Raw genomic sequence first — 144,179 nt, forward strand, 5'->3', positions numbered from 1 at the left:
AACACACAAATCTTGTAGTGCAATGAGACCTTACACCCTGAACATTGACATAAAGACCTGGCACAGGCCTCAGAAGAATGGGCATTCTCCATTTACCCCTTGATCTACAGAAGACATTTACAAAACATCCAAGGTTGTATATAACATCACCCGGAGGCATTCCTGTACCAGGGACGATCCTACAGCTGCTCTGACATCGATCTACTCAAAAGAGACATCCCTTAACACTGAGAAGACAACAAGAACAATGACCTGCTTACTGGACAGGGCTTGCTGTATTGCCCCTTTATGGTGAGGTTTGTCTATAACATCACCTGGAAGCAATCCTCTACCACGGAAGACCCTACCACTGCTCAGACATCGTCCTGCTCAAAAGAGACTTCCCTTAACACTGAGAAGACTTAACAACAACAACCTGCTTACAGGACAGGGCTTCCTGTATTCCCCTTTCATGGTTAGGTGAAACAAGAAGGCACTCCACATCATGACTTCAATGTAGGACATGCAGATTCCAGAATCTTTAATACAGAAACATGAGACCAACAACAGAGACTGTGTGATAAGTGTGTTGGCGCTACGGACAATGTCTTGGAGCAAACGATAACTTTCCTGAGGCCTAGAGCTGGTCTTATGCCAGGAAACTTCAGGGGTAGGATCTCTTTGTATTTAGGCCAAGGCTATTCCTTTCCATGCCTCTCATATTTTGGTGGGCCTATGCAAACAACAATTGCCACTCTAACACCGTTTTTACTGTGCTCCTTTGACTCTAATCCTTAAAACACACCCACTTAAAATTTGAGGTTAACTTAAGTTAATATGCATGTACATGGAAATGTAAAAAATACTATGCCTCTAATGTTTAAGGAGTTATGTAAGTTTGATGGCTTTAGATTGCCTTGTGTGCTGTTAAGAAATATTATAATGTGCTACAATCTGGGGACTTGAGGGACAAAGTAATTGCACATGGATTCTGTTTTATTTATCTTAACTTTCTTTGGTGAAAGTTCAAAGTTAAGATAACAGCAAGGGGACTTCTTCTGATAATTATGTTATGGGTGATTGTCCTTCCACTGTAACTTTACCTTATCCTCTTTCTTTGCATCTTTTGTTCTCATAATTCATAATAAAAATTATAAAAAAATAATAAAATTTTCAGTTTAACTCAAAAAAAAAAAAAGTTCTCACTTTGAATATCAAAACCTCAGGTCAGCACAAAGAGAGAAGTCCTGGCCCCACTCAAGGGAGGGGCCATATACCCCAACTCACTCAGGGTCTGTTTTTCTTTAAGATCCGGGTAAGCTAGCCATCCCCATCCTTTAGAGTAGGAATGCAACCCTAGATGTAATGTTTACCCTGCATGATAAAGGATGTAACCACCTCTCCATTAGGTTTTATGACCCACTGTTAACTTTTGTGGTTGTTTCTTTGTTATGATAAATGTTCTCCTAACTGAGTTAGGAGGCCTGAGTTAAAATGTTTTTTTTTTTAATATATTTTTTGTTTTATTATTTTTTTTTGTTTTCTTTGTTTTTTGTTTTTGGGCCACACCCAGCAGTGCTCAGGGGTTACTCCTGGCTGTCTGCTCAGAAATAGCTCCTGGCAGGCACGGGGGACCATATGGGACACCGGGATTCGAACCAACCACCTTTGGTCCTGGATCAGCTGCTTGCAAGGCAAACACCACTGTGCTATCTCTCCGGGCCCTTTTTTAATATATTTTTTATTTAAGTAACATGATCATATTTGGGTTACAGTCATAACCAGAACACCCCTCTTCACCAGTGTAACATTACCCCCACCCCCCTTCCAATCCTCTGCCTGTATTCTACTACAAGCATTCTACTACAGTTATTTGTTTTTAAGTTCAGTAAGTTGTATTTTTTTTTCCTTAAAGGATAAAAGTAAAAAAGAAATGTTTTTCTAAGATAAAGACCACAGCTTTGTCTGTGGCAGAAGGTGAGATAACACTAACGCTGTACCTGTGCTGTATAAAACCTGGGAGACTTGTGGTTCAGGGTCTCTGCTCTGAGTTTCATCCCTTGCACTGACCCTGATGCCACTCGGGCATCAGTAATAAATCATTTTTACAAATTTTCATGTCTCCGCATCTCCTTGAAACACTCGAGACGCTGCTTGAGAGAGGGGGATTGATTCCCAGACACCAACATAAGGACTGAGCCCAGAGTTTGTATGCAAAAGTGATCCAGCACTGCACTGAGAACTGAAAGGAGCAACTTTCAATCAATGAGGCTGGAGGAGAAGACCCAAGCACCACCTGATATAGCGCTAAAATAAAACAAACAAAAACTTAAGAAGGGGCCGGAGACATAGCATGGAGGTAAGGTGTTTGCCTTGCATGCAGAAGGTTCTGTGGTTCGAATCCCGGCATCCCAGATGGTCCGCTGAGCCTGCCAGGGGCGATTTCTGAGCAAAGAGCCAGGAGGAACCCCTGAGCGCTGCTGGATGTGACCCAAAAACCAAAATAAAATAAAATAAAATAAAATTAAATTAAATTAAATTAAATTAAATTAAAAAAAATTAAGAAGAAAAAGAAAAATCCCAGGTCAACCCCCAGAGACTGCTGAGAGGAAGGAAGGGTAGAAGGTAGGGAGGGAGGGAGGGAAAGGAGACCCAATCTCAACCTCTTTAACCAAGTCTATCAGGCTTTTGAAATTAGTTGGTTTCACTTCTTCCCTTTCTGAGTGTTTCAGGGAAAAGAAACATTCATAATCTGATACTGGTTTGGAGCCTGATTTTCTTCCTCCAACATCGAGGAATCCATCACCAGCACTCCAAAAAGCCTGAGGGAAGCCTTTTCTTCTGTGATAATGCTGCCCTCTGCTGGACACTGGGAAATTTACAGATGAATTGGAAACAAAACCACTTTGTCTCTCATTCTGATTTAGTGGTTCAAGTACAAAAAATAAAAGACTTTTCATAAAATAGTGAACTGTTTATTTTATTTTTTATTTTTTTGTTTATTTTATAATTAGGAATTATTTCTGATTTCATAATGAAAGGAAACCGTAGGGGATTGTGAAATGCATGTGGGTACTTCTTGTGGAGTGGTTTGTAGAATTTAAGAGGAGAATGTTGAAACCTTTTGACTCAGTTCATACTTTACCAATCTAGATGTAAAAATAAAAGTGCATCAATTCAAATGTGCTCATGAAACCGTGCTCAACCATCCAGGAGGAGGCTAAAGTCTACTACAGCTGGGGCCGAAGAGATACATGGAGGTAGGGTTTTTGCTTTGCATGCAGAAGGTGGTTCGAATCCCGGAGTCCCAGATGGTCCCCCGAGCCTGCCAGGAGCAATTACTGAGCATAGAGCCAGGAAGAATCCCTGAGCGCTGCTGGGTATGACCTCAAAACAAAAAACAAACAAACAAAAAATGTCTACTACAGCTGAGGGTAATCAAACCTGACATATTGGAGCCCAAAGTTTGACCCCTGGCACTACATGATCCTCTCAGCACTGTGGGTTATGGACTTGAAGGACCCCATCACCAATGTCCCAATTCTTCTTCCTTCCCACCCAACCTCCACCTGCACTCAAGACAGGCTTTCTACTTCCCTCATTCATTCACATTGTTAGGATAGTTCTCAATGTAGTTATTTCTCTAACTACACTCATCACTCTTTGTGGTGAGCTTCATGAAGTGAGCTGGAACTTCCAGCCCTCTTCTCTTTTGTCTCTGAAAATTATTGCAAGAATGTCTTTCATTTTTCTTAAAACCCTTAAATGAGTGAGACTATTCTGTGTCTTTCTCTCTCCCTCTGACTTATCTCACTCAGCATAATAGATTCTATGTACATTCATGTATAGGAAAATTTCATGACTTCATCTCTCCTGACCGCTGCATAATATTCCATAGTGTATATGTACCATAGTTTCTTTAGTCATTCATCTGTTGAAGGGCATCTTGATTGTTTCCAGAGTGCTGCAATGAATATAAGTGTGAGGAAGGGATTTTTGTGTTGTATTTTTGTGTCTCTAGGGGTATATCCCTAGGAATGGTATAGCCGGATCATATGGGAGCTCAATTTCCAGTTTCTGGAGGAATCTCCACATCACTTTCCATAAAGGTTGGACTAGATAGCATTCCCACCAGCAGTGAAAGAGAGTTCCTTTCTCTCCACATTCCCGCCAGCACTGCTTGTTCTCATTCTTTGTGATGTGTACCAATCTCTGTGGCATGAGATGGTACCTCATAGTTGTTTTGATTTGCATCTCTCTGATAATTAGTGATGATTTACTGATGATTAGTGATGTGGAGCATTTTTGGCCATTTGTATTTCTTCTTTGGAAAAGTGTCTGTTCATTTCTTCTCCCCATTTTTTGATAGGATTAGGTAATTTTTCTTGTAAAGTTCCGTCAGTGCCTTGTATATTTTGGATATTAGCCCCTTATTTGATGAGTATTGGGTGATTTTTTTTATTACTTTGGTTTTTGGGTCACACCCAGAAGTGCTCAGGGGCTACTCCCGGCTCTACACTCAGAAATCACTCCTGGAAGGCTCGAGGGACCATATGGGATGCTGGGATTCGAACTACTATCCTTCTGCATGAAAGGCAAATGCCCCTATTGAGTGAACAGTTTCTCCCACTCAGTGGGTGGCTCTTGTATCCTGGGCACTATTTCCTTTGAGGTATAGAAGCTTCTCAACTTAATATATCCCCATTTATCTCTGTTTCCACTTGTTTGGAGAGTGTTGTTTCCTTCTTAAAGATCCCTTTAGTCTCAATGTCATGGAGTGTTTTACTTATGTGTTGTTCTATATACCTTATGATTTCAGGTCTGATATCAAGGTATTTAATTCATTTGGATTTGACCTTTGTACAAGGTGTTAGTTGGGGTCTGAGTTCGCTTTTTTGCAAGTGGCTAACCAGTTGTGCTAACACCACCTGTTGAAGAGGCTTTCCTTGCTCCATTTAGGATTTCTTGCTACTTTATCAAAAACCAGGTGATTATATGTCTGGGGAGCATTCTCTGAGTACTCAAGCCTATTCCACTGATCTTAGGGTCTGTCTTTATTCCAATACCATGCTGTTTTGATAACTATTGCTTTGTAGTACAGTTTAAAATCGGGAAAAGTAATGCCTCCCATATTCCTTTTCCCAAGGTTTGCTTTAGCTATTCAAGGGTGTTTATTGTTCCAAATGAATTTCAAAAGTGCCTGATCCACTTCTTTGAAGAATGTCATAGGTATCTTTAGAGGGATTGCATTAAATCTGTACAATGCTTTGGGGAGTATTGCCATTTTAATGATGTTAATCCTGCCAATCCATGACCAGGGTGTTTCTATTTCTGTGTGTGCTCTCTTATTTCTTGGAGTAGGGTTTTATAGTTTTCTTTGTATAGGTCCTTCATGTCTTTAGTCAAGTTGACTCCAAGATATTTGAGTTTGTGTGGCACTAATGTGAATTGGGTTGTTTTCTTTTTCTTTTTTTTTTTTTTGGTTTTTGAGTCACACCAGGCAGCACTCAGGGGTTACTCCTGGCTCTACGCTCAGAAATCACTCCTGGCAGGCTCAGGGAACCATATGGAATGCCTGGATTTGAACCACCAACCTTCTGCATGAAAGGAGAATGCCTTATCTCCATGTTATCTCTCTGGCCCCCGGGGTTGTTTTCTTACTGTTCATTTCTTCCCTATCATTATTGGTGTATAAAAAGACCATTGATTTTTGTGTGATAATTTTGTAGCCTGACACATTGCTATATGAATCTTTTGTTTCTAGAAGCTTTTTGGTAGAGTCTTTAGGGTTTTCTAAGTAGAGAATCATGTCATCTGCAAACAGTGAGAGCTTGACTTTTTTCTTTTCTATCTGAATTCCCTTGATATCTTTTTCTTGCCTAATCACTATAGCAAGTACTTCCAGTGCTATGTTGAATAGGAGTGGTGAGAGAGGACATCCTTGTACCAGGATTTAGAGGGAAGACTTTTAGTTTTTCTCCATTGAGGATAATATTTGCCATTGGTTTGTGGTAGATGGCCTTAACTATGTTGAGAAAGGTTCCTTTCATTCTCATCTTGCTGAGAGTTTTGATCAAGAATGGGTGTTGGACCTTATCAAATGCTTCCTCTGCGTCTATTGATATGATCATGTGATTTTTATTTTTCTTTCTGTTGATGCTGTGTATTATGTTGATAGATTTACAGATGTTAAACCATCCTTGCATTCCTGGGATGAAACCTACTTGATCATAGTGGATGATCTTCTTAATGAGGCATTGAATCCTATTTGCCAGGATTTTGTTGAGGATCTTTGCATGTGTGTTCATCAGCGATATTGGTTTGTAATTTTGTTTTTTGGTAGCATCTCTGTCAGGTTTAGGTATCAAGTAATGTTGGCTTCATAAAAGCTATTTGGAAGTGTTCCTGTTTTTTCAATTTTATGAAATATTCTTGCCAGGATGGGTAGTAGTTCCTCTTGAAAGGTTTGAAAGAATTCATTAGTGAATCCATCTGGGCCTGTGCTTTTGTGGGCAGGTCAACTCACCTCCAAGGAAGGGGAGGGAGCCCTAGGTGGGAGGAAGTCACACCAGATCAAGTCTTAGGCCCGAGAAGGCAGAGAAGCAGTCCAGAGAGGTCTGCTGAGCTTCAAAGATCCAGCACAATTCAGCTGGCTCCACCCTTTGTGGGCAGGTCGGCTCACCTGCAAGGAAGGGGAGCCCTTGGAGGGAGGAGGCCACACAGGATCAAGTCTTAGACCCAAGCAGGCAGATAAGCAGTCCAGAGAGGTCTGCTGAGCTTCAGAGATGTGGAAATGGGTTTTATCTTATCAGACATCTCTATTGATGAGAAAGCAGTCTGAGGGTACAGGAACTGTGAGAGGTAGACAGGCCATGTATGTATTGGTGGATAATTAGCATATTTTAAAGATTAATTTCACAATGTTTTCTAGGTGAATAATCTACTAAATAACAGAGGAGATTGTGGGAACCAGGGAATGCTGGGAAGGTGTGCTCCTTCGTTCTTTGCAGGTTGCCTCTTCAAGGTCGCTAAGCCCTATTGTGCAGGCCATGCACTGCACAAGGGCCCACTTCAATGAAGGTGCCTTTGTGTCATGAGCACCTCCTATAATGATAGATAATGTTATAGACCAAGTTATCACGGTTTCTGGGAAGATGTATGAGGAAGGCTTTGAGTACAGGATGACTTCTAATTTTCACAGAGATGCAGTATGGACTGTCATAAGTCCTAGTTACCATGTGGAAATGCAGGATAGGTGCTGGCAAACATTGATTTTTATTTTCTGGAAAAGCTGGAAATGTAGCTTTTAGTGTGAAATCCCTCAATTTAAGATGATCTGGATGATAATTTCAAAATATATTTGACACTTCATAAGGTAAACACAACATTTCTGGGAGCCAGATTCAGGCTATGAGCTGGGGATCTCTAACCCAGATGAACTTTATTTTAGTTTTGAGGCCATACCCAATAGTGGTCAGGGATTGCTCCCAATTCAGTGCTTAGAGTCACTCCTAGAAGTGCTCAGAGAACCAAGTGATGCTGGGGAATGGAACCCAGGGGGCCTGCATGAAAGCACATACTATGACCCTGTGAACGTATCTCAGTCCTCTAAGCTGCCTTTCTGAGTAAATATAGAAACTCTCCCTTCTTTGCACTAATTTTGGTAATTTGGATATGTTATATATGTGAGAAAGGAAAAGTGCATCTTTTAAATGATGATATGCACAACCTCTCCTTATCAAATGATAACTCTGGTTTATTGTTTCTTTGTGAGGGCTCTTCCACATGAGGCTCAGGGGGGTTCATAGCTAGTTGGTCAATAGAGCTGATGTTTCAATGTGAAGGCCAAGAGATGCTCAAACCCTGTGGTTCCAGGGATAACAAGTGGTCATCCCATAGATGCTTCAAAGCCACACCCAACAATGCTCTGAGGCCTTAAGGTGTGGTGCTAGGATTTAAATCCAGGCAGGGAGCATGCTAGGCATGAACCCTAAGTACTGTATACTTAACCCTACACTTTTTCTCTTATTTCTGTCTTATTTTCTTAATCCTGTGTGGCAATGATTTTTCTTCAACCCTGTTTACCTGGAGCTACCCACCGCCGAGTGACTGACTTGACCTTTCTGTCCCGTGTTTGACTCTGGGTTCCTGACCTAGAATGGCATCTGCCTTTTATGACTGAGAATTGAACTCTTGGGCATGCTGATTCTTCCATATGTGTCCGCAGTCTGAGAAGAGACCCCCTAGTTGAGGAAATAAAGGGCCCTTCAGTACTGAGGCATGGGGGAAAGCAGGGAAATTTTGGGGCATAAAGTGAAATTCATTCCCTATGTATTCTATATATTTCCCTATATATATTACAGTTTTGTCTTATTTCATTTGAATAATGAGATCACTATTATGTAACAAATCAGCTCTCCTGCAGATTTATTGACAGAGTCCAAAAATTTTCCAAGACCAGCCAATTTTATTATTATTTGGGGGGGGGGACAATTAAAAAAATCCTCTAAGAACTTTCTCCAAGTCCACAATAAATGTCATCATCAAACATAAAGACTGATGGCGGGAGATCCCTGCCAAAATGCAGCAAATCATAGAATGAAGAGCATGATTGTAGTAGGTGTTAACAAAGGAGAAGAAACCCCAAGCTCATACCAAGAGAGCTTCTCAAGAAGTCAAAGAAAAAAACAAATGTAGGAACAGAGTAAAGAAAAGTAGGGAAGAGAGCGGATCGCAGACAGCTCCCATAGACAGGATCACGGGGAAGATACTGGTCCAGAAAGCCATGCGCTGCTCTTTCAGCCTCTGGCCCACGCTGATGTTCAGATTCAGCTGGAGATACTCTTTGCTGCTTGTGAAGGCGGGCCACTGAGGCAGGCCCTTTCCGTTAGGATCCCTGCAGTGAGCAAAGAGCACCAGGTGAGAGGGGTGAGAGGCCTGTCTTCAGACAGGAGACTGGGGGAAGCAAAGAGGTTTACTCACCCAGTTCGGGCAAAGTTGGCCCAGTATCCCATCATCTTCCTGCTGAGCATTTTCTCCTCCTCCGTGGCTCCCTCTGAAGCAGAGAATCACAGAACACACTTGCACAATCACTGGCCAGAATCATCTGGCAGGCGATCGCTTCTCCTAGAGATTCTCAACAGCCCAAGTGTCATTCCAAGTGCTGAGCTAGCTGCAAGGTCAACTCAGCCGCCAGGCGAGTAAATCAGAGTGCACTCCCCAGGACCCTCATGCCATGCCGACATCTTATGAGGTCGCAAGCCTCTGGAGACAGGGACCTACCCCTCTCCCCACTAATGAATTGATAGGATTTATTAATCACATATCAACCTGGCAGTGTTGGGGAGCTACTCTCCATTCCATGGTTGGGGGGGGGGTCATTCCTGGCCCTATTTGAGGATCATATGGTACCAGGGATTGAACACAAGGCTTCTGCATGCAAGGTCTGTGCTCCAGTCTGGTCAGTGATTGACCTGGCCCAGCAAGGTTTTTATTTTGTTTGTTTGTTTATGTTTGGGGTTTAATACTGCAAAGCTTAGGGCTTACTCCTGGCTCTGCATGCAGAGATCACTTATGTTGGGATTCAGGGACTACACAGGGTCTGGGAATTATACTCAGGTCAACCACATGTAAGGCATGGCTCTATCCCCCATCAAGGACTTCTTTATTTGAAAGAGCAACATTTGCTCAAAGAAAATCCAAACACAGAAACAGTCTTTAATGAGAGAACTTCACTCTCCTTTTTCCCCCCATTCCAGCTGACCTCAAAGATAGGCCTTGCTACCAGCTGTTTTAATATCCACCCCAGACAGGGCAGGTAAGTACACCTTACATTTGGTGGGGTGGGGGGGTCCACATCCAGTGGTGCTCAGGACTCATTCCTGGCTCTGCACTTAGGGATCGCTCCTGGAGGGTTTTAGGGAACCATACAGGGATACTGGGGATTGAACCTGGATTCATGCAAGGTAATGCCCTACCCTCTGTTCTATCTCTCTAGCTCCTATGTCAACATAGTGCTTTAATAGTATATGGCATCTTTCTTTTTCTTCAAAAATTACAATTTGGAGAAAATTCTATAATCATCACTTATAGTACAGCAATGTCTACTATATTAATATATTTATATCAATCATACCTAATATTTCTTCTCTCCAGCATCAAAATACAAAATGGATTTTATATTATTTCCATTTATTTTGCTAGTAAAAGACATGTTTTAGTGGGCATGCATAATTTTTCACACATGGAAGTAACCATACAAAAATAGAAGTTTCCCATGAATATATAAGGTTACCTGTTTCCTCACACCTGCCTGAGGATATTACCCTTACTGATGGTATCATTCTTCCTAGCTATGAGTAAAAAGTCCTGGTTCAGCTTGCCAATCTCATGTGTAAAAAGAAGCAGGAAGGATTTTCCAAAGCATTCATAGTTCCTTCTCCCTAAACTGTTAGTATAAGTTCCTCCATTCTTTGGCTGGCTAATTTTTTCACATTAATGTTTAGAAATCAGGAAATGGAACTCTTTGAAATCTGGGTTCCTTAAGGAAGATCCATCTGCCTATTATATATAAACTTTAGATATTGGTGGCAACGTCATAATTATAATGTTTACTTTTAATTTTATATTTATCTTTGTTTGAGAGTCACAGCCAACAGTGCTCAGAGCTTACTCCTGACTCTACACTCAGGATCACTCCTGGCAGGGCTCAAAGACCATAAATTATGGGGTGCTGGTGATCAAACCCAGATAGGGTGTATGCGCAAGTGCCCACCCATGCACTCTTGCTCCTGCCCCAACAGTCACCCTTCATGCGTTTTGTGGGAATTGTTTCATTTCATCTTTATGACAACATGAAACTGAGTCATTCTTATCTGTAGCACAAGATGACAATGAATAATGAAAATAATGAATAAGTTGCAATGTGTGAAGTGAGCCTGTACTAGGCCAGGTTTTCCCCGCATTAAACATTTAAGCAATATCTGATGTAGGCAATTCCCATCATTTATCTAGGAATTTATCATTTATCACCTCACCTCAGTGTTTAACTTTTTTATTTTTTTGGCAGTGAACATGTCATCCATTCAGGAATAATAGGCTAGCACTGCTAGTTCAAGAACATCTACATAAAATCATCAGCATTCAGACCACTTGCAGCTAGAACCAAGAAAAATGGGGTACTTGTCTTTAAAAGCATTGACTGGTTTGGCTTATTGGAGTTCTGAGAAGCACGGTGAGGTGGGACCCAGAGTTTAGAGAACAAAAACCCAAAAAAATCAACACCTGCAGGCTTAATACAAGACGTAACAGTCATCAAGCATATTCGGGTGGCTCCTTCTCCGTTTTGGCTTCTAAAAATACAAATAGATACTATTGCCTGGGTTCTGAGGCTGAGGTGTCTGCCAAGCGCTGATCCAAGGCCAGCCCTCCCTGTCTTCCCTTCTGGCTGAGGTGCTGCATGGTCGCTGTGGAGTGTGACTTTCCCTGCACATCCCTGTGAAAACAGTACGTCCCCAGGGGCAGTTTCTTACCGAACATGACTATGTCACTCTGCAGGAAGGCCCCTCCGAAGACAAAGCGGATTTCGTCTGTGTGATCAGCTTTCACGAACGCAGGCTTCGAGGACTCAAAGCAGTGGGGACGGTGTTGGAATTCATAGAAGTAGACTGGAGAGCCTGAATCTATAGGATGTAGGAAAGGGTCGGGCTGCCATGCAGGCTGGGCAGGCCAGAAGCATACCCTGCTCCCCCAAATCTAGGCCCTGGATCATGGACCCACCCACAGGTGAGAGGGATAGCTCAGTGATCAGAGGGACCCAAAACTCACTTTGTCATTATTTTTATTACTCTTTATGAGAAAATTTCTATGACTAGTTATTACTTTTTTCCCCTAAATTACTTTATTTAAACACTGTGGTTACCAGGTTGTTCGTAATATAGTTGGTTTTTACCCACAATTACAAAGTTGTCCATGATTTATCATAACAATGTGAATGAATGAGGGAAGTAGGAAGCCTGTCTAGAATACAGGCCTGGATGGGGTCGGGGGAAGGGAAATTTGGGATATTGGTGATGGGAATGTTGCACTGGTGAAGGGGGGGGGGGTGTTCTCTGCATGACTGAAACCCAATCACAACCATGTTTGTAATCAAGGTGTTTAAATAAAACATTATTTAAAAAAAAAGTTGTCCACGATTGATTTTCAGTCATACAGTGTACAACACCTTTCACCAGTGCACATTTCCTGCCACCAATGTCCATAGTTTCCCTCCCGCTCTCCTCCTCCTCCCTACCCTCTTCTCTGCTTGCCTATGGCAGTCATTTTTCTTTACTCTTTCTCTCTTTTTCCCTTTTGCACACTGTGGTTGTAATATTGTTAGTAAAGGGGTACCATGCAAATCACTTTATCTCCTTTCAGCACCCAGTTCCTGTCCTGAACCCTCTTTGTCATTTAAGACTAGTCTCTCCTGCTGTAATACCCCCAGGCAAAGACCTCAACAGTCCTCAGAGAAGCCAGAGAGGGAAAATAGCTCTTTTTTCCCCTAAACATTCCCTCAAACTGAGTCAGCATCTCCCTCCTTGAGACCTCTCCTTGACCCTGGTTCAACTATCTGCAGACAAACAGAACCAAGTTTCTCCCTGCCCTCCAACACTGCAGCCTGAATTCCTTCCATTCTTTTGCACTAAAGGGCTCTGTCATGTTAGCCCTCTTTCCCTGAAAAAACCAACAATTTTCTCTACTGGATCATGGCCACTAGAAGCAAAGTGTTTTTTACAAAGCCTCTTATTAAAACACACCTAGATGTAACACAGGAACATATAAACAGTCTATGGATCACAAACTCCCCTCCAAAATTCACTGGTTTCTTTCACTCCCTTCTAGTGAGGGACCCCCCCCCCCCCCCGGTCCTCACCGCCCCCTTGCCTGGTGCTCATTGGCTCTGCTTTCCCTTCTCTCTTTCCTTCCACTGGAGCATCACTTAAAGGCAATATAAAGCAGACTTCAAGATCTCAGAGAGATATATTTCGTCTTATAACCACCACACTCATATCAAGACAAAGGACATTTCCCACACCCTAGGTTTCCTCCTGCCATTTTCTAGTTACTTTGCCAAAATACTATCAAGATTTATCAAGCCCCATTTAATTGTGCATCTTCTGAATCATATATGTCTACTCCTGGGTGCATGGCTCTTTTTTTAGTAGTACGCTTTTGAGATTCATCATGCTTAGCATGTATGTTGCAAGTTGACCATTTTTTATTTGTCAACACAGGTAGTGTGCTATTGCATAAATATACTATCATTTATTTATCTGATGATAGGATTGTTTCAAGCTTGTGGTTATTATGATTTAAGTTTACCATGAAAATGTATATTCAAATTATTGTGTAGGTAGATGCCTTTTTTCTCCTCAGCAAATACTAGAACAGTGAAGTAATGGGATCAGTGTGCTTTTAAAATTGTAATGTAAGGTTAAAACTTGGCATTAGTCTGAGTGTACAATATTATATTTTCACCAAAGGAGATAATGGTCTTGAACATTCTGTGTTCTTGTCAATATTACCTCTTTGTATGGTCTGTGTTTTGAATATTAGTCGTTCCAGAAGGAATAAAGGGCTACCACATTTGGGGTTTTATTTTACCTTTTCCTGATGACTAACGACACTGAGCACCTTTTTCAGTACTTTTGTGTATTTTCTTTTGTGAAGAGTCTTTTCAAGCCTTTTGCTCATTTGTAATCAAATTGTTTGATTTGATTGACTCTTCTTTTTGGAAGAATCTTTCTAGTCTGCATTTAAACTATTGACAAGTAATTGTATTCTGAATATGCTATTATGATCCATGGCTTTTTAAAAATTCAATGGTATTCTTTTTTTTGGCTACACCCCATTATGCTCAGGGCTTACTCCTGACTGTGCACTAAGGAATCATTCCTGGTGAGTTTGGGGGACTATATGGAATGCCAGAATCAACCTAAATTGACTGCATGCAAGGCAAGTGCCCTACCCGCTGTACTATTATTTCAGCCACATTAAGTCTTATAGGAAAATTTCATAGATATAAAGTAAATTGCTTTAGTAATTTCAAAGTATGTAATTTAATGGACTTGAGTAGAGTCAATATGTTGTAAAGACACTATCTCCATGTAAATCCAGAATATTTTCATATGACACCTTAGACCTTCCACCACTTGTCCCTTGAATCTAGAAATCACTGATTTTCTTTCTGTAGATTTTCCATTTCTGGATTTTTATATAAATTGAATCAGATAACACATAGCTTTTTATGTCTGCCTTCTTTAACTTAGCATAATGGTTTTTAAGTTCTCTTTATGTTGTATCCTGTGCCAGCACTTCACATTTTTATGACCAAAAATTAATCCATTATATTTATAGACCATATTTTGTGCCTCTATTTATAAGTAGCTGGGCACTTGGATTTCTACTACTTTATGGCTACTATGAAGATGAACTTCATCTGAGCAATTTTTGTTTAACCATCTCTGTTTTTAGTGTTCTTGGGTATATTCCAGAATTATAATTATTGGGTTCAAGAATAATTTACCTTTAACTTTTTGAAGAATAAAAATTTTACAATGGGTGCGTTTTATATATTTTATATCTTTACATGAAATACATGAAGATTCCAGTCTCTCCATAACACTTTCTACTTTTTGCTTAAAATCACCACCATCATCAACTGCACCACCTTTATCCATCATTTTCATTAACTCTCTTATAGACATCTCACTGTGACTGTGATTTGTGATGTGTTAATGACTAATAATGCTGCTCATCTTCTCATGTGTTTGCTAGACATTTTCACATTTTTGAAGAAATGTCCCTTCAAATTCCTTGCCCATTTTTGAATTGGACTGTTTGGTTTTTGTTGTTGAGTTGTTATAACACCATATTTACCAAGTTGTTCATAATATGGTTATTTCAGGCATTAAATCAGGGGTCTCAAACTCAATTTACCTGGGGGCCGCAGGAGGCAAAGTCTGCCAGATTAAGGCAAATGCCCTACATTATACTGTTCTTTGATGTAAAGTAATTTTTAAGATTTTGATAAAGTGTGATTTATCTACTTTTAAGTATACTTTTGTTTTTTGTTTGTTTGTTTGTTTTTTGTTTTTGGGCCACACCCGGCAGTGCTCAGGGGTTACTCCTGGCTGTCTACTCAGAAATAGCTCCTGGCAGGCACAGGGGACCATATGGACACTGGGATTCGAACCAACCACCTTTGGTCCTGGATCAGCTGCTATAAGTATACTTTTGTTGATACATACAAGAATCTATTGCAAAATTCAGGGTTCAAATTAATTTATCCCTACATTTTCTTCAATGAGGTCCAAGTTTCAGCTCTCTTACACTTAAGTTGTTCAACCATTAGGGTAGGCATAATTTCATTATTTGCTTGTCTTTGAATAGTCTCAGCAACTTTTTTTGTTTGTTTGTTTTTTGTTTTTGGGCCACACCCGGCGGTGCTCAGGGGTTACTCCTGCTGTCTGCTCAGAAATAGCTCCTGGCAGGCACAGGGGACCATATGGGACACCGGGATTCGAACCAACCACCTTTGGTCCTGGATCGGCTGCTTGCAAGGCAAACACCGCTGGGCTATCTCTCCGGGCCCAGTCTCAGCAACTTTTGCTGTAAGGATACTTTCCCCCATTCAAATTTCTTGGCAGCCTTCTTGAAATCAATGTATCTTAGACATACATTTTTATTTCTGGATCTGAATTTATTGTATAGATCTATTCTTTTTCTGGTATACCATCATGATTATCTCTCCTTGATAGTGAATAGGCTTTAAAAAAAGGGATGTACAAATTTTCCAAATGCTCTTTTAAAAATTATTATAATAATAAAATAAAAAAAATACTTCAGCTAGTCTTAGTCCTTTGAAATTTCATGCAAATTTATCCATAATCTTGTTCACTTACTTAAAAAATAAATTAGTATTTTGATAGAGAATGCATTAAAATTTACTTCCAATCTATAACAACAAAAGTCTTTCATTTATTTTTTATTTATTTTAACATTTTTTGCAATTTTATAATTTCTAGTAAACATGTTTCATCCCTTCTTGGCTATAGTTATCCTAAATATTTTATTACTGAGATTCTTTCCCTTCTTTGATACCCTTTCTAGTGTCCATTTGTTTGAGCCTTTAAGGATTTTGAGGAGGGGATTGAGCCACACCTGAAGGCATTAAGGTGTTACTCCTGGCTCTGCACTCAGAAATAGATCCTGGCAGGCTTAGTGGGACCATGTGGGATACCGGGATCAAACCCAACCATCCCAAGTTGGCTGCACGCAAGACAAATGCTCTACTACTGTGCTAAAGGTCCAGCCCAATCTTAAGGGTTCTTAGGCAGATTGATATTTACAAGTGATTTACAACTTGAGATTTACAAGTGAAACACTCAATTTTCACTAATGTCAAAATGTCTTAATTTCTTTTTTTATTTATTTTTTCTTTTTTTATTTTTTATGTACTTCATGAACTTTAAGAATACAATAAAATGGGCCCGGAGAGATAGCTCAGCAGCGTTTGCCTTGCAAGCAGCTGATCCAGGACCAAATGTGGTTGGTTCGAATCCCGGTGTCCCATATGGTCCCCCGTGCCTGCCAGGAGCTATTTCTGAGCAGACAGCCAGGAGTAACATCTGAGCATCGCCGGGTGTGACCCAAAAACCAAAAAAAAAAAAAAAAAAGAATACAATAAAATAATTTCAAGAAAAAAAGTAGAAAGTGTTATGGAGAGACTGGAATCTTCATGTACTTCATCTAAGAATGCAATAAAAGAATAATTGGCAAATATGTAATTCTTTTTTTGTCATCCTATTTCCACAGTTTTGATAAAACACCAATTGTTGATATTTTGAAAATATTTTATACATGGCTAGTCTCTTCTTTCAATGTTTTCAGTAATTTTCACTTGATTGTTTATAAAACATCTTTGTGTAGTTATCTGAGTTTCTCTTACACGGGATTCAAATGTGATTATGAATTCTTTGGGACATTTTGATCGGATTCTTTCTTTCTTCTTCTTCTTCTTCTTCTTCTTCTTCTTCTTCTTCTTCTTCTTCTTCTCCTCCTCCTCCTCCTTCTTCTTCTTCTTCTTCTCTTCTTCTTCTTCTCTTCTTCTCCTTCTTCTTCTTCTTCTTCTTCTTCTTCTTCTCTTCTTCTTCTTCTTCTCTTCTTCTTCTTCTTCTTCTTCTTCTTCTTCTTCTTCTTCTTCTTCTTCTTCTTCTTCTTCTTCTTCTTCTTCTTCTTCTTCTTCTTCTTTTTTGGTTTTTGTGTCACACCTGGCTGTGCTAAGGAGTTACTCCTGGCTCTATGCTCAGAAATCACTCCTGGCAGGCTCAGGGGACCATATGGGATGCTGGGATTTGAACCACCGACCTTCTGTATGCAAGGCAAACACCTTGCCTCTATGCTATCTCTCCGGCCCCGAATTCTTTCTTCTATTTGGGACATTTTGATCATACTTATTTAAGTATTATTATTTTTATTTTGGGGACACATCTGGCAGTGCTTAGGGCTTCCTCCTAACTCTATGCATAGAGATTACTCTTGGCAAGATTGGGGGGCCATATGGAATGCTAGGAACCACGCAAACTGGGGTTGGCTGTGTGCAAGGCAAATGTCCACTGTACCATCACTTTTGCCTATTTATATATTATTAACTTCTGTTATATTTACATTAGAGTGTTTCATTATGTCTTGAAGTTTTTTTAGTTTTTTTTTCCTTTTTTCCTTTTTAAAATATTCAAATTGGGTAATCACAATAGATTTATCATCAAGTTCTTTATTTTTATGGTCTAATCTGCCAGTGATCTTCCAGCAAAATTTAAACTTTAATTATTATACTCTTCAACTCCAGTATTTCTGCTTGGCTCCTATTTATATATTGTATTAATTGCTACCTTTATTTTCTGAGACAATCTTTGTATGTTTATATGGTACATAATTTCTAGTTATTTAAGCACATTTAAATTAGATTTAAAAATCTCTACTAAAACTTTGTCTGGAGTTCTTAGCAATAATTTATATTAATATTTTCCTATATAGGGAACATATCTTCTTGTTGCTTTGCATGCCTTAAACACGTTCTTTAAATTGGATATTTTAATGTGACAATTAATGATATTTTATTCCCTCCCCATAGTGTGCTACTTATTTTTGTGGTGGCTGACTGTTAATTATGTTTCTGTACTAAGTTTGTGAAATCTATATTCTTCATCATTGTAGCTACAGAAGTTTTTCTTCTGCTAGTTTTTTCAAGTTCATCTAATAATTTGACAGATGAGTTGAGATTACCACAAATGTTAGAATAAATAAAAACTTCCCAGCCTCTGTAGATAAACTATGTGTGTTGAAGCATTCCTTTAACACGTAGCCAGACTGTTTAAAACTCTGCTACAACCTTTGCTTTGTTGGTGCAGAACCTGAAAGTCGCCAGATGTGAGATCCTATGGTTTTCCTTGAGCATTTTCTGAGCATGTTCTCCACATTGAACCTGCACATGGCCTTCCAGATACCCAGGGATATTAGGTAGCTTCCAAGCCTTTATTCCTTAAACCATCTTGTACCCTTTTTTCCTTTCTATCTTTCTTCCATTGTTACTCGAATTGCCCTTGTCTCCAGTAGCAGCAGCAAAAGAATTCATCATTAAATGCTTGTGGAAAATGTCCTCTAGGCCTGAGCCCTAAGAGAGTTCTGAGTTGATTGAAATAAAAGCAAGTCTGAGTCAATTTAGGAGGCCATCTGACAAGTCAAAACAAACGTACATTTCTTTGAGAACAAGATCCATTCTTCTCCTCCAGTATTAGGAAATATTTCCCACACATTTTCACTGTTGTCTTCAAAGTTACTGACTAGATGAGTAGCAGGGGGTGGTGTAAGAGTTCATTAAAACACCAGCAATCTTTGTGGCCGGAGCGATGATGCAACAATAGGCCTTTGCCTTGCATGTGGCTGACCCAGGACATTTCGATCCCCCAGGGTCCCCCATATGGTCCCCAAACTATGAGGGATTTCTGAGCACATAGTCAGAAGTAACCCTTGAGCATCACTGGGTGTGCCCCAAAACAAAAACAAACAACAACAACAACAACAAAGACACCAGTAATCTTTGAGGCCCAAGACTTTATATCTCAGGAAAACATTTACTTGCTTGCTTAACCTTGATTTGTTTCCAGGGTTCTGATGAAATTAATTTTCATAGTTATTTCTTTTTATAGAAGAACAGAAGTTTTATCCCTAAGTATAATTTTAGCTTTTACAACTGGATTTATAACACACCACAAGCTAGTTTTTGTACACCATATGAGTTGAGGGCTGAGGTTCAATTTTGCTACATAAATATAAAATTATTCTGTCTCCATTTGTTGAATAGAAAGAATTTTCTTTTCTTACTAAATTATCTCAGACCTTTGTTGAAAATCCATTAGCTTGATATTTTTAGAACTCTGTTCTGGTTTTATTTGTCTATGTTTCAACTAATACCAGACTTTCTTTTTGTGTGTGTGTTTGTTTTGGGGTCACACCAACTATATTCAGGGCTTACTCCTGGCTCTGCATTCAAGAATTACTCTGGTGTTTCTGGTGGTGCTCAGGGAACCATATGATATGTCAAATATCGAACCCTGTTGGCAGTGTGCAAGACAAGTGCCATACCCACCGTTCTATCTTACCCAATACCATACCGTCTTGATTATTATAGATGCAATATTAGTCTTGAAATCAGATGTCTTGTAAGTCCTCAAATTTTGTTATTCCTTTTCAAAATTGTTCTGGCTATCCTTGCCAGAATTTTTGGAATCAATTCATTCATTTGTTCAAAACCACATTGCAATTGGGTTGAGACTAGGATTGCATTGAGTCTAGAAATCAATTTGCCCATTTTTGAATTTGCCCATTCTTGAATCAATGTTAATCAGGTTTTCTCGTTATCATTTCATCAAAACAACTTCTGTCAAAATTACCAAGGACCTTTATGTCGCCAATTTAAGAATCAGTTTTCAGTATCTTCTTATCTGCATATAACACCTTCTATAACATATCTTCCCATAATTACCTATCATTGCTACCCATACTCTGCCTGATAGCATTGGTTATCATTTATTATACATAAAACATCTATATATTCTGTATTTATTCATTGCAGGTTTTTATGAATAGAATGGCAGCTTATCTCTATTTTTCAGAATATGAGTTTCATGGTGGCAGGGACTTTACTTTATCCATTGCTATGTTTCCAGAGCATAAAATTGTGCAAGGAACAGAGTAAGTCTTTGATAATTACTTATAGAAGAAAAGAAAGGAAGAAAAGAAGGAAGGAAGGAAGGAAGGAAGGAAGGAAGGAAGGAAGGAAGGAAGGAAGGAAGGAAGGAAGGAAGGAAGGAAGGAAGGAAGGAAGGAAGGAAGGGAGGGAGGGAGGGAGGGAGGGAAGGAAGAAAGGAAGGAAGGAAGGAAGGAAGGAAGAAAGGAAGGAAGGAAGGAAGGAAGGGAGGGAGGGAGGGAGTGAAGGAAGAAAGGAGGAAGGGGGGAAGGAAGAAAGGAGGGAGGGAGGGAGGGAGGAAGGGAGGGAGGGAAGGAGGAAGGGAGGGAGGGAGGGAAGGAAGAAGGGAGGGAGGGAAAGAGGAAAGGAGGGAGGGAAGGAGGAAGGGAGGGAGGGAAGGAGTAAGGGAGGGAGGGAAGGAGGAAGGGAGGGAGGGAAGGAGGAAGGAAGGGAGGAAGGGAGGGAGGGAGGGAGGGAAGAGAGAAAAGAAAGGAATTTTCATCATTGCAAGCAATCTCTGATTGCTTCATTATTCCTTATCTATAGCTGAAGTATTTGAGACAGCACTTACAAAGAGAAAGGAACCTGTGTGCTGATCTCCAAATTATGGAAGGCAGTACTTTTCTATATTGTGTGGAAAAGGAGGAGTCTAAATAACTGATCAACATTCCTAATGTCTGAAAGTGGGCATTCCAAAGGTCAGCATTCAGCATTATATCTTAGACCACCTCTAGAATCCATCACAATGAAGAAAGAGAGCATAGTAGGTGGTGGGGTCCAAGGCAACACAGAGGGATCCTTTCCATAACTCACTAGGTTCATTGGTCTGTGGCCTGGAGGCATGGTGGGGTTGTCTGGGGATATTCAAAGACTCACCTCTATGATATTGAGCTGTGACCAGTCCAGGAACCACAAAGAAGGCATCTCCGAGCGAGTCCAGAAGAGCATCTCGTACTTCTAACTCAGATCGCTTGCCGGGGAAGTATTCTTCAGCCACAAGCTGTGAATACTGGGTGGAGGTGCGCTGCAAGGAAATCACAGGAGAGCCCCATGAGGGACGGCAGCCCCTGAGCACAATGCTGAGAGCTCCCCAGGCACTGCCTCCCTGCTTCCACTTGGAAATTCTGTGATGTGAGGATAATAAATGATACCCATTTCCCCGGGGAGAGTTCTGAGACTGAGGTAAAGTGGGCTGTCCAAAATGATGGACCCATGAGCTAGAGAGGGTGTGTGGTCCTAGGAAAAAGAAAAAGCACCTCGTTTTAAAACACTTGCTCCCTCTCTTCTCAGTCATCAAAACTGCTGTCTGACAAGGCCACATACTTGCTGACGCATGAGCTCGCTCCAAACATAACTGGTTCCAGCTAGGCCTAAAACTCTCCCCTGTGCAACTCTTCCACTGAGCATGTGTAAAAGGTCACTTACCTTTTTTTTTTTTTTTTTTTTTTTGGCTTTTGGCTTTTGGCTTTTGGGCGACACCCTGTGATGCTCAGGGGTTACTCCTGGCTATGCACTCAGAAATCACTCCTGGCTTGGGGGACCATATGGGATGCCAGGGAATCGAACCATGGTTCATCCTAGGTTAATGTGTGCAAGACAAACATCCTACCACTTGCGTCACTGCTCCAGCCCCAGAAGGCCACTTTCTGACGGTGGGATGGTGGGAAGCACTGACAGCCTCTGGGCATGCATCCTAATGTCCTCCCCACTCCCAGCTAACAGCTTTGGACTTTCCACCAAGCAAAGCACCACACCTTTTTGTGAAAACATTTTGTGAGAACCTTCACAAATTTGGCAAACTTCTGTGGGGGTCAAATATGTCTCCTAGAGCCTTTGTAGCCCACATTAGTATCCATGTGAGAATGAAATGATGTTAAACAAACCCCACATTGCTCAAAGACCTGCTGTTTTGAACTGATGAAAAACAGCTCCCAGAATTCTCCAAGGCCCCTTCCCATTCTCCTGCATCTTCCCACACGGTCCCCTTCCATTCCTGGGACCAAATTCAAGTATTTCCTGAGCTCAGGTCCAGGTTCTAGTCCACCTCCAGTGAGATCATCTCTTGTGGTGTACCCCAAGACCCACCCATTTCTGGGAGGGGTCTAGGGAACCGGATAATAGGTGTGACCCTACCTGCAAAACCGCCCATTCCTGGGAGGGGTCGGAAAAAAGTTAGATAAGCCTGGGACGAAAGGGATTCGGCCCTTTTTGTCTCTTGGCCGGCTTTTGGATCTTTGGGCCGCATGGAGCCCAAAGGGAAGATGGCTAACAGGAGATAAGATGCAGGGCTAGCAAAATAATGCTGTGCTTGAAAGGTTGACATAGGCCACACACCTGTGGTGGCTAGGGCATGAATAAAGATGATTCTTCCTGAAGCCTGCGTGTGAGTGAGTGATTTCACCTGGGCCTGGGACCCGGCCGGCTGGATGGAGTTGCAGAGCCATGTGGCCTGGGGTGGCAGAAAGGAATCCATCGCCATCCATCGCCATCCAGCCCCATCGTTAATTATTTTATGCAACAATCTCTCACCAACTTAAGCCATTCAATATTCACTACCTGCTTCTATTTGAAAAGCTCTCACATTGTAGCTGCCAGGGCAAGACTGAGATTCGCAAACTCCCCACTCAGCTGTAAAGCCTGGGGGAGCCCCTGTCTGCAGAGTGCCCTATTTTGCAGTCTTTTCCTTGATATGCCCCTTTCTCCAGTGGGAATGGAATCCAGTTCCTCTTCTCTTTCCAGGCCCTTTCCAGGTAGACTTTGCATTCTTCTTGTGGTGTCTCAGGGCAGTGCATACCCCCTCCACACTCCCAGCCTTTGTGTTATAGCCACACATGTTAGCAGGTCACCCTAGTCCCCCAAACCCTACACTCAGAATTTCTCCTCTAGGTTTCTTAAACCACCTACCTCTGCTCCTCTAGCATCAGAAAAGCCTAATTCATCACAAAACTCCACTCCCTAAGGAGCCAGCTGCTCTGATTCCTGTTGCCTACAGAGCATGTCAGGATTGCTACCCAACAGCATACAGGTTCCTTGAGTGCAGAGAAGGTATCCTCTGAATGCACCTGAGAGCCCAGGGAAAGGTCAGACATGGGGATTCCTAATGTTTGTTCAATGAATGCATGGAACAAACTAGGCGCAAAGTATCCAGGCAAGCAGAACTGAAGGGAATCTGTCTCCATTGTCATGCTTCATGGTGGTTATCAATCTTTTTACATCTGTGCACCAGCACAAGTTTGAAGGCCAGTAGTTATAAACCATAGATCTTGGATTGATCTGTGCAAAGGACTATAGCATAAATGACTGGGATGTGACCCCCATATTAGGACCTGACAAGGGTCCTGACAAGGATGTGCAAAATCCAGGCCCCTTTCCTGAACATGTCTCACAATTCACAATATTTCAGGGTAGATAACATAGGACTTATGATGCATATTATATAAGAAGGGTTCAGGAAGGCACAGGTGGTAGAGCTGCCATCAGCACCCACGTTAATATGCATGCAGAGAAACCTCTGGGTAGTGGGATAAACAAAGAAAAAGAACATGGGACAACAATAACAACTAGTGGTCGCATATCAGCTAAGTCAGGTTTGACTGCTGTGTGTTATTTTAAATTTATTTTATTTTAATTTCAGTTTTGATTTAGGGGTCATACCCAGCAGTGCTCAAGGCTTACTCTTGACTTTGTGCTCAGGAATCACTCCTGGTGAGCTTGCAAGACCACATGGGATGCTGGGGATCAAATGTAGGTTGACTACAAACAAGGCAAATACTCTATCTGCTGTATTATTGCTCTGGTCCCAGTAATTTTCAAAGGTCTTTATAATTTAGGGTGGTATATATTGGATGGCAGAACTACACTGACTAACAAGGAAGGAGCAAATAAGTGAGAACTTGTACTCCCAGCCCCTACCCTGAGGTTTAAGTGACCAGATCTTAAGAGAGCTATTGCTAAGCTCACTTACCAAAGTTTTGTGCACCAGCATCAAAGCATAGGACTTGTTGATGCCCTGGAAGACTTCAGGAAACTCTTTCTGTGAAGAGAAGTGAGTTATTTTTGTGTGAGCATATGTGTGTGAGAGCACATCGGGGCCATCAGAAAGGAGGCTAGCTGCTCCCTTTTAGAGGGTCAGTTGGAGGTGGAAACCCTTTCAGTCTCTAGGGCAGCCTTCTCTTTCCAGCTCCCTAACTCACATTAAAGCCCCTCTTGGCCCTTAGTACTCTAAGAAATCTCCCTTCTCCCCGCCCAACCCCTGCCTGTACTCTAGACAGGCTTTCTATTTCCCTCACACATTCTCATTGTTAAGATAGTTCACAATGTAGTTATTTCTCTAACTAAACTCACCCCTCTTTGTGGTGAGCTTCATGAGGTGAGCTGGAACTTCCAGCCCTCCTCTCTTTTGTATCTGAAAATTATTATTGCAAGAATGTCTTTCATTTTTCTTAAAAACCATAGATGAGTGAGACCATTCTGCATCTTTCTCTCTCTCTCTGGCTTATTTCACTCATCATAATAGATTCCATGTACATCCATGTATAGGAAAATTTCATGACTTCATCTCTCCTAACAGCTGCATAATATTCCATTGTGTATATGTACCACAGTTCCTTTAGCCATTCATTTGTTGAAAGGCATCTTGGCTGTTTCCAGAGTCTTGCTATGGTAAATAGTGCTGCAATGAATATAGGTGTAAGGAAGGGATTTTTGTATTGTATTTTTGTGTTCCTAGGGTATATTCCTAGGAGTGGTATAGCTGGATCATATGGGAGCTCGAAGAAATCAGTTTTTCAACTTCACTGTTTCTACCCCTGGTGATGGGTGCAAGAGACTAGAGATTTGTGGCTATTCACTGTCATTGCTAGAGTTTTGGTCGAGCATAGAGTACGTAGTGAATATATAGTAAATGAGGAGTTCATATAGGTTGAATGGATGAGACTAAGGCAGGTAATCAGATAGATTTGAAAAAGGAGTCATCCTACTACCTACTCAGGATGAAGAACTGGCTTTGCCCAAGAGAGACTCAAAGTACTAAGGTTTGGTCACAGTGGTTGAGGTCACTGTCAGAAGCACACAAGTTAAAAATCCTCTTCTTGATCATTTTAAGGGGGAAATTAATATACTGAGCTTAATTTTTCAGAGTAATATGGGAGAGTCATTCTGGAATACCTTTTCTGTAGATAGATAGATAGATAGATAGATAGATAGATAGATAGATAGATAGATAGATAGATAGATAGATAGATAGATAGATAGATAGATAGATATCCTCTACTCTCTCTCTTCTCTCCCATCTCCCAAATGAAACAATTTTACTTCACTATCTTCTCCAGAAATTCTTTTCTGTGGCACAAAGACAAAAAGCCTAAATTAGGGTGGAGAATGGGATTGACTTGTTTTGTTTTGGGGCCAAGAGCTGGCAATACTCAGGGGTAATTCCTAGCTCTATGCTTGGTAGTGTTCCTGGTGGTGCTCAGGGGACCATGCAGTGCCAGGGATTGAACCCAGCTCTCCAATTTGCAAAACATGTTTTCAACCTTTAATGCTATCTATCTGACCCTGAGACTAACATATTTTCTGATAAGACCACATCCTACCTCAATCTGAAAACCACTTTTCTCCCAGAATTCAGTTAGTAGGAACCAGCTTCCATACCTTGATGATCAAGTGGTTCTCAGGGGGCAGCTTGATGGCTGCCCTAAAAGAGCTGGCAGGTCTTTTAATGTCTATGTCATGCAGAAGCTCATGCAGATTTTATCAGTTCTGAAGCCTCCTGGAAACTCAACCCATCAAGAATGAGCTCTCTCTGTTGTGTTTACCTACTGTTCTCTGGTCCTCCTTTGCACTCTCTGGCAACAACATGATTAAATACTTTTGCAAGTTGCACAACTTATAAGGGTTTTCTTGGAAGTCAAGTGCCTGAATTGAGGCAGAACATAATATTTTCCTGAAACTCTCTCAAACAGTTGAATTTTATCTGTGAAACAGTAACTACTCTTTTTTTTTTTTTTTTTTGGTTTTTGGGCCACACCCTGTGACGCTCAGGGGTTACTCCTGGCTATGCGCTCAGAAGTTGCTCCTGGCTTCTTGGGGGACCATATGGGACGCCGGGGGATCGAACCGCGGTCCGTCCTAGGCTAGCGCAGGCAAGGCAGGCACCTTACCTCCAGCGCCACCGCCCAGCCCCAGTAACTACTCTTTTAAAATAACCATTTGTGGGCCAGAGCAATAGCACAGAGGTAGACATTTGTCTTGCATGCGGTTAACTTGGGTTTGATCCCCTGCATTCGATATGACACCCCCCACTCCCAAGCCTGGAGCTTGCCGGGATTAATTTCTGAGTGCAGAGTCAGGAGTAACCCCTGAGTGCCACTGGGTATGACCCCCCGAACAAAACAAACAAAATAATAATAATTTGGGTGTCTGAAACTCAGATAAAATGAATATATTATCATATATTAAATTGGTATATTACAATAATTATAAATAATATATTGTCATGTATTAAATAATGTATTAAAATACATATGTTATATAAAATGAATAAATTATATACAAGTTATATATTTTATATAAAATGAATATATTAAATGTTATGAATATATATCATATAGATAAATAGATAAATGAAAATCCCCTCCTACAGTTATTTAAAAAAATAAAGGCTGTGAAGTTTTTTTGCAGTAAATCTCTACAAGGGACTTTAATGGCCACCTTTTCCTCAATTGTCCTCTATCAGAGAGAGGAGAAGTGATTACTGTGAAACAGGCTCCTGTCTGCAGGAGACTTGGAGCCATTGATGAAAATGCCCAGCTGTGGAGGCAAAGTCATTTCATTGTTGACGGAGCAACAAGAAGCACAGTTGAAATGCTTACCAAGGGCAGGAGGTAGCCACATTCGTGGTTATTAACTCCAATGATGGAAGGAACTGGATGAAATGTGCTCTGAGTCAATAGGTCTAGAGGCTCATCAGTAATGAAGAAACCATCAATCACGCGAACAAAAGACTTGCTTTCCTGAAAATAAGGAAGAAGAAAGAGAGAGGAATCAACCACTGTGTGTACTCACCAAGTCTGTGCTCAGGCTCTTGCCATGTTGAGCCAACCCTCTCTAGCAGTGACCAAAATGCAGGACAAAAAGGAAAGTAGGCCCCTATTGATTTGTCCAAACTGGGTGAATCTTACCACTTGTTTGGGCAAAAATCTTTAACTTTTTCTTGCCATGCTACTATAACCTGCTAATTAAGTACAATAATAATAAGTATAATAGGTAAAATAAGGTATTAATAATAAAAATAATAATCTTCCTAAAATAAAGATAGTACCCAAGCTGAGATAAAAATAGTATCTCAAGCTAAGACAAGAGGCAGCAGAAACAATGTCACCAGGCATCTTATTAGAAAGGAAAATTCTCTGACCCCACTTAGGTCTACAAAATTCTAAAGTGCAGCTCAACTGACTTATTTTCATAAATTTCCTCAGGTGATTTTGACATATGGTTAAGTATGGGCAAATGGTCCAGGAAGAGTGAGGAACAGAGAGAGTGGCCAGGTTGAGAGATCAAGGGAAGATCATCTTCCTGAGCTGTCCCTCTCACAGATTCAGGGTATACTGTAGATTTTGCTGGATATTCCTTGGGACTCTGGAAGTGGGGATTAAAAAATGAGCACAGAAAAGCTGTCAGGCTGCCATGGGGCAAGGACCAGTTGTTACCATTCCTCCACATTCTAGCATGATCCACAGCAGATGCTGAATTCTGGCCAAACAACTATTGATCAAATGCTGTAATCTGACAGATAACAAGGCCACTCTGTCAACACTGTCAAAGGCTTGCAGGATGGGAAACCACATAAAAACTCATTTGGTTGGAGTCAGCCTGGGATTAAGTTTTGTCGGCAGTCATCTCAACCCAACCTAAATACTTGCAAAGCATCTCCCTGGTTCAAAGGGAGCAGATATTGCTTTAAATTGAAGAGAGAGAGAGAGAGAGAGAGAGAGAGAGAGAGAGAGAGAGAGAGAGAGAGAGAGAGAGAGAGAGAGAGAGAGAGAGAGAATGTTCTGGGCCACAACAGCTTTCAGACAGAACTTCTAGCTTTTGGTGTGACTTGAGATCCTGGTATCATGTGAAACAGGTGAGGGTCCTCTCAATGAGGGGCTCTCAGTGATTCTAGTGACAGCCTTTTAATTTAGTTTGATCTTCTACACAGTAGATTTTTTTGTTTGGGGTTTTGTTTTTATGTTTATGTTAACCATTACTATGCATCCCCAGCCACCATCTTTCTGGATCTTAAATCAGGAGGGATGAGAGAGGCAGAATGTTTCTTTCACACCACTCAAAAAGCAACCCTTCCCTCAAATTCTTTCTCCCGTCTTCACCTTGCTGATGTTTAGCAACTCCTGGGAAGATTTTGTCCTCAGGCACTGAAGCAGAGCCACGGAGTCGGATGCCTTGCAATCACAGATTCCCGCAATTGCTGCCAACTGTTTTCAGAGAAGGAGCAAGTCAGATCAGGAAAGCCTCCAGAAAACCAAGTTGGAAAGAGTCATCAATCCAGCTGTAGTGTAGGCCTTCCTGCATGAAGTCCCCACACCCCACCACCTTGTACTTATAATGGTATTGATTTTATTGAGTGAGATTGACACTTGACGGGCCACATTCTCTGGCCATTACTCTTGCCACCTATCTTCAGCCATTGTTAAACAGGGGAAAATGGTTTGTCAGTTCATGACATGGCAGAAATTCAGATTCCTAGTCCCAAAAAAGATAATATGGAGGTGTTGGCACCGTTGTCTAGGCTCCCCCCCAGAGTCCCGAACCCCAAACTCTGAGATACTCAATGAAGTTGCCACCCCAAGTGTGGCATCACAAGCTGCTTAGGGTCAACAGAGGCTTATCTCTGAGTCTGTCTCATCAGTTCTCTCATTTAAAAAAATTTTTTATTTAGCCTTTTTTTAGGGCTAGACTCAATGATGCTCAGGGCTTACTCTTATTTGTTGTTTGTTTGTTTGTTTGAGGGCCATACCTTGTGGCGCTTAGGCATTTCTCCTAGTTCTGTGCTCAGAAATCACTCCTGAATGACTCAGGGGACTGTATGAGATTCTGGAGATCAAAACAAGGTTGGCCACATGCTAGGCAAATATCCTGTTGTCAGTTCTCTTTAAATCTCCCCTCTACCTCCTGGCCAAGAATGCCCTGAACATGTTTTTTACTCTTGCCACCATTTTCCACCTTTATCCGGATGTTCGTTTGGGTCACTAAAGTCCTCATGAGCCCCTTCTGTTACCCTAGGAAGTGCCATGTTTTTCACCCATTTCCCCACATGTGTACTTGCCCTTGAAAGTAATGGTTCTGAGGTCAGGAGATAGAATAGTTGCTCAGCAGGTGCCAGACCCAGCCAGGTTCAATTCCTGCACCACATGTTCCCCTGAGCACCAGCAGGTGTAGCTCTAAAGGCCTCTAAGCAACACCAGAGCAGGCTCAGTAGTCCCCAGCCTCACAGGGTCTGAACAGCACCACAATCTCAAACCTTCACAATCAACCACAGGCCCAGTTGACAACAAATTGCTGGTGGGGACTCTGAGTCTCCCAAACACCACTTGGGAATAGCCCACCCCAAGAAAGTGATGGTCCTGATACTTCTCTAGAAGTCACAAATGCTCTGAACAACCAATGACAGCTGCAGGCCTTCTTCCTGGAAAACATAGGACTGTCCAAAGCATAAAGTAAAAGGTACCAGGGTTCATCTTCCACATGATCCATGAACTGTGGGTGGTTTGTGCCTTTTCAGGTAGATGCAGAGAGTAGTTTCTTCACTTAGAACCCTGCAGGACCTCACAGAGAGCTGACAAAAATGGCAGGCAGCCCTTATTCTGTGTGCAGTGAATGAGATAGAGTGTCAATATAAACTATAAGTGGCTTTCAGGTATCTGGGTACCAACTCAATCCTTTCTGAGTCACGAGGGAAAGAGTTTTCACATAGTGTGACTCTGTTTCTGCTCTCCTGGTTTGTTGCTATTTTTGGTAAGCTGTTGAAGAAAATTTAGCCCATAGTGCCATGATTAACTGATATTCGGTGACAGCATCAGCACCTGCTTTAACTCATTCACTCAGGCGCATTTACAGTCGCCTGTCACACAGCAGGAACTATACCGGGAGACAAGGCAGACCTTGCACTCTGGGTCCTCACTCTCCGGTAGAGCGTTAAGACAAGATGATAGATGACAAATATCTGGGCACATGCTTCACCCCTCCCCATTCCAATTTCACAATCTCCTGACAGACAATAGTAATCAGCCACGGTGTGACTTCCCACTGAGCTGCTGCTTCAGAATCTTCCCAGTAATTGAGGAGAGGAAGTTCAGGAGAAGAATTATAGCTACTACAGAGGACTGAACTCTACAGAGGACAAGCAAAGAATAATAGTTCTGGTGAGATAGTATAGCAGTAAGGTGCTTAAATTGCCATGACTGACCCTGTTACAATCCTCTCCACCACAAATGGTCCCATGAGCCCCTCTAGGAGTGACCCTGAACACAGAACCAGGATTAAGCCCCAAATATAACCAGGTATGGCTCTAAAACCAACAATAGCAAAAAAAATATGACACAAGCATAAAGGCACACACATAACCGTGCACTAGCCTTACTGCATTGAGTACCTGGCACATTTCCTATGGCACGAAGCTCTCTGCACAGCTGTGGGTGTTGCTGTAATCCTTTGGCCATAGTTGGTTAAGAGGATGCAGCGCCTTCTCTGACTAAGGAGAGACAGTTAGACAGTGTACAATATACTTACATCATTGTTCCTTTCCTTGGCAGAGGCCCTTAGGTAAGGGATGATGGCCACCCCACTCTCCATGATGGCTTTGTGGAATAAGCCCTTGGACAATGGGGACAAGATCTGCAAAGAGAGCACAAGAGACCCAGAAAAATTAGCCACAAGACTCCCCAGCCATCTCCCACACATTTTTTAACTCAAACCACCCAGGTGAGAGAGATAGTACAGATTAGGTGCTTGCCTTGTAACTGACCCCAGTTTCCTGGCACCCCATATGGTCCTCAGAGCACAAAGCCAGAAGAAAACATTATCATGACTGGATGTAGTCCCCAAACCAAACAAAATAAAATGTCTCAAGAAAAATATCTTAAAATTTATGACCTTGAAAAAAAGATATATATCCTGATGTGTGTACGTGTGTGTTAGAGGTGATGTGGGGGCCTCAAGGACTAGCTGTGAGGACCTGAGTAAGTTATGGAACCCGTCCAAGTTCTAGGTCCCTCAGAACTTTGGAGTCCTCTATACTGTATTTGAGTGTTAGCTGGAGAATCTGAGGCAAATGACATTCTATAAGACAGAGTCACAAGTGATCACTAATCAGACCTACTGTGAGAACACAGAAGATTTTGCACCATGTGTGGTCACAGAACAGGCACCCAGAAGTGGTCATTGCCATGGTAGAAAGTTTTGGTCATTATCATCAGGTAACTCTGAAGACATGAAGATTCTTTGCCTGCTTATAGGTGTTCTGGCCAGCAGGAGCTTTGTGAATCCACTTCTATAATCTGGACATCAGGAAACGGCAGGGTTGTGTAGCCCTACTAATAGTACTGTACTCAGTTGGGTACATGGTCCAGCATCTTTGCCACCTCAGTTATCACCCTCTTCCCATTGGCCTCCAAAATTATTCTTTGTTATGCTCACAGTTGTAATTACATAATCAATGAAATATCAAGAGACCCCATGAAAAAGGTGTGTGTGGAATAAAAGAAAAATTTTATTTAGGAAAAAATGTTCTGGTGAAAGCAACTGGAATGTTCTGGAAAATTAGTACTGTCAAAGCAAGTATGAATGCAAGAAGAGTGAAAGGTAAAGAAGAGGGCCCAGAGAGATAGCACAGCAGCTTTTGCCTTGCAAGCGGCCGATCCAGGACCTAAGGTGGTTGGTTCAAATCCTGTTGTCCCATATGGTCCCCTGTGCCTGCCAGGAGCTATTTCTGAGCAGACAGCCAGGAGTAACCCCTGAGCACTGCCGGGTGTGGCCCAAACACCCCCCCAAAAAAAAACAAAAAAAAAAAAAGAAAAGAAAGGTAAAGAAGAAAAGGAGGGTTCCGCATGGACAGGAATCATGGATGCATCAAGTTTTTGAGTTCACACAATGAATCTGAGGCTGTTTTAACCAAGGAACACACCACCACCACCACCTTCTATCAGGCACACCACCACCTCTGAAAAGGAATAGGCCTGTTACAAACCATTGCAACAAAGGGATGTACCTTTATTATTTTTTTTTTTTAGGACACACCAGGCAGCACTCAGGAGTTACTCATGGCTCTGCACTCAAAAATTACTCCTTGAGATGCTCAGACACCATACAAGATTCCAGGGATCAAACCTGATCAGCCAAGTACAAGGCAAATCCCTCCTCACTGTACCCTTGCTCCAGCCCCTGTACCTTTCTCTTTCAAGTGAAAATGAAAAGTCTATAAGTTTCCTCTGTTATTTTATGTATCTAATAAGGTTTCTTATTAAACATATCATGACTGGTCTTCATTATCATAAATTAGAGCTTCAATTTAACAAATGGAAGAGACATTTCCTTCAATGAAACGACATTGGTGATTCCAGCACCTCTAAGAGCAGTATCATCCATATTAGTCCATACTAATGTATCCTCTCCCAGTGAAAATGTTCATCCATGAATTGAAACTGAGCCCCTAACTCTAGGGGAGACTTGGGAAAAGGAGGCATGCCTGAGAGTGCTTGTCCAACATGGAAGAACTAAACAGATGGGAGAGATTCATCATGCTCATCTTATAATGCCCTGCTCCACCCTCATACACACATCCCAGGTTCACAGAGGAAGGACTCACCAGGCTGGAAACACTTATGGCTCCTGCAGACTCGCCAAAGAGGGTCACGGAGTGGGGGTCACCACCAAAGAAGTGAATGTTCTCCTGGACCCAGGTGAGGGCGGCCAGTTGGTCTAGGAAGGCCCAGTTCCCCGGAGCATGCTGGTCCCCTGTGCTGGGAAGAAGTAGGAAAGGGAGCAGGCTTAGTGGCCACTGGGAAGCCAGGTCTGCTGTTCATTCTAGGCTTGGATCTAGCATTCTTTGTATTTTTTTCTTTTGTTTTGGGGTCATACTTGCAGAAATCAGGTTTAATTCCTGGCTCAGTGATCAGGAATCACTTCTGGTGGACTCAGCAGATCAGGGTGTCAGGGATCAAATCCAGGTCAACCCTAAGCAAAATAAGCCACTGTGTTCTCCCACCAGGCTTGATATGGGTCTCTGATAAGCAGATGGAAGCTACATACTCCTGAAAAATGCACTCTCTTAGGTGCAATTTCAGGGAGCTTCTATCTTTTCACATTTTATGGACATAAGCTTCCTGCTATTTGAACTTGTCTTGTAAGGAGCACAATCTTGGCCCTCACTGAACACAGAGGCTCTCATGAAGAACAAAATGAGTGCTCAGATGTGCTGGCAGCACTACATTCTGATGACTGATGCTTCCACAGTCTTTTCCTACATAAGCTACAACCTGCAGCTTTTCTTCCTCTGTCCCTCTGGGGTCTCAATCCATTCCCCCAAGGCTGACAATTAATTCAGTTTTTTATATGGTCAGTGCTGATGGACTATGGATACATTGCTCAGTATTCTGTGTTTGGAAGTGCTGTGGAAAGAGACTATTTCTCTAACCCAAGTTCCACCTTCAGGTGGATCCAGAAAGGCCTCCCTTATGAAGCCTCCAGGCCCTGCCAGCTGCTGGACACAGGCAGAAGGTCTGGGTGCTGGAAGAGATGAAATCATAGGGCAGAGGCAGCCCTCCATACTGTCGGGGGACATCAGTCAATCAGGACACCCTACTGTATTTGATTCAAATGAGAAATTTTTAGTGTGTAAATCCATTAAGTGGGGAGTAGGAGGAATGGGTCAGGGAAGGGACTACTATGACAATAAAAGAGGAAGTGGTCACTCTGTACCAGGACTTGGTGCGGAAAGGAGGTAAAGTCATATGCATGATACCCTCTCAGTTTTATAAACTATAGTCCTAAGAGGAAAAAAGAAAGGGGAAATTAATTTAATCAAACTTTAAGTCACCAAATTTGTTTTAGATCTATACATCCTGGACCATGTGGCAGCATGCAGCCATGTGACACGTCAGTATTTTATTTTAGTGTCAGCCCAGGAGTATCACAGGAAATATGATGGAAAAGTTACATAAAAATCCATCTAGCTCAGTGAGGCAGATGGGGCATTAGAGGGAAACTGGGAGCATTGGTGGAGAGAAGAAGACACTGGTGAGGGATGTATTTTGGAACATTTTATGCCTATAATTAAATCATTAACACATGTATAATTCTTTAATTTATGACAATTCCATTAAAAACTAAGATTTTATAATTGGTAATTGAAAGTTACAGTTCATAGGACTCTGGGGCCAGAGGGGTTCAGAATCACAGAAGATTCACACACTGTCTCCTGCTGTCCTCAATGCCCCCGTGGCCACCTGCAGCTTCCCATCCCTCAGGGACACTCACTTGAAAAAGCCAAATATGCCCAGACGATACTGAATTGTCACCACCAGCACATCTTCATAGACAGCTAGGGCAGAGCCATCAAAGATGGAGGCCGAGCCTGTCTCAAAAGAGCCGCCTGGAATCCACACCATGACCTGAGATGGGAGAGGAGACCGCAGATCAGCTTGCTGACACTCCCAAGCCCTGACCCCCACAAACACCACTGTTTTTCTTTAGAGAAGTAGAAAAGAATGTTCTCTAGCGTCTCTCAGTGGCTTTACAGGGTTTTTTCTCTTCAGAAGAAAGTTCAAGATTGAGCTGTTAGACTCTGTTCCCAAGTCTCTGAGTTTGATTTCCAGCTTGGACTCAGACTAAGTGGCAAATCACTTAACTTATCTGAACCTTGTTTTTCTACTCTGTTAAATGTGAAGAATGAAAACATGTCACTTCAGAGGTGGGTCTGAGATCAAACAAGTTCATATGCTCAAGTTCATAGAGCAAGGTGGGTCCCCTTTATGGGCATGGGAACGGTGATGAAAAATTACTGAGACCTCCAAACAGAGAAGATCAGCCATGTATTAGCCAAGGCTATTCGCACTAGTTCTGATCTTAAGGGTCCTATGGACAGAGAGGAGAGAATGAAAAGGAAAAAGAAGTGTTGAAACTCGATGAGAAAGGTGGGCCCAGGAGACTAGAATGTGACCAGCATGATCTTATCCTCTTCCGAAGCCTTTTAACAAAGGTCTTCCTTTCTCTTTTTAAAGTGAGATCAGGACTACAGCACTAAGTCAGGAAAAGAGAAGAGGGGACAAGATAGCAGCAGAATCTGTTCCACTTTTTGTTCAACATGGAGCCAAACATGTGGGCTCCACACGCAGTGCTGCTTCTCTTAGAATAAATCTGGTAACACTGAGCACAGGGCTGCTCAGTCCAAGCATTTCATTAGGTGTTGCTGTGATAATACAGTTAGCCTCCGGCTGCAATAGCAAGAGGGAAAGAGGATGAGGGGAGGGGAGCCTGTGGCTGCAAGTCCATGATGAAACTCAAGTTTTGCAGTCACTCACATGGAACCTTTTGAAGACTTAGATGCAATCCTTAACTGTTTCATAACAAGTCAAATTATTAGAGAATGCAAGGGGCCTTTTAGAAAATGTCTCTTTTTCTCAAGCAATTAAAGATCTGAATCCTTTGAAACAAAATCTTTCCTAAAAGTTTGCAGACTATTAAAGATCCAGCAGGGCAAACAGAAGCAAAATCAAAACGGGATGGTGAAGTCACTGCCACATACTGAGGCCAATGGAAAGATGAAAGGAATTTGCCATTGCAATGAGTTTGTAAAATATTACTCGTGAGCCAGAGGTGTGGCGCAGTGGTAGGGCATTTGCCTTGCACAAGGCTAAGCCAGGAAGGACTGTGGTTCGAAGCCCAAGTGTCCCATATGGTCCCTCAAAGCCTGGGGTGATATCTGAGCTCATAACCAGGAGTAACCCCTGAGCTTCACCGGATGTGGCCCCAAAACAATAAACAAAAAAAGTCACTCATGTGTCCAGTGATTACATTGTCCTCTGACCCAATAGGAGACTAGATCAGATTCCAACATCCAACCACCCTGCCCCGGGCCTATCTCAGGACCCTCTTCACCACTAAGTTCCCAGCACCCAGGAGAACTCACTGGGAACTTGGTGCCAGAGTCAGCATGTGCGGGTGTGTAGATGTTGAGGTACAAGCAATCCTCAGACACCTCCAATTTGGGGTAACGCATCTTGACTATTTTCTCATCTGAGACAAGCCATTCTGAGTTCTGGTAGCACCTGAGAAGGAGAGATCCTGTCAGCGGCTGTCAGCCATCTTGTTCGGGAAGGGCCATCTCACATGATCTGGCCTGGACCTGAGCAGAAGAGGCAAAGGGAGCTGATGCTTGCCAAGTCTGACCTGCGCTGTGTACCAGGAGAAACACAAATGGAAGAAAAAAAAACTCTCTGACAGGCTCCACACTGTGTAGAGTGACTGTGCCATTGACCCCCAGAACCTACCCAGGTCTACAACCATGAGCCATAATCTAGATACTCACATAAAGACACACCGACTCCACAATTCCTCATATTTGAGAGTGCAAACATGAGGCTGCTGATCAAGGGCTTTCAACAGGAAGTTCCCTTTTGTGAGTCCTCAGAAAATTAATAAAGCATATTACCAGGCCTCAGCCATTTCTTATTCCCATCATACATATACTATGATTTAGGAACCTTCCTGGATTATTGTGGAATGGAGGGACCTTCCTGGACTATTGAAGCTATCGTGGAATCAAAAGAGAGAAACTTCCAGAAGCTTCTCAGGAAGCTCTACAAGTCATGGACAAGAGGTCGTCCGTGTAACGTTTGCAACTTTTGACTATCCTCAACTATTCACTGCACACAAAGCCTAGGCTGGTTGACTGCTGGAACTGAAGCCCCACTTGGTAGAGTGAGGGCAGGGTCCCCGATCTTGCCCAGTGTGATAGGGAGAGCTGCTTTGAATTCACCCATGAAAGCACCTTTGGAGCTAAGATTGGGCAAGTCGGTAATAGGGATTCCGAGGCCTGAGTGTCCTTCAGATCCCCCAGCGAGCTAGCAGTTCACAGAGCATATAAGGGCGAAAGAACGCCCACCGAGCCCTGCCATCCCTCCCCACCTCACTCCCAGGGCACCCAGCAGGTGGGCACCCGCCGTGCTTACAGCTTAGGGTAGGTCCTAGCGTCTCGCACATCCTTCCAGGCCAACGCAGGTCTGGGTTTTGCAAATCGTTGGAGACCCACTGGGGGTGCGGCGAAGGGGACTCCAAGGAACACGTTGGCTAATGTGGTAGAGCCCAGCACAGTGACCTGCTTGCCTCGGATCCATCCCAGGCTGGAGTTTCTCAGCGGAGACTTAAGAGCCCCTGGCTCAAAGGGACCTGTGAGAAAGGCAGCAATGAGAAGCCGCTAGCTGGACGCGCCCCCTGGAAGACTTTCTTCCTCTGCCCAAGCAGCAGCCATCTGGAGGCCTCTCCTCCAGGGATCCGCATCCACTCTTCCAGCCGGCTTCAAGCACCATCTTCCCTTCTCCAGGGATCCTGGTACCAGGCTCCCATATTCTCCCAGTTCACTGGCCTCACAAAAGCTCTTGCACTCTGCCCAGGGCCACACACAATTCTCGACCCTAGCCTTCCACCCTCAGATGGTTTTCACTACTGGCACTTCCATGCATCTCTTCTTTGACAACTGGCTTTCCCTCTTTTCCTGGGAGCTACTTCTAACTGAACACCGGCATTTCAAGCTCTACGTATTTCAAGGCCTCCTCAGCAACCACAGCCCAGGAGTGTGGCATTGAGAGGGAGGCCTATGCTTGGCGTGCCCATGAGCACAAACACAGAAATGATAGCCCCATGGCAGGGAAGCTGCCTGCCATCAGCTCCTCCACCTTCCAGCCCGGAGGATGAGCCTTCAGTTTCTACACAAAATAAGGTGCCTTGAGGGGTTCAGTGGCAGAGAGCAGGAACTCTGGTGTGTTAGCGACCTATTGTCCTTTCAACACTGTAAGTCTCCCCCCCACACACACACACACACACCATGGCAGTCAACAATGCAACCGACAGGATTACCTTACCCCACTTCCCCAACTTCCCGGGTCCCTGGTACTCTCCAGCATCCCTTCACTCTCTGCGGAGCAAAAACAATGCAGAGACTATGCCTTCTGTGCTCTCGGCTCAAAGAGATTGACTCCAAGGCAAATATATGGCTCCGTAGACCCCCAGAGATCCTCAAGTATATGTGGTTTATATCCACCCATGCAAAACTCCCCAGATAAAATAAAACCCCCCTATCCCATCTCCAGAGGACCCTCCGCCCAGTCTGGCTTGGTATCTCACCCTCAGTGGCAGCTGCAAGGACCCAAACAGTCCAAAGGAGGGTCAGGTCTGGGTGACAGCTCCCCCTGATCATCTGGCCGGCCTGCCTGGCTCCCCAGATGCCGCGTTCACACTGGGCTGCTAGGACACAGATCTGAGCTAGACGGGACTTCTGGTCAGCAGGCAAATGTAGACAAGGAATGGTGACACTGGCACCAGCTCAATTTTTTTTTTTGGAGAAAAATTGGCCAAACAAGACTTTCCTGTTCTGATTTACATAAGGAGAAGCTGATGATTAACTCCAAAGGGGGGACAGACAGACTTTGGACACATAGGATAGCAGAAGGAGAAAAAAATATTTGGGATCTAGGAAGTGAGAGAATTCAAGTTCAACTGCTGATCTGTGTCAGGACAGCAACCTATAAAGTAGCTTAGGAGAGATGAGAGACAGATGATGACTGTGATCTTCCCATCCCCATTAAGCATGTAATTTTTTTAATTTTTATTTTGCTAAGGCAGTAGGCCAAAACAGAAACCAATGATTTTCACATGGGGAATCAGTTTGTTTGGTTTTTTTTTTTTTAAGTGCAATGTTGCAGCTTGAGCCGTAGTACAGCAGGTAGAGCTTTTATCTTGTACACTGCTGACCAAGGTTCCATCCCTGGCACCATTAGGAGTGATCTATAATCACAGAATCAGAAGTAGGCCCATGGGTTTGGCCCAAAAAAATAAACAAGAAAATGCATTGGTACAATGTGGGCCCAACATAGTATATCTACTACTCATCCTGGTTGTGGATGAGGTCGCTGCTATTCTGATCCACACCCTGGCAAGGGATGAGGTGAAAGGCACAGACAGGTAATATTACTAATATTACTAAAAGTAGTTCTGGAGGGGCTGGAGCTATGGCACAAGAGATAGGGCATCTGCCTTGCATGTGCTAAACTAGGACGGACTGCGGTTCAATCCAGTGTCCCATATGGTACCCCAAGCCAGGAGCAATTTCTGAGCACATAGCGTCACTGGGTATGGCCCAAAAACCAAAATAATAATAATAATATTTCTTGAGGGGCCTGTCCTCAGCAGTGCTCCCTCCCTCAGGAAACCATGCAGAGATGCAGCTAGTCATGCATGATCTGGACCAATACCCAGAGCACCTCCATCTGACCCCCCATAGGGTTGCAACCTCACTTGGGACAGATGAATGGCCAAGGATGGGACTTTCCAATTATTTGAGGCTGGGCTGGCAAAAGCATCCTCCTACCCAGGACCTGGCAGACCAGGTTAGTAGATTTGAAACATAGCAGTCTAATACATGAAACCTCCTGAAAGGCACAAAGGAAACACAAGCAGGTTTTATGCACCTGCTGAATATAGAACTCAGTGCAACAAGCAGGGCATATCTTCCCAGCTGATGGCAAGGGGCTGCAGGGTGTAATTTGCTTAATGTTCTAGAAATTTTTGCACATTTTCAGTCCTCTAGTGAATAATAATATCTCCTTTACCCCTCCTGCTCCAGTGCCAGTTTCATTTCTGACATGCGACTGACAGTGCCAGGTATTAGGGAAAGAGTCATGTGAATATCTGGGTCTGAATTCAGCAGAAAGCATATGCAGTTCAAATTAACCTTGAATTTTCCTCATATGGCTCCTAAAATGCAGAGAACATCCAGTAGTCTCTGTGGATGACGTGAGCTAAAAACTCTGGACTGGGGGTAAGGAAGAAAGAGAAAGCCATTGACTGAAAACTCAACTGTTCCAACTACCCATCTAGTTCCAGGAGGTAAAAGATGGATGAAGCAGCAATTTCTTTTTTTTTTTTTTTTTTTTTTTTTGGTTTTTGGGTCACACCCGGCAGTGCTCAGGGGTTACTCCTGGCTGTGTGCTCAGAAATAGCTCCTGGCAGGCACGGGGGACCATATGGGACACCGGGATTCGAACCAACCACCTTTGGTCCTGGATCGGCTGCTTGCAAGGCAAACACCGCTGTGCTATCTCTCCGGGCCGAAGCAGCAATTTCTAACATGTTTTCAACTTGCCTAGAGGGTTTATAAATATAGGCTTAAAATTACATGCACAAATATTTTAATAGGCATTTATAAACATGGTTGCGTTGAGTAGGTCTAAGCACCAAGAGCCCTTTAGAGATAAAGAAAAAAAAAACCCGTGCAGCTCTGGCCCATGAAGTAGTTGAATGTAGGACTTCATCTTGCTTGCTAAAGTCACCCACATATTATTCTTTTCAGGGCTGCCAAGCACAATGTGTTTTGTTCTCCTGCCTTTTTATGTAGGCACACTGTAGTACAGACTCTTACTCGTGGCCTTGAGAACCTTTCTGGGTTTTATCATGGTTTTCTCACCAAATCAAATGTATCCTTGAATGAAATATTTCTTTCCTCTGGGTTTTACTGTCCTTATCCTATACAATTATCATGCAGATACTTTAGAATTATAAATTCCAGAGTCCCAAGTGTGACAGAGCTTTGTAGACCTGCTTGCCTAGGCACAAAAGCACAGAGCAGGGTGGGGAGACAGGAAAGTGTCCCATTTAAGGCAGCTGAGTGGCTCTGAGAGCATGTCTGCAGGTTCCTCCCAATAACATCTTTAGCGGCATCTTATTTCTACAGCTTGGAGGTTTCTGGACTATCTTTCCTTCTATTCCTGTCTAGTTGCTTCCAGAAAGATCTTCCTGCTTTATGTCTTTGCTCCTTTGTTCAATCAGAGGTAAAAGTTGTTCTCTACAGCTACACGTTCAGCAGTGTACACAGTGCTTTCACAGGTACAATCACACACAGACTATCACATACTATCACACCACACACATATATGCACAGGCACATGTGTGTATGCACACACTATTTAAGCATCTTTCTTCTTCAGTTCTTATACTTTAAGGTGCAGTTCGACTGCCATGACTCCTAAACTTCCCTATATTCTCCTGAATGTACCCATGCTCTGCTTTCTAGTCCCCCCCTGTCTACCTTTCAGCTGTGCACACACATGTCTTCCCTGAAAGTCTGTTTTATAGATGAAGATAGAGCTACCTAGCTTTTCTGTTTCCTTGAGGTCCCCCACTCCTCTTGAATCCTCTAGTTTCATCACTTCCACTACTAATTTGCCCCTTGATTTCTTGCTATTTTTTAAATAGAATTTTTTTTTTTTTGGATTTTGGGCCACACCCGGCGTTGCTCAGGGGTTACTCCTGGCTGTCTGCTCAGAAATAGCTCCTGGCAGGCACGGGGACCATATGGGACACCGGGATTCGAACCAACCACCTCTGGTCCTGGATCGGCTGCTTGCAAGGCAAACACCGCTGTGCTATCTCTCCGGGCCCTTTTAAATAGAATTTGGTAAGTTGTTTATGATAAAATAAATTCTTATAAATAATTTTTTTTGGGTTTTTGGGCCACACCCGGTGATGCTCAGGGGTTACTCCTGGCTATGCTCATATGGGACACGGGGGGGGGGGGGAATCGAACCGCAGTCCGTCCTAGGCTAGCGCTGGCAAGGCAGACACCTTACCTCTAGCGCCACCGCCTGGCCCCATAAATAAATTCTTAATAAGGCTAATACAGTGGTGATGTTATAATGTTTTGACATTTGGGGGCCGGGAATCACTAGTGACATACCTAGTGGTGCTCAGGACCTCCTTCTAACTTGGTGCTCCAGGGTCCTATATGGAGATGGTTGGGGCCCCTTATGGTACCTGGGATCAAACCTGTAACATGTACCCCAACCCACTATCTGTTTTGAATAGAATAAAAGCAGTCTGTTTTCCATTTCTAGCTCATAAAATCCGTTTCCCTGACAACCAGGATGTCAAAGTAGCTTGATATATATAGTGTAGACCAGAATTTCTCATCATGGGCCATACAACTTCCCTAAAGTTCTCTACAATATTCTAAGATATCCCAGTCACAGTCACATCAATTGGGGGCTGAGTATGAGACTGGGGGCAATTGGTAAGATAGGGGGGTTACATCAATAAAATCAGATGGAAGGAGGCCATACAAGGTTGAGAAACACTGATTTCGAGAGTACCAAACCCAAGAGCAGAGAAGGAACAAAGGGGAACCTGCTCCTTTTGCACAGTTGATCTTGGGATTCAAAAGGAGAAAAGTCAGGTAAGGGGAAGTCATAGGCAGTGCTCAAGTCCCCTTTTCAGAGGTGCACCAAACACACTGGTCTCAAGGCAGTCTGGAAACATTAGGACCACACTGCCCTCCCCACAACCCCAGGGATCCAGGTTAGGATTTTAACAATGGGACAGGGCAGTCTTAATGCCCTATTTCCCTGACTCTGTCCTTGCACTGAAAGATTGTTGATCTTAAAGAGCACTCTCAGGGGTTGAGGATCTATCTGTCTTGGAGCAGCTGTAGAGTACAGGAAACTTCAGGGCCCTGAGAGCAAAGGGGAATCACAGTGTGACTTGAGTGCTGAGTGCCCAGGGTGCATTCACAGGTTCTGAGAAAGTCAAAGTTCTCACCATGTTGAAATTCTATTTCTACCCATCTGCATAGTACAGAGGGCTGGGTAGCAAGCAAGATGGCATAGGATGGGGAGATTTCCTTAGTAAGTGGAACCAACTCCCTCTGCTCTCCCGCCCATGAAATCAGTTACTACACCCCAACTTGTGCAGCTAGATACAAGCCCACAGTGTAGCACACAGTGGGTGGGAAGAAAATCTGAGGAGCTACTCATTTATTTGAAGAACCTTCTGTTAGTTTTAAAAAAGAAACAACCCTTTAAATGATGGCATAGGACTCAGTCCCAGACTGAACTCAAAGTAATTATCTACCATTTAGTAGGGGGCGAGGTGTTCTTCTCTTTGTTAAAAGGGGGAAATTAAAGAGCATTCTTTTATATATATCTGAGACTTTTTATATATACCTGAGACTATTACCAAGTTGAATCAATAGTTTCTAGAAAATCAGAACTAAAATGGAACTATAATTTCCCAATGGTAAATAAAACCTCTATTTATTCTTCCTTCAGGTAAGTCCTCTGATGATTTCAGGTGATCCCTAATTTTCAGGACCTACATTTGGGAGACTCTAAAATGCCATGAAACAATGATGCTAGCTATTACTTATGGTATGCCCTCTAGATATCAGACCCTGGGTGAAATGCTTGATAGCTACTATCCAAAATTGAAATGTTGTTTTTTCTTTTTTTAACCCTCTAGGATTTTAGGATTGTTTTATTGTTTGTTTTGGGGTCACACTCATGGAACTCAGAATTTACTCCTGGCTCTGTACTCAGGATCACTCTTTTATTTTTGGTTTTTGATTTTTGGGCCATACCTGGTGACGCTCAGGGGTTATCGCTCCTAGCTTGGGGGACCATATAGGACACCAGAGGATCAAACTAAGGGATCACTCTTGATGGGCTTAGAAGACATATTGAAAGCTAAGGATGGACTCTGATTCAGCTGCACGCAAGGTAAGCACCCTACTCCCTACGCCCACGCTGTCGGGAACAGAGAGTGAAAAAGGAAGAGCCACAGGCAGGTCAAGGAGGGATTAAATTTGCAACTGCTGGGCTATGAAATAGCACATCATCTGAGTGCCCACAGGGCAGCTCCTCTGGGAACCAGGCCACCTGTTACACAGACCAACAGCCTGGGAACCCGGAGGCCACTGGTCTTAATGGGCCCTCTCTGTCCTACTCGAGGGCTCTGTTGAAGCTCTCTTTGATGTGGCATGAGCAAATCTCAAAGCGGGCTTGGTGCAAGCCTGTATGTGCTCATCACTCCCACTTTCCGTGGGTGCCAGAAGCTCACCACTAGGTTTCTGTGGTCCTTGAAGGCCTGAAGGTATCATTAAATAGTTCATCTAGGGTTGGTAATAGCTGCAGGACAGAGGAAAGGGGTGGAATCTAGTGAGTGAACTGAGTTACTAGGCAATGCTCACCCTGCAGGGATCCTGGAGTGGAACTCTGAGATCTTCTTTTTTCTTTTTTTCTTTTTTTTTGGTTTTTGGGTCTCACCTGGCTGTGCTCAGGGGTTACTCCTGGCTCCATGCTCAGAAATTGCTCCTGGCAAGCACGGGGAACCATATGGGACACCGGGATTCGAACCGATGACCTTCTGCATGAAAGGCAAATGCCTTACCTCCATGCTATCTCTCCGGCCCCGAGATCTTCTTTTTTCAAAACCACTTTCTATCATTTAATATACACACTTCAACCGGAAGTTCTTAACTTTTCCCACAGGCTCCTTCCTGCCTTTTAGGTGAATGCCGCTGTTTACTTCACCATTGCTTCACTGCTGCTTCCCATCACTGTAAATTTTGCTATATCTCATCCCAGTGTCCCCATTTACTGCACCCATCACAGAAACCTCACTGCATCTATAATTACACCCATCATTGCATCCATCACTACATACATCATTGAGTCCATCACTACATCCTTCATCACATCCATCACAGCACCCACCACTTCACCCAGAATTGCATCCATCATTGGACCCTTCACTGCACCGGTCACTGAATACAGTTTTTGCTAATTATTTTCTCTCCTTAAAAGTTTAGTGTTGACTTCTTTACCTGACAAAATACTACTTGTATTTCAAGATCACACAAATATATTGTCTTTTCCATGCAGACATCTGGTTCTCGGTTGATAGGGTCATTTTCTTCTCTTCTGTATATTTCAGTAATGCCTCTTTTGTTCTATTTGCAAAACCCAAACCTTGTCCTACAGCAGAATGGGCCACAGAAGGTTGATGGCGTGACTCATTTCCTGTTCCCATAACCTCAGCCCAAACTGATTTAAAGTGTAGCTGCAGGGACATTTCTGGGCCATTCAGTTTCTCTTCCTACTGGCAGAAATCCCTTAAAACATGTGTGGACCACTTGACTTACTGCTCTCTGCTGGTTAGTCACAAAAGTTCCCTCTCTCTTTGTTCTAGTGAGGCAGGAATCACAAGACAGTTAAAATCCTGGGAGAAGCCTTTCACAAGAGGGGTCTGAGTCCTGGGGAAGAGACTCTCCTGACTCTGCAGGGATCCTGTACACTGCCCAGGGAGGCTGGCCATGCTAGAGATGTTGAACTCTCATTACACACAACAGTCCCAGCAATCCACTCTTCTTTCCTCCTACCCTCCCCAACTCATACTTTGTTCTCAAGCCTAGTCTATTGTCCTTCACTGTGGTTCCTGAACTGGATCACTCATTCACTAGTGTGACAGCACCCCTTGATGAAGATGTTCTCTTGTGGGCTGGAATGAATTCCAGTCTAGGAGGCTCTTCTGAGATAGGCAACAACCAGAGATAGGGACAATGAGCATCTGAAGGCACGCAATTTGGACTGGTTTTCGTTAATTGTCTTAGAATCCTTGAAGAAAATTACACAGCATGTGAAAGTGGAAGATAGCTTTGCATCTTGGGACCATCATCAGAGCATGCTGAAAATTAGAGCCACAATTTTCCCATCAAAGGGAGAGCTCCACAGTAGAGGTTGAATGTCAGAGATCTCTTATGCTCAAGTGAGAGTGCAGAAAAGGGATGATTGGAACGTGGTGTGCAAGCAACTGAATAAATGCCTTTAAGAAATCTCCAAACTGGTAGGAGTTATCACTCCTTACTAAAGAAGAGTAGGCTGGATTTGTGAAATATGTCTCACCTGAACATTCTTTCCCCCATCAAGATTATTCTACTCCAGTCATTGTTCCAGACCACTAATTAGAACTGAATCTCAGCAGTGTCCAAACAAGGAAATACTAGAAACAATAACAAAATGGAATTTAAAAAAGTCAAATATGTAATATATAAACAAATAACTTTTAAGAAAAAAAATATGTTAGGAAAACATACTTTGAGAGGAATGAAATTAAAAAACAACATAGCATACCCTATGGGGTTTAGTGAAAGCAACACTCAAGAGAAAAGTTGGTTGCTGTAAATTCCTACAATTTAAAAAAGAAGAAAGATCCGGGCCCGGAGAGATAGCACAGTGGCATTTGCCTTGCAAGCAGCCGTTCCAGGACCATAGGTGGTTGGTTCGAATCCCGGTGTCCCATTTGGTTCCCCCGTGCCTGCCAGGAGCTATTTCTGAGCAGATAGCCAGGAGTAACCCCTGAGCATTGCCGGGTGTGGCCGAAAAACCAAAAAAACAAAAAAGAAGAAAGATCCCAAACAAATAAGCCAAGTACTCACTTAAAGAATTTTGGGGAGGAGCCAGAGAGATAGCATGGAGGTAAGGTGTTTGCCTTTCATGCAAAAGGTCATTGGTTCAAATCCTGGCGTCCCATATGGTCCCCCGTTGCCTGCCAAGAAATATTTCTAAGCAGATAGCCAAGAGTAACCCCTGAGCGCTGCTGGGTATGGCCCAAAAACAAACAAACAAACAAACAAAAAAAAAGAATTTTGGGGAAAAAAAGGAGCAAATTAAATCTAAATCAAGCTGAAGTAAGTAATCATATTTGAAATGGTATAAACAAAAGAGATTTTTTAAATTTTTTATTTAAACAAATGTATTACATACATGATTGTGTTTGAGTTTCAGTCATGTAAAGAACACTACCTATCACCAGTGCAACATTCCCATCACCAATGTCCCAAGTCTCCCTCCTCCCCACCCAACCCCCTCCTGTACTCTAGACAGGCTTTCTATTTCCCTCGTACATTCTTATTATTAGGATAGTTAGAAACTTAGTTATTTCTCTAACTAAACTCATCCACATTTGTGGTGAGCTTCATGAGGTGAGCTGGAACTTCCAGCTCTTTTCTCTTTTGTGTCTGAAAGTTATTATTGCAAGAATGTCTTTCATTTTTCTTAAAACCCATAGATGAGTGAGACAATTCTGCATCTTTCTTTCTCTCTCTCTGACTTATTTCACTCAGCATAATAGATTCCATGTACATCCATGTATAGGAAAACTTTATGAGTTCATCTCTCCTGACAGCTGCATAATATTCCATTGTGTATATGTACCACAGTTTCTTTAGCCATTCATCTGTTGAAGGGTGTCTTGGCTGTTTCCAGAGTCTTGCTATGGTAAATAGTGCTGCAATGAATATAGGTGTAAGGAAGGGGTTTTTGTGTTGTATTTTTGTGTTCCTAGGGTATATTCCTAGGAGTGGTATAGCTGGATCATATGGGAGCTCAATTTCCAGTTTTTGGAGGAATCTCCATATTGCTTTCCATAAAGGTTGAACTAGATGGCATTCCCACCAGCAGTGGATAAGAGTTCCTTTCTCTCCACATACCCGCCAACACTGCTCGTTCTCATTCTTTGTGATGTGTGCCAATCTCTTGGGTGTGAGGTGGTACCTCATAGTTGTTTTGATTTGCATCTCCCTGATGATTAGTGATGTGGAGCATTTTTTCATGTGTCTTTTGGCCATTTGTATTTCTTCTTTGTCAAAGTGTCTATCCATTTCTTCTCCCCATTTTTTTTTTATGGGATTAGATGTTTTTTTCTTGTAAATGTCTGTCAGTGCCTTGTATATTTTGGAGATTAGCCCCTTGTCTGATGGGTATTGGGCAAATAGTTTCTCCCACTCAGTGGGGGACTCTTGTATCTGGGCACTATTTCTTTTGAGGTGCAGAAGCTTCTCAGTTTAATATATTCCCATCTGTTATAATCTCTGCTTTCACTTGATTGGAGAGTGCAGTTTCCTCTTTGAAGATGCCTTTAGTCTCAATGTTCTGGAGTGTTTTACCTATGTGTTGTTCTATATATCTTATGGTTTCGGGTCTGATATTGAGGTCTTTCATCCATTTGGATTTAACCTTCATACATGATGTTAGCTGGGGGCCTAAGTTCAATTTTTTGCAAGTGGCTAGCCAGTTGTGCCAACACCACTTGATGAAGAGGCTTTCTTTGCTCCATTTAGGATTTCTTGCTCCTTTATAAAAAATTAGGTGATTGTATGTCTGGAGAACATTCTCTGTGTATTTAAGCCTATTCCACTGATCTGAGGGCCTGTCTTTATTCCAATACCATGCTGTTTTGATAACTATTGCTTTGTAGTACAGTTTAAAGTTAGGGAAAGTAATTCCTCCCATATTCTTTTTCCCAATGATTGCTTTAGCTATTCTAGGGTGTTTATTGTTCCAAGAGATTTTTTTTAATTAAAGAGAAGCAAAGAATCCAACAGCTGGTACAACATTAACAAAACTTCCTAGACTAAACTCCATAATAAAAGAGGGTTTCTATGACCCAATTTGCAGATGTTTTTCAGGATGAAAGAAAATAATACAAAGGTATTATGGGGTTCAAAGATATACATATATATAATGATTTATAAAATAGTACAAAGAGGATAAAGAGAATTATTCTGTATTAAATTTCTCTTATTACAAAGTTATAAAATACTTAACTAATGTAAAAATAGCAAAGAAGAAATAACAATAGATGAACTGGTGAAAGAATATATAAGCAATAACAAGATGGTAGACTTAACTATCTTAGCAAATAAATTTAAGTAAAGAGACTAAGCACTACAATTTCAAATAACAAATTTTAAGATGTTCAGTACAGTAGAGTTCAAGATAATAGATATTATCATCAAGAAAGAGGATCCTTTTTTAGTGATGGAAATACAATATAATAATCAGAAAGAGCAAACCTAGACATATGTACATAACCGATAGAACAATAAGATACATGAAACGAAAAATTAACTAAAAATGGAAAGTAGTACTATTATAGTCAAAAGTCTTAACATAGCTCTCTCTAGCTTATGAAATAGGAAAAAATAAGAAAGACAAAAATAAGAGAGATTCATTGCAGATTAACTGACACACACTACAGTTAACAACTGCAGATTATGCTTTTCTGTTTGTTTTGTTTGGGGAGGGGCACATCTGATTGTGTTCAAGGCTTACCTCTGATTCTGTACTCAGGGATCACTTCTGGCAGGTCTGGAGAACTTATGTGGTCAACTTTATGCAAGACAAAAAGCACTCTACCTCCAGGTTATATATTCTATTTTTAGGCACACCTGAAACATTTATAGTCATAGCTCATATACTGGGCCCAATATACATTTTAATAAATTAAAAATTATTAAAATAATAGTGTATTCTCTAATACCAGTGTATGAAATGTATGCATAAAATAATTAGAAGTTTAAAAACACTTAAAAACTAGAAAATATGCTTCCAAATTAGGTTGAAAAAAAAATGACAAGAAAATTAGTCAATAGATTTGGGGATCATGGTGAACTTTTAGCTAATGAAACTTGATTGACACCATCTGAAGAAGTTTGGTTACTCAGTTGAGACTGTTGTTGATAAATTGGCATTCACAAATGTGTTTAATGAAAAGAATTCATCTTTGATAGACACATCCTTATAAACAGTGATTAACAATGATTTTTAATTTGCAAAATTGTATTCATTGAAGCAAACTGCCATCGATCAACTGATAAGTTTATAAGGAATTCTGGGTAGGGAAATTGGTGGAAAAGGAATGGGCACTTGGTGGTAATGAGGTGTGGTAATTATATATAAAAATCATATATTAATGTTCTAAAACATCTGAAGATGTTTCCTTAACTACAACTATAATAAAATAAACAAAACAAATTCTTGTGTCTACTTTTATCAGAATAATCTCTATGTTGTTTGTTAAGAACATGTTTATTTTCAATATGGAAAAAATTTAAATTTTCTATTAACAAAAATATTTTAAATAAAATAAATTTTAGTGGTAATAAGCATATTAGAATATCAAATATTCAAGAATATTTAATGGAAAATTAAAAAGATTTTGGGCATAAGATTATAAAATATTGCCAAGAGGAATTAAAGATAGTTTAAATAAAAAGAAAAATAAATCATATTTAGAAACTTGACAGCAAATAATTTTTAAGATGTCAGTTCGCTATAAATTGGTCTTTTAGACTGAAATCAACCCAAGTGAAAACTGTAACAGATCTTTTTTCATAATTGAAGGCTGATTCTCAAACTTATATGCTAATGAAATACTTATTTTTCTTTTTTCTTCTTTTTTAAAAGAACACCCCCCTTCACCAGTGCAACATTCCCATAACCAATGTGCTCAATTTCCCTCCCTCCCCTGTCCCTATATAGGAGACAGGCATTCTACTTCTCACACTCATTAACATGTCACCATGGTTATCAGTGTAGTTATTTCTCTAACTTTACTCACCACTTTGTAGTGCGCTTCATAGCATGAGACAGTCCTTCTAGATCTCATCTCTATTATCTCTGAGCATTATTACAATAATATATTTTCTTTTTCTTAAAACCCATAGATGAGTGAGACTATTCTGTGTTTACCTCTCTTCCTCTGACTTATTTCACTCAACATAATAGATTCCATCCATGTAAAGGAAAATTTCATGACTTCATCTCTCCTGGCGGCTGCTCAATATTCCATTGTGTATATGTACCACAGTTTCTTTAGCCATTCATCTGCTGAAGGGCATCTTGGTTGTTTCTAGAGTTTGGCTATTGTAAATAGCATTGCAATGAATATAGGTGTGAAGAAGGCATTTTTATTTATTTATTTTTTGGTTTTTGGGTCACACCCGGCAGTGCTCAGGGGTTACTCCTGGCTCTATGCTCAGAAATCACTCCTGGCAGGCTCGGGGGACCATAGGGGATGCCGGGATTCAAACCACTGTCCTTCTGCATGCAAGGCAAACGTCTTACATCCATGCTATCTCTCTGACCCAAGGAAGGCATTTTTGAATGATATTTTTTGTGTTCCTAGGGTATATCCCTAGGAGTGGTATAGCTGGATCACATGGGAGGTCAATTTCCAGTTTTTTGAGGAATCTCTATATTGTTTTCCATAAGGGCTGGACTAGAGGGTATTCCCACCAGCAGTAAATAAGAGTTCCTTTCTCTCTGCATACCTGCCAAGACTTATTGTTCCTGTTCTTTGTGATGTGTGCCAGTCTCTGTGGCATGAGATGGTACCTCATAGTTGTTTTGATTTGCATCTCCCTAATGCTTAGTGATGTGGAGAATTTTAATGTGCCTTTTGGCCATTTGTATTTCTCTATTGAGAAAGTGTCTGTTCATTTCTTCTCCCCATTTTTTGATGGGGTTAGATTTTTTTTTCTTGTTAAGTTCTGTCAGTACCTTGTATATTTTTAATATCAGCCCCTTATCTGATGGGTATTGGGTGACTAGTTTCTCCCAATCTGTGGGTGACTTTTGTATCCTAGTCACTATTTCTTTGAGGTGAAGAAGCTTCTCAGCTTAATATAGTCCCATCTGTTTATCTCTGTTTCCACTTGTTTGGAGAGTGCTGTTTCCTCCTTGAAGATGCCTTTAGTCTCAATGTCATGAAGTGTTTTACCAACATGTTGTTCTATATACCTTATGATTTCAGGTCTGATTTTCAGATATTTAATCTATTTGCATTTGATCTTTGTTCATAGTGTTAGATAGAGGTCTGAGTTCATTTTTTGCAAGTGGCTGACCAGTTGTGCTAGCACCCATTATTGAAAAGGCTTTCCTTGCCCCATTTTGCATTTAATGCACCTTTATCAAAAATTAATGATTGTATGTCTGGGGAACATTCTCTAAATACTCAAATCAATTCCACTGATCTGAGGGTCTGCCTTTATTTCAATACCATGTTGTTTTAATGACTATAGCTTTGTAATACAATTGTTGGAGAGGCTTTTCATTGAGGTTTTCATCTATTGAGTTTTCAGATCTGTTTTTTCAGTTTGGGTTTTCTGATTTTTATCTGTGTTCTATTTAGCTTGATCTATGCTTTCTTTGAATTCTATGAGCATCGTCCATATTTCTTCTCTAAACTCCTCATCTGAGAGACTAACTAGGTGGTTGGCTCTTCTTGGGTCATCAGAGCTGCCATATTCATTCTCTATGCATGGAGTTGGCCTGCACTGTTTGCCCATCGTCTGGCTTGTAGTGTGGTTTTTTTCTACATGTAATTTGAAGTTCATTGACTAGAAGATATGCAGAGGCCCTTTATAAGCCTCTGGCAGGAGTCTGGCACCACCTTGTGGGCCGGAACAGCCTACCTTGCTCGTAAACTTTAATGGGATTAAGTTCACTGGGGTCTTCCTAGCAGCCTCATACAGGAAATCAGGAAGCCAGATATGGAGGAATGCAGAGGCCAAAAGAAATACTTTGAAAAGCTAAAATAAATCAAGATTTTCCACAAAGTTTCTTGACTTCTTACACACAACTACTTTAGAATGAATAACACATCTGGGGCCAGAGTGGTGGTGCAGTGGTAAGGATTTTGCCTTGCATACAGCTGACCCAGGACAAACCACAGTTTGATCCCCTGATGTCTTATATGATCCCCCAAGCCAGGAGCGATTTTTGAGCACATAGCTTGGAGTAACCCCTGAGCATCACCAGCTGTGCCCAAAAACCAAAAAAAAAAAAAAAAAAAAAAAAAGGATAACACATCTAAACATCTAAATGCAAAAAACTAAATTGTAAAGTTTCTAGAATAAATCAGGAGCAAATGCTTTTTATAATATTAGATAGGCAAAAATTTCTGAGAGAATATAAAATGTGCTAGTCAGAAAAGAAAATAATTGGTAATTTGGAATTCATCAAGATGTTAAACTAATTGTTCATTGAGAGATGCCATTAAGAAAGGGACAAGAGAAGGCTGAGAGAAAACATTCCCACTATATCTATCTCATAAGGGAATCATATATGGTATATATAAAAGTCCTTGTATCTCAATAACAAGAAGACAAACAAACTCATTAAAAGTGGATAAGAAATTAAACAGGTGTTTTTCAAAAGAAGAAACTTAAAAATAGCTAAGAAGCACACAAAAGACTGTTTATGATCATTAGCTATCAGGTTAACAGCATAAAAACTACATCCTAAGTGGAAAACAGTATGGGGGTTTCTCAAAAAAATAAAAGAGTAGAGCTCCCAGATGGTCCAGCAATCCCACTTCTTGGTATCCCCTCCAAACATGAAACATTACTTTGAAAATATATATACACATCTATGTTCACTGCAGCACTTAATACAATAGTCAAAAAATGGAAACACCCCAAATATCCAATGATGAATGGATGAAGAAGTTGTGGTATGTCTACACAATGGAAAACTAGCAGCAGAAAGAAAAGATGAAAAAAAGCAGTTTGCTGCAACTTAGGTGGATCTGAAGGTAGCATAGAACAAGACAGAGAAACAGAAAGTATCCAATGATACCAAACCCATGGCCCTGGACAGTAGTAATTCAAGGAAGAAGTTGTGGGATGGGAATGATGAGGATTACTGCAGGTTATATAAGGAAATTGGTAAAGGGTCTTGGATACTATACAGCAGTTAATTTTTTAAAACATTTAAAATTTTTAAATAATATTGTCAAGGAAGGGTGAGTAAAGATAGAATAAGACCTGAGGTGGAGGGGGACACTGATAGTGATGGTGGGTTTAGAGTTGGAACATTGTAAGACTGAAACTCTACTCTTAACAGGATTGTAAATCACAGTACCTACAAATAAATATTTACATTGTGAACACTACTCCACACCCACCTAAAGGCCCCCAAATTTGAAATTTAATTAATGATATAAAATATTGACAATATTGTAGTACATATATTGTTGAGGAGTTATACTGACAAAACCACTTTGTATAACTGTGTAGTAAAATAAAACTAAGCATCACAGAAAAAAAAGCCAAGCATTTGCCTTCCAAGGTAAATAGCCAAGAGAAAACATGTATACATCCACATAAAAAAATCTGGACAAGAATATTTACAACAGTTGTAGTCATTAGAGTCCTAATGAGAGACACATATGTACAGAGTTCCCTAAATTAGAGATGATTCATCTACAGAAAATGGATAAATGATGGTGTATCTTACAATTGAGGACTATCAAGCCATAAAACAAAACAACTAAAATATACAATATGGATGGCTCTCAAACATACTTGCTCAATGGAGAAAAACTAGATACCAACAGACAACATAATCTTTAATTATAAAAGTCAGAATAGTGGGAGAATATCAGTGAGGGAATATTAAGAAAGCAGGAATTGGGAGAGGCTGTTATGTGTCTGAAGCTGGTGAGTACATGCGTACTAAAGGAAAAATGTTTGAAGCCAAACATACAGGTTTTGTTTCATGCGAGGTCAATTATATTGTGTGACTTGTTAAAAAAATAAATCTATGAGGTATCATTGCATGTATTTGCTAGAACATTTGATCATTTCTGTAGTCAGTCACTGTCAAGTGTTGGTCATTATTGCTCTAACTTCTCCCCTGATACCCAGCTAGACAGAACCCATTGCTAACTTCATTGTTGAGTCACTGCCTTCAAATCATGAGACCAGTAAGACTGAAAGTTTGAGTCTGAGAGTGACCCCAAATGCCCGAGTGTAGTGCTAATGCCACATCAAAGTGTGTGAGCACAGCAACCAATGGTTGTGACCACCCATTCATCACAGAAACAGCAACCATGGGAAAAGAGGGCAGACAGTTATTGAGCAGGAGATATATAGCTCAAAGTGCACAAAGAGCACAGAATGCTGAGTATGTTGGTCCCCAACCTTTATTGAAAAAAAGAGTTGACTATTGAAGTTAATGTAACAAACTCCCAGAACTAACTCCAGAAAGCCACAGAACCACAGAAATTATCAAGTCAAACGAGAGTGGGTGTTTCATCCCTAATCAAACAGAAGGGTAAGGAGTCAGGGAGAATTCTGAACTCCTTGTAATAAAAGCTTAAATGCTACCGATTCCACTTCCTAATGTATTATTATTGAAATAATTCTAAACTCTACCATGCGGGTTAATAGGCAATGAAGCACAGAAAATACAACAGAGACCTAAAAATACCAGTGCATTGGGGTTTTCTATTTGGTGGTGGTGTTGGGGACCCAGTTGTGAGCTATCTAGTCAGCCTGATGCTCAAAGAGAATCCCACATTGAGTTTCTTCATTACCTCACTCATGCTTAAGTCTCTGAGCTTAAGGAGTGGATTTCAGAGTCATAAAGAAACCTGGAAAGAATTCACCAAAAACCATACCTGAGGATGGTCAGCCTGAGTCACAGACCCACAGTTCGAGCTGAACATACAATTGTTTTACAAGCCCCTAGCAGCGGGGCTAGTTTGTTCTACAGGAATCCCTAACTGAGACACAATGGTAGGTAGAAATTGGATGCTGCCCCCAGAACCCCAAGAATTCATGAGGCAGATTGCCATGTCCCTAGTGAGTTCTAAGCTGTTCATAAAATATAAGAAGTATAGGCTGGATGGAACTGGAGGGTATTGAGTTAAGTCAGCCAGAGGGAAAGGGATACATATATACAGGTCTCCCTCTTATGTGAAAGGTCTCCCTCTTATGTGAAATAGAAAGACACAGGGAATGTCAACTGGTTAGTGGTAACAGACCTGAGACACAACCTAAAAAAATGAGTTTACCAAAAGGGTGAGTGGGGAGCGTGACATGGCACCTTGAGACATTGGTGGAGGGGTTGAATTTATTATCAGTATTTGCTTGAAATTATCAGTATTTTCAGCCACACTGCCTAAATAAGAAATTAAGGGAGAATGAATGCTTTGTACTATCTTTTGAAAATCTGTAATAACATTGGGTGTGTAACAGGTTTTTTTTTCTGAATTAAAGATCATTTTATGGCCAAACTTAAAAAGAAGAAGCAGTAGCATGAGAAGACAAAAAAAAAACAAAAACAAAACAACAACAACAAAAACAAAAAAACCCTATCATTAATTCCTACCAGACTTTTGGGTTTGAATGACATGTACAATGTACCTATCCACAGAGGTGGAAAACCACCAAAGTCATCTCACAAGTGATTTAAAGCCTAGACCCCAAATAGCACTCACTTCTGAAAGACATGGGTCTCTGTGCAGAGTGCCACTGGCCATTGGGCCCTAGGAGGCAATGGTTGGCATGTAGGGAGACCTGCAAGGTTCTTGGTTCCCCCCACCCCATGTTTTGGCAGTGAAGCTTAGGGACTTTCATTTCATCTCGAGGGGGTAAAAGAATCCAGATAAAACTACTGCTTACTGCTAAATAGTCCTAATATTGTCAGAGCAGAATGAGTGCTCTATGTCCCAAATGTTAGGGGTAAAGAACATTATTTTTGGGTCCTAAGGTGGGCACAACAATCCATTATCACACAGTCCTTTATCAGTGATCATCAAGGGGGCAGAGCTTGAGAATTTTGATCCATGCCACTGTAGGAAATGAACAATTTGCATTATTTATGAGTGATGCTGTGACTATAATACAATCAATCACCCAGCAAAACTCTTTATTATTGTTGTCATGGCATCCACTGTGCAGATAGTTTTATGCACATAACCTTATTTAATCTTCCCAAAGCGGGTGAAAGGGGTATTATTACTTCCATTGTATACAGATGGCCCTTGGTTGCACATTTGTCTCTGACAGTGTAGATTCTGACAGAATCACTGGCAGGAATGGTTTAGAGACAACTGGTCAGCCTGCCCAGCAGGACAATGAGCACTGAGGATGGAAGATCCTCAGCCTGTATCTCTGCCTTTGTCCTTACAAGCAGTGGATGCTTCTTTCTGTCTTCTTCCCCTCTCAGTGAGGGAGGGAGCACAGTGACCTAACATGCACTAAGCTTCAGTAGCACAAGCCATTGAGTGAAGGTTTCATTCCACTGCTTTCTGTTTGTTTGGTTTGGGGCCATACCTGGTGGCGCTCAGAGGTTACTCCTGGTTCTACGCTCAGAAATTACTCCTGGCAAGGTCAGGGGACCATTATGGGATGGCAGAGGCATCGAATCTAGATTGATCACATGTAAGGCAAGTGTCCTTCCCACTGTGCTGTCACTCTGGTTTTTTTATTTCATTTTTTATAAAATAAAATGGGAGTGTGAAAAGTGACCATCTCGTGTTTGTAATCACGGTGTTTAAATAAAGATATTTAAAAAATTTAAAAAAAAGAAAAGAAAAGTGACCCTCTTGCCCTGAGTCCTAGATGCCAGACAGCAGAGTCAGCCTTTAAAAAGAAACTTTTTCAAGAGTTCTGTGCTCACAGAACAAGAGTTCTGTTCCACAGAGTAAACCTCTGCATTGCAAACAACGATGTCCTAAAGCAGAGTTCTGGGAAAAAGCAAGGAGCTCTTCCATATCTCTTTGCCCACTTTCCTCCTGTGCAAAGAGCATGCCATTTTGCTGTTTTCCAGCTTGTGTCTCTAGGGCACTGCTAGCCTGCCCAAGGAAGAGCACGTACAGCTCACAGGGAGTGTATATTAAATGTGTGTGTGCATTCATATGTGTGCGCGCACACGCTAGCTGGAAGGACTGGGGCAAAAAGTGCAACTGTTCTTTAGTTTAAAATGTCACAATGCTTTGCCTTTTGCAGCAGATTCTTGGGATTTCTTGTCGGTCCACACCCAAACTCCAAACAATGTTGTGAGGACAAAAAGCCCGCTGGGACAGTTAATTGTGCGTCACCATTTACTGTGTCATCCTGACTGTGTGATCCCTTGGGGAGGCAGGACTTTATGTCTGGATGTGTCTGAGGGGGTGTTTCCAAAGACCCTGGCACCTGAATCTGTAGGCTAGGAAAATAACTGTTCCTTTTTCAGAGTGTCAAGGTTAGGAAGAGAAGGGGAAAGAAAAAAGAAAAATAGAGGAAAAGTATATTTGCTTATGTGGGAGCTTGAACTCAGTCTGACAATTGGGTTCTTGACCATCTTGAGGCTCAGACCTTCAGCCCTGGACTTTCCTTTCTGGCTCCACAGCTTCCAGATGGCAGATGGTAGATTTTGTCAGCCTCCACAATCATGAAAGTCAAATCCTAGAATAAATCATGATAGAGAGATGATAAATGATAGATGATACCAATAGATGATCATATAGATAAGAGATAATAAATTGATAAAGTGAATAGCTAGAATACAGTTGGACATTGTATCTTCCTGTTTCTCTGAACACATTGCCTAACATATTTGCCTGGGACAGCAAAGGGACAAATGGTGCCAGTATGTAGCACCTCTGCTCTCAGCTTCTCAATGGATAATGGAAAATGGAGATCCAGCCTGGGGCAGGACTGTCACGCTTCCTTTTGCTTAAGAGATGCAATTAATAACAAGCCTTTCCCCTTCGGCTTTAAAAACTAAACCTGCAGAGAAGCATTGTTTATGAGAGCCAAAAGTTGGAAATCAACTGCAATGTTAGCAGCACAAATAAATGTATTTTTAAAGAAAGTAATTGTTATCTAGCTTTAAAATGGAATACTATACTGTCATGTAAAAGAAAATGGCTGTTATATACCATAACAGGAATGACTCTGCCAAGATAGCCAAAATCCTGGCATCCCATATAATCCCCCTTGCCTGCCAGGAGCAACTTCTGAACATAGAGCCAGGAGTAACTCTTGAGTGCTGTCAGGTGTGACCCAAAAACAAAAAAGGGGGGTCAGAAATAAAAGAGTACATGTTGTTCCATGAAGTAAAGTCCAAATGATTCAAGCTCTGTGATGGAGCCAAGCAGTGGGAATAGTGTCTGCCTTGCTAGATGATGGCTACAAGACTTGGGTGTACCAGGAACTTCTATATTATAACTTGATGGATACAATGATTGTGAGAGCAAAATATATGTGCTTTTCCATCTGCATACAACATAGTATGTTTCAATAGAAAGGTCAGAGCAAACAGTGAGTATTCTTTGCATGTATTAAATCACAATTAGAATGCATATAACAATGAAAAAGATGTCAGAGTGGGTAGATCTTTGAAAGACCTGAAAACTTTCTTTTCAAACATTAAAACTGTTTACAATAAGGCCATTTTTGTTGTTTTGGGGCCACACTTGGAGATGGTTGGAGGGGCAACTCCCAGCTCATTGCTTGTGGTCCATGTGGGGCTGAGGATCACAGCCAAACTCCTAGCACTTTGAGCTCTTTTTCTCCAGCCTGAGAACATACTAATTTTATAATCAGAAAAATTATAATTTCTTTAATTTTGGATGTAAAGCACATAATCAAAACAAAAGCATAAAATGCAAAAGAATAAAAAGGAGAGTCCAAATGTAGGAGAATATACCTTATCATTCAATAAATGTGGGGTGAGCCTATCAATGAGGTTGTTCAACAGACAAGGAAGCAGAGTTGGGGAGATGCTTTTGATGTTCCCCTTCTAATCATGGAAGAAAAGTTTCATCTTCATCAAGGGCTGTCCAAAAGTCCCTACCCCAGTCTAACAAGGGGAAACCACTGTGGGAGAGGTTGGGGGATTCAAGAAAAGTTTCCAGGGAGAGATTAGCATGCTGGTGCCAACATCTTTATGTTTAGTATCCTCTCATCCTTATAGCAATTGTCTCACTCTCAGGATGCCTTTCCCAGAGATCACTGTGCCTGGCACAGCATGGGTACCACAGTGAAGCATCCCATCTTCTCCTGCCAGCCTTCCTTGGGAAGTTGTCTTGATCTGTGCTTGTAGTCAAGGAAGCACTGATCTGCCCAAGGTGGTAAGGTCAAGCCAGGCAGAGGCTGAGGCATTGGGCCTTGACAAGGGTACTGGGTACCGCATGGGGCTTAGATCCCAGAACACCATGAATTGGTGTCTCCCCTGTGTCACATGTCTCTGGCCTGCCATTGAAGAGCTCCTCATGCTCTAGCCCCAAACTAGATCTCACTGGTATAATCTCAAGAAGCCTGGACCTGATTGTGCAAAAGAGAGTGGGCAGTTTGGTGATTTCTTTTTTTTATATATATATCAGTTTGATCATTTTCAAAATGAGCAGGAGTTGGGACTGGACTTTCCTATTGCCATTATGATGGATGGTTTCCTGGAGGAATGCCTAGAAAAGGCAGCTCGGAAAGTTGCTTACCTATCAAAACTGGGAGCTTGGGGGCACTAATAAACTGCTGCTAACTCCCACCCCCACCCTAGATCTCCCTCTTCTGCCTTCCCAGCTAACACCCCTACCTGGACAGAAAAGAAGACTGTACCTTCATAAAGGAGTTATGAGCTGAGACACTCAGAGCTGAAGTCTATCTGCTTTGAGACTTTTTCTCCTGAAATACAGGATGGACCTAAGAGCTTCGGAAGCTCCAGAGAATTGACCTAAGCCACACACTCCTGCAAAGACAAACCCCTACTTCACCTGTGAGCTTGGGTCTGAGTAACATTGGAAGCCATTTCTGGCTGGTGCAACTCAGGGGCTGATGTTGGCATTTGGTGAGTTGAGGCCAGGCTTCTGTCAGCCATCTTATCAGGATTTCCCCAATCCATCCCAAGGCCAGGAATGCAGATGCTGAGACTCCCTGGGCCCAAACATAGGATACTTCATCTACTACATCAAAGAACACAGTGATGGGCGTTTGCCTTGCAAGCAGAAGATTCACGACCAAAGGTGATTGGTTCGAATCCCGGTGTCCCATATGGACCCCCGTGCCTGCCAGGACCTATTTCTGAGCAGACAGCCAGGAGTAACCCCTGAGCATCGCCGGGTGTGGCCCAAAAACCAAAAAAAAAAAAAAAAAAAAAAAAAAAAACACAGTGACTTCCAGGCTGAGAGAGAGCACAGTGGGTTAGAGCTCAGACTTTGCATCCCAAAAATGCTGCTAAGTCCCTCATGACACACAGTTCCCTGAACACTGCTGGAAGCAACCTCCAGGCACAGATCCAGTTTAGACTCCAAGCACTTATGGATGTGTTCACAAAAAATGGGGGAAAGCACATCATAATTTAACCTATGCTTTGGGGTTTCCACCAGTTTCTGTTTAAGAGAACATGTCAAAGTAGTCTTAAACATGATAAACTATTCATCACATCCAAATCTCTCCTGGCTCAGATGTCTCTGTGACTCAAAGAGAGTAAGGGAAGCTTGCAAAGTCACACAGTGGGTTGGTGAGGATCCACACGGGAACCCAAGGCATTGCACCCAATTCAGTTCTTTTGTTTGTGCAAAAGCCTGACAACCCACAGGCTGGTTCTCCCAAGGACAAGAAATGCCCTCTTCCCTCCATGCAGTTCTCATACCCTGAAACAGGGGGAGTCAGTTCGAGAGCAACTCCCTCCCACTCCACACTGCATAGACAATTCATCCAGAACTCAAAAGAAAATCTGCTTAGAAAGAAAGAAGAGGAACAAAAGAACCTCATTCCCAAACAGTCAGACAAAGTGTGGCCAGCTGCAGGGAACAGAAAGCCAACAAGAACCCGCTCACGTTGGTGGAGCTGACTAGGAACACGTGGGGCTGAGGAGCTCTGACTTTGACTCTGAGAAGTGAGAGCCTCTCCCCTCTGAAAGGGGGGCTTTTAGTACCACCCCTATTAAAGCCATTCAGTTTACACTACTCTGTGTTTTATAGAATAGCCTGTCTAGGAAATGCAAGGATTAAAAGGTGGACAAAACATTGGCTCTAGATGCCAGAAACAAAAATGCTGAGGAAGAAAAGACATAGAGGGTAAGGGAGCAAGAAGGGGTTGTTTAGTGCCAGAGGCCTTAGTGTCTCTGGTATGTAGAGGTGAAGTATCTGTGTATAGCCAAACTCATAGGCCCAACACAACAAAAACCCTGGGACCCAAACTCCAAAAGTTAAACTTAAAAAAATTATATCTGTCAAGGAGACAGGGTGGGGTATGGGAGGGAACCTGAGATCACTGGTGGAGGGGTGATGAAGTGGTGCATTAGAATAGAAATATTGTATGCCTAAAACCCTACTGTAAGCAACTTTGCAAAGCATGGTATCTACATAAAAATTAAATAATAATAACAGTAATAATAAAGCTCTCTAGGGTGCTTCAGGCATCCATAGAAATTTGTTATCCCAGAAAGATGGAATTATGAGGCCAAAGCTGCATGTGGGAAAATGTTCACGGCTGGTGAATTCTTGCTCTAGAGACAAAGGAATGAAGCAAACCAGCTGGTCTTTGAGAGCTGGGGTTTATTTCCCTAAGTCAAAGGGACACAAACACTCGGCAAACCCAGAAAATGTTCTTAATTCATCTTCTGTGTGAGCTTATTTCACCTCCAGACTGGGATTCCTGCAGTGACTGGGCACCCAGTGCCATGGGGCAGGCTGGGGAAAGGAATAAGAAATGTTAAGATTCAAAACTCCCAGTTCAATTTCCTGCCCTTCAAGTGGGAATTAGGAAGTGGGAGAGATAAATGCCCCAAAGTTAGTCACAACAGTGGCAAAAGCTGCATCCCATGCTGAAAAGAGTCCTTGTAGAGGTTTCAAGGGAAGTACTCCGGGTGAACAAAATACATTAACAACTAAACCTAAGTGACATCATAAGCCAATAGGAATGCTAAAGTCACTATGGGCTGGAAGACATAGGCATCAGCAGAGCTCTACTTATTAGAGCGGAAGAACCTGGGACTAAGACCAAGCAAGAGATGCTGATTTCGGGTCACTGGGATCAGAGTGGCACTTGTCTGGCTCTCAAGACCAGATCTAGGAGTTGTGTGGCAAGTCCCCTACTTGAATGTAACCCCACCTACATACTTTAGAGTTCAGATACTAAAACCTTCCACTCATTGCCATTGCTAAGCTTTATGCAAACAGTTGCCTAAAATGTTCCTTGAGATGCACTCTTGAATCTAATGTCCTTAAGCTTGAGGAAGGAATTGAGGAAGAAAAATTGGGTTTACCTTCCTCCTGCCCCAGCTCAGGTCTTTCTTCCAGACTGGAAATGGCAGAAAGTCAGTATGAGCTACCTTGTGGGCATCCTCTCAAAGTTCTGCTATACAAAAAAAGTGCCAAGTAAAAGGGCTTGGGGGTAGCATGCCCACCTTACAGGCCTGAGGCCCTGTGTTTGATGCCCAGCTCTGCCCACATTCTGCATATGGTGACATTGCCCTATGTAATCAGCACCACCAGGAAGGGTAGTGACACTTTCTGACAGCTTCCGGAGTAAGACCGACCTCCCATGTCAAATGTAGGAATTTAGGGTTTAGGTTCACTCTAGAGCACTTGACAAATGAGCTCTCAACACCACTCATGTTGACCCTATCTTGTTTCGTCTTCAAAATCATTGGATTGTGTTTTCATGGATGGACTCACAATGACACTACAGCTAGTCCCCAATTGCTATGTGGCTCCTGGCTCCAGAAGCCAACTACAGCCCAATTCCTTATCCTTGTCCCTTTCAAGACAGAATATCAGGAGCAGTGCCATGACTGCTCCCACAAAACTCTTCCCCTCTGATCTCTGACTTTCTGATTATGCGTTTGAACTGTGCCTGCCAAATGATGCAGAAGATTTCCAATACCCCTGCTCAATTTAGAAACAAAAGGGAACTTTGGTACTTGGATGGCCAGAGAGGAACCTATAGCAGAAATAAAAATGCAAATATCTGATCTCTGAAAATCTAGGTGGGTTGACTTGATCAATAGGAATGAAGCACACAGTGACATCTTTCCATGATGCTTTTGTCCAGTTTGGCCAAGCCCCCCAGAGGACTGTCCTCCACCTTTGGGCAGCTTTTTCACCCATTCTCAGGCTTCAGTACCTAAGCGTCTGTCCTTAGAAAACTTGAGAGAAAGTAAAAGTGCAGAGCCCTTTGATAACCTTTGTCAGCCCTGCCCCAAATCCTAAGAAATTGCAGTTTATTCAAACTTTCCTGAGATGATCACAATGGAGCCAGTTGATCAGAACTATCATCAATTATGTGTTCTGGGTTCTGTGCAGTTTGAAGGGGACTCAGAGGGCACAAAAGTACAGGTCCTTCCAGATATATTCTCGTACCCTAGGATTTGTAGAAAAGCAAGAAGGGAAGCTTCTGAATTTGCATCTCCAGAGGATGTCGGAAATCCCACTAGGGACAATTCCCTCTTTATAATACAGATGTCCTGGACTTGTTAGAGGCAACAGCTCAAGATCCTCAGATGAGGTGGCAGACATTGCAAACTTCCTATACTCCCAGACTTGAAATTGTCACCAAATTCAATTTCTGAAACCTATAAAGGGCAATGAACTCTGCATGTTAGGTTGGAAATGAAAACCAGGCTTCCTGGATCTGAGCTAAGAAAAGCTCATCTCCCTGCCCGGGGCTCTGGTCCATCATAAGCTTCTTGTCTCAGACAAAATTGGTCAGGCATAGGAAAGTAGAACTTCTCCAAATGTACTGCAGGCTCAGCCACAGAGAAAGTGAGAGACAAAGAGACAGAGAAAGAGATAGCGAGGGAGAGAGATAGAAACAGAGAGAGACAGAGAAGAGAGAATAAGGAGAGAGAAGAGAGAGAAAGCAAATGACAGAGAAAAAAGCATGTGAAAAAGATAGGGAGAAAATAAATGAAAAACTCAAAAAGAGCATCATGGCAAGGTAGTAAAGGAATTATGCAAATCTCCAAATACATATTAGTAGTGAAAGAAAAAGGGAGGAAACAAAGAAAGTGTTAATAGTCAAACAGAAGAAAGTGAAGGAAGGAAAAAAGAAAAGAAATGACATCACAGTGATCAATACAAGATAGGATGTTAGAAATAAAGCCAAATAGGATAGTAATCACAATGCAGGTGAATGGCTTAAAATTGGCACTCCAACCTGGAGCCTGTCATATTGGACTTAAAACTATAACTTATTAAAGACATATCTGTTATTTCTTCTGCCTATTTTATGTTTGCCAAGTTCTGCTTTACGTCATTTTATGCTCTTACAGGATGTCTGTAAATTTGTGAACGCAGCAATTTCTTGGTAGGATGTTTTCTATCATAGAAACCACACCCTTATCTCAATTAGGTTTTCTTTTGAGGGTTTTATTATTATTATTATTATTATTATTATTATTATTTGCAGCTTAGATGGCCTTGGGGGCAACTCTCAGTAACAGTGCTCCAAATGCTCCAGATGGTTCTGTGCTAGGACCCTGTGCTAGTTCTTAATGACAGAGGCAAGGAGACATAATGAGCTTCACAGAAAGCAGAAACGGGCCCAGAGGGCCTGCACCTGCAGATTCCCTGGGCAAATTCTGACTCCTCTGTTCTTAGACTTCACGGTTCATACCACCACCAGAAGCAACCTCTGGGTAGCACTGAGACAAGAGTGACCTTTGCATTGTCTCAATCCTTCCCCATACTATGTAAAGTCATGGAGTATTTGGTTTGGGGGCCACATCTGGCAATTGTCAGAATTTATCCTGGCTCTGCACTCAGGAATTACTCCTAGTGGTGCTCACGGGACCATATGGGATGCTGAGGATCAAACCTGGGTTGGCTGTGTGCAAGGCCAGCATGTATCTGCTCTATTATTCCCCTACCCCTTCAAAAGTAGTGATTTTTATTGGTATTCTTATTTCAAAAATCAGGAATTGAAATTGAATTGAAACTCAGAAAAATACAGGGTTTTGCCTGCAATCATATAGCAAATGAGTTACAGAGTTCAGATAGATTCAGGGTTTTTCTTTTCTTCTGTTTGCTCTGAAATACAAGAGACCATGGATTCTCAGCATCTTAAGTGCACTCGCTCGCCAGGCTTAGTGTCATAGCAACAGATTCTTCAAAGACTCAGTCAGCTCCTCGGACCCTCAGGCCCCAGTCAGCCCCAGCTTTCTAGTCCTCATACCTGCACCACCATGTCAGACCACCAGGGGCAGCACAGAGCAACAACTTTTTCCCACCAAATCCCACAGATCCTATCACTCTGTCCTACTCATAGGAGCTTTCAGATGCTTTATTACATCAAATTGAATGGCTGGTGAAAAGAAGCAAAATTCCAGGCAAGTGAATTTTGAGTCATGAGTTTTCTCAGCTCCAGCCTCAGGACCAGGTCTGCTGCCTACAGCTATGAAATCCGACCCTGACTACCCCCACAGTCTGCATCCAGGCCACATCTTCTGCAGACAACTAACTGATGAGGGGTGAAGGGGTGATACCGAGGGGAGTCCCCTGGCTGTAAGGGTTTTCTAATCCCCAGAATTCCTTTCTTCTGGGGCACTCTAGCCTCCTCCCCAAGAACCCACCAAGTTGATGACAACCTTGATTCTTCCTCCCAACCCTCTACTCCTGTGCCTAAATCCCATCCACAGCTGACCATCCCTGTTCTGGTTTCTCTGTGCACTACAGGAAGGACAAAGATGTGAAACAATTAACAATCAGTTCTAAAGAGTCTCAGATACAAGCAAGAAAAGGAAGGAAGGAATAAAGAGATTAGGTCTTCACACTTTAGCTAGAGATGTAAAACCCTGGAGATTACAAAGCCATCTCTGCAGTAGAGAACAAAGAAGCCAATAATTAATAGAGAAGTGGTAAGAAAAGGAAGTTTTGCTTTATTGATCACAGGGGAACCTTCTGATGCTTTCAAGGTACTGTCTCAATCATTACAACAACACTCCTGGGGACTTTATTGACTCCGGGTTGCCTCAGAAAGCCCCCAAATTGACAGGCATTCAGTCCTCATCCAAGTTCACAGCAGAATAGTGACAAGAGCAACTGAGAGCCAGGGTTGGCTGCAGACCAGATGGTCCAGGTCGGCCCTTTCACAAACAGCCAATGCAGGTGTCTCTCAGAGTGTCACACCTTTCCAGGTCCCCAGGAAGAAACTGGGACTTCAAAAAGACAACATCTCTTCTCCCTGGGGACTGTTTGCTTGCGAGAGCATTTGGGGAGAGAGAAGCAGATTGAGGCGGGATGTAATAATACTTATTTGTCTGTAATTACGCCTTGAATTCCAGCCCAAATCAGCCACACTGAGTCGCAGCTGTACAAGATGTCTGGCTTCTCCACACAGCCAAGAGTCGGGAGCTGAGGGAAAAGAAGCCGAGTTTGTGGGGGTCAGATAGAGGACCCCATTCAATGCTGAGTGTTGAGTGCAGCTCTTCACACTGGACCTTTGGGGCCAAGGGAGAGGAATGGCATTTAGTTGAAGAAAAGTAGAGTTCATTTATATGTCAATTTAATGTTTGTTTTAGAAATGACAGTGTGGGGGTTTCTTTTATGAAAGAAATAAGTTGTTATGATAAACATCCTAACTGGTGTCACTGAGAAAATAAGGAATATTCCCCAGGGAGGTGAAGAACTTTCTAGAATACATGACTTTTTTAAGCTAGGGCTTGCAGGCCTGTTTATGTACATCCTTTCATCTGTTGTGGGGTAGGCCTGGAGGTTATTCAGGTAGAGATGCAGCCTGAGTAGAAGAGGCAGCATAGCATCAGGAGAGCCTGTAGGGATCTCTGTGTCCAATCGAGCCTCCCTGAACTGACTGTGGGCCCATCATTTCTCTGTGGGTCAGCTGTCAATTCTGTGAGAAGAGAAAGATGAATTCTAACCACGAGGGTGTCAAATAGGGATGAACACTCAGCGATGGTCTTTGAAACTCCCTGTTGCAATGGTGGACATGATAACTAATGGTGCAGCTAGGGGGTAGGAGTGATAGCACAGCAGTAGGGCATCTGCCTTGCATGAGGCCAACCCTGGATGAACCAGGGTTTGATTCCTGGCATCCCATATGGTCCCCTGAGCCTGCCTGGAGTGATTTCTAAGTACAGAGCCAGAAGTAACCCCTGAGTGCCATTGATGTGGTCCCAAAACAAACAGCAACAGAAATAAATAAATAAATTGGAGTTTGTCTTTAAAAAAAATGGTGCAGCTGATGAGGGATGATGATCAGAGGTGACACCAGGAGGAGACAGTAGACCAGGGCCAAGTTCTAAGAAATTCCAGTGGCCTGAGAATTTATTAGAGAAATTCACTTCACTCCCTCGGCAACATGGAAGTCTCCTGTTGCAGAAAGAATCTCCAACAAATACAAGAGCTTCTCTCAGACGCAAAACAAAATGTGCTGTTGTGCTCTTTGCTCTCAAGCATGTTCTCTGATGTGTGTGTGTGTGTGTGTGTGTGTGTGTGTGTAAATGTATACAAACTGATACACACCTTGACAAGGTTGCTATGCTGGGAGTGACAAGGATACCCCAGTTCTCTAACGCTTTCTGGGGAACTTGGGCAGAGACAAGCTCAGCCTGATAGGACACATCCCCTCATGCCCACCCTTCACTATCCCACCAATGTGTGAACAGATCCCTAAAGAGCTGAAGAGACCTCCAGGTCTCTTACGTTAGAGAAACGTTGGGCTCTCTAGAAGACTGCTGTATTTCTCCAATTCCTCTGATTCCAGCCACCACCACCACCATTCTTCATAAGATCAGATGCAATCATGTGGGGGCCCAGAGTCCCTGTGGCCAGTAGTCTGAGCTGCTCTGGCCTGGGCTTGGCATCATTGTCCTTTCCTTCCTCATGCCTCTTCTCCCTGTCAGGGACCTAACCATCATCCCTAAAGTGAGTCTGACTCTCTTACGTTTTGTTCTTATCACTTTCACAGCACGACTTCCCAGCTTTTGTCACTGTGTCCCACCCCCAAATCCAAAATTTCCTGTTCCTGCTTCTCAGTGAATGCCAGTGGTCAGGACCTCATTGAGGTCCCCTCTTCCTGAGGCCAGAATGTTTGAGGAAGCGTCTACAGTTCAGTCCCTCTGAAGTTGGGTGGGAATACAGACAGTGCACCTCCTTCTCCAGAGAAGAAAGCTTAGGGGAACTTTATCTTTCCCATCCACATAGGCTCCCTCCCCCCTCTCAGGGGCTTAGGGATGCTCCTCTTCCTCCTCCTAGACACAAATTTCCCCCAAAGAGAACAAGAAAGCTGCTTCTATTTTTCCAAAGAATATAAAATGCAGAAAGAATTTAGAGCAGAAGGGAGGCATCTAACTCAGAACCCCAAGGCAGAGGGCAGGAATGGAGTTAGAATAATCTTCTGAGTGGCCCCAGGCCTCATACTTCCTCCCAGAGCCCTGGGGAGCCTGGGCAACTGGGGAAACAGCCTCATTCCTATTGTCCCCATCCAGGACAGTTGTCTCCCCTGGGATAGGGCAGAGTGAGGCAGCCAGTCCCAACTTCCGGCATCAACAAGACCAGCCTGTTCCAGAGCACATGTGACACTGGAGAAGCTCTGACAGACACCAGAGGACCTGAGTTCTGGACACACATGCTGGGGAGGCCAGCAGAGGCAGAGAGGAAGCCCCTAAGGGGTCCCCCCAATCCCCAGGACAGCCAGGATATAGCATTTCACTGCTGCTTTCTGCTTGGGTTCTGAATTTCCAGAAGGGAGAAATGGGGTCCAGGAACACAATGTGCTGGGCACAGACTGGCAGCAGAACTGAGGCCCATGGGACCCCACCTCCATGCAACTGCAAATGACCCTTCTCACCCCATTTCATGTCAACTGCACCTGCCCCCTCTACCCTGGAAGTCAGAAAATCTAAATCCTGCTTCTTCTGGCAACCTAAGCTGTATTCTCTTCTCTCTAGGCTTGGTGTCACCTTCCCAGGATTGGGATGGGGTGAGGTGCAGACTCTCAGAGGGGCTCAGCCTTTCAGGAGAACTGGAGTGTGGGCACATGTTGGGAGTACAAGCATTACTGTTTCACTCATCCCAGGTCTCTCCCTGAACCACCACTTCTGCCAAAGTCTTGTCCAGCTACCTGACCACAAATGTCCTCACCTATCCCACTCAAATCTCAAGGAGTAATGTCCACAGATCTCAGCTGCAGCCCCTTCTGCCAAGCCCCTCCTATCCAAGAGTGGACAGGATAGCCAGGGTGGGACCCCTCTCAAGCCCATGTTGCAGGGACTAAGCCAAGGCCACTGCCAACACCCCTCTATCATCTGACCAAGGTGCTCCCCTGTTGCCTAGGTGAAGCATCTGCCCATATCTACATATCTCTCCTGCAGAAGAAGCTCAGCTTAGTCAGCTTACTCCTCCAGGAAGCCTTCTCTGATCATGATTTTCTCAGGGAACCTACACTGCTCCAGAAATCCTATGTAATAAGAGTTCTGCTAAACAACTCACCATTGACCTGATGTAACCAGTCACAGCCCAAGATCCATGAATATAACATGCAATACAGGAGTTTTGGTGGTAATAGGGGTGGGGATTACATAAAAGTCAAACTCCCCCCAGTGCCTGCCACTTGGAAATTCAATGAGGGTCAACATTTAGCTGCCAACCATCCCCAATATACTGTAGCCCAAAGAACTCAGAGACATGGATTCTTTTTCTAGACATCTCTGGCTGGCACTGCTGGTGCTAAGCTGACATCCCTGTAGATTCTTGTGCCCAGTTGCCTGGCTATTGAGGGCAGGCACCTACCTCTTTGGAGAGGAATGACCAACCATGCACTGCTAAAAGACAAGATGTGCTAGGAAATGAGTGCCTTCAGGGGTGGGTGAGTGGTCAAGCTTACGTGGTTCCTGCCTTTTGGCCATTACTGAAGTTGCTGTCACACTATGCCCAGCACTTCCTCCAGGCCATCTCTATGCATCAACAAGTGCTCCATGCCCTCCTGAACCCACCTCAAACACAGTCTTCTTCTGAAAACAAGGTCCCAGCTTTCTTTCTCTGAGCATGGCTTCTTCCACACACACATCCCTATTCCTTAGATGTCAACCTAGTCCTCAAAGTATTGTAAGGTAGAGCTGGACCCTGGCTTACAGGCAAGGAAAGAGGGATCAGAGCCAGGGAAGTAATCTCCTCAAAGTGAGCAAGTAGAAGTTAAGCCTGTTCCTCCTTTCCATGGTGTTTTGTAAGAACTTAGCAGCAAGGGAGGCTGGGCAAATGTCTGACTCAGACTTGTTCATCTGGACAAGGAGACAAGAGTGCTGTGAAGATGTCCAGCCTCAAATCCTACCTAGCCTTTCCCTGAGCTCCAAAGCATGCACAAATGAAGGCACCATACTATATACCTAATTCCACTGTTACCTGCTGTCATGTGAGCTTTCTCAGGCCGAGTCAGGATCTAACCCCACATCTGGTTGGTATTTTTTGCAGTTCTTTTTTATTTCAATGAGGGCATTTTGCCTGGTCTGAGAGTCAGTACTTTGAAGGTGACAAAACCAGGGGAGGAAGACACACCCCAAATCACACAGAGAAAAGATAGCATCAGACCAGAACCCAGGGATCCTGGCACTCACTGTGTCTGTGGACTCTGCCTCCAGACAGCTCCTGCTCAGGCTCAAACCAGCACCCCAGGGGTACCAAGGAAAGAAGCCTACACACCCCCTGGGTTCAGAGCCCACTATGAACCATCACAGCAGCCAAAGCTTCTACAATCCTAAATGGATCATGTGGGATGGCTGCACCTTCTGACTGGGCCCTCATATCTCACCCCAGTTGAGCTGAGGGGACAGACGAGTTTTCCTCCCTGGGGTCTGGCTTTGGGCACGTAGGATTGCGACAGTGGAGAGGTCCTGGGCCACCAGGGTGCCCAGATCCTCCATGGAGTCATCCCTTGCTGCCGTCAGTGTCAGTTGCCTGGCAACTGCCTTTGGCAGATGGTGGCAGAGAGAGCATGCCAATCTTTCCTGCAGCTAAAAATACACTCCCACGACAACAGGTCTATTTTAAAAGACACAATGCGCTCCCGACGTCTTCCCTTGTCTGGGAGGCGCAGAGCAGGGTGGGGTCTCTCTGGGCGTCCAATTTCATCTGACAGGGTGGAAAGGGAGCATTCAGGGGAAATAAACCCAGTCCAGGCTGCTAGCTGCTGAGAGAAGGAACGCAGAGACATGGAGGGAGAAAAAGAGAGAAGAGCTTAATCAACTACAAAGTCAGAATTTCACATTTGGCAGTGAACCCTTTCCTTGGGCCAAATTTCTGACCTGCTCAGCAGGGTGAAGATACAGAGATAAGTCACAGAAGCCTTGAGCTGGAGGAAGGTGGGGAACCAAGTTCATCTTGAGGGTTTGAGGGGTTAGAGAGTGAGAAGAAAAGTTGGCTGATCCTCAGTGCAAGAACTGGAGTTCAGTAACGGGAGAAAGTGGACCTCTAATTCTCTTGCTCTGTTACCAATTTAACACAGAGCAGCTGCCACTGCAGCTCAGCCCAAATCCCCAGCCACCATCATTTGCCATTTTTTCAGTACAGTCTAGCCCAGTATACATACATGTAGCCAGTCATTTCTTCAACACTTTCTCTTTTTTTAGTTTTTGGTTTACACCCGGCGGTGCTCAGGGGTTTACTCCTGGCTCTATGCTCAGAAATCGCTCCTGACAGGCATGGGGAACCACATGGGATGCTTGGATTTGAACCACCATCCTTCTGCATGCAAGGCAAATGCCCTACCTCCATGCTATCTCTCCGGCCCCTACACCTTCTTTTATTTGGGAGTGGTTGGGCCAAAGACTATTACTTACCCAGGGCTGCAACATACAAAACAGGTGGCCCAGTTACATTTGAATTTAAGATAAACAATGATTTTTTTTAAATCTACATATGTGCCCAATATTGCATTATCTGCAGCACAAATTTAACTGAATCTTTTGCGTTTTTATTTGCTAAATCTGGCAGTCCTATACTTAACATCACAATTGCTCGGTTCCCTCATGTCTAAAAGGGGAAAGTGTATCCCTAGAGGGGTTGTCATCCAACCGTCTGCAGCAGGTCCAGCACAGTGGGTCTGGGGTTTGGCAAAACTGGAAGGAAGCTCAATTCTCTGTGGCCAGGCAAAGCTAGGAGATGAGAACAAGTGACATGCCACAGAAACTAGGAACTGGCTGACTGTTTGGTCAGGGGCAGGAATTCTCTGCTGCTTAGAATGCTTGTTAAAAAAACAGATGCCACCCCTGAGCATTGCCTGGTGTAGTCCAAAAACAAAACAAAAAATGAAAAGAATAAACTGAAAAGAAAAAAGTATAGATGCCTGCTGTGGGGGTCAGAGAGATAGTACAGTAGGTAGGGTACTTGCTTTGCATGTATCTTGCATGGATTCAATTCTCAGCACCCTAATTGGTTTCCTGGGGCACAGCCAGGAATGATTCCTGAGTGCAGAGCCAAAAGTAATCCCTGAACATTGTTGGGTATAGCCCCCAAATTATACACACACACACACACACACACACACACACACACACACACACACACAATCAGGGTTCTATTAAAATGTCTAGGGAAGGATTTGCCCTTTAAATAAAATCCCTGCTGGATTCTGGACTCTAAGGTTTGAGAACCACTGGTCTTGGCAATGAGGTGGGTGCTGGCCCCTGCATGGCCCTGAGAACAAAAGCCTGCTTTGGAATATGGGATTCTGGGTTAGGGCCCAGGAGCAGCCAATAGATGATGGTGGGAAAATCGGAAAGAGCCTCAGTAGTTAAGTTAATGGTGTTGTACCATGTTAATTTCTTCCTTTTGATCACTGTTCCATGGTTAGATGAGATGTTAGCTGCAGGGAAAACTCATTGAAGGGTAGCTGGGAACTCTCTGTACTATTGTCAAAACTCTTGTGTAAATCTCAAATTATTTCCAAATAAAAACTTGAGGGGAAAAAAAATCCTGCTTTGGCTAAAAGCCTGTCTTGGGCCTTATGCTCTTTGAAAGTACAATGTCTGAGAAGGCCAAGCCTGCAGGCCTCCAAGCTCCATGCATTAGATAAGAGGGTGCATTAGATAAGAGGGTGCAGGTAGTTGAGAGGCAGCCCCACCCACCACCATCACCATCCCAGGAGCAGTCCCTGCCATTCACACTGGGGCTTAAAAAATGTCAGCCTCAGTGAATTACATTTTAATCTGTCTAAGTTATCAACCTGGCCAAGGCCCTAATTGGATGCGGAGCACACCCGCTGAAGGCCATGCATAATTCATCAGCTGGGAGGCCTCCCAAGGCCTTTCATCTTGAGCCAGAGAAGGAGGAGGGGGAGAAGAGAGAGCAAGGGAGGAAAGCAGAAAGAAGGGGCACTGGGGAGAAATGGCAAGGGGAATAGTGGTAGAGGGGAGGGAAGGAAGGGGAAGAACTTGGGGCTGGGAAAGGAGGAAAAGTGGACCTGAAAGATGATACAGCAGGTTGGGTGCTTGCCTTGCATGTGGCTGACCCAGGTATGATCCCTGGTAAAGGCCCCCTGCGTACCACCAGAAGTAATGCCTGAGCACTGCTGGGTATGACCCCCAAATCAAACAAAAAAGGAAGAAGGTAAAAAGGAGGGCCAGCAGATGGCATTGGAGGGGTGGGGAATGAAGGAGCCCCAGGGTTTATGCTGCTCCAGGGCCACCTTTTTCAGAAAGTCTTCATTGATTATCTTCTTTGTCAAAGTAGGGCCTCTTTCCCCTTTCAAGTTGCTTAGCTTTAGGACACATCTCAGCTATGAAGGACAAACTGTGAGGTTCTGTGATGTTTGTTTGAACTCCTGATGCCCTCTAGATCCCTGTCTCAAGGGACAAGAAGACGGAGCTTTCCCCTGCCTGGGAACGGCCCTGTGCACAGTGGCTTTGAATGAATGGGAGGCAGGTTTGAAGTTCCGGCCAGGAAGAAAGCGCCTGCACTAATGAGCAGCGCCACTGAGCTGCCTGAAGCTCAGCCCCCCTCCCCACTCCACACTGCACCCTTCATTCTGTTCTCCACCACCACTTCTCTGCAGCCTCTGTCCTTGTCTCCTGCTACCTCTCCTTAGTCCAAGAACCATGCTACAAAGCAGAGCCTGTTCTTAGCGAACCAAGTGGAAACTCGCCATTTCCCAGGTTCAACTTGTGCTGCATAAGCAGATGTAGAAACCAACCCCTCCCTCATCTCTACCTCGCTACCTGCCCTGCTCTCTGGTGGTCCCAAGCTGCTCTGATCCAAGCCACTCACCCACTTCATGCCTGTCTCCATCTTCACTGGACTGGCCGCTCAATGGGATTGAGCCCACCACCCTGGCATTTCTGGACTCCTGACTGTACCCTTCTGCCCCTTTTCCTCCCCCTCCACAGCCCATGTTTACTTGCTTGGCAGATATTCTCTCCTTCCCAGATATTTCTCTCCTTTCACACCTAGGAAGGCCTTGGAAGCATCTCCAGATGCTTCTCTGGCAATTGTTCCCACTAAAATCCCAGTAGCTAGTTCCAAGGTCCCCCAGGTCACTCAGGAATTACTCCTAGTAGTATTCAGGAGACCATAAGAGATGCCAGGGGTCAAACTCAGGTTGGCTAATGCAAGGCAAGCATCCTACATGTTGCACTATTGCTTTGGCCTCATCGTGCCATCAAATACTAGTGGTTCTTTTTTTTTTTTTCTTTTTTTTTCTTTTTTGGTTTTTGGGCCACACCCGGCGGTGCTCATGGATTACTCCTGGCTGTCTGCTCAGAAATAGCTCCTGGCAGGCACGGGGGATCATATGGGACACCGGGATTCGAACCAACCACCTTTGGTCCTGGATCAGCTGCTTGCAAGGCAAATGCCGCTGTGCTCTCTCTCCGGGCCTTATACTTTTATTTCCATCCTTAATCTGCAAGCACAACTATCAATATGAGTGCCTGTATTAGTCATTTTTGCTGTATAATAAATGACCTCCTCATCTAACAGTTTGAATCAGCAAATACTTTTCATTTCACAATTTCCATGAGCAACAAATCTGGGACCACTGGTGCCTCTGACTCAGGAGGTTGTTGTGAAGTGGTTGGTGGAGGCTCCAAAGGTGAGAGACTGAGGTGCTTCCTCCAGGTTTGATATGTGGCCCTGGGCATGGTTCAAGTCCTTGCAAGTCACTGGGCTGAGCACCCTTGTTTCTCATTGGTTGTGGGCTGAGAGTCTCCCTCTGTTTTCTGCCATGTGATTCTCTCTGTCGACTGTTCGCAACACAGTGGCTACCTGGCTTCAGAGAAACTGAGTAAGAATATGAACGGACCCTCTAGATAGAAGTCTGGTGCACTGTGTGACTTGATTGCATTCCATTGCCTCTGCCCAATTCTTTTTTCTAGAAGTAAGTCACGAAATGCTGACCCCACTTCTGGGAAGAGGGTCACAGTCATGGGAAGAGTGGAATCCTCTTAAACAGGCATCTCGAATTCAATCTATCTATGATAGAACTCAGGTTTGTTTCCAACCCCAAATTGTTCCTCTCCAAATTTTCTCTTTCTTAGTAACTAGAGTACCAGGCTTGGGATGAATTGTACTATCAACTTGGATGAGCTGGAACATTTCCCAGAATCTTCTGACTGCATGATTCTGGTATAGAGAAAGAAAAACATGAAAATTCACACAAGATTTGGAAGGATGAAGTGTCATGTCCACCATCATTCTAGAAAGATCCTTTATGGTGATGGGCAGAAGGACCTACTGCTGTATCCCAGTTCATCCTCACTCTTATGTATGTCCAGCTTCCCAACAGCAGTAGATCCCCAAGGTGAATGAGTACAGATCTAGAGAGAAGGCAGCAGCATCCCACCACCCTCACCATGGGTTTCCTCATGGCCTGCCTGTCTGTGCTAACTCCATGGATATCACTCCCTACTCCAAGTTATAGCTGCCTCCTGTGAGATGGTGAACATACTTCCTCTAGACTTTCAGCTCTTCCTCTCTCTGTAGATCCCACTTCCTCAGCTTCCCCCAATAAAGATGAACAACTCCCTAGAATGAAATTCCTTCTCCTTGCAATGCTCAGAAGTAATCTTAATGGAAATGGCATTTTCTCATAGAGACCTTTCCTAAGTGAACCACCTGCTCCACATTCTAATTCCCACAAAGCAGTGAATTCGGAACAAGAGGGCTGGAGAGACAGTATAGGGTTAAGGCATTTGCCTATAATGTATTTAACTATAGGTCTATCATCATCATTAGGGCTCCCAATACACTGAAAGGAATGATCCCTGAGTTCAGAGCTTCAAGCAAGCCTTAGTACTGTTGGGTGTGGCCCACAAAACTAAACATTTGAAAAATAAATGAATTCAGAACAAAGTAAGAATCAGCAAGTTTTACCTTCTTCCATGTCCCTGGGCTGTCTCAGGTGCCTTCACCATGCCATCACAGGTCATTCCTACTGTAAAAATGGCATATGAGAAGGCCAGAGCAATAATAGTACAGAAGATAGGCATTTTTGATTTTGATTTTGATGGGTTTGATCTCATCATGAGTGCAGAACCCAATGTAACCACTGAGCACCCCATGGTGTGGCCCCAAAACCAAAATAATAATAATAATAATTAAAAAATAATAAAGGCATATGATCCCTACTCAGAGATGGAGAAAGAATGCACAGAAATGAGTGATTTGTCTCTGATCTCACAGTGAGAGACAAAAGAGATGGTGAGTGGGGACTCAGACCCCAGTTCAACCAACTTCCTGTCCATTCTCTTCATTACTTGATCATGTCTCCCCCTGCCTAATGCTGGAGTCGGGAGTTCCTCAATATCACAGTCTCAGGTTCTTTGTTAGATAACCACAGGTGGTGCAAAGACTGAGAATTAGCAGTGTTTAAAATCTGTGCACCTTCTCTGGTAACTAACAGTATTTAATAAGCTTCTGTACCTCCCACTATGGCTCAAGATCATAGAAACCAAGGCTGATATTTTTCCCAGACAGATCTGCAGAGTGCAGTCAAGATAGTCCAGTTCTGAGCTGAAGAAATAGTACAAGCAGGTAAGGTGTTTGCTTTGCATGCAGCCCATCATCTGGTACAGAGCTAGGAGTAAACCTTGAGCATTGCTAGGTGTGGACCCCACAAGCAATACAAAAAAGATAGTTCAGGGTCCTGCAAGTTGAGGGTCTGTTTGAGACTTCCAAGAATGGTAGATTCCACTTTGGAGTCTGGAAGCCTCTTCCTCCTCGGCAAATGGCCCAACTTCTTATGGAACAGTCCTCCTCTATGGTTCAGAGACAGATCTCCCTGCCTTCACAGCTTTCACCAGCTAAGGTACATTGGATCCCATGTCCCACTGCTGAATCATGTCCAGTCCTGCCCCATGTCAAGGTCCATTCACATACCATACGGTATGCACCCAAGTGAATCACTTAGAGACATGCTTGTCATGCAGCAGGTCAAAGGAGAAGCCATGGAGTAGCCAATGATAAGCAAATTTGTTTCCTCAGCGTTTGTGAATGTGGCAGGTGGTACCCCTATCCAGTGCTCTCTGGAGTATGTCTTCTGCTAAGAACTCCCTCCCAGTTGCCCTGGTCCTCTCTCTGCCGAGAAGACATTGGCCCATTTGCCTTTTTAAACCTCAGCTCAGAGGCCAAGAGATAGTACAGAGAAAGCACTTGCCCTGTATTTAGCTGACCCAAAGGTTTCTGTGAGAACAGACCAGCTACTCACCACACATAAAACCACACATAAAACACCACAGATAAAACTAGGCCTGTGAATGATTCTCTTTCAAGAGTTAGACCCATCACTACTTGTTCACCAATTTACACATTCCAAAAATGTTTTTCCATTTGTTGTCTCATTTGTTCTATTAAAAGGTATTGGATGTGGGGTTTGCATATGAGGCAGCCCTGGGCAGAGCTGTAGGAATGAGCAGACCTGGCATATTGGGAGCTCTTCTCATCCTCTGCCAGACACAGTCCCAAGCCCATCCAGCAATCAGTTACATACTTGGGCTGTTGATGCTTTATCAACTTTAGAAGAGAGACCTGAGGTTCAGAGGGAATTTTAAAACATCCTATTCAGCAGTGGACACATATTTTTTTTATTTTTAATTATGAGAACAAAGATGCAAAGAAAGAGGACAAGGTAAAGTTACAGTGGAAGGACAATCACCCATAAACAGAATTCTCAGTAGTCCCATTCCTGATTTTTTTTTTTTTTGGTTTTTGGGCCACACCTGGTGATGCTCAGGGGTTACTCCTGACTATACGTTCAGAAATTGCCCCTGGCTTGGGGAGGACCATGTGGGATGCCGGGGAATCAAACTGTGGTCCATCCTAGGCTAGCACTGGCAAGGCAGACACCTTACCTCTAGCACCACCACACCGGCCCCCATTGCTGATATCTTAACTTTGAACTTTCAGCTAAAGAACATTAAGAAAAATAAAACAGAACCCATGTACAATTACTTTGTCCCTCAAGTGCCCAGATTGTAATACATAATATTTCTTAGCAGCACACAAAACAATCTAAAGCCATAAAACTTATGTAACTCCTCAAACATTGAAGGCAAAGTACTTTTTTACATTTCCATGCACATGCATATTAGTTTAAGTTAACCTCAAAAGTTTAAGTGGGCTGTTTTTCTTAAGAATTAGAGTCAAAGGAGCACAGTAAAAATGGTGTTAGAGTGGCAATTACTGTTTGCATAGGCCCACCAAAATATGAGGGACATGGAAAGAAAAAGCTTTGGCCTAAATACAAGGAGACCCTACCTCTGAAGTTTCCTGGCATAAGACCAACTCTAGGCTCCAGGCAAACTAGTTTGTCCAAACCAGGTCATTGTCTGTAGTGCCAATACACTTTTATTTTTCACACAGTCTCTGTTGTTGGTATCATGTTTCTGTATTAAAGAGCCTGGAATCTGCATATCCTACATTGCAGTCAGAATGGTGCAGAGCATCCTCTCGTTTCATCTTACAATTAAAGGGCAATGCAGAGAGCCCTGAGTGGACACATATTTTTAATTAAGAAAGAAAAATGGGGGGGGCAGAGAAGTAAGAGAGAGAGAAAGAAAGAAAGAAAGAAAGAAAGAAAGAAAGAAAGAAAGAAAGAAAGAAAGAAAGAAAGAAAGAAAGAAAGAAAGAAAGAAAGAAAGAAAGAAAGAAAGAAAGAAGAAAGAAAGAAAGAAAGAAAGAAAGAAAGAAGAAAGAAGAAAGAAAGAAAGAAAAGAAAGAAAGAAAGAAGAAAGAAAGAAAGAAAGAAAGAAAGAAAGAAGAAAGAAAGAAAGAAAGAGAGAGAGAGAAAGAGAAAAAGAGAGAGAGAAGAAGGAGCTCAATGGGCTTTCAATGCAGATGGCCTATGTTCCATTCCTAGCACCATATGATTGAGCACCACAAAGAGTGGCCACCTCTCCCCCAGCTCATAGCCAGAAATAGCCCTGAGCAGTGTTGGAGGGAGCAAAACCAGTACCTGTGCTCAACTTCTGGCTGAACTGTAGGTGTCTAGTTACAAAGGGGGTTGCCCTATCAATCTCCACGTGTTTCTCAGGCTTTAATTTTTTTTTAAATACTATCTTTATTTAAGCACCATGATTACAAACATGTTTGTAGTTGGGTTTCAGTCATAAAAAGAACACCCCCTTCACCATTGTAACATTCCCACCACCAATGCCCCCCATCTCCCTCCTCCCTCACCCCCTGCCTGTATGCAAGACAGACATTCTACTTCTCCCACTCATTACCATTGTCATGATAGTTATTAGTGTAGTTATTTCTCTAACTGCACTAAACACTTTTTGTAGTGAGTTTCACATTGTGAGCCATTCCTTCCAGCCCTCATCTCTATTGTTTCTGGGTATCCAAATAGATTCAAGACCTTGATATCAGACCTGAAATTATAAGATATATAGAACAACATGTAGATAAAATACTGCATGACATTGAGACTAAAGGCATCTTTAAGGAGGAGACATCACTCTCAAAACAAGTGGAAGCAGGGACAAACAGATGGGACTATATTAAGCTGAGAAGCTTCTGCACCTCAAAGGAAATAGTACCTAGGATACAAAAGCCACCCACAGAATGGGAGAAACTGTTCACCTAAACCCATCAGACAAGGGGCTAATATCTAAGATATATAAGGAACTGACAGAACTTTCTCAGGTTTTATATTGGCTATGGATCCCTGGTTGTGGGAGGGGCTCCAGGTAACAGCTTTAAGATGAGGATTTTGAGTCTGCTATTCCGGCTGGAGATTCCCCATCCCTGACAGGCCCTTAAGGGGAGCTAATGCCTCTGACCAAAAGGTCTGGTGTGGGAAGTCTCCTCTCTTCTCACTCATGTGGCCAAGCAGGCCAGCCTTGGGCACTAAAACAAACCACGCTTCCCACTGCCAGTGGACGAAACCCATGGGGCTGGGGATAGGGTTGGTGAGAGATGGCACTAAGTAGTCAAGACAAGCCAACAGTTGGTCCAGGATTTGCTGACTTTCCTGCAGAGCCTTGACCTACCAATCTCCCTCTTAGCTCATTATTTTGAGCCAGTGGCACCCTGATCCTGACACCATCCAGGCAATCCACCCCAGGAGGAGGTACCAGGAGGAGGTACCAGGAGCAGACTGGGCTCCCTCAGCAACTGGGGACCACCTGGGATCCTGGAATCATCCTCAAAGCAAGAGCAAGAAGCCATCATGCATCTCCCGGGAAAGCAGGGCTCTAGAAGCTTCCCCAAGGAAAGTGGGCGCTCACTCACCACCTCACTTGGCAGGCATGCAGCACAGATGGTCTCCTCCCCAGAAGGTTCCAAAGGGGAAATGAGAGGGGGCCTGCCTGTACAGCTGCTCCCTATCCTCCCCGCAGCCACTGCCTCCTTGGGCTACCTCTCTCACAACCTTTCCACCCCAGGGAACTCCTCAGTCCACACTAGTCCTACAGGTGTCTCGTCTCCCCACAAATCCCTGCTACACCCCACATCCAGAGCATAGGGTGAGGTGAAGCACAGACGTTCTGGAGGTGCAAAATTCCTCAGCAATCAAGATAACAAACCATTCAAACATTTTTTTTATTCTTTTATTGGGGGGGGTAACATTTGGAGGCGGTAAGGGGTTACTTCTGGCACTGTGTTCAGAAATCACTCCTGGAGGCTAAGGAGACCATATGAGATGCTGGAGATCAAATTCGGGTAGACTGCGTGCAAGGCAAACACACCCTCCACTCTGGCCCCTCTTCAAACTCTTTTAAACATCAAAGATAATGATGGGGGAACCTGTCCCTGAAATAAATAAAATATCAAAAACATGCAGCAACATGTGAGGGTCTGGCATGTGGGACTGGGCTGCCTCTACTAGACAGTTTGGCATGCGGGACTGCCGAGAGAGAATAGCAGGTAAGGCACTTGTGTAGCACATAGTTAGCCTGAACTCGATCGACAGCACCCCAATTGGTCCCCTCAGGCTGGCCAGGAATGATCCCTGAATTCAGAGTCAGGAGTAAGCTCTGAGCACAGGCAGGTGTGGCCCAAAATAAAAAAAAAATTTAAAAAGGCAAACCAAAAAAAAAAAATCCTAAAAACTAAGTAAATAAAATAAAGAAAGAAAACCCTAAAAGTGTGACTTTTGGTGACCAGGGGGCTTTTATGCACTGCTTGAAAAATTCAAAATTGCATCAAATATTACTATCCAATTGACTTTTGGGTCCCTGAAAACTAATAATTTGGATAAATAATTCTGTACTCAATGAAGTGCATCTGCTTCTTCCCTGCACCTGGCCCCATCAAAACCAATTATGGTTCTATTACTCCCCCCATTTCTTAAGGGAGTTCAACCAAGAGAGTCAGGATGCCTGTGTTGCTGATGGTTATTTGTCTGGGCATCTCTTCACTACCAAGAGAGGTAACCCTCTAGAATATTCCATCGTCCTAAGAATGTTATTGGAGCAGTACACCGGAGCACTTCCTAAGCCCATGCCTCAGAACTCATGGTCCAAGTGTTCCCTGTCATTTAAATCCAGTTGTGGCAGAACTTCCAAAATACCAGCCACCAAAAACCTAAAACCTGACCCCAAGTTGGCCCCAGATCCTACTCGAGAAATATTTTCAATATTTCTGCTGAACTACATAAATACTGAGATGTATCTATAGGGGATCTTTTCAGCAAAGAAATCCTCTCAGACGTTTCTGTCTTCCTCCAACAGACCCTCTTAATGCTTTGTGTTTCTTCTATGCTTCTGGTCACTATTGTAATTTTGCATTGCTTTTATGATTCTTTTTTTAAAAAAAATATTTTTCCAATTGACAGGAATGTAAATTGGTCTAGTCTCTGGAAAACAGTATGAAATAAAACCTATAAAAATAGAACTGCCATCTGAGCCAGCAATTCCTCTCTTAGGTATTTATTCAAGGAACCTAAAAACATTAATTTAAAAAGATCTCTCTCACCTATGTTCACTGCAGTACTATTTTCAATAGCCAAGATCTGGAAACAACATCCCATGGCAGATGAGTGAATAAAGATGGCATATACACACTGTTGAATATTACTTAGTTATTTAAAAATATGGAATCTGTTTTTTGCTACAACATGGGTGAGCAGAAGGAATTTATGCTAAGCAGAATACGTCAAAAGGAGAAAGACATATACCAGAAATCTTATATATAAGGGAATAGACATAGCTAATAAAAACAAACTCTTAGACTGAGGTAACCACAAGGAGAACAGAGGGGCTAAAAGGGTCCAACGGGCTGTGGGGAGGTATAATGGCACATTGATGCAGGTGTTCTGGTTACATTATTCCTCTAAAACATATAAACATTTACACCTTTATAAAAAATGTTATTTCAATAGAAAATAACAAATTAAAAATTCATTTCCAGTACTAGATGGTAGACTCTATCAAGACAGGAACTGTCTCTGTTTAATCTCGTGTTTATATAAGTTTGGGCAAATAGTTAGTCTAGTTCCTCAGGAAGAAAAATGGAGAGACAAAGAAGGGAAGTCAGAGAGTTTGTATCAAGGGATAAAAAATAAATAAAAAGCATCTCAGATTGAGGTGGTGGAGCCTGCAACCCAACAGCCTCATTTTGTAAGACTGGCCATCTGGACGCATAAATGAAGCCTTGGAGAAGCTTCATTTCCCCTGAGCAGGAATCAAGGTGCAAGAAGAGAAATGAGGGGCTCTGGGAGAGTCAGTAAATGTCGAGAGAAAAGTCTGGTCTCTTGAGAAAAATTCAGGTCTCTCTCTCTCCTTCCTTCTCTCCCTCCCTCCTTCTCTCTCCCTCTCTCCCTTCCTCCCTCCCTTCCTCCCACTCTCCCTTCCTCCCTCTCTCCCTTCCTCCCTCCCTCCCTTTCTCCCTCCCGTCCTCCCTCCCTCCCTCCCTCCCTCCCTCCCCCCCCTCTCTGTCTCTCTCATCTACTGGGACCCACAGAGATAGAACCTTGCCTTGAACATTGCCTTGGCATTGCATATGGTAGCCAGAACACTGTCAGAAATAATCCCTGACCACAGAACCAGGAGCAAGCTCTAAATACCATCAGGTATTGCCACCCCCCCAATGAATACTTTAAGAGGAACATGGAACATTATTTTGCTCACTAAAGTAAATGGGGGTACCCTGGGGTGCTGGGAGGTACTAAGACTATACCCAGGGGAATGTAGGAGGTTATGCAGTGTTGGGAATTAGACTGGATTGTGGTGTGTGTGTGTGTGTGTGTGTGTGTGTGTGTGTGTGTGTGTGTCATGCATTCCAGCCTCATGAGTTACCTCCCCAATTCCTCAGTAAATAAATGCTGATTAAATATATGATTACATGAAGTACATGATGGAAAAAACTTTTATCCATAGTAGGTGCTCAATAAATATTCATTAAATATTGATCTCATTTGGAGCCAGAGGCAAGATTCAGACACTGTAACTACTGCCAAGCATAGTGTTTGACTATAGTGGATTCTCAATAAATATTCATTCATTGGGCCCAGAGAGATAGCACAGCAGCGTTTGCCTTGCAAGCAGCCGATACAGGACCAAAGGTGGTTGGTTTGAATCCCGGTGTCCCATATGGTCCCCTGTGCCTGCCAGGAGCTATTTCTGAGCAGACAGCCAGGAGTAACCCCTGAGCACCGCCGGGTGTGGCCCAAAAACCTAAATAAATAAATAAATAAATAAATAAATATTCATTCACTACAACCAAGTTTCAAAAGTTATGTACCTATCTTGAAAAGCCATTCCTTCTTTCTATATTATATCCAAAGCCCCAGTCACTCTTAGAATTGTACCTCTTCCCAGAAGTCTTCCAGTTCACTCTCTACAAACTATGAATTCAAAATCGCCAATCCGGCAATTGGGGCCAGAGCAATAGCACAGCGTAAGGCATTTGCCTTGTGTAGGGCCAACCCAAGATGGACCTGGATTTGATTCCCAGCAACCTATATGGTCCCCAGAGCCTGCCAGGATTGATTTCTGAGCACAGAGTGAGAGTAACCCCTGAATGCCACCAGGTGTGGCCCCAACCACCACCACCCAAAATAAATAAAATAAAAGCAGGCAATCTCTGTGAACTCTACTTTGTCTTTACATCTCTAGGAACTCCTAAGCATCTTATAGAACTGACCAATGCTGCTTGTATAACTCCCTCCATTATACACTCTCAGCTTAGCCCTACCCCCTTATAAGAAATAAGATGGGCATGTGTGCCCACGCTTCCCATCCCAAAGCTTTTAGGAACACAATTTAATAAACAGGAAACAACAGAGAAAAACACTGAGTCAGAGATATGACACACCAAATCCAAACGTGCCTGGCTGCTAAAGATTTCAGTCTGAGAATGGGTCCTTTCCAGTTACCAAAAGGAAAAACCCAGGTTCTGAGTCTCAGCTTCAAACACTTTGGTTTGGGATTATCTAATGTTAAGGCCTTTGGGGACCTTGTCAGTCCTCTCCTTGGGCCCCTCAGTAGCTGTAACCTTTCCCCCAATGCTATTTTACCCAAACTTTCTTTTGAGATGTTAATCCCACCGGAATGATCAGACCTGTCCACATCTGGTATGGGGTAGGCTGTTTTAAATAAAGAATAAAAAAGTCTGGCTGGGGGGGGAGGTGAGGAGAAGTAACAAAAAGCAAGAGGGGTGGGCAAAAAGCTTAGCAGAGAAAGACATGTGAAGAAAAGGACTTGGTGGACAGGGTCATGGAATAAATGGAATAAATAAATAAAACTTTAACTGATGGCCTATAAATTATTTCTCCCCTGTTACCCTACATCTTTAGACCTGCCAGCCGAAGGGGTTAGAAACATGGTGCCTAAAACAGCCTCACCCAATGCATGGACTTAATTATTATTGTTGTTGTTGTTGTTGTTGTTGTTGTTATTTATTGCTTTCGGTCACACCTGGCAGCACTCAGGAGCTACTCCTGGCTCTACACTCAGACACTACCCCCAGCAGGCTCAGGGGACCACATGGGATGCCGGGATTCAAACCACTGTCCTTCTGCATGCAAGGCAAATGCCCTACCGCTGTGCTATCTCTCCAGCCCTGGACTTTATATTTTATATTTTTATTCAACACCTGGTTTCTGGTGTCATTTGGGAATGGACATTAAGCCAGAAAGAACTGATAGAAGAAAAAGATGAGTTTTAGCCTTGGTTTCTCACAATGCTGGCTTGACAGCTCTTCAAGCCAATATCTCCCTATTTTATTTTTACCTTTTCCACTTGCCTGAAATGTCAGATTTGGGGAAGGCAACAGCTAGAGAATCATCTGGGGATCTTGAGCAGTGCTGGGAATGAATGTGTTAACATCAAGACTACAATTTGTGTGTTTTGCCATCTGGCATCTGCATTCATAATGCTCCACTTTGTCAAATGATGTCAAACTTAACTATAAAATGTGATTTTGGCAACCATGGCCATTTCTGTTAACATAGTCTTCCAATCGGACATCCAAGTGTGAGCCATCAATGGTACACGGTCAATGTGATAATCATAACCTCATGCGCTGAGTCATCTTTCCCACCCCAACATCTTCCTTCTAAGTGCTTGGAATTTTTTTTACTAACGATGCTGCAGGAATTTCCTACTTAAATGATCTCCCACAATGTTTTCTGTCAGGAAAGGATGCTATGAATACAAACTGTGATGGACTGGAATTAAGGATGTCCTACCTGGATGGCTATACCAAGAGTGAGTTTCCCAAGCTGCTCCCTTGTCTCAGAGCCAGGCATAGATTTGCTTCCCTTTGAGAATTTGCTGCTCCTCCTTTCTGGTTGGTCCCCCTGGTTGATAGCAATAAGAGAGAAAATTTTGGAAGCTGAGGGAAGGAGAGAGGGCCCCTTAAAATAGTATGAGGTCACTAGAGGCTTCTGGGAGTTCAAGTAAAGTTTCTTTTTTTTGGGGGGGGGGTGTCTTGCAGTACTCAGGTCTTACTCCTAAATCTCTAATCAGGGATTACTACTGGTGGGGGCCAGGAGACCATATGGGATGCTAGAGCCAAACACGGGTCAACTGCATGCAAGACAAGTGGCCTACCTGCTATATTATGTTTCAGGCCCTCAAATAAAACTTTCAATTCAACTTAATGTTCACTTAAATTTGTTCTGTTTTGCCTGTTTAAATATTAAAACATAGGGTGACTTGGATATATTATCCCCAAAACATCCCAGAAAGAAGATGCCTTGGGGTTAGAGAAAAGAGGTTTGGGCCCTCCCCTGACCCTTCATCACAGGAAGCTACAGACAATTTCAAAAGCAAGATGAGTTTCTGATTAGTAAAAAAAAAAAAACCCTGAGGGAGACAGAACAATAGTACAGTGGGTAGGAAGCTTACCTTGCACATAGCCAACCCTGGTTCCATACCCAGCACCTTATATGGTCCTGTGAGGCTGTCAAGACTGATCCCTTAGCACAGAGCCAGAAGTAAGCCCTGAGCAACACTAGGTGGGATCCCAAAATAATAAACTAATGAAAAAAACAAACCCTGACCCAGACTGCCCCGCACAAGAAGTTGCCAACAGAGATAGCCTCGTATGGCCTCTCTCTCTCGCTTCGGGTGGAAATTCAGTGTCTCTGGCCAGTTTCTGTGCTGAGATTTTCTGAGGACAACACTTCCAGTCTGCACAAGTGTGAAATAAGAGTTTTGTTCTCTTAAAGCTAGTGTCTTGGCTCATTACTATCAATTAAGGGATCTAAGAAGCTAGAAAGGAAACTTATAATGCCTTTCATTTTAAATACCAGTTGATACTGACAAAAGCAGAAAAGGGAGTGGTTGCCTTCTGTTGCTTTTGTTGGCTTTGCTCATGTACTTCAACATTCAGAATATGAAGGACGCCTTATAGCTTCAGAAATGGTTGGGTCCAGGTGCTGGAGTAAGCTCATTAGAACTTTATCTCCCTCCCTCTCCACCATACTTTTCTCAATATACTCATACTTTCCTCAATTCATTCTCAGGCAAGCCCTTCCTAATCTAAATAAGATTATCTTCTAGTATATCAATAGCTCCAGGAATGAGATTTTGTTTTCCACAGGTTTCATGAACCTCTCAAAAACAACTCATTGCATAAGTAGAGTCACAAACCTCTGTCAACTGTAGTTGCCTCAGCCTAAATGACATTAAATGGCCCTATCATGCTCAGGGGAAGGGGCTCAGGGCCACCCATTCATATGTACCTCCTAAGCTTATGCAAAGTATGAGGTATGTTAAGTGTAGCCAGATGCCATGTCTTGGTTGGGACCCTCATCTAGGAGTTTAAGAGACATGAGGGCATTAGCACACATAGAATGTTCCAGGGGTAACTATGGGGAGTTGGACCAAGGAAAGGAACTCTCATCTTAAATATAATGGAGCAGGGGCCAGAGAGATAGCATAGAGGTAGTGCGTTTGCCTTGCATGCACAAGGACAGTGGTTCAAATCCCGGCACCCCATATGGTCCCTCGTGTCTGCCAGGGGCGATTTCTGAACATAAAGCCAGGAGTAATCCCTGAGCGCTGCTGGGTATGACCCAAAAACAAAAAATAAAATAAAAAAAAATGGAGCTAAACACATACAACTACTTACATCTATTTGATATTCATAGATGTCTTGTTTTTCTCAGACAAAATACATTTCCTTTCAAAGTATATATTGAATATTTACCAGAATAAAACCTTTCTAGATCATAAAATAAAATTTGACATGATTAAAATCACTGAAACAATACAAAGTATCTAAAATGATAGTGGAATCAAACTAGAAATCAATAAAAGAAAGAGAACATTTCCAACACTAATATTAGTAAACCAGACATTTCTAAAAGAGAGTCAAAAAGAGGTCTCATAGGAAATTAGAAAACATTTGAACTAAATGAAAGTACTATATATCAAAATGTATGAGATGCCTTTAAAGCAGTGCTTACATGAAAATGTTAGAATAATATTATATTAGTTCTAACAAGATTCAAACCGGTAATTTAAACTTTCACCAGAAACTAGAAAAAAATAACTAAATAAAATCAAGGCAACTAGAAGTGAAAGTAGAGGTAATGATAATTGAAAGAATTACAAGCGGGGCCGGGCGGTGGCGCTGAAGGTAAGGTGCCTGCCTTGCCTGCGCTAGCCTTGGACGGACCACGGTTCGATCCCCCGGTGTCCCATATGGTCCCCCAAGAAGCCAGGAGCAACTTCTGAGCGCATAACCAGGAGTAACCCCTGAGCGTCACAGGGTGTGGCCCAAAAACCAAAAAAAAAAAAAAAAAAAAAAAAAAAGAAAGAATTACAAGCAAAAAGATAAGAAAAGAAGCTAATTAATTAAAAACAAAACAAACAACAACAAAATGATTGTATTGTGGATAGGATACCTGCCTTGTATGCAGCCAACCTGGTTCCAATCCCCAACACCCACATATTATATCCCATGCCCAACCAAGAAGGATCCCTGAGCACATGGTGTGACCCTCAAACAAACAAACAAAACCCAGCAAAAACCCAATCATTTTATTAAGTCATCTATATTGGAAGCCCTCTGTGATGCGGTTTCCGAACTACCTAGCACAAGAAACTCCAGTAGAGCTACTTGTTGGGTGTGGGTGTCTACTTCGGACTCACCACCACACTAGAGTTGGGAAAGGGCAGCACATTTCCTCATCCCCTTGTGATTAGTAATTCTTTTTGTTTGTTTGTTTTTTGTTTGGGGGGCATACACCTGGCAGCACTGGGGGGGGGAGGTTACTCCTGGCTCTGTGTTTAGAAATGGCTTCTGGCAGGCTCAGGGGACCCTATGGGATGCTAGGGATCAAACCTGGGTCTCTCTCCAGTCAATCTAGGGTGGTGCCTCTCCCCTCTCCATGTGCAAGGCAAATGCCCTACCATTGTACTGTCACGCCAGCCCCTGATTAGTGATTCTTAATTGGTCGTGCCTCCAGACCATCCCTCCTCTCACCACTCAGAACTCTGGTTAAAGGAGATGAATGCCTATCTACACTGTGTTGCTCCAGCATTCCTAAGCCCCACTGTTCATGCTTATCTTCTCCCTGGTGCCTCACTCACTCCAGACTATTCTCTGTCCTGTTCCCCTTCAGGTATCCCAGTTCCTCTTGTCCTATATAAGCATTGTTGAAAGGGAATAAAGGATCTCTGGTCATCAACCTGGGACCTGTTCTTTCCTGATCATGAGCTAGGGGGAATGCCCTCTGTCCCCAAATGCTCTCGGGGGAAGGAAGTTGACCCTTGTCGGCTAACAGAGTTGGCACAATCTATTAAACTGAAATGTGTCTAGCAAGATTTATAGTGAAAATAGAAGACACAATTATTGTTGGGAGCAAACAAAAATATCTGTATTGTAGCTAACACTACAAATTCTGCTGTCATTAAAATAATAGCTATATCATGCAAATATATGTACTATATGTTTGTACTGTACAAACATATCAGTACGCAAATTCAGCAACTTAGATGAAATTGATCAATTCTTGGAAAACAACCAAAAATTGTGCAAGAGGACAAAAAATCAACCGGCCCTATAAACATGAGGTAAATTGAATCTGTAGTTTAAAATCTTCCAACAAAGGAATTTCCAGGCTCACTGGTTTTCACTGGAAATTCTACAAAGTATTTAAAAAGAAAAATGTACATAATCTCTCTCAGAAAGCCAGCATGAAGGCATAAATTCCACTCATGGTATAAAACCAGCATTATCTAGTACCATAAAATGACAAAGATAATAACAAAAAGAAAACTATAGGTTAATATCCTAATTTAGAAGCAAACTTTCTCACCACAATAGCAGCAACTATGTCCTGCAATATAGAGAAAGAATGAAATAAACAACCAAGGGTTATATTAGAAAACCAATCAATATAATCACAGCAGTAAAACTTTAAAGAGTAAAAACACATGATCAGATTCATTGATTCAGAAAAAACATTTGTTAAAAATTCAACACCAATTCATGATAAAAACTCTTAGTGCACTGACCCAGCACAAACAGACTAGATGGTGAAGGCCTGAATGATTTCTCCTTATATCAGGACAAAGCATGGATGTCCCCAGAACAGATAAATAAAAACAGATGTTGAAACTAAAAGTCACCTCTTATATAAATATTTGGAATATCTAAAATATTTCATTCTAAATTTAATCAACCCAACTTAGATATTGGCTTAGCAATGTTTGATGAATTTAATCATAGAACTATCTCATGTTTCAGTATTCCATTTCAACCAATGTATTCATGTGTATATACACAAATACGTATAAGAATGCATTAAAATATGAACAGGTTTTCGTTGCAGTTTTAATCATAAGATACAAAGACCAAAGACATCTCACATTTCAACAGGAAAAAAAATAAACTAACCATTTCCTAAATGAACCCATTTATTTCACAGGGGGGGAAGGAACTGTTTGTCACCCCATCCCCATCTTCTACATAACCTTACCTGATAGTAAGACCTGTCCACTTCTGGGAGGGGTCTTTGGGAGATATCAAAAGGTTTGCCTGAGGGACAGAAAGAAAATTGAGAGGAGAGATGGAGAGAGATTCAGCAAGGGAGAGCTGGCAGGATGGAGGGAGAAGAAAACATGTTGAATGCAGGGCTGATTATGAATCCAGCGTAAAAGGTTATGATGGAAGCCACACCTGTTGGCAAGGGCCTTGAATAAATTTGATGTCTCCTGAAATCGGACTGCCTGTGAGTCTTTTCCTCAAGGCAACTCCTAACCCTCAGACCCACTTGCTGAAGGGAGTTGGAGGAGTGTGGCCTGGGCTGGAAGAGAAAGGCCCCTCTCCGTCCATCTCACCGTCATCCAGCCCCATCCAGGATTTTTTAATACAACAGAAACATAAAAACTGTATGATGGGGAAAGAGAAGACAGGCACAAAAGGAGAATGTACCAAGTAAATTTACTCCACGTTCTAAAATGGGTACAACCAAATGAGATATTAGGAATCAAAATGCAGGGCCGGAGAGTGGTGCAAGCAGTAGGATGTTTGCCTTGCACGTGCTAACCTAGGATGAACCATGGTTCGATCTCCTGGTATCCCCTATAGTCCATCAAGCCAGGAGCAATTTCTGAGCACATAGCCAGGAGTAGCCCCTGAGCATCACTGGGTGTGGCCCAAAAAGCAAAAAAATAAAAAATAAAAATGGGAGAAGGGGCAGAGTTATTGTACAAAGAGCAGCTTACATACATAAGAGTTGCATACAGCTAACCCAGGTTTGATCCCCAGTACCCATAAGGTCCTCTAAGCCCTGCCTCAGACATCCCTGACCACAGAGGCAGGAGTAAGTCCTGAGCACTGCAGCTCTGGCCCCCAAAAAATCAAAATGGGAAGTAACCTGGGAAAGGGAAGGTTGATTAGAAATGGGTCTTTGGGGACTTTCTGGAGTACCATGAGGACTTTGTATCTAGGGGGTTTGGGGGGTTAGGGATAGTAGTCTCAGAGCCCAATTTCAATTTTCCATACATATGGAAATGAACATCCAAAAGTGATGAATATCTATTATATAGATATTTCATCACCATTTAGTAAAAAGAGGAGAAACACTTCATGAATCTACCACCGGTCTACAACAGTCTCACACTCATTCATCCACTGATTGTTTCCATTTGATCTTCTTGACACCTCAGGGAGTAAGAAGCTCCAGTTCTTTCATGAAGAAACTGGGAGACAAATAGTGTGTGGTGAGTAAGAACAAGCATCCACCGTTGAGAATCCAAAGTTCTTCTCCCTCAGGCTTACAAAGATGCCTGGGACTGCCTCATCATGGGCTTCCACTTCTTTTACCTCTTTCATCCCAACCAAGTTCTGCTGAAGATTTCATTTGACCTTTATAAATTGCGACAGTGTAGATGCTGAAGCAGACAGAAATGTCTAGAGCCCCTCTCTCCCTCTGCACCCAGCGTGGGAAAGTGGCGGCTTTCAACAGTTATATCTGCCTGAAATAGTACAGCCTCCAGGCACCATCTACTATATAAGAATGTGTGAAACAGAAAGGCCAGTTGCAGGGGGTTCTCTTGATTTAAATTTTCTTGTTGACCTCCCAGGGCTTTCTAACATGAGGATTCTCAGGTATGCTGCCCTCAAAACCAATAATGTATTTGCTTGTCTTCATCCTGATCAGAGCTCTGCCCATAGTCTCCCAGCCTCCCTGTTTCTCTCCCTTCTGCTAACCACTAATTGGTCTCAGAGTCCAAAGTGTGTTGTTGTTTTATTTAGTTCATCTGTTTGTTTTCTCTATGTGCCACATATGAGTGAAATCCTAGCGTTTGTCTTTCTCCATCTGGCTTCTTTTGACTAAGTTGATTGCCCTTGGGATTCACTCATGCTGTTGCAGACAGTGGCATGTCATCTTTCTTTATAACCAAGTAGTATTCCTTCATGAGTATATGCTACACAGTTTGACAAGCATCAGGCCATGGACACAGACTGTGTCCAGCTCTTGGGTCTACTATAAATAATGCTGCAGTGGAAATATGGGTGCATATGTATATGAATTCATGTTTTTGTATATTCTTGAAGTAAATCCTCAGAAGTAGTATGATAACTGGCTTATAAGGAATTTATATTTTAATTGGGGGGGTACTACAAGGGATTGAACCCAGGCCTTTATATATAACCCTATTTATAATATTTTGAGGACCCCCCAAGTATTGTATTAAAAAAAGTCTCTACCAATTTATAGTCCCAACAACAAAATACAAAGATTCCTCCCTTTCTCTCTCTCTCTTTCTCTCTCTCTCTCATATATGTATATATGTATATGTATATCTACCTCTACATATGTGTGTGTGTGAAGAGGACAAGTTTTTGCCTGGCTTTGTTTGGGGGCCATTCCTGACAGTGCTCTGGGCTTACTCCTAGCTCTGTACTCAAAGTATCTCCTGGCAGAGCTCAGGGGACTATATGGGGTGCAGGGAAATGAACTTTAGTCAGTGCATGCAAGGCAAACACCTCACCTGCTCTGGCCTGAGGAGGACTATTTTAAGCTATGACTCTGTCCTCTCATATTGGCCCACCCACCCCAATTTTGGAGTTCCAGTTGTCTCATCTTGAATACAGAGATGGACTAGGTTAGTTCTAAGTAAAATCCACGCAGCAGAAACTAGAGCTGGATGAGAAGCAGGCAGCATTGTCCAGAACCTCCCACATGAATCCCATCAACTCAGACACCCATCTGAGGTTTCTGCAGAGAAAAGCCTCATGAGTCCCTGAGCAGAAAGGGACCTACTTCCTGGTAAAGATGCTCCTCCAAGTCTCTGGGATAAATTATTTTATTTTGTTTTCTACAAGAATGTTTCAAAGGCTTCAATGGTTTCCCTGTGTCTCTACTAAGTCAAGAAATTGGGCCCCAGGGGCAGGAGCAATAGTATAGTAGGGAGGAAATTTGCCTGGTACCTGGCCGACCTGGGTTCAGTCCCTAGCATTCCATATGGTCACCAGAGCCTGCCAAGAGTAATTCCTGAGTGCAGAGTCAGAAATAATCCCTGAACACCACCAGGTGTGGCTTGAAAACAAAACAAAACAAAAAAAAACATTAAGAAATTGGGTCCCAGCTCTTGTTCCATTCATAGCTGAACATGCAGTTAGTTCTTTTGTTTGGGGTATACTCAGAAATTCTCCAAATTTACTCTTGGTTCTATGCTCGGGGATTCCTTCTGGAGGGCTTGGTGGGGGGGGGGGGGCATATGGGAGGCTGGGATCAAACCCCATGTTGATCGAGTGCAAGGCAAACACCCTACCACTGTCCTATCACTCTGGCACTAAATGTACAGCTCTTACACAAGATTCCCCCGGAGGGACTCCATGCTTCACTCTTAAAATGATGAAATGAGATGACTCGCCCATGCCGCCCTGCCCGAATTGTTGTTGTGGCCTATCAAAGTAAGAAGAGTGGGTCTACTTTGAACAGGGCAAAACTCTAGACCAAGATGAAAGAGCTCATATTCGTGGGGGAAGGGAAGCCCGAATTCTTGTGGCCCAAACTGGCCTTTTTCCTCCAGGTTGCCAGCGAAGTGCGGGGATACTACCGCTAGATGGCGGTGGCTGTCACTTGCAGATTCAAAACGAAGGGTGTGGGGAACCAGGGGGCCGCCTGCTCTACGAAAACTAGGCCAAAGCTGGCTTGTTACATCACTTCTAATGGAAGCAACCAGTTCAGTCTGGATTTCTCTTTCTTGCAGGCGTCAGTGCGAGAAAACAGCCTGGTTTCTGCACATTTCAATGCTAATTATTGGGCCTGAAGTCAGTCTAAGCCCCAACTTGTCCTGGGGCCTCTGGCCAAACCCTACCCTCTGCCAGGCCTCAAATCTCGATAAATTTCATCAAGCACTTATAACTATTTAGAGTGAGTACCCCCAATAAGTGCAGCTCAGACACTGCACTCCCAGGGAAGAAGAATGTGCTGTTAAGTATGGGCTATGAGGCATGAATTGGAATAAGTCTTTCTGACTGTTGGAGCTTCTCTTTCCTTCATTGAAAAATGGAATTAAGTCTCCCTGTGTCTCTGTCTCTGTCTCTCTCTTTCTCTTTCTCTGTCTCTTTCTCTCTTTTCATTAAATATGTTAATACCGGTTGTATTCTGGTGCTTAGGATAAGGGCCTGACATTTTGTAAGTAATAACCATTGTTTACTAAGTACTTTATAAGTCCAGAAACAAGATCTGATTTCATTCCATATTAATGACTCAGTATTCATCAGTGCAAGGTTGCATGGGACTTGTACCTGGTTCTGCCTGGCTCTGGGAATATCTAAAGAGAGAAGATAGCAGTCAGAGGCAGAGAATAAAGGGATGAGAGCTACAGACTGTCCCAGAGAAACTGCAATCTGCCTTTCTAAAATGGTGCCATTCGGGTCTCAGAGATCTTGTCCTGAATCGACTCTGTCACTCACTGGGGCTTTGTGATCTGGAACAAGTCCCCTCCTTGGGGGATGACTTGACTGGTCTATGAAAGGACACAACTTGACAGAGCAAAATCTTCTAACGCACAACACCTTCAAAATCACCTGGGGTTCTTCTTCAGTGTTTAAATTTGGGATCTTCACTCCAGAAATGCTACAGTAGAAGCACCAGGGAAGGATTTGGTCTTCGTTATTTTAAACAAAGGACTTATGAGTCTTAGGACCAGCCATGTTAGACAAAGGATATTTCTTTTCCTGATTCCGATCTTACTGGCCCCAGGATCACTTCAGCACATTGTTTCCCCTCCCAAGATACACTGCCCTGAACCTCAAGACCCTCTCCCCGTGCCCCGCAATCCTACTCACAGCTTTACCTCCTCACCCCACAAGGATTTGATGGCTCCTTCCTTCCTGTAAGGCGCTCAGCTTCTCAAGGGAGCTGAAGCTGTATAAATAATAAATGGAATTTACAGTAGCATTTGGAATTCACTTAAGCACTACACACATAGCTGCAGTGAAGTCTCCTTAAAAAAAAAAATCAGCTTTTCATTATAAGGGGAGGAAGCAGCTTTTCCCTTGACTTGTCTATTATGTAAATTGAAGTTGTTTGACAAGATTTGATCCAAAGATGTATACAATGTCCAGTTGGAAGACATAATTTCTACCAGAACAGTGCTGCCCTGCTGTGCTGGGGGCCCTAGACTACAGAGGGTTGTTCAAACCTTCAGCAGTATAATCAAGCCAGGGTTCAGAAGGCAGGTCTCATAGAAAGAATAAGAAAGATGTTCTAAGGTTCAATGCCAAATCAGCTCCTCAGTTTGGCTCTTCCCATAAATCCTCTCAGCTCTTGTTCTTATTTGCAGAGTCATGGAGTGGAACTACAGAGCAACCAAATCTCTTCTTCCTCTGCTATGATCTTCTACACTTCCTTCAACCACCTACCTGAGTTGAAACAGATCTGAAATTTATAGTGGGCAAAATATGTGGGCTCAAAGAATGTTTTCTGGGACTATGAGTATCCTGGACTGGGTTTTGAAAGGTCTGTGTATCAGTTATCTCTTACTGCCATAATGCCATGTAACAAAGCACTGCAATAACTCAATGTTTTAAATCAATCATTTTTTTTCTTTCTTTCTCCTACTTTTATGGAGTGTGTGTATATGTCTGTGTCTGTATTGTCTGTGTGTGCATATGCTGAGATAGTTTTACTATCTCTATTGATAGCTCAACTCAATTGAGTTTGACTTTGGCCTTAGGTTTGATGCAAGTCAAACCCTCAATTTTTCTTGAATCATGAACAAATCGAGAGTCAACTACCTATAGTGATTCTCCACAAGTGGGCTGACTCAGGGGAAGGATCCTGAAGAAGTCAGCACCCAGCTTCAATTATTTCAAGCAGTGTAAAATGTAGTTGCAGGATGTCTCCTTGGTGAGGGAGAGGTAGGAAGCAAAATAAATCAGACCAAAATTCAAAATTAAATGACTCTCTCCAACTACATAGTCCAGTGCTGCCTGAAACCCAAGTTTTTAAAAGCCTTCTCTTTTCAATGAGTGAGAAGATGTGCCTGAGAAACATTGGCCTCTTCTGTGTCACAGCTGGTGGCCTTATAAAAGATAGCCCAGGGGAGAAAATCTGGAAGCTCATCTCATCCCACCTATTCAGCTTCTAGAAGGTCATTAGACAAGAAAGAAATCACATGAAGAGTTATAGATGTGTTTAAGCAATGTTTTCACCAGACAAATCCTTACATTTTCTCTTAACTATTGCAAAGTCTTGGCATTGAGTGTGGTGAGCAAGAGGGATTGAAAAGACCAGTTATAGCATGCAATGGCTCAGTGGATAAAGGACCTTGGGAGCTATAACAGTTAATTTTATATGTCAACTTCACTAGGCACTTGTGTGCCCAGATGGCTGGTGAAACATTAATTCCAAAGGTGTTTCTGGAAAAGCTGAAGATTTGATTCAGTGAACAGAGTGAAGACCCACCATCAGCAAAGTGGTCAAAACAGAACCAGAAGGGAGAGCCAGTTCATGTACTCTCTTCCTGAGCTGGAGTGTTCATCATCAGCATCCACAAAACACCTGGTTCTTGGACCTTTGGGGTTTATGCCATCAGCCTACTGGTCCTTGAGTCTTTAGCCTTCAATGAACTGATACATGGGGTGGGGGTTCCTGGTTCCTCTTCTTGCTGAACTTCTTTACCCCCAAAAGATGAGTTAGTTCTTATACTAAATCTTATAAGCACATACATATTTACATGTGGTATATGTGTATTTCTGTGCCTATATCTATATCTTAGTGCTTTTTCTTTCTCTAGAAAACCCTGATGGGGCCATGGAAGGGCCTAGAGTTTACATCAAATGAGAGGATACACTAGAGTGGGGTTGGGAAGGCTATGAACTGGGGAGATCCATGATTGACCTCTGTTCTCAAAAGACATTTCTGGCTGCTGAATTGAGAACAGATTGTAGAACTTAAGGATGAACTTACAGACCAACTTTAAGGCGGTTACAGTAAGACAACATGGCAAGGACCTGGGACTTGATAAAAGGCCCCATTTGGATGTTTGGGCCATAAAGCTGTAAAAATTTGCTAATGGATCAGACATAGAATGGGAGAATGTAGGGTTAGAAAAAGCTCCAAAATTTCCATCTTGAGCAACAGCCACTATTTCCTAAGTGAGAAAAGTGTCATTAAGGAGCCAATTTGAATGGATTTGTCAGAATATTTACAAGATGCTTCCTTTGCTTTCTTCTTGCCTGTGTTTAACCTTATATCATGAGGGAGGGACTTCAGAGCATAAAAACCGGCTAACCTTTGCAAAAGCTGGCTCCCTGTGTGTGACACCAGGCGGGGAAAATCCGCAAAAGTACACCGGCCCAGTGGGGCTCAGCTGTGAAAGACTGTGAGTGTGACCTGTCTATGTCTGTCTACTGTCCTCTTGCGTGAAACTCTTGCGAGTGGGGCAAAAAGAGGCTCAGAGGAGCACGGCCGCTCCGCTTCGCTACGCGGCCGTGCACTCTTTCTAAGGAAAGAACTCCATTGCAACAAGAAGGAAAAATCACACTAAGAACGGCGCTATATCACAGAAGCAAACATTTCTCTCTGGACTGTCTTCTCTGTTGCATGCTCGGGCCTAAGATTTGTCCCAGTGTGAGGCTTCATCCACGGAGGACTCCCCTCCCTTAGAGGCAAGTCAGCCCATCCAGAAAGGGAGGAGCCAGAGGAGTGTGCTGCCTACATCATATAGACAATGAATACCACTACAACACGTAGAAAAACCCACAATACAAGTGTGACAATGGGGAAACAACGCAGGCCAGCATCAGACATAGAGAATGAAGATGACAATTCTGAGGACCAGATAATGACTGAACAACTAATCAACCTCTCAGATAAGGACTTTAGACTAGCAATATGGAAGGTGCTCAACAGACTCCAAGAAACCATGGATCGAGTTGAACAGAACACTAATAAGAACCAAGAAAATATGAAGGCAGAAATGACAAAACTCCAAACTGAAATAACATGTCAACTAACAGGACTGAAAAAGTCAGTAAACGAAGTGAATGACAAAATGGATAAGCTCTGGGACAGGGTATCAGAAGCTGAGAATAGACTTGGTGCTGTGGAAGATGAGATACATAACAATTCCATACAGCAGGAGAGATTGGACAAAAAACTTAAAGCAAATGAGCAGACAATGGAAAAATCAGTCAAAGAATGGGAACAGACGAAAATAGAAGTCTATGATAAGATCAACAGAAACAACTTAAGAATCATTGGAGTCCCAGAGACCCAGGAAGAAAATTTCCAGGAAGAATCAATGGTCAAGAACATCATTAAAGAGAAACTTCCAGAGCTAAAGAATATATGTGATCAAACCTTATATCATGAATCTACTCATGATATGTCAAATACAGGCATGATAATGTTTTTTTCTGATGGATGTTGTGTTTTTCTATGAAATGCTGGATTTTTAAGAAGGACACCCTGGAAATAGTTTCTGTGATGATGCTGAGCCCATAGAAACTCTATGGGGAAGCACCCTTGAGATAAACAACAGTGTAAAACCAAATAAATAAATAAATAAAATAAAAACAAAATAGAATGAACTGGGCACAAGGAAGAGCAATGCTGCAGGGTTAGGTGGGTGGAGGTGTGGGAAGTTCTGAAAAGGAGAGGACCCTTCAGAGATGCTCAGAGAAGTGGGCTGCAAGCTACCCAGTGAAGGATGTGGTTCTTGCCATTCCTAAATAGCTGTTAGCTGGCACCTATATCCCAGAAACATAGCCAGCAGATGGGGAATAAAACTATTCCAGAAGAGCATCATGCAATGATTCCCCCAGATATAGAGAGAAAAATTGGTTGATTCAAATCCAGTTAGTTCTCCTCCTGCATTAATAATGGATTCATGCTGGCTGGACAAAAAATAAGACAAAGCCACCACATTCTACAGCCTCTCTGACTGGACGTGGGGCAGGTGCCATCTTAAAAGAACATGGAGGCAATTCATTATGTAGCAAAGAATGTTGGGATGACTGTTGGGGATAGACCCACCTGCTGGCAGCTAGTCACCCAATGCATCCTCACCTTTGAAATCAAGTTTGATTTGGTTGGAGGATGGTTCTCTTAGTGGTGCTTAAGAGTTCCCCTTGATAATTCTTGGGCTGTTGGCTTTCCCCAAGGTCTGAGGTGGCATTCAGACCATATGATATCAGTACTGACCCAGGCTATCCTTAGCAGTTTGCAGAAATCGCCAGAGTTGCACTGGCAATACTTGGGGGACCATGTGGTGCTGAGTAGCTCTAAGTTTAACTTCTGACCCTTTCTCTCTCACACTTACTCTCTCTTTTCTCTCACTCTCTCTCTCACTTGCCTGCCCCTGGAACAAGTTTTTATTATAGAAAAAAGCTCAATGAGTTAGGGGAGAATTGTGAGCCCATCCAAGTCTCCCTAACTTCCTTCTTATCTCCTATATATATTATTAGAGAAAAACAGATGAAAGAAATAATAATAATGGTTGATGAAAGTGATAGAAATAAAAGTTAGAGAAACAATCCAGATATACCATCATCTATATAATAGTAAAAAATATATAACGGGAGCTGGAAAGAGTGCCAACGGCAGAGCCTATACCTAGATTCAGTCCCCAGTACCATGTGGTCCCCTGAGTACTGCCAGAAATGACCTGGAGTGCAGAGACAGAAGCAGTATCTGATCATACAGAGCGTGAGTGTGACACATAACAATAAATAAATAAATAAATAAATAAATAAATAATATATAAACAAATACATTTTAAAATGTTGCTAACCTTTTACAGCATTGGGAGAAAAAAAGACTACCAATAGGCCACAAAGAATCTCTTTGCTCCCCAAAGCACTAAAGCTGATGAGAAAGTTGGAAGAAGGAAACCAGGTCTTAATTGATCTAGGAAGAACCTGCTCTATAGTAAGAGTTGGGGGGCAACAAGTAGGGGTAATTGTAAGGCACTGCTGCCCATAAATTCAACCCTGGGAGAGATTAGTTAAAAATGTATTCATAGAAATGCAAATTTTAATATTAGGAACTACATTTAACTAGAGATCTGAAAATGTGTGGAAATAATAAAACAAATATTTTTAATATTTTAGAAAAAAATAATATTTTAGAAAAGTCAAATTAGTACTCTCATATGAGGGGACCCACACACAAAATAACTAGACATCTTAATTACAAAATTGAGTGTTCGAGTTAAGAAAATGAACATAGGGGTTGAATATCAGAATAGATCAAATCAAAGATCAGATGATTCAACAGAGAGGCTAGATCCAGAATTTGTCCCAGAACAAAGGTCATAACTCAGAGATCATTTGTATGAAAGAAAAAAATAAAGGATGGAAGAAAAATTAATAATAAATTCAACAGTGACCAAACTTCACTCAAAGGGAGTTGTAGAAAGAGAAAACAGAGAGAAGTAGTCAAAAAAAAGTGGGGTGGGGTGGAGAGGGAAAAGAGAAAATAGGGAAGCTGCCAGATTGAAAAGGTCTGTCAAGTGATCAGGTTCCATTTTTAAAATCTTATATTTATTTAACATGTGGAAAAATTTACAAAGATCAGAAAACTCTTCTAGACAAACCTAACTATTTTCTTACAAAGGAATGAGAATCAAGTGTTATCAAAATACTTTCTGGCATCACTGAGTGTAACAGGCACTAAAATAATAATAGTCTCAGAGATCTAAAGAAATTTATTTTTAACCTAGAATTGGATGCCCAATAAAACTATCATTGCAGGAGGAAAGGAAAAGAAAAACATTACCACTTATAGCAGAAAAAAATTCTTAGACAGTATGAAACCACAGACAATGAAAGAAAGAAACCAAGAGATAAAATATGGGATACAAAAATATATGTAAGCAAAGGAAGTCAAAGAAATACATAAATTTTACTAATCAGGCTAAATGATTATATTAAAAATTATTACTAATTTAGACTATAAGTCCCTGATCAGCTCCAATGATCAGTATTGAGGAGGAAAGAGCAATACGAGAAAGTAGGACATCAAAAAACAACAGTCTTGTTTTTCAATGAGAGGACTTAGGTAAGGACTGACTACAGATATCATAGATCCTATTAAAATTAGTTTGTTACAATGGTCTTGAACAGGATGAACAACTTTAAACAATTAAAGAAAAAAATTTAAAAAGTCATTCTCGAAGGGTGGTGGTGGGGGAGAGGGAAAAAAAGTCATTCTCATTTAGTTAATCTAAAATTGAGAGACAGGAGAAAAGGCATGAAGACCATTCAAGAAAAATAAAAAGCATAAAAATTGGCAGGAGTAAGTCAGAGTAACATGAAGAAGTACAAATGGTTTAAATCTTTCTTGGATAATAAACTCTTAAATTAAATTTTTAAAAAATCAAAAAAGAGCAGAAGAGATAGTACAGCTGGCAGGATGCTTGCCTTGCATGCAGCTGACCTGGGCTTGATCCTCTGCACCAATTAGTCCCCCAAGCTTTTCAGGAGTGAACCATGAGCGCTGAGCCCAGGGTAAGCCCTGAGCATGGCGAGTTATGGCCCCCAAACCAATAAAATAGAATAAATACTCAAAGGGGTCTGAGGATGTGGATGAAGTGGCAGACTAAGAGCATATGCCTTGTATGCATGATATTCTGGGTTTTAGTTCATGATCCCTCCCCTAGCATCACACATGTGGCTCTAGTGGCCCACAACAGTGACAACAACAACAACAATCATAATAAATAAAACTTAGGTATATAATGATTATAAAATATACATAATACAAAATAACAAATTGAAGTTAAAAATGAAAGGATTAGGTCCTGGAGAGCTAATACAGGTGATAAACTTCCCATCAGTTTACTCAGGTTCAATCCTCATATATGGTCTCCTGAGCACTTTCAAGTGTGATCCTAGGTACCACCAGCTGTATCTAATGCAAATACTACTTTAAAAAAAGCCAGTAGAGTTGTCACAACACCAATAAAATATAATTCAAAGTAAAGAAATATAAAAGGGAACAGGAATAGATATAAGAAAAATATATCAGACATAAACTTATATGTACCCAATAGCAAAGCTTCAATCCATAAATTAAAAACCAAGATATAGATTATCACATAATCAAAGACAGATAATCCATAATCTATAACCACAGAAATTTTGTTACTCAGGTTGCTGAAGTCATCAGATCAAGAAGATTCTAACTAAGATACACATGATCATTTTGAAGTATGATTTAGTAGATTTTGATATTAATACAAAGAGACCACTCTTTTTTTTAGCTACACTAGAACATCACAAAAAAGTAACTAGTTTATGAGGTCACAGAGGAAATCTTAACAAATCCCATAAGAAATTTAGAGAAGTTAACTTCTAGATAAAAATGCGATAAAATTAGAAATTAAGAACCCAAAAATAACTCAAATGTCTGATGCATCTTAGAAGTAACTTTTAAATAATTCTTAGGCTAACAAGGAAAACTTGGGATTAATCTTCAGAAATGAATGAAAAGGAAAGATCACATATCAAAAACAATATAGATAACTGGGAACACATATACTTAAATTCTTTTAAAAAAGAAAAGAAAAGAAAATTTAGGGCCCTAGCAGTGGCACAAGCAGTAAGACATCTCCATGCTAGTTTAAGACAGACCAAGGTTTGATCCCCCAGCATCCCCGATAGTCCCCCAAGCCAGGAGCGATTTCTGAGCGCATAGCCAGGAGTAACCCCTGGCCGTCACTGGGTGTGATCCAACCCTCCCCAAAAAAAGTTATAAACAAAATGACAAAGCATTTCAACTCAAGAATCTGAAAAATAAATTACTAATAGTAAAATTTGAAGAGTATAGTAATAAAGTGCAAAAAGCAACTAATAGATGGGCATGGTATGTGGGTCATTGGTAGAACACCTGCTTGCACATCTGTGAGCCCATGAGTAGGACATTGTATCTCAGACAGCTTCCCACTGTGAGCCTCTGTGCCACAAAAATTATGAAATTCCATGCTGCAACAAAGTATACCACCCCAGTGCATCACACAAAGTATGCAGGTACCACACTCAAGCATGCAATTCTCATACACTGCAACAATGAAGGGAAGAGGGAAGGGAAAAATCTAAGAAAAAAATCAATTGTGAAGATGAATAAAACTAAAGATGTTTCCTGGGAAAGACCAATAAGCTAGAATAGCTTATAGAATGTCTGAGAGACTTGAAGTAGGGTAAAGAAGAATAAGAGAGGGGCAGGAGAGATAGCATGGAGGTAAAGCATGCCTTGCATGCAGAAGGACGGTGGTTCAAATCCCAGCATCCCACATGATCTCCTGAGCCTGCCTGGAGCGATTTCTGAGCATAGAACCAGGAGTAACCCCTGAGCACTACCGGTGTGACCAAAAACAAAAACAAAAACAAAAAAAAGAAGAGAAAAACACAATGTTGAAAATAAGAAAAGAAACAAAGCGGACAAAGCCAAAGTTTAAAGAGAACATATGTGTTCATTTTTTTTACTAAAACATTAGAATAAAATAATTTTACGAGAAACTAAAAATCTCAGTAATTGGCTTTAAAAGAAGGCAATCACAAGACCAAAAACCACAGAGAACATTGCAATCGTGATTAAATCCTCACTCCTTTAAAGCACACAATAGTGAGAAAGATTACAGACTTGAAGTTTCTAACAAGCATTCAAGAAATCCAGAATTCCCTGTTACATTGCTTTAAGGCATCAAATGAATAGAAAGTCATTTTAGATGGCTAGCATAATTCAATTCTGAAACTAGACAAGGAACACATAGAGATACATAAAGAAGTAATTATTACTACAAAACTCATGAAGTATTTGAAAACTGAAACTAGTGAACAGATATGAAAAAAGGTTCCCATTTAAACACCAATCAGGTTTGACTAGGTTGAAATAATCTCAACAGATAATTTCAATAGATGCTGGAATACATTTGCATTGAGCACCTACATCAGATAATAATAATAAAAAAACAATTTGACCTAATACAGTTTCTACTACAGATACACAGCACACATCATAGCTAATGATACATTACCATACTTTCATTATAGTTAGGATCACAGCAAGGGAGCTCATCATGGTTCCTTTATAATATTGTCTTTCATTTGGGTGAGGGCAGAGATTTGGGGCCACACCTGACTATGCTTAGGGCTTTACTTCTGGCTCTGAGCTCAGGGTCACTCTTGGTGTTTCTAGGAGGATTATAGGTGGTTCTCAGGGTTTGAACCAAGGTCTTTGGAATGCAAGGCAAGTTGCCTTACTTCATGTACTGTATCTCTGCCCCCTCAGTATTGTCTTAAAGACTTATCTATGGAAACAGTCAAAAGGAGAAAATAAGAAATGTAACACTAGACAGAAGGAGACAAAACTGTTGGTATCTGCAATCAATAAAATTTCTTTTCTAGAAAGTCCACAACACTCAAGAGACTATTATCATCAATGTTGAATTCATCAGGGTGACAGGTATAAAATCAACATTCAAAGTTAGTAACTTTCATAATCCATGACAATAAATGAGAACTAGCAGTTTACAACTCTATTCACACACAGGGGGAAAAATGGAAACTGAAGAATATCTCCACCAAACTTTATAAATGTTAGCAGAAGCAAGGCATAGAGGGAAGGAGAGAATGAAGAAATCAGAGATGAATAGAGTGAAAACACAGACTACAACAGTATTAGCAGGGGCTTGAGCTGCAGCCCATTCTATTGAGATCCTGTCAAGTAGAGGTCCTTTCTGTTATTCTAGACCTGGACTGAGGGAGCAAAGACTGAACCCAAATTCCTACTTTGATCTCCAGGGACAACTGCTGCAGTTTGAATGTCTCATTAGCAATTGAGGAAATTGAGGACATGTCCTTTCAGTAAGAAGTGGATGTGCCTTGGGAACAGAGGGGTACAGAAAAACAAAAGCGGGTGTGTATGAGAAACCACATTTGCAGACTGAGTTTCCCTGACCAAGATGAAGCTCAGGAGTAGGGGAGAGAATGGTCTCTTTCCCCTCAATCCCCTACCCTAAAAAAAAAATCTATGGTGTCCAAACAGATGGCAGAGCACATTTTAAAACCACTTTTTAACACAGTGACTATTTTTTTTGGTCTGCTTGGTCTTTATTCCTTTAGTCAAAAGTCCTACCAGCTGTCACCATTTCAAAGAAAATGTCAGGGGCTGGTGGCTGCCTGCTCTAGGCTCCATGGGGGGTTGTATGGGGGTGGGGTGCCAGCCAGCTGTGATCCTGGCTTATAGACTATGGAGGTGGCTGAGGGGTGCATGCATAGAATGAACCCACCTCAGAGTCTGTGATGTTGCAGGTGAAACCTTCCCAGCCAGCAGCTTCCCAGGCAGTAACCTGTCTCCTCCTGCGGCATCTTCCAGGCTCCCACTCGCCCCTATGAAGTCAGCATTTATACGTTTGTTTCACAGAAAGAACAAATTGGGAAGTCTGGCTTTCAGTTTTACAATCTGAGCTGTGTGACCTTAGGAAAGTCAGTTTTCCTCCCTGGGCCTCAGTCTCTCTAGGTGCACAGTGAAATCAAAAAAACTCAGAAGTCTTTCTAAGCCTTAGGCTTGAGACCATGGAACAAAAACTGCACTTTTATCTCTGCATGGTGGAGTCAGCTGCCACCCCAACACCCTCATTCTGGGAGGGAGTCCTCCAACACCCTAAGAAAATCAGCACTTGGGAATTGCAGGAAGCTACCAAACTAGCTTTCTTTGCTCCCTATCCCTCTTGCCCTCTGCCTCCAACACCAACCAGTAACGCATACAAATGATAGTTAAATAAGGCAGTTGGTTTCTTGTGCAATCAAACAACAACTTGAGCAATTTTCTGAAACCCAGTCCCCAAACCATTTAGAATGGTGCCTTTCAACTGCTTTAGATAACTTGAGAGATGCATTTGAATCTTCCTCTCCTCTTGTGACTCTGTCACTGTCGTCCCGCAGCTGTCTTCTCTGGAGGCGGATGTCTGCCTTCCTGAGTCAATCCTGCTCCACATCTGAAGCCATCCGTTGGCAGTAAGGAGCTTTGCCACTCCATTACCCACAATCAATTTCCCCTTCGTTAAATGCCACATGCTGTGTGGTGGTGGGAAAGAGACAACAGGTCAGCTTTCTGCAGCCAGGGTTCGAAGCCAGCTGGGAGCTCCTTCCAGGCCTGCCTCTGGGCTCCTGATTCCAAGGTCTTACTTGTTCATCCTGTAAGGAGCAGGCATGGGGTGGGGAAGGGAAGGATTGTCTTGATCTACTGTGATGACTGACCCAGTGCCACAATGGAAAGCAAGAAAACTCAGCTTTCTTCGAGGTTGGTACTTTTCCAGTCCTCTGAGTGGGACTGGAGTTCAAGTGGTGGCAATCCGAGGCAAGTGTTCACTTTGGGGTAAGGCAGTGAGCAGAAGTACAGTGTGGATGAAAGGATGCCTTTGGCCCTAACACTAAGCCCTACTGGCCTTGTCAAAGAGATAGGCCCTCTGGCACATCACATGGGTGTTGCAGTTGAAAAAGAAAAGCCAAATGAGTTTATTGCTTTACTGAACTGATACCAGCTGGAGGCATGCTCTGGGCGCTGGGGCTCAGTTTACAAGCCTGCAGCATCTCTGCATTCAAGTGGCAGGGTGAGAACTGGGAAGCCTGGTGAGAGTGAAAAGCAGCTAGATTCACACTAGAGCCTTTCATAGAGGAGAAGGGGGTGCTCTGGTACCCATAGAGCCTCCTCTGGCAGGACAGTCCAGGAAGTCCCTGACTGACAAGGCCCTTTGGCATATGTGGCCCTTTTGAATCCTTGTAAACAGCAAAACTCAATAATGTGCACCAGATAAACAGTCGAAGTATCTCAGTAATGTGCACCAGATGAATAAACATGAAAATTCAGGCTGAAAATGTTTTGTCAACCTGGCAGTCCTGGGAATGTCATCTTGAGCCACAAGTTTCCAAGAATATGATCAAGGGACTCCAGGAGTCCCAGTGACACATGTAGGGACCTGTTCAACTCAAGACAATCAGCTCTGTCTGGGTTGGGAGGCTATTCACGTGATGGAGGGTGAAAATGTTTTCTGACTCCCACTTGAAATCAAGATTTTTTTTTTCTTTTCCAGGGCTCTTGGTCATAAGTGTCAAAACCATGCAGAAGGGTTCCGCAAAGAAAATGTCCAAGTAGAGCAGGTAGGAGGGTTGACTCAGATAATTTCAGAACCAGGAACTGCCAGGAACAGAGAGCATCTTGTTAATGCTCAGGAGACAGAGTGAAGGCTGCTATTTTACTTGGTCAATCTACTATTGAAGGAAGCCTTGAATTTCCACTGAATTGCTATTTAATATTTTAATGTAGTGGCTGCTTTCTCTAGCAGTGGTCCTTGTTCCAAAACAAGTAATCAAAACATTCGTAAGGGCTAGAGCAATAGCTCAACAGTAGGGTGTTTACCTTGCATGCAGCCGATCCGGGACATACCCGGATTTGATCCCCAGCATCTCATATGGTCCCCCATGCCTACCAGGAGTGATTTCTGAGCCAAGAGTAACTCTTGAGAGCTGCCGGATAAGGCCCCAAAACAAACAAGCAAAAAAAATTTTAGCGGGGCCGGAGAGATAGCATGGAGGTAAGGCGTTTGCCTCTCATGCAGAAGGTCATCGGTTCGAATCCCGGCGTCCCATATGGTCCCCCATGCTTGCCAGGAGCGACTTCTGAGCGTGGAGCCAGGAGTAACCCCTGAGCACTGCCGGGTGAGACCCAAAAACCAAAAAAAAAAAAAATTTTAGCATCACTTTAAAGGGTCCTAGCACTGAGTAGACAAGAAAGCCATGGAGGGGCCGGAGAGATAGCATGGAGGTAAAGCGTTTGCCTTTCATGCAGGAGGTCATCGGTTCGAATCCCGGTGTCCCATATGGTCCCCCGTGCCTGCCAGGAGCAATTTCTGAGCCTGGAGCCAGAAATAACCCCTGAGCACTGCCTGGTGTGACCCAAAAACCAAAAAAAAAAAAAAAAAAAAAGAAAGCCATGGAGAGGAGGCACCTTTACCTGCTGGAGGATTGATGATATAGAATGCAATCCATTTTAGAGTGATTTGGGAGCATGCTATATTGGAAATGAACAGAAACATGAGACATATGGATGAACAGGTTAACTTTCTTAGTGAAAAAATGATTCTGTCTAACTTTTGACCATCTCTTTTAGATAGACCCAGGAAAGCCAACAACCAGTAAATAATTTATATTTTTAAGTATGATAAATTGGTCTTCTATTTTATAGTGCAATGATCATAAGGATCAAAATAAATAAATTCATTTATGAAAAGAGTGCCCCTGGGGTTTTCTTTTTAGGGGGCACACCAGAATGGTGCTCAGAATTCATTCTTGTCTCTGTGCTCAGGAATCACTCCTGGTGGGCTTGAGGGAGCATATATGGTTTTGGGGATCAAACTCAGGTTGATCCCAAGCAAGGCCAGCTTCCTACCCACTGCTCTATCACTCTAACCTTACAAGCACCCCCTTACATCAGATCTGTTTCTGTCCAGGAAACTGCTGTCCATATTCTTCTCAGACCCCATCCCAGAGTGGATGCCTATTTAATTAGTGTCTAGTATAATTCAGAAATGACTTTGTTAAAGATTTGGTTAAAGAAGAGATAGATGCTGGACTAGAGGTTTGTCCACTTTTGCTCATGAAACAAATCACCCCCCTACCTGCTTTGTACAACCTGCAAGGTAAGAATAATCTATATTTTAAAGTAGTTGGTAAAAATTCAAAAGATATTTTAAGTAATGTAAAAATCTTACAATTTAAATATTCTGTGTCCATAAACAGTTTTATGGGAAAGAGCAAGAACCACTCATTATGTATCATTAAATCTGTGGCTTTTCACATTATTTTTCTACTGGCAGACTGGCATCTCTGCAGGTAGATGTAGATGGTTGCTTTCATTTGCCATAATGACAGGATTTAGTTGTAATGACAGATACTTAAGGGCCCCACTAAGCCGCAGCCACAATCATAAGCCTAAAATATTAAATTCTTTCCAAAAAGTATTCTAAAACCTGTTCTAAACCTTAGAATACAGGAAGAGCTGATAGATACAAAGAAAGAGAAAAAAATTGGAAGAAAAGAAAAATGCTCAATAACTTCAACATATTTTTCCATTATTTGATATTCCTAATCATCATAGGCCAGATGGCTTAGCAAAAGTCATTTCCTTTTCAAAGGTTCTGTAAACTGAGAAGTTCAAGATCAAGATATAGGTAGCTCTGGTCTGTAGAGGACCCACTTCCTAGTTTGAGCATGGCCATATTTAAATGAAATTCTCACATGCTATGGTGGGAGTTTGGGGGTTTGAGTTGGGTAGGAACTTATAACTTTATTTAAACCTAATGACCTTTTCTAAATCCATCACATTGGAAGTACTGATATTGTCCAGAACAAAGAGTTATCCAAAGACAATATATATAGCACTAAAAAAAGCATTTTCTCTCACTGCAGTGGTCACCTACATCTCTGAAATGCTTTTCAGGAGTTTTAAGAATATGACAGGGGAAAAAAAAAGAATATGACAGGGAGTTAGCAGATGGTTCTTTAAGCCCTTTTCAGCCTCAAAAGGCTTTCTCCATATTCCAGCTGGAGGAAGCTTTTTTTTGGTCCCCATAAGGTAGGAGACCCATTGAGATCAATTCATTTTAAAAGTTCATTCACTTAACATCAAGTAGGCAAAGCTAGACATACAAATCCTGGAAACTCAAATCTTACCCTTTAATTTAAACCAACAGTTGGTGTCAACTGCTGATGAGAGAAATGTTCATTCCTGATTCATTTGTCTCAGAGCTTTGAAATAAGTCACTGTTCAAAGACATGGCTGTCATGAATGACTTTCTATGGCCTTTCTTTCTTGCTATTTATTTTTCATAAGAAGTGACTCTCCTTGCAATCTGGTCTTCTACCTCAAGAGTTCTGCTTTTAATTAAAAGAGTCCTTTTAATTCATAAAGTTCTTGTTTGGTATCAACATATACCCGATTCTAACTGAAGCTCTGTCTGAGTGGAAGCATGGGGTCTGATCTTTAAAACTATTTTTCTAGTAGCATTAATTTATGCTACCAAAAACCAAAGCCATAGGAGGGAGCAAATGGAGGACTAAATAGTTTCCCAAAGCTTTGAGTGATTTCAAGGAATCAAAGTAGATGGAGAATAGTTTGATGTGATTAATCTTTTTTTTTGTCTCAGAAGTTTTATGATATGACAATCAAACCTTATGACAATCAAATCTTATAATGTTGTTTGTTTACAACAATAGTTTCTGACTCGTAGGTCAACTCCTGTTGGCCACTCTCAGCCAGACTTAGTTGAGCTAAGAAACTGAGTCAGGACCAATACTTTGAGATATTTCTAGTCTGCTCTGTGTGTCTTCTTCCTTCAGGGCTGGGCTGCATTATTTTCATAACACAGAGCAGAAGCTCCTTGAGGTCTGGCAAAAGTTCACCATTCCTCTCAATGTTTCAGTTTACAGTTTGCATAATAGTGACATCCCAAGAGACAAAACAAGTCATCTGATCAAGCCAAAAATTAATTGAGCATGAAATTTCACTAGATTCATAGACTCATAGAGAAGACATGAACAGGATATACCGTGAAGAAGGAATTACAGGATACCATTAAATAAACAACATTCTGTACAACTTTATGCCTCCCTTTCTTTTCTCATCAAAATCCAGACAAACTTGAGGCCAAAGCGATATTATAGCAGGTAGGATGCTTGCCTTGCATGTAGCTGATCTGAGTTCAAACCTTGGCATCCCATATGGTACCCCAAGTACCAACTGAGTGTTGGTGGTTGTGGCCCACAACTAAAACAAGAAAAGAAAAAAATAACATTAGTAAGAATCTTGTAGTTTAGATAAGGTGACAACCCCACTTTGGGAAATAGTCTTTGGGTTTGGGCTTTAACTTTATAACTACCTTTCAATAGATAAGGATCTCAGACACACACACACACACACACACACACACACACAGAAGAGATACTGGAAAAATCTCATCAGTGGGTAGTACACAATGAAAACAATTTGACCTATTACTATGTCATCACCATATCAACAAAACAAAACAAACAAATAAAAAAAAAACTTTTGGTTTCTCCATCATTTTCTGTTTACTCTATTGCTATCTTCCATGAGTGTTCCTCAACTGTGCATACTCACCTTTCTCCCTCATAAACAATGCATGATTTTTGTCAGAAAACTTCCAAATATGTGCAGACTATCATATCACCCTAGCTCCTCTTGACATAAAGTCAGCCTATATTATCAGACTAGTTACATATATCATTTTTGGATAAATTATGTATAATATCTATATTTTCCCCACATAACCCAAATGCATATTGACTCTCTAATACTCAGTGATGGTATTTGAAAATGAAGATCTGGAAGATTAGATAAGATACTGATAAACCTACAGGTCTATAATGCCGAAAAGAGAGTTATAAGGAGAGCCAATAAAGTAACCTCAAAGCCATATTAATACATTTTCATCTCTGTGTGCTTTAGAGACCTCCCTTTAACCAGTTAACTTCAAGTTTGTTCTAGTTTGCTGAGATTAGATCTTATACTTTCACCACCCAGTCAGCCTGTAAAAGGTTATTTCTGAATTACTACCAGGGTGGTAATTTTCTGAATTATTACCAGGGTAATAAAAGACTATAATCTTTTCTATGAATGTTCTTCTTAACTGTTTACAAAATGTTTATACTCATATTAGCTCCCTTGATATGAACAGCCATTTCATGGCATAAGAAAGAGAGAAAACATAAGGTCTATTTTCAGAGTGCTAAAATAAAGACCCAGAAGTGATAAGTGATGTGCTCAAGTTCACAGGTTGGTATCTGAGCGATAGACCTGAGTTTAGTTGTCCTAATCCCAGAACAGAATGTTTTCCCCTCTCTTCAATGAAGAACCAAAAAGTCATACAGCTGGGAGGCCCTCATCCTGTCCCTCTAACAGGGAGGATAGTTTAAAGGAAAGAGTACCTATCAAAACTGACTAGAAGAACACTGGTCTCATGGGGAAGGAAATTTCCTTTTTTTTGGGGGGGGGGGGCACACCTGGTGGCACTCAGGGGTTACTCCTACTCTGCACTCAGAAATCTTGGCCAGCTCAGGGGACCAAAATGGATGCCAGGGATTGAACCTGGGTCCATTCTAGATCAGTAGTGTGCAAGGCAAATGTCCTACCACTGTACTATTGCTCCAGTTCCAGAAAAATATCTTTAAACTTTTGTACAGAATGAGGTTCCCTCAATCCTCTCACAGCTGCCTCACCTCCCCTATTCCCCTAAACCCCTCTCCTTTTCCCATCAGCCATTTGTACTTCAGGGGCCTCCTGAGTTGATGCTCCCTCTCCCATGCTGAAAAACTGTGAGGGTTTTTCTCCATTCTTTGTTGCCATAAAATCTGCTGACAATCTTCCAGTGGATCCTTATTTTCCTAAAAAATAGGACCCTATGTGCTTTCTTTCTCTTTGCCCTACTCACTCCTCTCTAGCCACACCCAACTCCTTGCTCCCTCAGGCCTATACTGACTTTCTCCCCACAAAACCCATGGTTGCCTAATTGTGCCCCCAACAGCACTGCCTGAAAGTCTCTGCTAAACAGCACTGTTCATCACTGTCTAATACTTTCAACTTTACTTTTTTTCAAAGAATCTATCACTTTGTGATAAGAGATTGTACATGAAGGTATTTGCTTGCTCTCTCTTCCTCTAAATAAAAGGTTCCCTGAGGGCAGGGGCCTTCTCCATAGCAGTAATCTGAAGTATGTCCTGTGGAGAGATAAAATGAATGGATAATCTTTCTCTCTCATTTCTGGTAGGTACCAAATTTTCCCAGAACTGTCCATCTACTCCATGCACCCTTCAAAAAAGAGCAGTGTCCCTAAGTCATTGCCACTGATGTCATTTTGGGTCCTCCTAATGACTTCTCTGGCAACAATTTATGATTTCAAGGGAGCCTCTAATCGTGAAGCAAGAGTGGCACCATTCTGTGCTTTGAGAACTGTGGTCATGGGACAAAGTCCTGACAACTGGCATGTGGGATCAGGAGTATGGTGCAGGATGGGGTCTCCATGATGCTCTGTGGACATCTCCACAAGGATTCCTTCCCCAAACCAATAACCTATTTGGTATTGGTTTCTCCCATAATCTTCTAAGGGATTCCACTAACCTTGAGAGAGATTTCCTGAGCACAGGATGTGCATTGGTTTGCCCATGCCCATCTTATTTCAGACAAATAGTCCTTCTTGTCCTATCCAGGCAGTGGGACAAAGCCCTCCTCCTGTCAGCCTAGCCCCCTTTTCTAAAGGGTCTCATTGACCAAACCTCATAAAATTCTATCCATAACTTTCAGGAAAATTCTAAGTAAAAGCAAATGCCTATTCAACAGTTTCTACTTCTCTCTCTCTCTTTCTCTCTCTTTCTCTCTCTTTCTCTCTCTTTCTCTCTCTTTCTCTCTCTCTCTCTCTCTCTCTCTCTCTCTCTCTCTCTCTCTCTCTCTCTCCTGCTCATTCCTGCAACATATTCAGATAGAAACACAAGCCATGTGACCATAGCCACCCAGCTAAGTCTTCACTTTTCAAGAGATCCAGCATTCTCATCTACGTAGTGAAAATGATTTCAACATGCTGCTGGGATACTGCCCAGAGATTTGGGTTTGAGTATCTGCTCAATTTCTCTGTACCAAATTAGTTTAGCTCTTTGTAATTTGGTTTTCTCTGTAATAAATATATAAACTACCCAAGTTTCTGCCCAACTCGAAATGCCCATGAAATATCATCAGATTGTTTCATAGGGGCTGGAGAGATAACATGGAGGTAGGACATTTGCCTTGCATGCAGAAGGATGATGGTTTAAGTCCCAGCATCCCAAATGGTCCCCCAAGCCTGCCAGGAGTGATTTCTGAGCATAGAGCCAGGAGTAACCTCGAGCACTGCCGAGTGTGACCCAAACATCATAAATATGATGGTTGCCAAAGATTTTATTTCTTTTTCTTTTTAAGGGAGTATCATACCTAGTGTCATACCAGGTTTTACTCCTGGCTGTCTACTTAGGGATCTCACTGTGGATCTCAGGGGTCAGTCATATAGTGCCAGGAATAAAAACAGGGTTAGCTTATGCCAGGTGAGTACCCTACCTGCTGTGCTACCTTTCCAACCCCAAGCACTTTTATTTTTTCTATGAAATTTATAATAAATACGCACTTAGTAAAATATTTATACATCAATAGAATTAGTAGACAATATATAATTTGCACTATTTGGTACTTTAAATATATATGTATTAATTCTCCTCAAAATTATATGGCAATGTATGTCTTACATAATAAAAGCAATGATTCCCTCCAGTCTACACATCAGATACTTAATTTGATTTGTAGATAAATAAAGCATGAAAGTTGCCAATCTCTCTCAGTTACAGTGTTTTAAACACCAATTGCCTTGTAAATGGATTTAGGGACAATTATGGCAATCCAGGCTGAACAGAAGGGAGGAAACTGCCATTTCAACAGTCTTTTCCTTTCCTAATGCTGGCTTCCAGGTAGATATTTGAGTAAGACATGCCCTCTCAACGGAAGACAAATGGAATTTGCCACCACAATGCCTCACTAAACAAAGACTAGGCATGTGTTGTTGGCAAATCAGGGTCAACAACAGAAGAGTCTTCTAGGGTTAAATCTCCACTGAACATGAGCACCAAGGGCTTAGGTTCTGAGTCTACCTTCAGAAAGCTTGGCAAACAGGTATTATACATACTTTTGGAATAGCAGGAGAGAGAAGAAAGGCAGTATTGAGACCTTTCAGATATCCCAGAAGAACCCAAGCAGGAAACAAGATTGTTATTGGGTTATTGTTGCTGTTGTTGGGGGGGGGGGGAGTGGTGGTGGTGATATAGGCTTTAGAGGCCAGGTGCTCAATAAAAACTGGGATCTTTAAGGTCTCTATGAATCCTGTGATAATTCTACCTAAAATTCTAGAAGGAGAGCAAATGGGGAGATGTAGGGGTGGGGCATGGGTGAGACAAGGCAGCCCTCCTTTTCACTTAGATCAAAGAGCCATGTTATAAGTGTTGGTTTGTTCACATCCATTTGAACACCTTTCTCCTCTGGAAGAAGGAGCTCCTAGTATAAGGAAAAGTCTTGCAAAGGCACACTAAAAAAGGGGAAATCTCACGTATATTAACAAGCTCTTATCTACTAGGGATAAGAACTCATACTTATTTAATAATACTGGGGAATCTCCCACCTTGAAAATATGTCATGTGGATCCATTTTAGACTCTAGGAGATTAGATACCGACCGTCCAGACTTGAACCCTGAACCCCAGACATAGAAACGACACAGTTTTTCACAACAGCTACAGGAACCAAATCCCATCTGGGACATCCTGAATATTACTCGAACTCCAACATGTGCCAGTCTAATATGATATCCTAACAACGAGAAAATTGGGAACAAATGGACATAAGAACAGGTTATCCTACCTTACCAACTAATGATAAAACAAAATCAGAAGACTTATCACACTGTGGGCTGTGCAAAAGCCAAGAACGTGATCTACAGATGACTGGCTGATAGAACCATGACCGGGCAATATGTATTCTGGGACCAACAAGAAAGCCCTAGTCTAGGGTTTGTTCTACGTCCTGCACAACAATCATGACCTCTAATTCCAGAGACCTGACTGAGGCAATTACAACTGAATGGGTCTTCTGGAAACATAATGAAAGACCATATCCCAGTCTCGTTCCGAGGTTCAGTGCAAGGACCAAGACCACCAACCACAGAAGACATATTAAAATGACACCGAGGAAACAGAACTTCTAAAATCACAAAGAAAGACTTCATCATAAGTTCCACTCCTTGACCTGTGCACAAACTGAGACCTCTAGATTTAGAGGTCTGTTTTTATCATCCAGATGGGAGCAAAAGTCTTCCATACGCCACAAAAGCACCAAGGGGAGAGTAAATAAACTTGAAAGGAGTCTATAGATAATCCCATGACAATATATTCCAAGGGTGGAGAAACCCTGCATCTCTTAGGCCAAGGGGATTCCCGTTTCGCATGACCCCAATATTTACTGTGCCTATGCGGAGGTGGGGGGTGGGGTGTGGGGAGAGAAAAAGCACTAAATAATCCTTTTTTTTTTAATCTAGTTTTTGTCAATTTGTTTTGGGGTGGATATTGTAGTAGTTGTCCATTTTTTATTTATATATTTACTTTTTCTTTCTTCTTTTCTCTTCCTCCTTTATGCGCCTTGTCATATTTTCTATCTCATGACCATGGCAATTATGTGGTGCATATTTTTATTGCTGCAGTGCTCACTGGATATCTTATTTGATTCCTCTTTTTGAACTGTTGTGGTGTTTCACCTTCTTTTTTTTTTCCCCTTCGTCTCTCAAACCAAGGATGAGAGCCTCTAGAAGGACTCTGCTCATAGTCGGCGTAGTTGATTTTTACCCCATTCTATTACTTTTCTCTTCCTCAAACAAAACCACATACCTTGAACTATCTAGTCCCACCTCCAATTAGAGGGGCAGTAATGGAGGTACCAAGACCAAACAGTTATAAGACCACTAAGTAATAAACTAGACACAGAAGGGACCACACATTCTAGCAGCCCCTGGGGGGGGGGGAGAGTAGAGGAAATGGGAGGCAGGATGGGAGCGGATGTAGGAGGAGGATAATTCGGTGATGGGAATTCCCCTGATTCAATGTTAATATGTACCTGGACTATTACTGTGAATGATATGTAAACCACTATAATTAAAATAAAAATTATATTTAAAAAATTCTCACTTGAGGCTCCCACCGTGGCTCAAGCCACCACACCTGGGCAGAAACCCTGCAAGTGCTACATTACTCAGAGTGACCATAGGGTGTGCATATATGCCTGGAGTTTTTAACTGAATAGGGGTAGACCCCAGAAACTCATATCCCCATTTTTATATTCCTGGAAATTCTAGAAACCCAGCACAATGCCTACAGGGGTATGACTTTGTTTTGGGCTGCTTCCCTAAACCTTAGGCATAGTAAGAAATGTATTTGCATGTATGTGTGTGTATGTGTGGCAGGATCATTTCCTTCCAGTCTCCGGGTATTTTGTTTAGTTAATACCCAGTATAGGCCTGCTCAGAGATACATAGTGGAGCTCCAGGTAGAGCCAGAGCGCAAAGGCTCTTCCCCTCCCTCTACAGCTAGAGGAACACTGTTTGCTGGTTCCATGTGATAAATCTGAATTGCCTCTTCACTGAGGGATGAAGAGACCTTAAAAAGGCAGCTAATGTAAGATAATGGTTCTGACAAAATGCAGCCTATCAAAGGGACCATAAAGGAAAGTGGGGTTAATGGTTAATGACTGTGCTGCTGAGAATCTAGGGAGGCACTCTCAAGCCCAATCATTTAATCCTAAGAAAACCTCAGAGGAGCTGGCTGTGAGCTGGCTCCCTTGCCTCACCTGACAACGTGACGACTGGCCAGGCCACTCTGCCCTTCACAGATAAGATACAGTTCCCTGGAGATCTTCCTATGAACTTGCTAGAAATGGTTTCTTCCAGGGCACTGAGCAAACAGCTCCTTCAGTTTACAGATGAGGAAGAAATCCAAAAGCAACCACAGACTGGCCAAGGTCAGAGGGCTGGTAAGCTGTCCAGACAGTGCAAACCCCGTTGCTCAGGCTCTTTCCATGACATCACGCAATATCGTTTACTGTGAGGAGTCCAGGTTTCTAGGGTTGGTGGATGTTAGAATGAGGGCTTCAACCAGTGTTCCCCCACTTCTAATTCAGTTCTCCCTGGGTCCTCCCTTTCAGGTCTTCTCTCATGTCCTCAAAGTCAGGACCCTTTTAGTCACCAGCTCCATCTCTTCTGTTTCACTCTCACAGGTTGCTACTTTGAGACCCTCTCCACAGGGCTAGTTCCTAGCAGGAAGAGCAAGTTCTGCTCTTTTCGACAGGCCCTGGCTGTGTACTCAAACTAGGCCAGAACATTTGTTATTCTGCATCGATTAAACACTGAGTATAGAGGGAAAAAATGGGACACAATGGTACTGGCTTTCTTCTCTGCCAACAAAGTGCCATTTTTAAAAAACTTCATTTGTGTGGTACAAATGAGAAGGAGATAAATGTCATGTTCCAGCAAGAATCTATTAGTGAGTATCAAGAGATTGTATAATCTGGTCAAACTGGGAGAAGAGGAGGGTGGCACTCTAGGTTCTCAGCTTCTTGATTCCTTCAGTCCAGAGTTCTGAATTGTAACACAAGATAAAAATATGTATGATGATGGGCCAGAGTGATAGATAGTACAATGAGTATGGCACTTACTTTGCACATGGACAGCCCGTATTCATGGCATCCCATTTGGTCCCTTGATTCTACTAGTAGTAACTGCTGAGTGCAAAGCCAGGAGTAACCCTTGAGCCCTGCTGGGTGTGGCCCCAAAACAAAACACCAACAACAAAATCAAAAACAACAACAGCCAAAACCTATGATGAGTTACACTATGACAGCAAATTACCACTCCTGTTTATGATGAAATACAAATTTGGATCTTCTTTTTTCAGCTCTGAAATTGAAGTAATATCTGACCTATCTTCTTTTACACTTCTTCTTAGAGTAAGAATTAAGTATAAAAATGAATGGGCAGTTGTGACTCTTCAACCAATGAAAGTTATGCATTGAGGGGCCAGAACGATGGTGCAGCAGTAGGGTGTTTGCCTTCCACACGGCTGATCCAGGACAGACCTCGGTTCGATCCCCAGTCTCTCATATGGTCCCCCAAGCCAGGAGCAATTTCTGAGCACATAGCCAGGAGTAACCCCTGAGCGTCATTTGGTGTGCCCCCACACCCAAAAAAGAAAAGAAAATCATGCATTGATTTTGCATATGTGCATCATACAAACACAAAATAATCATATGCCTAAGTAATTTGAGTGCATATTATTAATGTGCCATTCAAAAAAATGAAAAGAGAAAATCAGTTACTCTTCCACATCTCTGATGTTACTTATCCTGTGAGATGAGATGAAAAAAAGATATGTTTCAACGCTGACTCCTTTGTTTTTGCTTTAATTTTTTTTGTGGTTGTGTTAATAGATGTAGATTAAAATGTAGCATGATATACAAAAAGTACTTGATGAATGCATGCTGGGAACATTGGTGGAGGGAGGTCTACACTGGTGGTGGAAATGGCCCTGATTCACTGTTACTGTATGCCTTAAATCCCACTATGAAGAACTTTGTAAATCACAATGGTTTCAACTTAAAAAAAAGCATACTTGATGACTTTTTTCAAAGTGAACACTCACACAAGCTGCATCCTGTAATCATTAGGATATTGTCAGCTCCTTAGAAACCCACTTCAAACACCATCCACTTCTCAAAGGAAGATTCTCATTACCTTCACTTCTCATAGCATAATCTAAGTTGACTATGTTTTAATTTTAATGCACAGAATCCTATAATACATACTCTCTTGGGTTTAGTTTCATTCAACTTCATGTTGTGAAATGTATCCATATGGTTCCTGTGTGGCAGTATTGTACTTCATTGCACAGTCACAGGGTATTTAAAAAAAAAAAGAAGTTTTATTGTAATTTAGGTAACATGGTTACAATAGTGTTAACATTTATTTGTTTGATATATAAAGTTATTACACCTTCTCCACCAAAGTGCCCTAAACCCTCCATTTTTCTTTATAATAATAATTTTTATTTTGACCAAAGTGGATTACATATCTTTCACAGTAATATTTTAGGTACAAAATGACATTGAATCAGGGGAATTCCTACCACCAAAGTTGTTCTCCCTCCACCCCTGTTCCCAGCTTGCATTCCATATTCCCCTCCCTTATTCCCCGGGCCGTTAGTATAAGTGGTCCCCTCTGTGTCTACCTTGTTGTAGATTGGGTATCGATTCTGTTGTCATTGGATTGGGTTTAGTGTTTAAGTGTGATCATTTTTATTACTACCTAGTGATTATACAACTGTTTGGTCTTGGTACCCTTCATTGTTTCCCACTCAATTTGAGAGGCGGAACAAGATGGTTCAAGTTATGTGGTTCTGTTTGAGGAAAAGAAAAGAATAAAATGGGGGTAAAAATCAAACAAGCTAGAGGCTATAAATACTAATTTGAGAGAAGAAAGGTAAAAAGGAAGAGAAATACATCAACAATACAAAAAGAAAAATCAAACAAAAAAATCCAAAACGTAACACAGCAATAAAGACAACCACCACACAATAACCAAGGTCCTGAACTAAAAACAAAGTGCAAAAAAATGAAAACAACAACAGCAATAACAATAACAACTCCCCCCAAATTATTTTGTGCTGCTTTTCTTTTTTTCTGCATAGACAGAAAATTGGGAAAATTAGAAAGTTAATTCCCTTGGCCTAATAGATAAAGGGTTTCTCCTCCCTTGAAGTATACTGTCATGGGAATAACTATAGATTCCATACATGTTCATTTACTCTCCCCTAAACCCTCCATTTTATGCCAACTTATTTTTCAAGAAAGTGGAGTGCAATCACTATGTGAAGCTTTTAAAAATTATGTAGTCTTATCGAAAACTCAGAGTGTAACATGTGCATGGTAGTGAGGAATATCTAGGAAAATCTGAAAGCTTATTAATTTTCATTATTGTTAGCCTACCATTATATGAAAACATTTTATTTAATTTATCCAGCCTACTGTTGGTAGATATTTGTTTTCAGCTCAGGATGTACATATATTTCAGCTCAGATGTACATATATTTTTGTTGATTAGCAACCATGAGAGGTAAGTTGGATTTGAGTCAGTATTCTAATTGATCAAATACTGGTAAACTATTTTCCAATATGATTACTCTACTTCACATTCCATTGGAAGTTCTGTTACTTGACATCTTTATCAGCACATGATTTAGTGAGTCTTTTACGTAGCAGCCATGTTAATTGGTGTGGAATATATTTTATAGCATTCTCCATTGCCCTTATTTGGATGATTAATGTGACTGAAGACCCTCTTATGTGTTTTGAGCTATTGGGTATTCTATTCTGTTCAAGTATCTGCACACTTTGTACTGTGTTAATTGCCTGTTGTTTGTATTTTATATAGTAGTATTCTTTATATCTTCTAAGAACTAGGTTGTTAACTTCTCTGGCTAGAGAGGAAGTACAAGGGAGGTACTTGCTTTGCATACAGTTAGATCTCTGCACTACATGTGGTTCCCTGAACACCACCAATAGTGACCCCTGAAGGCAGTCACGTGTGCCCCCCCCAAACTAAACTTCTTCCTTTCTGTGTCTTGCATTTTCATGATCTTGATTCTTGCCTCCCTCCATGGCATGGGGAAGGGATTAAGTCACACCCAGTAGTACTCAGGGTTTATTCCTGAGACAAACACCGTACCACTGCACTATCGCTCTAGCCCCATCCATCCTCAAATTTTATTAGTTTTCTCAATGATGCCTCTAGATTTTGAAAACAGCTTTATCATTTGCTTTTTGGCCACTTGCATGTCTTCTCAGGAAAAATGGCTCTTTATATCCTTTTTTAATATTATGTCTATTTGATTAAGTATTAAGAGGGTTAGACTTTTTAAATTAACAAATATTAATACTATTTTGTAGAGATGAATGGGGTGGGAAAACATCTCAGTAGTCAGGGTTGAATGTCTTGTATGAGCAGGACCCTACCAAATTTCAATCCCCAAAATGGTATGGTCTTCCCACCTCCTATACAGCACTGTTGAGTATAGCTCTGGTGGTCCCCATCACTGCCAGACCTGAACAACACCACAAAGCTGGCCTGACCGTTGAATTACCTGGAGTAATCTCACAGAATCACACACTGATATGATTATGTAACAATCCATCCAGGAATTGCTAGGAATGGTGCCTGGGAAGAATAGATTTTTATCCTGAGGATTATTTTTTCTGAGCACTACTTGGGAGGCCTCCTCCAAGCTGTGTTTTTAAATAAAATGTATCAATCCTATAATTCTAGGTTTTGAATCAGAACTTGAACAGCTTCTCCCTCTCTATGGTTATAAGGAATCCATCATATTTTACTTTCATAGTTAGCATATAATCCTGTGATCTTTTAGCAAATTTTCTAATGTCTATTTAGACATCATTTAAATCCCCTTTGCTCTCAAATTCTTTGCTAGTTCATTACCATAAGCAACAATAACACAATTTTCTTTTCTTTCCCCAGTTCAGTTTGCCAACAGAGTTCAGCAATGAGACCACTGTTGATAATCAATAAGCACTGATTAACCGTTATTCTCTCCTAAAACACACATATCAATTAAAAAAAGAAAAGTACTCACTTGCTTCTTTCTTCTGCCTGAACATCTCAAGCTGGTTGTCTAGATCCATAAACTGTGTTAGTTTGCAAATGTCTTCCTTGGACTTAAAGTTGGAACCATACCCCTTGGGTTAGGGGGAAGAGTTTTCAACTTAAGAGTTCATGTCACATCTGTGTTCACTTTTACCTTCCTCTGGGGGTTGAATAAAATCAGCGATGAGTGAGAGAAACCAGGCCTGGATTTTTACTAAGATGGTTTTGCAGGGTCCAGACCCTCATCTAAAGCAAAGGTTACAACAGATCCAAAACTAATTATGCACATCAGAAAACAGAAGTATTTTCTAGAGACAGGTCAGCAGAATTAGTTCAGAAATTTACACAACCAATCACACCTGCCCAACTTCTAGGAGATTCCCAATGTAGATGATCAGTTTTTACTAATAATCAGATAACTTATCAGTATATGTATTTAGGTAACCAATGATAGTACTACCTACCTATAGACCACATACATGTGACTAACAAAGGTCCTCATCAACATCACACTGCAAAGCATACTTCGAGAGCTCCCATGGAGAGCTGTCTTTTTTTGCCTTAGTTTTTATCTGTAAAAATAAGAAAGAGGGATATACTCATTGTTTTCAAAGAGTCTCCTTTCTGGGAACATACATAAGAGTTGTAGTTTTAAACTGTGTCATAATTTTCCACTGTGCTCAAATTATTGGGCCTTGGTCATTCTAAGGATCAGAATCTAAATGGACAAAAAAAGGTGCTTTTTTTTAATATAATTTTTATTTTGATCATAGTGTCTTACATATTGCTGACAATAACATTTTAGGTACATATTTACATAAAATCAGGGGGGATTCCCATCACCAAATTGTCCTCCCTACACCTCCATTTTTGTCCTACCTCCCATTTCCTCTTCCCTCACCCCCAGGGCGGCTAGAATATGTGGTCCCCTCTGTATCCAACCCACTACCTAGTAGTCTTGCACCTGTTTGGTCTTGATGCCTCCTTTATCTCCCCCTCTAACTGTAGGCAGGACTAGCTAGTTCAAGTTGCATGGTTTTGCCGGAAAAAGAGAAGATATATAAACTGGGGTAAGAGTCTAATACTCCAAAAATGGGTGGAATCCTTCTAGAGGCTCTCATCATCGATTTGGGAGATGAAGGAGAAAAAGAAGGTGAAACACTCCACCAGTACCAAAAAAAAAAAAAGTGTCAATTATCCAGTGAGGACTTTAGCTATATCGATAAGCACCACAAAAAATAGACGAAAAAAAAAAGAAAGAAAGAAACAAAAACAAACAAACCAAAAACACGCCATGGTCTTGAAATAAGAAACATGGCATAGCACATAACGAAAAAAGAGAAAAGAAGAGAAAAAAAATAAGTGCTTTTTGAAGTTGTGTGACAGTATCCAAAGTGCAAGCATTATTGTTAATGCTGTGAACTTCCTGTCATTGACTTTCTTTGAAGGAAAAATTAAAATAAATAAAATGCTTCTGATTTTCAGAGTTGGACTCCTATCAAGATCTTTCTACATCAGCCTAGGGATATGTACAAGGAATGAAGTCTTCCCAGGAATGGCAGCATTCAAGGAGAAAGGCTGGCAAGTGGATGTCTCAGTGTGCTTGAGTTACAGGTGAGAACTCAAATGTGGAAAGCTCTGAGAGACTTAATTAAATGGTCAATTCATTTTTTTCCAAGGTAAAAATTACTAGGCTCAGAATTTTACATGAACACTGAAAGAATCCATGAGCTATTCTCTCTGTCTGGGTGGGTTCAAACCTACTAAAGCACACAGTTCTGTGTCAAAGAACAAGTGATGAAAGGCCCTTATTAGACAAAGGTATCTGAACTTGACACATGTTCCTGTCTAACTTCACCTCCCACCCCTGTCACAGAAGTTCTCCTTAAAGAGGAAAAGGAGAAAGAAACGACTCAGCTTTGAATTCTCTTGTTTCTTTGGAAAATGTCTCTCAGTGACTCCAGGTCATAGCTTGTTCTTTCTCTTGCTTAAACAGTGGTTTATCTGCCCAATTTCCTTCAGATCCCACCCCTCTAGGTCAGCAGACTTTCTAGAAAGAACCCAGCGGGTAAGAACCAGGTGCTTTGCTGTCTATGAGAAGGCAACTGCAAAGGATCATTTTGCAACTGCTGTGCAAAAACTGCCATGGATCTCACCTAGACAAACCACAGGCCTGGTTCCAATGTAAGTAAGTGTTTTTATTAAGATGGTAATCTGAATTTCAGATCACTTCCACAGGTCACTATATAGTTCCTTTTGATTTTCTTTTAATCTTTTGAAAAAGCAGAAATCTTTCCTTTCCCCCACTTTTCCAGTTTTTATGTAGGCACTGTGATTTACAATACAGTTAATGATAATGTTTCAGACATCCAGTGTTCCAACACTACACCCACCACCAGAGTCTTAGAAAGTCCCTCACCAATGCCTCAAAGTCCCCTCCTGCTAACTCTGCATCCATTTGTCTTGGTAAATTCAGTTCTATAGACTGACTCTAAAGATCTGTTATCACTAGCCATTCCACCTATGACAAAAACCATATTCTTATGACTTCACTCAGTCTGCAATCCTCTGGCAATTTTTTTTTTTGGTCACACCTGGAGGCACTTAAGAGTTACTCCTAGCTCTGTGCTCAGAAATCGCTCCTGGCAGGCTTGAGGGATCATATGGGATGCCAGGAATCAAACCACAATCCGTCCTGGGTTGACCGAGTGCCAGGCAAACACCCTACTACTGTGCTATCTCTCCAGTCCCTCCTCTGGCATTTTTAACCTATAGGATGTATCAACACTAGTAGTGAGCCTAATATGGCCAACACTAACCAACCTGAAGACAGTAAATGAGTCACACTGTTTTACTGTCTCTTGAGTCTTGTTTCCAAGTCTGACACTTAGAAAAGAACTAAAGCTGAGGAGGAAGAGATAGCAACCATGAGAAGAAAAGGATATCTTCTGGTGAGGCAAGCGACTAGTATTAGGATACATCTGTGTGCAGATAACAAAAAAAAAAAAACTAACCAACAGGATTGAACAGCAAATATTGTTTCATTAATTCAAAAACTTGGATTTAGTAGTTCTGTGGCTGAACCCATGGTTCACCATGTCATCAAAGTCACACTTAATGTCTCATGAGCAGACTGATTGAACCATTGACTTTTCATCTTCATGCATGTTATCTTTGGTTGAAAATGGCTCTCCTAGCTGACTGTCAAGGCTTCTAGCACCACATCCAGCACATTTAAGGTAAAAAAGAGGGGACTGAGGAAGTGGCATAATCAGTCTCCTTTATTCTATTGGATGCTCCCAGAAAGCCAGTCTTACCTGAAACACTCTATTCAGACAGTTTGTGTTCTTGTCCAAAGTAGAGCTACATGGTCACCCTGTGTGGGGAAGACCAGTCATTATATGAAAAGCAATGGGGAATGGAGTTTTGAAAATGCTAGAAGTCACTCTTTTTGTTTTTGGGCCACACCTGGTGACGCTCAGGGGTTACTCCTGACTATGTACTCAGAAAACGCTCCTGGCTTGAGGACCATATGGGATGCCAGGGGATCAAACCACGGTCCATCCTAGGCTAGCACAGGCAAGGCAAACACCTTACCACTTGTGCCACCACTTTGGCCCCTGGTGGTCACTATTGATAATCTCCATTTCACATACTCTTGGTATGTGATACTCTTGGGGGGATCTATTAGGTACAGTGTGAAAAGTTCTTGCTCACATTACTCAATTGTGACTACTATTATCAGTAAGGCTCATTTAAATGGCTTAAAAATCCAAAAATAATCCTACTTTGATTATGACAGTTGTCATTTGGGGGGGGCAGAGCAATAGTATAGGAAATAGGGTGCTTGCCTTGTACATGGCCAATCTATATTCAATCCCCAGAATCCCATATGTTTTCTGCAAGCCTTCTAGGAGTAATTCCTGAGAGCAGAGCCAGGAGTAACCCCTGAGCACTGCCCCCCAAAACCCAAACAAAACCGCTCCTCAAAAATTTCCTGTTATATCTTAGTGCCATTCCTTACTTCATAAGAAAGATATACTTGGGACCAGCGAGACAGTACAGAAGGTAGGGTGCATGCCTTGTATGTAGCTGATTCAGGTTTAATCTTCAACATATCAGATGATCCCCTTAGTCCACCAGGAGTGATTTCTGAGTTTAGAAGCAGGAGTGAGCCCTGTCTCTAAAACAAAGCAAAAACCAAAACAAAGTAATACATATATACTTTTAAAGTGAGTGAAAACAAAAACAAAGGGATTAAAACTATAAATTTACTTTATACTGTTTTCTCTATTCACAGAGTGATATATACATCCCATATTTATATGTGATATGTATGATACTTGTATGTGATATATACATACCATCTATAGGCATTCAGAAAAAAGTAAAAATATTGATGATAATAGATATGTTCAATATTCTGCATGTCAAATTCAATAAGTCAGACCATTTCTCAAGACTTAAAAACTGAGTCATCCTGTCCCCTCATCTTGCCTTTACCTCTAGTCAGTAAGTCCTATGAATTATGCGTTGCAAAGTAGTTCATATTTTCTTTTAATTTTACAGTGTCAAGCACCACCTTTACAGCTTCTTGCCCAGATAGCTGCAATAGACTCCTACTTATTCTCTTATATTGTCTGCTCCAACTCATTCTCTCCTTCTTGCCAGTTATCTTCCCGAATCAAAGTTCTAATCATGTTATTTTCTTGCTCAAAAAACTTTCAATGGCTCCCCCAAAGTCTACAAAGGTCAAATGCTTATGTAACTCATAGTTTACTATCTGTCCACAACATCCCTTTTTCTCCTCTTTTCAGAAATTCCATTCTCTGAATCACCCTCAACCCTGCTCCACATGCTCTCTAAACCACATTCAGCTCCTGTCTTAAGCTTCTGTCTTAAGTTACACTGATACACTCTGAAAGTTACAGAAAACCCAGAATTGCGTAGGACATATTCAAGACTATCTGATTAAATCAACAAAATACTCAAAATTTACCTCTGATGTTTTTCTTGTCCCAGGACATTTGGACATGTGACAACATTCCATTTAAAATTAAAATAACAGGGCCGGAGAGATAGCACAGCGGTAAGGCATTTGCCTTGCATGTGGAAGGATGTTGGTTAGAATCCCGGCATCCCATATGGTCCCCCAAGCCTGCCGGGGCGATTTCTGAGCATAGAGCCAGGAATAACCCCTGAGTGTTGCCGGGTGTGACTCAAAAACCAAAAAAAAAAATAAATAAAATAATAATAAAATTAAAATAACTCATCAGGAGGCTGGGAAAGGGGTCTCAGAGAAAGAACACTGGACAAGGTGCTTGCTTTACATGCAACAGGGTTTGATCCCGGCATGGTCTCCAGACCCCTACCAGAATTGATCCCTTAGTGCATAGCCAGGAATATGGCCTGTCCACTGCCAGTATGGTCCAATAAGCAAACAAAATAAAAAAGACAAACAGGGGCAGGACCTATAGCAGAGTGGATAGGACATTTGCCTTTAAAGCAACCAACCTGGATTATATCCTCAACAATCTACATGGTCCCCCAAGCATGCTAAGAGTTCCCAAGCATAGGCAAATGTGGCCCTAAAGCCATAAATATATAAATATAAGTAAAATCACAGAGTCTTATTTATTTTTAAGAAAAAGAGAACTGGGGAGAAAAGCACTGATTCAGACCAGCAGTTTCATCATATGGACATGGAAGGGGCTCAGTTAAAAAGTGTCAGCAGGGTTTTCATGTGGCAGGACAGGGTACTCTATGTTGTTCCTGAGCAGTAAGGTGCCCATTGTGGCAGGATCCAGGTGCAGTGTTGCTAAAGGCATTTTTGTTGCTCAATATATCTTCTTAAATGTCCTAGTGAAGAGGGATCTTCAAGAGTTCCAGTACCTGGGAGAGATCCAGGGATAAGTCAACTGCTACAATCACAATGCTGGGACCCCAAATCTACTATTCCAGACTACAAAAGTCCCACTATCCACAATCACATAACAGGTAAGTGATCACATTTGGACCAAGTTCCATCAGGGATATGATAAAGACATTTGTACAAGGAGATGAGAGGCTAGACTAGATTCACCCCCCGGTGGGTGAGATGGTGTTGGAGAGGTGTGGGGAAGTGCTTCTAAAAGTCTAAATTTAGAATAAGAAGGCAGAAGCTAGCCTATCCTCACTCTGGTGGAAAATTTGTCTTCATTCAGATCTGGAAGTAAACCTGAAGAAGGGAAACTCAGTCATCACCTAGAATATGACTTGAATTTTAATATTTTTCTCATTGTCAACTCCACTTCTGTATTTAAACTATTCTACATTTTTAATTTTCCCTGGCGTGCATTGCTTGCTGTTATTTATTTCTTTCCATTTTTAAAATTAATTGCTTTTAAACACCATAGTTACAAGGTAGTTCATAATATAGTTGGTTTTTTTCACAATTGCAAGTTGTTTATGATTGTTTCAATCATAGGATGTACAATATTCTTCACAACTACACATTTTCCATCACCAATGTCTCCAATCACCTGCCACCTGCCTGCCTCTGGAACAGACATTTTTCTTCTCTTTATATCTGTCTCTTTCTCGCCTCCCCTCTATTTTCTTTCTGCCTTTTTTTCCTTTTAGACACTGTGATTTGTAATATTGTTACTGAAGGGGTATCATACTACTTTATTTATACTTTCAGCACCCAGTTTTTGTCCAGAGTGATCATTTCCAATTACCATTGTCATGGTGGTCCCTGCCCTAACTGCACTCCCCTGCTATTTGTGGCAAGCTTCTTGCTGTTATTTCTTATATGTGCATGATTAGTCCTTAAAGCCAGACCACAAAAACAAGATGCAGTAAGGCTAGGGATGCAGTTCACTGGCTCTGGGTTTGATTTCTAACACCACCAAAACAAAACAAGATGGCAGTTACATCACTATAAGCATGTGTAAGCCAGCCTTTTCTGTTTACTACTCCACTGAATTATTTAGTGAATTGAAGATCAGCTTGAGTTTTGGAGATCTAGTTCAGTTGGGGTTCAACTTGACTTAACTCCAAGCCATGGGTCAGATTTATTTCTGCTTTCCATAGAGCTCATATTCAAAGACCAGCCTCCTCCATGACTGTCTTCCTGTGGGAATGGAAAACACACCAAATGAGAATCCTGGTCATAGGACATCTCAAGCATTTCTAGAATCACTTTCCATATCTTCTAAAGATAAAATAAGTTATGTACACCCTCCCCAAATCCAGGATGGATAATTTCACTCTATTTATAATGAGGTCACAACAAATGGATGCCTGTTATAGGGGAATAACAACTTGGACACAGTAATTCAAACCACCACACTTTTCAAACAGAACTAAATTCCTACAATATACTGGGATCTGTTTTTATCAAAAGCAATATAACAGAACTGGAACCATATACGAGACACAGAGGAAGGCTCTTGAGTTATATTCCTGTTCCACCAGGGTCAAGGTTAAGTAAAAAAGCAAATGAAGAAAAGATCAAATTTACTAACTGCTTAACTCTGTATTGGTCACTGTGTTACTAGATAGTTACCACTAGCCTTTTGACAACATTATTTTTACATAAACTTCCTAACAATCATACGTTGGGTCTTCTAAACCAGCCACATTTTACAGATCAGAATACTAAGGCCCAAAGATATCAATGTAGCATATTAAAAGCCACCCAGATAAAAGATGAAAGATTAACATTTGCTATAATCCTCAAGCCCAGGCTCACACAATTTTAATGCTGTAACAAGGATCATCAGCAGAAGACTAGGTGAGTATGAGGAAATCTACCAAGACCATAGATTGATTGAAAAAGGCTGATAAAAGAAAAGGGCGTGGTATTTTCTAGAAGAGCAAATGGTTGTATGTATTCATGAAAGCTTATGAATGTTGTAGCAAGTGATTGCTATCAAATGAAAGGGAAGGAGGTACTTATGATAGGCATGAAAGAAGAGGATCTAGATCTCATACAAGGAGTTTGGACTTTGTCACAGGACAAAGTCCTTGCCTCAAAGGAGGCAAGATGTGGTATAAGTGAACTTGAGTTGTAGAAAGTAGAGTTTAAAAACAAAGTGGAAAAGATGACTGAACAAAGCAATTGAGAACAGTAGGTGTTGCCAGCCTGGGAAATAATGGGCAGGCAGATCTAGACTAAAGAGGCAGACAGACTGAGGCAAGAACTGGGTCAGCACCTTCCCCTTGCCACAGACACACTTAGCTCCTGTAGGCATGGCCATCTTGAAAAGTGCATCTATATATAAAAACTTATATTCACATACTTCTATATTCACATGTATTTATGTACCCTGTCTATAAATATATTATTCATACATATTTAGACTAAAAAAACACCTTGACTTCTAAAATATGACATTCCTTTTAAGTTCTTGCTAATGAAATATGATCTATTCAAATTCAGGAAGCAAGTGCAGAATTACATATCCTTTTGTGATCCCTCCATAGCTGAAGTCTCACTGTCTGGAATGGAGATGGGACAGATCTGGACAGGGTATGATACAATTTAAGAATTTACAAAATACTTATCACTCTGCATTATGTATGTATTTGCATATAGTTACACATGAATACATGTGAATACACAAGTATGTGAATATAAGTTTTATATATCAGATTGAACACACAGTGGCTGCCAGCCTTACAGCCTGCATTCAGATTACACAGACCACTCAATGTCTGTGGCTTCTTCAGGTTGTCACACTCACACACTCTCTTGGGAAATAGAAAAGTCATTCTCAACTTGTACTAAAATCAAGTCTCTTCTCTAAATTCTGTCCCTTTACTTGGTATCTAGAGTTGTCTGAGGAAAGTGGTCAAGAAACTAGATTGTGCAGCTCATCTTCAAAAGCAAGAGCTAGTCACTAGGGAGCTGAGTCTCCAGGCAAAAATGTAAGGAGCTGGGAATATAGCTCAGCACTAGAGCACTTGACTTGCATGTGGAAACTCCTGGGTTTAGTCCTTGACACAGCAAAAAATGTAAGGTGGAGATAGAATAGTGGGAAATGTGTTCACCTTGCATGTGGCCAACCTTGGTTCAATTCCTATCACCCCATATTGTTTCTAAATGCCTCAGGAGTAATAAAAAAAACTCCTGGATCCAGGGTGTGAATGTATATACACACATATATATGCTTATATGTAAAAACATATGCTTATATAATATATAAATGGCTCAACAATAGCAGTTGCAACCCCCAGCCTTTGAATTGACTTCACTACTCAGCCAAGTCCGCACTCCCCTCTCCCCCCATTCCCATGTTTCTCTTTCTAGTTGCCTGTATGTAAAAGGCCTACTTCTTCCTGTGCCTTCAATTTTAAGTTTAAAGTTTCATTCTCTCCTGTTCCTTTCTATCTGCTTTGTGATGGGCACTGCAAATGCTCATGGGCAGTTTTTAAATTATTGAAGAGGTTTGCAGTCAATTTCCGGAGCAGGATGGGAGAATGCCATCCAGGCTCCCTGGGGTGCTAAGAATGCTCTCCTGGAAGCTGACTCTCACCTTCTCACCAGCCCTGGCCCTTCTGCAGGGGAACACTGAAGGTTCTCTAGTGGCCTGGCCTGTATTCACCAGTCTGATTTCTCATACTTGGCTCCCAGCCTAGAACCTGGCACAGAAAATTTTCAATATAGTTCCATATTTTGCAACTCAACAGCAAACCCTTGGAGGTTTATGTGATACAAGCAGTAGAAATACAAAGGACCTCTCTTTTTGTTTTGATGGGTGTCTTAGTATGCCATTCACAAAATCTTGAGTCCCTAGAAATCTAATTGTTAGAAGAGAGAAAAAGCAATCCAGGCAATCAGGAGAAGGTTGAGAGACTAAAGCATCAACCTGCAAGCAAGAGGCCAAGAAGTTTAATGTGGAACTGCTGCATGCATGAAATATGATTCACACAGTTCTGCTGCCTGTGTTCTCCAGAGCCAAAAGGATTTCCAGCCATGCCACAGCTAGGTGAGTCATAGAACCATCACTAAATGTGCAAGCACAAGGGCCAGGAGCACCACCCCAGGAGAGTACTGTGAGACAACCCTCCCCTGTCACTATGGTCTCAGGTAAATAACAGAGCCACTGTGTACACAAGCACTCCAATAACTGGAGAGAGACCTACAGTGAGCACCATGGCTCCCAGCATGCATTGAGCTTACCATCTCAACAATACACACCTAAGGAAGAGGGATGTGACTAAGTAATAGATTAATAAAACAATCTATGTGAATTTCAGACAGTCTCAGGATCTAGTAAATTAATCCAACAGATATTTATGCCTTACTTACTTAACTAAGATACTGATTCCCCGGGGTGGGGGGTAACAAACCTCACAGATTTGGTTAAAAAAAATGACATTTTATTGGAACCCAGTCTCCAAGTCTCCCTTACTGTCCGCAGCAGTCAAAGTACCAGAGTTAAATACTTGTGATGGTGAGCAAACCCAATGAGATTCTCTATCAAATCTAGGTATAGCTGCTGGGCCTTGGATCATATGTTGTCTGAATAATCCCACATCAGTCTTGATGGCATTCACTGCAAGCATTAGTTACTCCTTGCTCCCTATACTACTTAGATCTCTCCCCCAAGTTATATACATTGCATCTTGCAATACTTTGCCATTTCCACTTACCTAATTTCCATTTCCACTTCCGTTTCCACTATCCCAATATCTGCTGACTTCATAAGCCTGACCTCTCCATGTGTTGTTACCTATCTTATACATGGCTGCACCATCCACAAATTTTTCCTCTCTCTCGCCTGGATCCTCTTTTCCCTTCAACTGCACATGTAGCCATTGTGATTCCTCCTCCAGAGTCCATCTCTGAAACCTTTGTCTGTCCTCATTGCCTCAGAATACTGTTTTCTGCCTTGGCCCTTGCAAAAGTTTCCCCTTTCCAATTCTGTGCTCCCCAGACTGCACTGTGATGAGAGTCAGCTAAGCTGAGACACAAAAGATACACACAATACACCGCTTTTCACATAACCTGGGAGAACAGCCACCAGAGTTCAAAACTAAAAATAGGTACCACTTAACAAGTACATACCGCATACCAGGTATAAGTTCTTAGTGATTTACACACATGAATACTTATAATCTTCCATTAGCCCTAAGAGGTAGATGTTTTTACCATCACATTCACAGCAGACACATAAGGAAACTGAAGACCTACAAGAGTAAATAATTTGCCCAAACATGGCAGGAAGCTGGGCTACAAACCCAGCCATTCTATCTTCAGAGTCCATACCCTTAACCACTGTGCTAGGCTGCCTCTACTGAGTCCAAAGCTTTATTTATCTTTTTAGCATCACCAATGCAGCACCCTAAGTCAGTTACCAACACAGAACCCAAAGTCAGTGTCAATGGCAGTGAAACAGGCAGGAAGAGAGGATCTCTCTGGGCTGAAGAAGTTACTCCAACATCAGCCTAAAAACATGAAGGTCAGAAAACTCAACGGGGTGCAGAAAAGAGGCTGTCAAAATGGACCCAGAAGACTGTGCCTCCTGAGAGGAAACATCTCTCAGAGAAACAAAACGTGCTAAGAACATGAAGTTCACTACCAGAAGTTCCAAGTTCTTCATATTGACAACACCTAGCAATAAACTTATTTACAGAGAAAGCCCCAAGTGGGGGAAGTTTAGGGAAAGTTTTATAATATCAAATATAAAAGACAAACTGAATACTAGGATTTGCCCATATTAGGATTTGCCAACATCACAACTTGGAGGGGTGCCCTCTTAGCTAGCTCTCTCTCTCCTCTAAAGATGCCCTGGTTCTCCTTTGAATGTTTTTCTCTCTTTTTCTTTCCCCTAGCATTTCCTAAGGGAAGATACCTTCCACCGCTATTCATCTCCTTCCTAAAATTATTTTCTGCCAGGTTAAGCAATAAATCTGGGAATGTAGACAGAGGTCTGAGATGACTTCCCTTTTCCTCTTAAGCAATGGTTTCAGCATAGTTCAGGAGTTGGGGACTGGCTACTATGCCACAAAGATCAATTGGAGCCCTGTTACAACTGGTGGCATGTGAACATCCATGCAGAGCAGGTGTCTGTGGCAGACTTTCCCAGTCTGAACCCCCACAGTTACATTCATCGATGGACCAAGGTAGATTAAGTAGGAAGATGTCAGCATTCTCTCCCTAGCTCCCCATTTCCCCCAACTCACCTAAAACTTTATGTCAGCCAATCAGAAGTCATTTCAAGAGCCACAGAGCCACACCCAAGGAAACCTACTTCTTTAGAGAGTAGCCACTTCACCCATCTATAATAGTGTCCTCATAACATGGACCAATGCTCAGAAGAATGTGGAGAATCCTATCCCAGAAGACTCAATGGTGGGCATGCCATATGACACTTGCCCTCTACTCTCTGCTCTGTCATTCTACAAGACCTTACTATGAATAGCAACACACTTAAATATTCAGCAAGTGCTTTATAGAGATATAAATCCCTGCAGCACACATAAAAAATGTCATGGTCTCAATCCTTTGCTATTCTCAAGATTTTATATTTAAAGAAAAAAACCGAGGCCTCCCCATGTGCCAGCGGCCTCTTGGTCCGGCCTAGGGTAGGGGGGCCCGGATCTGGGTCACCCGACCCCCCTCTCCCCCATTCCTCCGGATCTCCAGGTGGGTTCCTGGGAGGAGCTGACGGGGCACCCTGGGTTTTCCCCACTCCCAGGCCGGGCGGGCACACTGGCCTAGGGTGGGGTTTAGGGGGTGGCAGATAGCTGCTCAGCTATACTCAGGCTGTCACTGGCAAATTCATACCAGTCTACGTGTTGCAAACCGCGCGGGGGCGCTAGCCCCCGAGCGATCATTTGCTCCTCCCAACCATCAGTACCCCAGATTTACCCTTCTTAACTTCAGTAACACATAGTTCTCATCTCTGACCTAAGACAGACAGTAGATCTAACAAATCCCAGAACTATTTAGAAGGACACAAATTGAACACATATATCTTTTTAATATTTTATGGGTATTTTCTTTAACTGATGTAACTCTCTATATATTCTTCTACCATGATGTTTCTATTCACTTTTCATCTTGTCTTTTCTTTGTAAGCTGTTCAGTAAGGATTGTTGTTGGAACTGTCTCTCAGTTTGATGCCTATGATTGAACTATGTCATGGAAAGTGCTGGTCTTGTTCCTATTGCCTCCAGATGCACCAATAACGCTTCATGGCATTGATCCTTGTTTGAATAGACACATTAAAATGGGAAAACACCATACATACAGATAAGTTCTTATCTAATGAATCTCAGTACAATTTACCTTACACCCTGAACATTGATATAATGACCTGGCACAGGCCTCAGAAGAATGGGCATCCTCCATTCACGCCGGAACCAGGCAAGCTATCTATGAAACATCCAAGGTCTTTTATAGCAACAGCTTGAAGCAGTCCTCTACCAGGAAAGACACTACCAAGGGTCTGACATCGACCTCCTAAAAAGAGACTTCCGTTTACACTGAGAAGACCTGACAGCAACAATGACCTGCTCTACAGGACATGGTTCTCTCTAGTGCCCCTTAAGTGTGAGGTGAAACGAGAGGATGCTCTGCACCATCCTGACTGCAATATGGGATATGCAGACTCCAGGATCTTTAATACAGAAGCATGATACCAACAACAGAGACTATGTGAGGAATGGAGGTGTATTGCCACTACAAACGATGACTTGATTTGGACAAACTAATTTGCCTGGAGCCTAGAGTCAGTCCTGTGCCAGGAAACTTCAGGGGTAGGGTCTCCTTGTATTTAGACCATAATTCGTCTTTCCATGTCCCTTATGTTTTGGTGGGCCTATGCAAACAAATGCCACTTTAATACTATTTTTACTATGTTCCCTTGACTCCAATCCTTAAGAAAAACAACCCACTAAAACTTTTTTTTTCCATTTTAATGTACCATTTTATTTTTTTTTATGAATTTCTTTTTTTTTTTAATTTTTTTTTTTATTTAAACACCTTGATTACATACATGATTGTGTTTGGGTTTCAGTCATAAAAGGAACACCACCCATCACCAGTGCAACATTCCCATCACCCAAGTCCCAAATCACCCTTTTCCCCACCCAACCCCCGCCTGTACCCTAAACAGGCTCTACATTTCCCTCATACATTCTCAATATTAGGACAGTTCAAAATGTAGTTATTTCTCTAACTAAACTCATCACTCTTTGTGGTGAGCTTCCTGAGGTGAGCTGGAACTTCCAGCTCTTTTCTCTTTTGTGTCTGAAAATTATTATTACAAGGGTGTCTTTCATTTTTCTTAAAACCCATAGATGAGTGAGACCATTCTGCGTTTTTCTCTCTCTCTCTGACTTATTTCACTCAGCATAATAGATTCCATGTACATCCATGTATAGGAAAATTTCATGACTTCATCTCTCCTGACAGCTGCATAATATTCCATTGTGTATATGTACCACAGTTTCTTTAGCCATTCATCTGTTGAAGGGCATCTTGGTTGTTTCCAGAGTCTTGCTATGGTAAATAGAGCTGCAATGAATATAGGTGTAAGGAAGGGGTTTTTGTATTGTATTTTTGTGTTCCTAGGGTATATTCCTAGGAGTGGTATAGCTGGATCGTATGGGAGCTCGATTTCCAGTTTTTGGAGGAATCTCCATATCGCTTTCCATAAAGGTTGAACTAGACAGCATTCCCACCAGCAGTGGATAAGAGTTCCTTTCTCTCCACATCCCCGCCAACACTGTTTATTCTCATTCTTAACTTAAACTAGTTAGCATGTGCATGGAACTAGAGAAACGTATTTTGCCCTCAATGTTTAAGGAGTTACATAAGTCTAATGTCTTTAGATTATATTGTGTGCTGCTAAGAAATAGTATGTACTACAACTGGGGATTTGAGAGACAAAGTAATTGTATTGTACATGGGTTCAGTTTTGTTTTTCTTACTGTTCTTTGGCTGAAAGTTCAAGGCTGGGATATCATCGATGGGACCACCAAGAAATTCTGTTTATGGGTGATTGGGCTTCCACTGTAACTTTACCCTGTCCTCTTTCTTTGCATCTTTGTTGTCATAATTAAAATAAAAAAAAAAGAAATACACAAAAAAGAAAGAAAAAAACCTGCAAAGCTACATCCTATACAACATGGTCTAAAATATAGAAAGAATTTAATTTTATACCTTTTCAATATTGACTTTGTTGAGGACTACCAACAAGGAAACATATGTAGGTAAAATCACAGTTAATTCCTCTGGAAAAATAGATATTATGAATATACTCTCTCCAAATCTCTATGCTTGGCTTAACAGGAGGCCAAATAGTTCTTATCTTCAAAAAGTATTTTATCTCACTGTAGGATATGTTGTATGTCTATATAAATAAAACCAAAAGATAGATAAGGGACTATAGGATTCTTAGACACCCAAAGGAAATGAGTTAATGTCTCTCAATGGGCTCATATTTTATGCTAGGTACTATGTTCAATAGTGCAAGCCTTCTGCTATCTAATACCATCTTTATGTTGATGGCATGGGGACACATTTAATAATGCAAGACAGTCATGCTGTGCTGAAGATCAAAACTAGGCTCCTACATGCAAATCATGTACTCCAGCCCTTTGGCCCTTCTCATGAGTCCCATCTCATATAATCTTCACAATAACCCTGTGAGGTCAGTAATTTTTAGCTCCAACTGACAAATATGAACTTGGAGGGTACTCAAAAAAGTTAAGTAACCTTACCTACCAGTTTGGCAGCTGGAATTTTAGCCCAAGTCATAGGAAATGAGACTTTTGACTCCTTTTGGCCCAAAGAGGAAACAGAATTGCTATAGGGATGATAGGGCCAGTGCACCCAAACAAGGCAAGGAGAGTATAAGAGAACTGAGACAGAGAAAGAGAGAGACGTGTAAGTTCTACAGGACTAAATGAGGTGGTATTGTGTTTTAGATGTTTCCCATTGCCTCCTTATCTGGTTTTTCCCCCTCCCCTTAGGGTGGGCTTTGTTTTTCCCAATAAAGGCTGCTTTGGAGGCCTGGAGGAGAGACTGCCATCTTGGCTCGTGGTTCCACGTGGTGGAGCAACTGGCTTGTGAGTGAACAGCTTGCGGAGTGAGTTTCTGGTCTGCTATTCCTTCCCAACTGTGTGTGGATTATTTCCCAATTGTGTGTTGGAATTGCTGCTGGACCTGCATAGTTTGTCCTACCCGGACTTGGAGCATGGGGATCCCTCACCTTCTCTGGGGATTGTGGAAAACACAACCCACCATTTCACACCCAATCTCTACTGGTTGAATGTATTGTAGCTTACTTAGAAGACAGGGCACCTTAGAAGATGAAACAGTCTTAGAAAGTCCTGAATTTATCTCATTTTAAAGTCAAAACATGTTTCTATATCTCCCTCAATACCTTTATGGCTATCATTATTGTTATAGTTATATCCTTACAACTTTTTACTAGCAAAACCAAGTTCTCACCAATTTGGACAGAGCCAGTGTTGCCTTTGAGGACAGAACATTCATCCTTGTTGTGGACCTTCAGTCTCTGGCAATGGAGATTTTTGTGACTTAGCTGCCCTCCAGTTAATCATATCTCTCTGTCTCTCTTGTCATTACTGTCCTGTGTCTCTGCTTCATCAAAGAGGAATAAACATGAACATTCTACAAAGATTTCTATGTAGTGTGTCACACTAATTGAGTGACTGAAGTATAGCCTTCAGAAAAGCAGACTTTTGCTCCTGGTCCTTTATCATAATTAGAGGCTCAGAGTTTCTGCCAAAGAGAAAAGACGGGTTTTAGGTCTACTTACTGGATAAAAAGGAGGAGATAATTTGAGAATAAAGGGTGAGCAAGAGACAGGCAGGAGTAAGGGAATTGGAGAGTGAGGGGAAGGTCATGATTTCAACTGCAGCACACATTTCAACAGTGTCTTGTGAGCAGGGAGACTTGGGGGTCACTGAGGAAGATAAATGTGAATTGCACAGAACAATTTTTACAGACTAGTATCAGTCAAGATTAACCTTAAAGGTCAAAGGACAAACCATAGACTTATAGGCAGAAGTGACAACAGAGACCAGTCCCTTGTCTTAATACCAGAGTCTCTCCAGGCCCTGCAAAGGTTGAGGTGTTTTATCAACTGAAAAAGACCTGGAATTATTATGACTTCCAGGCCAGGCTTGGTTTATGGCTTCCTGCTGTCCTCTTATAGAATGTGACAATAAACAATGGTCATTATCCTGAGGGGTCAGAAGCAGAGAGTGGGTGTAAAGGGCTGGGGAAAGTTTCAAAGAGGTCATCAGAGGATGGAGAGGTGGTAATCACCTGGGCAGGGAGCTGAGGGCTTTACAACTAAAAGAGGTTGTCCTCTGTCTGCCCAGAGTGTGCCAAGCCTGGCATCTCAGTATTGGGAAAAGAAGTAAGCAGATTCTTGTGGTGAAAAACTGCTATAGCAGTAAAATTAAATCCCCTTTCAGGAAGAAATGTAAACCCTCATAAGAGACAAGAAATCTAAGTCATGGTGTCTTCGTCGAATTGTTTCAAGGAACCAATAGCTGTGGCAGATTGAAGAGAGAAGGAAGAAGATATATGGTAAGGGCATCAGGGATGTGGCTCGGTGGTGAGCAGCAACTTCACACATGTGAGATGCTGGCATCAAAGATAGGAGATATAAGAGTCAGCTCCTCTCCATGCTCACAGGAAGTTTTTCCTGTTGACAGCTGTGAGTACTTATAGGGCATCTAGGGCAGGGTGAGTCCCCACACCTTCCCCATTCACCAATAGATGACAGAATCCCAGGAAATTGAGTCACCTTTCTCTGTCCTGCTCAGTCCACCACCCTTCTGGTCAGATGGAAGCAGTTGGAAAGAAATTGTTCTTTCCAACTGCTGAGGAAGCATTTCTAAAACAGATCTGGAGAAAATGTACAGAACCTCTTGCTGAAGCAGAGTGAAATCTCAAATGCACATAAGAAAGAACTTGGACTGGCACCAAAGATGGACACTATTGTGTCCAGTGTGTGGATTTATGGGAGCTTTGGTAAGCCTTTGAAACAATCCTGATTATAATTCTATTGACATTTTTTTTAAAAATCAAGATAAACATAAGATATCACTTTTATGTGATATTTAGAATAACCGAATGAGGGAATGTAATGCTCTAATGGGGAACTGACTGGATTATCCTTGATCTCAGAGCATAGGAAGAAGGAAAGAAATCAAATGGAGGTTGGGTAAAGAGACAGATGAGAAGAAATGAGAGGCATGGGTCAAGGGGATTCAGGTATTTTGGTGGTGTTAAGGAATGAATCAGCCAAATATCCAAAGCACAGAGTCAATATCACTGAACCCATGAGATCCAAACTTTAATAACCAAACTTTAAAAGTGATGCCTGTCAAGATGGAAGTCTGGGGGGCAGGGTGAGTATGGGAAGGGAAGCTGGGAGCATTGGTGGAGGGAGGTTGACACTAGTGGTGTGATTAGTGCTGGAATGTTGATAGATGATGGATAGATGGATAGATAGTAGATAGATAGATAGACAGACAGACAGACAGACAGACAGACAGACAGACAGACAGATAGATAGATAGATAGATAGATAGATAGATAGATAGATAGATATAACTCAACTATCATAACTTTGTAAATCATGGTACTTTAATAAACAAAATTAACAAGTAACAGCAGCAACTTAAAGTTATGAAGTCACATGAATTTCATATGAAGAAACTGCTGGAATTTCTTTCATCATCCCTTACACTTAAGGAAGAGCCTCTTGTGAAGGCACTGTATCTTCCATGGCCTTGGGGGCTGAGCAAGTGATTCAGGAACAGCCCATACAAAAATTATTTCATCAAAGAAACTGATGAAAGTGGAACAATTACTTGGATAATGAACTAGGCAATGAACTAGAACTTGAATATATGCACACTTGGGTGCAAGGATATTGGGGGGGTAAATCTAATTCTATGGTCATGGCTATGGATGTGAGAGTGTGAGAATTGGGCAAGAAAAACAAGAGATCTTTAAGGGCTGGAGCATCGGCACAAGCTGTAAGGCATCTGCCTTGCCTGCTCTAGCCTAGGATGGACCTTGATTCAATCCCCCGGTGTCCCATATGGTCCCCCAAGCCAGGAGCAATTTCTGAGTGCATATCCAGGAGTAACCCCTGAGCATCACCAGCCGTGGCCCAAAAACTGAAGAAAAAAGAGAGAGAGAGTCTTTTAGTTTGGCTAGACAGTAAGGTAAATGGGCTGAACTGGATGGGATCTGACCCCTGTGAGATACTGTCCCTGAAGGCAAGGTCACTTGAATCTTTGTTCTCTGCCACAGATGGATCATTGACTGAAGCTGCAAGCTTATGGCTTTGATAAGAGACTCAAAAGTAAAGAAGTCAAAATCCCCAGGGAATTTGAACTGCACATCTCTCTGTGTTTAAAGTGTGGTTCTTATGGCATTTGTGAGCTGTAGCAAAGCCAACACACTCACCCATCAATACTGCTGGGCCCATAAGATGCCATTAGGCAGGAGAGAGTGGTCCTAGCTCAGAGTTAATGGGTAAGGGAATGAATCTCATTTCTATTTTAAAGGAAAAGCTGAAATTGCACTGGATAAGGTACTGCTCCCAAAGTATTGGGTGACCTGGGTCCCCAATTCCCTGGAGACTTGCAGTAGAAAAGTACTATACAGAATATCTCTGAGATTTTTCAAAGCTCTGATAGTACATGATTCAAGGGTAAAAAGACATGATAAGGAAAGTGGAGAAAAGTGATACAGTAGGTCCATAGCTCTCACACTCATGCCATTAGCTTCAAATACATCTGTGAAATTCTGACCAAGTCCTAATGCATCAAGGTTTGGCTGGAATTGAGCATGACTTAGTGCTTGGCTGAGAGTCAGATTAAATAGTCCCTTACTTGACTTTCCCCAAGGCATCTGGAGCAGACAGCCCCAAGTCTGTTTCTGCCTATCTCATGGTTGAGGTCAAACATTATGACATCCTTAAATACCACATGCTTAGTCTAGCCTTATGCACAAGATATTGTCAGAGCTCACTGAGAGATGGGGATTTCATGACATCCTGTTTCCTCCCTGCTTTTCTTGGGAGTATAATGTCACTAGACTCTACC

The 144,179-nt window shown here is 42.0% G+C and overlaps 1 protein-coding gene across 1 annotated transcript; it reads right to left on the reverse strand.

Moving 5' to 3' along the window:
• Positions 1-2,707: 2,707 nt before the first annotated feature.
• CES5A (carboxylesterase 5A) lies at positions 2,708-71,802 on the reverse strand. Its single transcript, XM_049787401.1, has 18 exons — positions 71,691-71,802; positions 67,196-67,279; positions 62,567-62,617; positions 44,315-44,455; positions 38,669-38,785; positions 37,498-37,714; positions 36,456-36,594; positions 34,805-34,938; positions 33,135-33,288; positions 31,061-31,165; positions 28,642-28,746; positions 27,142-27,282; positions 24,234-24,302; positions 21,146-21,293; positions 11,511-11,660; positions 8,962-9,034; positions 8,719-8,875; positions 2,708-2,848 (listed from the first exon to the last, which is right to left on the reverse strand). The coding sequence occupies exons 1-18, from the start codon at positions 71,800-71,802 to the stop codon at positions 2,708-2,710; spliced, it is 2,238 nt and encodes a 745-aa protein (XP_049643358.1).
• Between the last annotated feature and the right edge of the window lie 72,377 nt (positions 71,803-144,179).

The sequence above is a fragment of the Suncus etruscus genome, chromosome 14 (genome assembly GCF_024139225.1).
Source record: "Suncus etruscus isolate mSunEtr1 chromosome 14, mSunEtr1.pri.cur, whole genome shotgun sequence".
Classification (NCBI taxonomy): domain Eukaryota; kingdom Metazoa; phylum Chordata; class Mammalia; order Eulipotyphla; family Soricidae; genus Suncus; species Suncus etruscus.

Excerpts from the sequence above, each read along its gene's own strand:
- CES5A (XM_049787401.1), bottom strand. The coding sequence starts at position 71,802 with ATGGAGGATCTGGGCACCCTGGTGGCCCAGGACCTCTCCACTGTCGCA. Across the intron at positions 21,294-24,233 it reads TGCTGGTGCACAAAACTTTG|CGCACCTCCACCCAGTATTC; the intron begins GTAAGTGAGCTT and ends ATTTCCTTGCAG. Across the intron at positions 8,876-8,961 it reads GCCAACTTTGCCCGAACTGG|GGATCCTAACGGAAAGGGCC; the intron begins GTGAGTAAACCT and ends TGCTCACTGCAG.